We start from the raw sequence: 121,896 nt of genomic DNA, 5'->3' as shown, positions 1-121,896 counted from the left end.
CCTTGATCCTAGGTCCTGGCAGAGTTGTGCAGACTCAGGACAACGGAGCTTTGGGAGGAATACGCAGATTTAAAGAGGAGTGCGTAATTTGCTTTCTAATGATCATGATCTTTTCCTCAAAGAAGTTCATGAATTTATTACCGCTGAAGTGAAAGCCATCCTCTCTAGGGGAATGCTGCTTTTTAGTTAGCTTTGCGACAGTATCAAAAAGAAATTTCAGATTGTTCTTATTTTCCTCAATTATCAGTTAGAACAGAAAACCAGCAGGCTCGTAGGGCAGCGTTTCCCAAACTTGGTGTGCATTTAGGTTTTTGTCCTAACACTACACAGCTGATTCAGATTAACAAAGCTTGATGATTAGTTGATTATTTGAATCAGCTTTGTAGGGCTAGGGGAATAAAAAGAAAATGTGCAGCCCTTTGGGGTTCAGGTGACTGAGTGTGGGAAGCCTTTGTCATAGGGTAAAAGTAGAATACCCCTGGGCTGTAGGCTGCACACCTTGGGTCAAATATTAGATTCTGTAGCTGTGTATTTCATCAAAACAGTTCTGTTCTACAATGGTTAATTTCCTTGGCTCAGGGTAAGTAGTAGCAGGCCTAGAAGAGTCTTATGCGACGCAAACATTTGAGTTGTCTTCTTCCTCCTTTTTTAATCAATCAATCATAATAATTTGTCAAATGCCTTACAGGTTGTTTTGCCTATTGATGGCAGCTGTGGGCATACAAGCACAACAGACGCCTTCTATAAGTATGCATTTTGCACCCTGCAAATTCAAGCACTAAGCGTTTGACAATATATTTTTTAGATTTTTAACTAAGCTTTCCCATTCCAGATGACCTCAATGCTGAATGCCTTGGTAACGTTATTCGTCTGAGTGTAGCTCCTCTTTTTGAAGAGGTCGACGCTGTCTTCAGTGAGTTTGTCTCGTATGATTCTCTTTCTCTCCTTTTCATAATTCATGGATTGATATTGTTTGTCAACTGTTGTGTTCACACCATCTCCATCCCTTCCAGATGACACACAAATCATAAACCTGACGCCTGGCCTTGCTACTCAGTGTGGATTCAGCTTTAAATTTGACCCAATGGGGAATGCCATATTTTTTGCTTCTCTTCAAAACTGCTTTTCCCAGACCATGGTAACCCTAAGCACTGTAGTGTTTGCTCTAACTTCAAATGGACAGTTTGCCTTTCAGTGTCACTGCAATTGCAACCCCGTAATGTAACAACGTCATTTTATTTAACCTTTGACACGGAGTCATGCTGAGGCCAGGCTCTTTTACAGATGAGCCCTGTATACACAAAGATACAAGTCAATATTTGCATCACTAGATGAAATAATTGAAAACAAACACTTTCTTCAGTAAAAAGGTCCTCAATCAGCCTGAGTTGCCGTAGAGCATGGAGGTTATTAGAAGTACGGTGCCAGAAACATTTAAGCAGTTTTACTTAACTCTGTGGATCTCCATAGTTAGCCACCCCTGAGACTGGGTCTGGTATCTCTTACTTCTAAGTTAACGATGAAGTAAGGTACAGCAGAAGTTTATGGAGGGCCAGCCAACTTTCTGATACAGACTGCAGTGATGTGTACTACTGAGCTCTTCTCCTGTAGTGTGGCTTCAATACAGTGGCAGCTGCATTCATATAGCCACAGTCTCTAACTTGCATGAATGTCAACTGAATTATTTGTTTTCTGCTATATAATGAGGCTTTTTTTTTTTCCCCCCCTTAATTTTAGGATGATAAGATGTTCAGCTTGGTCATGCAGTTCAGGCTGCCAGGAAACCACATGACTGAAGACCCTGTGTATAGAGTGGGCAAAACCTGTAGCTACACCCCCTGGACCTCCCGAGAGATTCTGTGCGACCGCAACTACATGGAGGCAAGTGAGCAGAGCATGCCCCAACGGAGATGTTTACAGTGGAGCTTAAATGATCTGTCTAGAGCTACAATTGTCCAGTGTTTCATTTCTTCTGTGTCTTGACCGTCTCTCAATTCCTCTCGCCTCTTCAAAATGCACATAGGACAACTTTAGCGGCGAGGAATCTTGGCCTATTCTCAGTGCATTTAAGGAGGCGAGTGGACAGATTGCGTTCCTATTGTATGGGAGGGAGAAAATGCATAGGGAATAATGGCCTTTCTTCTCTAGGTGTCTGTCAGAAGGACTCTTCCAGACATCCAAACCGTCCCTGAACAGCCCACTGGAGGCCCGAAAGCAAGGAGAGGAGCTGAGGTAGCCATGTTTCTGTAATTTCACTACAAAATGACAGGATGGCGCTAAACAAAATGTGCGTTTGTTTAATTCACGTTTCCATTTCCTGAGACAGGCTGTTGCTTCAGGATACAAAATGACAGCAGTCGTTTTTAGTCCTAGCAAGAAGGTCATGAATGTGGATGAGGTCCAAAGAAAGGGCTATGCAATAGCCAACACTCCCACCCGGCTGGTGTTAAGAAGCCCTCATAATGCAGAGGAGACATACCTCCAGAATGTAAGCTCACTTCCTCCATGAACTGGGTCATGTTCAGTAGAGCAAACGGTGGCCCTACCTGAACTCTGCAACATATTGTTAATACGGTGTGCCCTACTGAACACGGCCCTGGTGTGGTTGCCCCCTGAACAGGTAGCTGGGGTTCCGATGCGGGTGCTCTCAACCTCAACCTTCTTTGAGCAGAAGTGGCTGGTGACTCGCGTAGATGCCACGGCTGTTTGTCCAACACCAGGTTGAGTGTGAAATAATGGACTAACTTGGCAAATTTAAGAACCTATAAACCCATTTCTTAATTGGCTCCAGACAAGACTTTCGTTTGTGTTATGTAGTGTTCAGTTGGGACAATGTCTTTGAATGGGATGAACTTTTTTTCAATAATGGCACATTTGTTTTCAGTTGCAAAATGTTCTGTTATGATGTGCACTTGGCTTCTTGTTTCACTGCAGGGGCAGTGGCCTTTACTCCAGAAGTGATCACCTGGTACATGCCCAAGCACATCGACCCACTTTTCTCCTCTGATGCCTTCACCATGTTGGAGGTGTACATGGGAATTGACGCTAAGAGGCTGGACACTGAGGAAATGGCTGCCAGAAACTACTCGGTTTTAGTCACAGAGGCTCATATTATTGTTGAAATTCCGGTGGGGGCGGTTGGCGGCTATTTCAAGGTCAGCGTTGGATGACTAAAATGTTCCTGTTTAATTTCTAAGTCAAATCTATTTGTAGAGCCCTTTTTACAGCAGCAGTTGTCAGTGCTTTGCAGTAACCCTTTGCCATCTCTCATGGGTAAACTCCTAGAAACGTTGTCTTGTGTAAAATGTTTCTTATTGAGCAATTGTCTGCTTAATCAGGCTAATATACAATGGATCGGTGGGTGTGTATACAGCCTGACACATTGGATTGCAAAATCGTGTGAATGTTGCATAAAATTACATTTAAACATACTCTACCGCTTGAAATTTGAGACCAATATCCACACTAAAGTATTGTTTACCAGGCTTTTTAGGGAGCCGGTAGCTTTGCCACTGGCAACTGAATGCAAGCAACGCTCGGTTACACTCGGCTACTGTTTACATTTGCGTGTCGGTTGCTTTGAAAATGCAAGTTGACAACCATATACCTACCAGCTCTCTAAAGTCTGGTAAACAATACTTTCCTTTGGATATTTTGTCTTTAAATTACGAGCGGCTGGAGGACAAACCACACAGATAACCGGTAGGCTTTTTTTAAAAACCTGTTTTGGCACTCCAATTGTGTATTACAGCCTGAATGCATCACTCGTCTCCCTTACAGAGCCATATTCAGGATGACAAGTACTTTGTCACTTACACCATTGAGCCCATGCTTGAGTTGCTGTGGATCGAGGAGGTCGCACACGAGGACACCAGATACAAAGTCCTCTTCCCTATCACAACACCTCCGATGGCCAGGCCTCCACAAGTTCGCAACTGTGAGTCTGGTTTAGTTAAATGGTGCCTATGGTAATTTGGGATGCCTGGGTTGTTCATTAGGCACAAGACTGAAACGGGGAGGCAATACCCGGACTTCTCCAATAACAAATGTCCATTTTCGACTTCCATTGTACCGCATTTCAAAATGTTTGCCAATGAACAGACACGCCCTTAGACACGGTTCCTGAGCAGGCAGTGTTTGTGCTTGAGTTGGGGACCTTCAACCTTGATGTGGAGCTGCTGAACATCACCTTTCCCACCATGGTGCTAACTGTTGCAGAGTGCAACGCCAGAGGCTTCAATGTTCAGGAGCAGAGATCCCTGGACAACACCTTGAAGACCTTCAGGATGGAGGTGCCCTTCTCAGACCCGGTGGTCTTTAAGGAGGTGTGTTTCTGTTAAATGCAAAGCCACACGCTACATGCCCTAATAAGTGGGCCACCAACAAAATAGAAATGATGGTGCAAATGTACTTTGTATCCCTCATTTACTCAAGTGTTTCCATTATTTTGGCAGTTGTATGCATTCACTTGCCAATAGTGCTTGATTTAGAGGAATGAGGGCAACATTGTTTTAATAGTCCCCATATGTGCTTGGTTGTCACTTGATGTTGACTAGAGTTCTGTTACAACAATGATGCTTTTAACTTCACTACAGAAAAGGGTGGAACAAGGTGTCACAACCTTCACTCTTCAGCTGATCTACGGCCTGGTCGTCTTTCCAGAGTACGCTCCTTTCTCTCACTCTGCCGTTGTGGACGCTGTACTGCTGGACATTGGTATGTAACTGGACTACGCCAAACTACTGTTGAATGGTTTCCTCTCGTTAATGATTGCCCTGAAAGGAAATTGGCAGTGAAAGCCACATGGTGGACTTGAGAGCCCAACTAGCCATACTGTAGGCTTTTCCTACGCGGTCTCTCTACAAAGAAAATGTTAAGCTTTAGAGTATTTGGACCCAGTGTCCTGTTCCTGATTTTCCAGGATCGTGTTTATTCAGTCCCACCGTAGCAAAAGATTTTGCAACCGAAAACAAGGGTTTCTTCTTGGACAAGTTCAAGTCCTGTTTTTTGTGCTTAATGAACACAACCCTGTTTGTCCTTGTAGTGCCACCCTCAGTCACTGGCAACTGTGATCAGGAGAACTTCCACATCACTGTGGACTACAGCAACCAAGAGCCCTTTTTCGTGGTCTTGGTTGGCAAGCGGCTGCTTAACCATGAGCTTGCTCAACAGTATTTAACAGAGGGCGACGCAGACTTCACCATCACGTTGCCCTTCTCTTCGCCGGACGCAGTGTTTGAGGTACGATGCTCTCCCAAAACATGTTAACCTAAATTGCTGCAGCTAGCCTCGCTTTCCTTACCCTGTATACAATATTGGACTAATGAACTCTCCCACTGGTTCCCAGTCGGTTCACTCGTCCTCTGTCAGGAGCAGACTGGATGTGGCTCTGTTGAATCCTTACAACAACATGACCATCAAATACTTTTCCCTGGCTTGCAGCTTCCTCAAAACGCTGACTGGTTGGTTCTCAAACAATTACTTCCGATAAATAGTCGTATGACATGGTTACCAAACCTGGGTTCCTTGGAAATACTGAGTCTAATAGTAGTGCCAGATGGGCATGGTTTGCACTTTTGGTGCTATTCCATTGGTTCTACTGTGCTTGGCAAGCTCAATTAACACAGAATCCAGGTCTGATAGCTACATGTCTTTTGCCCCCCCCCCCTCCAAGAGTGTTTCTCTAATGGGACGATGACTGCGCTGGCGGTGAAGGTGGAGTCTGCTCCCAATCTGAACCCCGGTCAACTGACCCTGAGCGACCCCGCCTGTGGTCCCACCTACAGCGACGATCGCTTCGCCTACTTCCACTTCACTGTCAACTCCTGTGGCACCACCAGGAAGGTAAAATGACTATTACCCTGAGGTGATGGGTACTGTGTATTTACGGACTGTTTGCTTCTGCAGGCTGTAATAAGTCAATTCCCCTCTACTACATAGTTTATCAACAATGTGATGCTGTATGAGAACGAAATCTCCTTGCCAGATGAACTTGAGGTGAAGCTGAATGCCACGACGTCTTCAGAGGACGAATATCAGTGAGTGCATTACGCATCACAATTGTAGCTATTAGATTTTTATAGTAGTTTTTTCTTCCTTCACCAATTGCTCAATACTTGTGCCTCTACTACCAGTGTGTCCACTCCACTGCTTGAAGTTGCCTACATCCCTCTTTTTAGGTTAAAGGTTTCCTGCTACTATGTGGTCAACATCACTCGCACATTGGCCTTCCTCACCAGGCCGCGTGACAACGAGCCTTTTGCCGAGACTGGGACGGGTCGACTAATGGTCAGAATGAGACTCGCTCAGGGTAAGCGTGCACAAATATGATATATTACTAGTAGCGTTTGCTATAAGTGATTAGTGTTCATCGCGGCACAACAGGATATGATAAACGAGCCTTTCTCAATGGACAAGTTCAGATGGTACCTCGCTGTTTTGTGCCCACTGAACACGACCCCGGTTGTCTCGTCCTGTGTTCCAGACGCCTCGTATAACACGTTCTACCAGGAGGAGGACTATCCAGTGGTGAAATACCTGAAACAGCCTCTGCACTTTGAGGTGGAGCTGACCAGGTCCTCTGACCCCAAGGTTGCGCTGATGCTTGACCACTGCTGGGCCACCCTCAACGAGGACCGCGACTCCCGACCCCGGTGGAATCTCATCATTAATGGGTAACTTGTTGTTTTTTGGGCCTAAACAAGTGTTATTCCACAGGTGTGGTTCCTGAGTAATTAGCAACCGATCATGCTTGGCAGGCCATTTACTTTGGCTACCGTGGCTATGCCCCCATCCGTAGGTCATGAGTGGTCACAATGGTTTGAGCATTAAAACAATGTATGCGGTCTGTCACCAGATCTCCACCCAATTTAATTAACACGTATGGGAGATTCTGGCGTGGGGCCTGAGACGGCGTTTCACATCACCATCAACAAAAGATGGAATTTCTCGTGGAAGAATGGTGTTGCGTTCAAGACACTTGTAGAATCTATGCCAAGGTGCATTGAAGCTATTGTGGTTCGTGGTGGCCCTATTAACCATTTTTTTACGCGTACGATCACATGTTTGTTATCACTGAGGGGTCCCTGCAGCGTACCATTGGAACAGAACGTATGATGCAACAAACGACTCTAAACCGCATTGTCTGAATAAAACGTTAAGTACATTATACTTACGGTATGCTACAGTAGAAAGGACAATGCGTTACACAGAAAATAAGGCACTTTGATAGGAATGCAATAAATGTGCCAGGCCTGTTCTGACTAGATGTGCAAATGTCTGTATGCTTGGGCTTTCTCTTGAAGGAAAGTTTGGCCGGCTCGTGAAATGGGCTACTTTTGGGAATTAATGAGGCAAAGTTAGACGTTGAAAGGGCCTATAGAAAATTGCCAGGTAGTGTGCCTTGGTTTGAGGTCATCTGTCCACATTTTGGAACAGTGAGTGCATTCTGACATCACGTGCATAAACTAAACTCCCACTGGGGCGACTGTTGAAGATATTTGGAACTCGCGTGTGAAAAGGTTAAGACACTATGTTGGCGTTACCTGTACCTACACCTTTTTACTCAATGTTATCCTTTTGGTTTGCTACAGTTCAGTGTTGTGCCGAACTGATGGTCAGTCGAATGGAAATCAAGAGCGGCTGGCAAGCTTAGCTTGCCTTTCCGATTGGTTTTGGGTTGAATTGTGACCTCTTGCGTTTAAAACAGTTATTGCACTAAACATAAAGGATGGTTCACACGCCTGTGCAGCATGGAAGTTAATGTTTGAAACTGAATAGGATCAGTTGAAAGGATCCCCAGAAGTTGATGCCACTTTCAATGTAATTCCCTGTACCTGGGGAATGAGCTAATTGGGAGTTGCTAAACATGAACAAATACCACGGTCAAGTGTGGCAGCATCTTGCTAGCTAAAAAAATGTTACAGCACAGTACTCAAAAGAGTAGCTGGCTGGGTTTGTCATAAGCATTGATTTGGGTGAGCACTTCGCCACAGATGGAAACCGCTGGCCTATTTTTAACTTTGCCATCTTATCTCAAGAATTGAAATTGGGTAACTATATTGAAAGATGACTTTTCTACATTTTAATGGACACTGCAACCTTTGGTAGATGGGCAAATGACACTTTATTTTGCGGGTGCCTTTTCAGTAACTGGATGCAGTGTAGTGAAGCAACTTTATTGGTCAAAACCATTCATTTGGGGGATCGGGTTTGCAAAACGCTATCAAATCATGCAATTTTGCCGTTTTTAGGAAATGGTCGCAAAAACTTAAATTTGGCACCCCTATTTTAATTTGCTCCGGCGGCCATGTGGACACAAGGCTCATCTGTCACGGGAGTAACTTTGCAGCTGTTTACTAAATGGTAGCAGTGTGAAAATGTTTTGTATATCATAGGAAAAGACACCACATGTGCATGAAATGGGCAGTTCAGATTTGTCACTTCAAGTGCAACTATATCATACTTGGCTTAAATCGTTGTGCAAAATCCTGAGAAAGCTCTGGCCATCGTCTGTCAGATCAAGTGGATTTGTACTGGTGTGGGCGTTTGTCTCTCTTCACAAATCCCTTTTTGCTAATATCTGGCAGTTAAACAAGAAACCTCCCAAAGATGCAAATTAAAAAGTGTGCCTAAACTGTCAATGCGTCGGTTACTTTGTATAGTAGAGCTGCTCCCTTCACAGAAGTCCTCCACGTGTGAATCCGATGCCGTGGGTGTAGAATTTATTTTGTGTGACCAATTTTTCCGACAGCGGAAGAATTGCATGAAATTCTTAATTCAAATGATTGCGTTGTTGATGATACCGACTGTATATTCGGCAACTTTTGGTTAAACCACGATCAATATTCAGGTAGTCTGACCATTCTGGATCATTTAGATCTCACCACATGAGAATGCATTCATGTCAATGTAATTGAATATACATGTTGGATGTAGAATTGTCTTTTTTCAAGACAAAGGTAAAAGAGTTTTGGTGGGAAAAGCCTGTTAACAAAGACATTCCTTTAGTTCATACTGGAGGGGGAGAAAGAACCCACTTCTCCTGTAAATTGATCTGATCCTCACAGGACAGTCGTGACACCACCATAAGACTTCGTACACAAGGCGGTTGGGGTTTACAGCGTTTTCTTGTGCCTAACTTAGTCCCTCTCTCTACACTGGCAGCTGTGAGAACCCGGAGGATCCATACCGTGTGGTCTTCCACCCGGTGGTAGCTGATGCCAGGGTCCACTTCCCCCCTCACGTCAAACGCTTTGAGGTCCATATGTTTTCCTTCGCTGAGGATGCGGTTGAGCCGAGGGGCCAGGTAACAAAGTTCACCCAATCTTTATTGGTTAATTTTGTTTGACTGGCAATCATCCCTTTTTTAAAATCTTTGATTCCTAGGTCTTTGTCCATTGTGACGTGGTCATCTGTGATGCCAGTAGTCCCACTGGTGGCCCCTGTAGTGGACAATGTGTGAATCAGGACAACCCGAAAAGAGGTCGGTCTTGTTTTATGCTTTTCAGACCCTGTCAGACCATAACTGAACTAATGGGTTCTCTCTCTCTCTCTCAACAGGTCAACGACATGTCAAAGACCTCTTTGAGGAACATCATTTATATGTTTCTTCTGGATACATTCTTTGGGTGTAATGTCTTGTTCTAACATGTCAAATAAAGTGTTCTATATAACAATTAAGTTTGCTTTACTTGCGCGGCAACAATCCTAACCGTTGGAGCTACCTTAATTGTATCTGATTTGCATTTAACACCACGGCGCATGTACTTTAGTGGACGTAGTAGGCTTGTCATCTGACGTGTATCAATCAACCCTTTTGTAAGCATGGAACTCTGAACCATCCACCGGAGATAAGTGTTGCACACTAATTTCCCGTCTAGGACAAACAATAGGTGTGAAAACAAAAGCTTTCCAATGTCCAGTAGGAAGAACTGACTCAATGTTATAGCAGATGGTGGTTTGCCAGCAGGGCTGTGGTTGGATGCAGGCCCCAGGGAGCGCAGCGGTGTTAATTTTCAACTGAAATTACAACTTTCCTTGATACCTCTCACTAGCTTGGTTTCCATCCAAATATGGACATTTCTTTATTAATGATATGCATGTCAATCTCAAATGGGAAGAGCTTGACTTCATCACTACTTGTTTTTGTAAGAAGTGTTGACAAGCTGAATGTACCGAGCTGTCTGTTTTTTAAAACTACCCATGCATATGCCACCACAGGTCTCTTCACAATCTCAGGATCAGATTCAAAGAAACACCTTACGGAACAGCGGGGACTGTGAAGAGACAGTGGTTCCTCCTTTAAAAGTTGCGGGACTTAGAGGTACCCAGCTTCATTGCTCCAGACCACCACAAGGGGGAGTTGGCGCACTCATTATGCATTTGGGTCCCAAGGTTTTGTTATGACCAATCGTTCCAAAGACGAATTTTGACGCGAGCCACCCTTGCCTTGTGGCGTTCAACGAAGCTGGCTGACAAAACAGATGGAAGGTGTCTTAACGAGTCAAGCAAATGTACAATTTGAGAGGAATATGTTAATGTGCGTCTATATTTTGTCAAAGGTAAATTAGCTAGTGTTAGGAGAATGAATTTGTCTTTTTAGGGACTCCTGAGAACCAGCAAACCAGGCTGTTGTCTTGTGAAACAGTGGATGTAAAGAATCTAGCTGGCTAACTATTTACTTGCTTATTGTGTCGGATTAAAAATGACTATGTAGCCGATCTGGGTATGGACCCTAAAACGTAAAGTTCATACCAATCTATGAAGCCTAGAGTAGAATATATTGTGCCAAGGATGCAAGTCCCCATATTGTAGCCTGTACATTGACTATATTCACTGATCATGTGCGGTTCAGGTATGACAGATTCTTTTTCAGTCATATCAAACGCCATTGTTTAAATGATGCGGTGTCTGCATGCATGTATTACACTTCAACTGTTTACTGCTCCTGGGATATCAATGATTACACATTGTGTAACTATGCAATAGACTAAACATGATTGATTTGTAATTCATATAAAGGGGGGAAAAAAACCCTATGCATATCTGAGGACACCGGCTAGTATTTCAACCAGTGGAGAATATGAAATGCTTTATTGAAGTGTATTTATAATAATACAATTAAAATGCAAGTTCAATCTTGGGCGGCCAGAGCGTTGGACTAGTAACCGGAAGGTTGCAAGATCGAATCCCCGAGCCGACAAGGTAAAAATCTGCCCCTGAACAAGGCCGTCATTAACTGACTTGCCTAGTTAAATAAAGGTAGGCAAATCTGTACTTCAATGCACGTATGGTGTGCATTAGAAGACGAGGTAAGAACAGCGGCAGACGGCATATGATTCATGGATGACAGTGCTACCCTAATATTCTCTCAGCGCAATTGTGATGACCTGTCTCCTAACCTTGGGGGGCCAGTGACGGGACTGGCTTCCTCTCACATCAAAACATACCTGCAGACGAGAGAGCATGATTAACATGGTCAGTCATCTTAAATCAGGAGGTGAAATGCAAAACTGACCTTGGATCATTAACTCTGGGATTTCAATGTAAAGCATGTCTTTAATAATACTTTGTGTTGACTCAATCAAGTGACATCTCACCTATGATCATTCTGTGCCCTCTGTCAGCCAGTTCAGATGCGGGAGGGGTTCACCAAAACAGCTGATATAACCTAGAGGATTTAGTGGCTACAGAGTACTTTAAGCTGAAAAACAGACCCACGAGGATAATGCCAACAGGTGTCTGCGTCACACAGTATCTTCTTTCAGAGTGTACCTGAAATATTTAAATATAGAGGGCTGTGTTTCTCACCACTTGGTTATTGTGAGGCTAACCCCCAGGGAAATCATGACTTGGCAGCAACAGATAGTCCAGTGAAAATGGCTGTGTTTATGTGGAGTAAATTAGCAGCTGACATCTTAAGGGTTTTGTAATTCATGCATGTGAGACAGGTTCCATGTACAACAAGACAGGCAGACATGGAGAAAAAAAACAGAACAGTTTAATTACCTCTGGTTATGGACACTTTTTATGCCAGCAATAAAGCTTCCACTGCCTGGTCCTCAGGTCAGCTCGCTCTCTGAAAGTAAAGAAAACAATAACTGAGATATGACCGTTCAATCTAAAGCAGCACATGTCATTTTTTAGGATGCGTCAATACAGCCCAGTGCCGCTTACCTGAGATGCCATCTTCGTAGGTGTCCGCTTTGACATCCTTTTGTGTCGGGGGCGGGAATGTGCTTTCAGAAGAATTATTTGAAAATAAAGGTTTTGCTCTCGACACAAATGTACCTCCATAGCATATAACAATTTGCCTGTGATTAACCACACCTTCATACAAACGTGCTACTGTATGCAGAATTCTTGACGCGCAACTGAAGACGCTGCCCTATCCTGCCAGCACGCCCACAAGCGAGCCATTCGGTTGTGCTAATAGTTGGGCTAATAGCTGAACAATAGACTATTCGACCTTTACTAAAGAGTAGTCTAATAGCCGAGCTAAACCCAACTACACACACAACCCCTCATTCAATTACTCAAACGGTGAAGTGTGAGGAGCAGGAACAGCTATAACCCTCAAACTCACCTCTGGGCCTCAAAGCCAGATCCACTGCATTTCTTCATTGTTCTCCTCTAATCAGGCACTGATCTAGACCTGGGACACCAGGTGGGTGTAATTCATTATCAAATCAAATTTCTTTATATAGCCCTTCTTACATCAACTGATATCTCAAAGTGCTGTACAGAAACCCAGCCTAAAACCCCAAACAGCAAGTAATGCAGGTGTAGAAGCACGGTGGCTAGGAAAAACTCCCTAGAAAGACCAAAACCTAGGAAGAAACCTAGAGAGGAACCAGGCTATGAGGGGTGGCCAGTCCTCTTCTGGCTGTGCGGGGTGGAGATTATAACAGGACATGGCCAAGATGTTCAAATGTTCATAAATGACCAGCATGGTCAAATAATAATAATCACAGTAGTTGTCGAGGGTGCAACAAGTTAGCACCTCAAGAGTAAATGTCAGTTGGCTTTTCATAGCCGATTATTGAGAGTATCTCTTCCGCTCCTGCTGTCTCTAGAGAGTTGAAAACAGCAGGTCTGGGACAGCAAGGAGTCATCATGCCAGGTAGTCCTGAGGCATGGTCCTAGGGCTCAGGTCCTCCGAGAGAGAGAGAGAAAGAAAGAAAGAATTAGAGAGAGCATACTTAAATTCACACAGGACACCGGATAAGACAGGAGAAATACTCCAGATATAACAGACTGACCCTAGCCCCCCGACACATAAACTACTGCAGCATAAATACTGGAGGCTGAGACAGGAGGGGTCAGGAGACACTGTGGCCCCATCCGATGATACCCCCGGACAGGGCCAAATAGGCAGGATATAACCCCACCCACTTTGTCAAAGCACAGCCCCCACACCACTAGAGGGATATCTTCAACCACCAACTTACCATCCTGAGACAAGGGCGAGTATAGCCCACGAAGATCTCCGCCACGGCACAACCCAAGGGGGGGGGGGGGGGCGCCAACCCAGACAGGAAGACCACGTCAGTGACTCAACCCACTCAAGTGACGCACCCCTCCTAGGGGACGGCATGGAAGAACACCAGTAAGCCAGTGACTCAGCCCCTGTAATAGGGTTAGAGGCAGAGAATCCCAGTGGAGAGAGGGGAACCGGCCAGGCAGAGACAGCAAGGGCGGTTCGTTGCTCCAGAGCCTTTCCGTTCACCTTCACACTCCTGGGCCAGACTACACTCAATCATAGGACCCCCTGAAGAGATGAGTCTTCAGTAAAGACTTAAAGGTTGAGACCGAGTCTGCGTCTCTCACATGGGTAGGCAGACCATTCCATAAAAATGGAGCTCTATAGAAGAAAGCCCTGCCTCCAGCTGTTTGCTTAGAAATTCTAGGGACAATTAGGAGGCCTGCGTCTTGTGACCGTAGCGTACGTGTAGGTATGTACGGCAGGACCAAATCGGAAAGATAGGTAGGAGCAAGCCCATGTAATGCTTTGTAGGTTAGCAGAAAAACCTTGAAATCAGCCCTTGCCTTAACAGGAAGCCAGTGTAGGGAGGCTAGCACTGGAGTAATATGATCAAATGTTTTGGTTCTAGTCAGGATTCTAGCAGCCGTATTTAGCACTAACTGAAGTTTATTTAGTGCTTTATCCGGGTAGCCGGAAAGTAGAGCATTGCAGTAGTCCAACCTAGAAGTAACAAAAGCATGGATACATTTTTCTGCATCATTTCTGGACAGAAAGTTTCAGATTTTTGCAATGTTACGTAGATGGGAAAAAAGCTGTCCTTGAAACAGTCTTGATATGTTCTTCAAAAGAGAGATCAGGGTCCAGAGTAACGCCGAGGTCCTTCACAGTTTTATTTGAGACGACTGTACAACCATCAAGATTAATTGTCAGATTCAACAGAAGATCTCTTTGTTTCTTGGGACCTAGAACAAGCATCTCTGTTTTGTCCGAGTTTAAAAGTAGAAAGTTTGCAGCCATCCACTTCCTTCTGTCTGAAACACAGGCTTCTAGCGAGGGCAATTTTGGGGCTTCACCATGTTTCTTTGAAATGTACAGCTGTGTGTCATCCGCATAGCAGTGAAATTTAACATTATGTTTTCGAATGACATCCCCAAGAGGTAAAATATATAGTGAAAACAATAGTGGTCCTAAAACGGAACCTTGAGGAACACCGAAATGTACAGTTGATTTGTCAGAGGACAAACCATTCAGAGGCAAACTGCTATCTTTCCGACAGATGAGATCTAAACCAGGCCAGAACTTGTCCGTGTAGAGCAATTTGGGTTTCCAATCGCTCCAAAAGAATGTGGTGATCGATGGTATCAAAAGCAGCACTAAGATCTAGGAGCACGAGGACAGATGCAGAGCCTCGGTCTGATGCCATTAAAACGTCATTTACCACCTTCACAAGTGCAGTCTCAGTGCTATGATGGGGTCCAAAACCAGACTGAAGCGTTTCGTATACGTTGTTTGTCTTTAGGAAGGCAGTGAGTTGCTGCGCAACAGCTTTTTCTGAGAGGAATGGAAGATTCGATATAGGCCGATTCGTTTTTTATATTTTCTGGGTCAAGATTTGGCTTTTTCAAGAGAGGCTTTATTACTGCCACTTTTAGTGAGTTTGGTACACATCCGGTGGTTAGAGAGCCGTTTATTATGTTCAACATAGGAGGGCCAAGCACAGGAAGCAGCTCTTTCAGTAGTTTAGTTGGAATAGGGTCCAGTATGCAGCTTGAAGGTTTAGAGGCCATGATTATTTTCATCATTGTGTCAAGAGATATAGTACTAAAACACTTTAGTGTCTCCCTTGATCCTAGGTCCTGGCAGAGTTGTGCAGACTCAGGACAACGGAGCTTTGGGAGGAATACGCAGATTTAAAGAGGAGTGCGTAATTTGCTTTCTAATGATCATGATCTTTTCCTCAAAGAAGTTCATGAATTTATTACCGCTGAAGTGAAAGCCATCCTCTCTAGGGGAATGCTGCTTTTTAGTTAGCTTTGCGACAGTATCAAAAAGAAATTTCGGATTGTTCTTATTTTCCTCAATTATCAGTTAGAACAGAAAACCAGCAGGCTCGTAGGGCAGCGTTTCCCAAACTTGGTGTGCATTTAGGTTTTTGTCCTAACACTACACAGCTGATTCAGATTAACAAAGCTTGATGATTAGTTGATTATTTGAATCAGCTTTGTAGGGCTAGGGGAATAAAAAGAAAATGTGCAGCCCTTTGGGGTTCAGGTGACTGAGTGTGGGAAGCCTTTGTCATAGGGTAAAAGTAGAATACCCCTGGGCTGTAGGCTGCACACCTTGGGTCAAATATTAGATTCTGTAGCTGTGTATTTCATCAAAACAGTTCTGTTCTACAATGGTTAATTTCCTTGGCTCAGGGTAAGTAGTAGCAGGCCTAGAAGAGTCTTATGCGACGCAAACATTTGAGTTGTCTTCTTCCTCCTTTTTTAATCAATCAATCATAATAATTTGTCAAATGCCTTACAGGTTGTTTTGCCTATTGATGGCAGCTGTGGGCATACAAGCACAACAGACGCCTTCTATAAGTATGCATTTTGCACCCTGCAAATTCAAGCACTAAGCGTTTGACAATATCTTTTTTAGATTTTTAACTAAGCTTTCCCATTCCAGATGACCTCAATGCTGAATGCCTTGGTAACGTTATTCGTCTGAGTGTAGCTCCTCTTTTTGAAGAGGTCGACGCTGTCTTCAGTGAGTTTGTCTCGTATGATTCTCTTTCTCTCCTTTTCATAATTCATGGATTGATATTGTTTGTCAACTGTTGTGTTCACACCATCTCCATCCCTTCCAGATGACACACAAATCATAAACCTGACGCCTGGCCTTGCTACTCAGTGTGGATTCAGCTTTAAATTTGACCCAATGGGGAATGCCATATTTTTTGCTTCTCTTCAAAACTGCTTTTCCCAGACCATGGTAACCCTAAGCACTGTAGTGTTTGCTCTAACTTCAAATGGACAGTTTGCCTTTCAGTGTCACTGCAATTGCAACCCCGTAATGTAACAACGTCATTTTATTTAACCTTTGACACGGAGTCATGCTGAGGCCAGGCTCTTTTACAGATGAGCCCTGTATACACAAAGATACAAGTCAATATTTGCATCACTAGATGAAATAATTGAAAACAAACACTTTCTTCAGTAAAAAGGTCCTCAATCAGCCTGAGTTGCCGTAGAGCATGGAGGTTATTAGAAGTACGGTGCCAGAAACATTTAAGCAGTTTTACTTAACTCTGTGGATCTCCATAGTTAGCCACCCCTGAGACTGGGTCTGGTATCTCTTACTTCTAAGTTAACGATGAAGTAAGGTACAGCAGAAGTTTATGGAGGGCCAGCCAACTTTCTGATACAGACTGCAGTGATGTGTACTACTGAGCTCTTCTCCTGTAGTGTGGCTTCAATACAGTGGCAGCTGCATTCATATAGCCACAGTCTCTAACTTGCATGAATGTCAACTGAATTATTTGTTTTCTGCTATATAATGAGGCTTTTTTTTTTTTCCCCCCTTAATTTTAGGATGATAAGATGTTCAGCTTGGTCATGCAGTTCAGGCTGCCAGGAAACCACATGACTGAAGACCCTGTGTATAGAGTGGGCAAAACCTGTAGCTACACCCCCTGGACCTCCCGAGAGATTCTGTGCGACCGCAACTACATGGAGGCAAGTGAGCAGAGCATGCCCCAACGGAGATGTTTACAGTGGAGCTTAAATGATCTGTCTAGAGCTACAATTGTCCAGTGTTTCATTTCTTCTGTGTCTTGACCGTCTCTCAATTCCTCTCGCCTCTTCAAAATGCACATAGGACAACTTTAGCGGCGAGGAATCTTGGCCTATTCTCAGTGCATTTAAGGAGGCGAGTGGACAGATTGCGTTCCTATTGTATGGGAGGGAGAAAATGCATAGGGAATAATGGCCTTTCTTCTCTAGGTGTCTGTCAGAAGGACTCTTCCAGACATCCAAACCGTCCCTGAACAGCCCACTGGAGGCCCGAAAGCAAGGAGAGGAGCTGAGGTAGCCATGTTTCTGTAATTTCACTACAAAATGACAGGATGGCGCTAAACAAAATGTGCGTTTGTTTAATTCACGTTTCCATTTCCTGAGACAGGCTGTTGCTTCAGGATACAAAATGACAGCAGTCGTTTTTAGTCCTAGCAAGAAGGTCATGAATGTGGATGAGGTCCAAAGAAAGGGCTATGCAATAGCCAACACTCCCACACGGCTGGTGTTAAGAAGCCCTCATAATGCAGAGGAGACATACCTCCAGAATGTAAGCTCACTTCCTCCATGAACTGGGTCATGTTCAGTAGAGCAAACGGTGGCCCTACCTGAACTCTGCAACATATTGTTAATACGGTGTGCCCTACTGAACACGGCCCTGGTGTGGTTGCCCCCTGAACAGGTAGCTGGGGTTCCGATGCGGGTGCTCTCAACCTCAACCTTCTTTGAGCAGAAGTGGCTGGTGACTCGCGTAGATGCCACGGCTGTTTGTCCAACACCAGGTTGAGTGTGAAATAATGGACTAACTTGGCAAATTTAAGAACCTATAAACCCATTTCTTAATTGGCTCCAGACAAGACTTTCGTTTGTGTTATGTAGTGTTCAGTTGGGACAATGTCTTTGAATGGGATGAACTTTTTTTCAATAATGGCACATTTGTTTTCAGTTGCAAAATGTTCTGTTATGATGTGCACTTGGCTTCTTGTTTCACTGCAGGGGCAGTGGCCTTTACTCCAGAAGTGATCACCTGGTACATGCCCAAGCACATCGACCCACTTTTCTCCTCTGATGCCTTCACCATGTTGGAGGTGTACATGGGAATTGACGCTAAGAGGCTGGACACTGAGGAAATGGCTGCCAGAAACTACTCGGTTTTAGTCACAGAGGCTCATATTATTGTTGAAATTCCGGTGGGGGCGGTTGGCGGCTATTTCAAGGTCAGCGTTGGATGACTAAAATGTTCCTGTTTAATTTCTAAGTCAAATCTATTTGTAGAGCCCTTTTTACAGCAGCAGTTGTCAGTGCTTTGCAGTAACCCTTTGCCATCTCTCATGGGTAAACTCCTAGAAACGTTGTCTTGTGTAAAATGTTTCTTATTGAGCAATTGTCTGCTTAATCAGGCTAATATACAATGGATCGGTGGGTGTGTATACAGCCTGACACATTGGATTGCAAAATCGTGTGAATGTTGCATAAAATTACATTTAAACATACTCTACCGCTTGAAATTTGAGACCAATATCCACACTAAAGTATTGTTTACCAGGCTTTTTAGGGAGCCGGTAGCTTTGCCACTGGCAACTGAATGCAAGCAACGCTCGGTTACACTCGGCTACTGTTTACATTTGCGTGTCGGTTGCTTTGAAAATGCAAGTTGACAACCATATACCTACCAGCTCTCTAAAGTCTGGTAAACAATACTTTCCTTTGGATATTTTGTCTTTAAATTACGAGCGGCTGGAGGACAAACCACACAGATAACCGGTAGGCTTTTTTTAAAAACCTGTTTTGGCACTCCAATTGTGTATTACAGCCTGAATGCATCACTCGTCTCCCTTACAGAGCCATATTCAGGATGACAAGTACTTTGTCACTTACACCATTGAGCCCATGCTTGAGTTGCTGTGGATCGAGGAGGTCGCACACGAGGACACCAGATACAAAGTCCTCTTCCCTATCACAACACCTCCGATGGCCAGGCCTCCACAAGTTCGCAACTGTGAGTCTGGTTTAGTTAAATGGTGCCTATGGTAATTTGGGATGCCTGGGTTGTTCATTAGGCACAAGACTGAAACGGGGAGGCAATACCCGGACTTCTCCAATAACAAATGTCCATTTTCGACTTCCATTGTACCGCATTTCAAAATGTTTGCCAATGAACAGACACGCCCTTAGACACGGTTCCTGAGCAGGCAGTGTTTGTGCTTGAGTTGGGGACCTTCAACCTTGATGTGGAGCTGCTGAACATCACCTTTCCCACCATGGTGCTAACTGTTGCAGAGTGCAACGCCAGAGGCTTCAATGTTCAGGAGCAGAGATCCCTGGACAACACCTTGAAGACCTTCAGGATGGAGGTGCCCTTCTCAGACCCGGTGGTCTTTAAGGAGGTGTGTTTCTGTTAAATGCAAAGCCACACGCTACATGCCCTAATAAGTGGGCCACCAACAAAATAGAAATGATGGTGCAAATGTACTTTGTATCCCTCATTTACTCAAGTGTTTCCATTATTTTGGCAGTTGTATGCATTCACTTGCCAATAGTGCTTGATTTAGAGGAATGAGGGCAACATTGTTTTAATAGTCCCCATATGTGCTTGGTTGTCACTTGATGTTGACTAGAGTTCTGTTACAACAATGATGCTTTTAACTTCACTACAGAAAAGGGTGGAACAAGGTGTCACAACCTTCACTCTTCAGCTGATCTACGGCCTGGTCGTCTTTCCAGAGTACGCTCCTTTCTCTCACTCTGCCGTTGTGGACGCTGTACTGCTGGACATTGGTATGTAACTGGACTACGCCAAACTACTGTTGAATGGTTTCCTCTCGTTAATGATTGCCCTGAAAGGAAATTGGCAGTGAAAGCCACATGGTGGACTTGAGAGCCCAACTAGCCATACTGTAGGCTTTTCCTACGCGGTCTCTCTACAAAGAAAATGTTAAGCTTTAGAGTATTTGGACCCAGTGTCCTGTTCCTGATTTTCCAGGATCGTGTTTATTCAGTCCCACCGTAGCAAAAGATTTTGCAACCGAAAACAAGGGTTTCTTCTTGGACAAGTTCAAGTCCTGTTTTTTGTGCTTAATGAACACAACCCTGTTTGTCCTTGTAGTGCCACCCTCAGTCACTGGCAACTGTGATCAGGAGAACTTCCACATCACTGTGGACTACAGCAACCAAGAGCCCTTTTTCGTGGTCTTGGTTGGCAAGCGGCTGCTTAACCATGAGCTTGCTCAACAGTATTTAACAGAGGGCGACGCAGACTTCACCATCACGTTGCCCTTCTCTTCGCCGGACGCAGTGTTTGAGGTACGATGCTCTCCCAAAACATGTTAACCTAAATTGCTGCAGCTAGCCTCGCTTTCCTTACCCTGTATACAATATTGGACTAATGAACTCTCCCACTGGTTCCCAGTCGGTTCACTCGTCCTCTGTCAGGAGCAGACTGGATGTGGCTCTGTTGAATCCTTACAACAACATGACCATCAAATACTTTTCCCTGGCTTGCAGCTTCCTCAAAACGCTGACTGGTTGGTTCTCAAACAATTACTTCCGATAAATAGTCGTATGACATGGTTACCAAACCTGGGTTCCTTGGAAATACTGAGTCTAATAGTAGTGCCAGATGGGCATGGTTTGCACTTTTGGTGCTATTCCATTGGTTCTACTGTGCTTGGCAAGCTCAATTAACACAGAATCCAGGTCTGATAGCTACATGTCTTTTGCCCCCCCCCCCCTCCAAGAGTGTTTCTCTAATGGGACGATGACTGCGCTGGCGGTGAAGGTGGAGTCTGCTCCCAATCTGAACCCCGGTCAACTGACCCTGAGCGACCCCGCCTGTGGTCCCACCTACAGCGACGATCGCTTCGCCTACTTCCACTTCACTGTCAACTCCTGTGGCACCACCAGGAAGGTAAAATGACTATTACCCTGAGGTGATGGGTACTGTGTATTTACGGACTGTTTGCTTCTGCAGGCTGTAATAAGTCAATTCCCCTCTACTACATAGTTTATCAACAATGTGATGCTGTATGAGAACGAAATCTCCTTGCCAGATGAACTTGAGGTGAAGCTGAATGCCACGACGTCTTCAGAGGACGAATATCAGTGAGTGCATTACGCATCACAATTGTAGCTATTAGATTTTTATAGTAGTTTTTTCTTCCTTCACCAATTGCTCAATACTTGTGCCTCTACTACCAGTGTGTCCACTCCACTGCTTGAAGTTGCCTACATCCCTCTTTTTAGGTTAAAGGTTTCCTGCTACTATGTGGTCAACATCACTCGCACATTGGCCTTCCTCACCAGGCCGCGTGACAACGAGCCTTTTGCCGAGACTGGGACGGGTCGACTAATGGTCAGAATGAGACTCGCTCAGGGTAAGCGTGCACAAATATGATATATTACTAGTAGCGTTTGCTATAAGTGATTAGTGTTCATCGCGGCACAACAGGATATGATAAACGAGCCTTTCTCAATGGACAAGTTCAGATGGTACCTCGCTGTTTTGTGCCCACTGAACACGACCCCGGTTGTCTCGTCCTGTGTTCCAGACGCCTCGTATAACACGTTCTACCAGGAGGAGGACTATCCAGTGGTGAAATACCTGAAACAGCCTCTGCACTTTGAGGTGGAGCTGACCAGGTCCTCTGACCCCAAGGTTGCGCTGATGCTTGACCACTGCTGGGCCACCCTCAACGAGGACCGCGACTCCCGACCCCGGTGGAATCTCATCATTAATGGGTAACTTGTTGTTTTTTGGGCCTAAACAAGTGTTATTCCACAGGTGTGGTTCCTGAGTAATTAGCAACCGATCATGCTTGGCAGGCCATTTACTTTGGCTACCGTGGCTATGCCCCCATCCGTAGGTCATGAGTGGTCACAATGGTTTGAGCATTAAAACAATGTATGCGGTCTGTCACCAGATCTCCACCCAATTTAATTAACACGTATGGGAGATTCTGGCGTGGGGCCTGAGACGGCGTTTCACATCACCATCAACAAAAGATGGAATTTCTCGTGGAAGAATGGTGTTGCGTTCAAGACACTTGTAGAATCTATGCCAAGGTGCATTGAAGCTATTGTGGTTCGTGGTGGCCCTATTAACCATTTTTTTACGCGTACGATCACATGTTTGTTATCACTGAGGGGTCCCTGCAGCGTACCATTGGAACAGAACGTATGATGCAACAAACGACTCTAAACCGCATTGTCTGAATAAAACGTTAAGTACATTATACTTACGGTATGCTACAGTAGAAAGGACAATGCGTTACACAGAAAATAAGGCACTTTGATAGGAATGCAATAAATGTGCCAGGCCTGTTCTGACTAGATGTGCAAATGTCTGTATGCTTGGGCTTTCTCTTGAAGGAAAGTTTGGCCGGCTCGTGAAATGGGCTACTTTTGGGAATTAATGAGGCAAAGTTAGACGTTGAAAGGGCCTATAGAAAATTGCCAGGTAGTGTGCCTTGGTTTGAGGTCATCTGTCCACATTTTGGAACAGTGAGTGCATTCTGACATCACGTGCATAAACTAAACTCCCACTGGGGCGACTGTTGAAGATATTTGGAACTCGCGTGTGAAAAGGTTAAGACACTATGTTGGCGTTACCTGTACCTACACCTTTTTACTCAATGTTATCCTTTTGGTTTGCTACAGTTCAGTGTTGTGCCGAACTGATGGTCAGTCGAATGGAAATCAAGAGCGGCTGGCAAGCTTAGCTTGCCTTTCCGATTGGTTTTGGGTTGAATTGTGACCTCTTGCGTTTAAAACAGTTATTGCACTAAACATAAAGGATGGTTCACACGCCTGTGCAGCATGGAAGTTAATGTTTGAAACTGAATAGGATCAGTTGAAAGGATCCCCAGAAGTTGATGCCACTTTCAATGTAATTCCCTGTACCTGGGGAATGAGCTAATTGGGAGTTGCTAAACATGAACAAATACCACGGTCAAGTGTGGCAGCATCTTGCTAGCTAAAAAAATGTTACAGCACAGTACTCAAAAGAGTAGCTGGCTGGGTTTGTCATAAGCATTGATTTGGGTGAGCACTTCGCCACAGATGGAAACCGCTGGCCTATTTTTAACTTTGCCATCTTATCTCAAGAATTGAAATTGGGTAACTATATTGAAAGATGACTTTTCTACATTTTAATGGACACTGCAACCTTTGGTAGATGGGCAAATGACACTTTATTTTGCGGGTGCCTTTTCAGTAACTGGATGCAGTGTAGTGAAGCAACTTTATTGGTCAAAACCATTCATTTGGGGGATCGGGTTTGCAAAACGCTATCAAATCATGCAATTTTGCCGTTTTTAGGAAATGGTCGCAAAAACTTAAATTTGGCACCCCTATTTTAATTTGCTCCGGCGGCCATGTGGACACAAGGCTCATCTGTCACGGAGTAACTTTGCAGCTGTTTACTAAATGGTAGCAGTGTGAAAATGTTTTGTATATCATAGGAAAAGACACCACATGTGCATGAAATGGGCAGTTCAGATTTGTCACTTCAAGTGCAACTATATCATACTTGGCTTAAATCGTTGTGCAAAATCCTGAGAAAGCTCTGGCCATCGTCTGTCAGATCAAGTGGATTTGTACTGGTGTGGGCGTTTGTCTCTCTTCACAAATCCCTTTTTGCTAATATCTGGCAGTTAAACAAGAAACCTCCCAAAGATGCAAATTAAAAAGTGTGCCTAAACTGTCAATGCGTCGGTTACTTTGTATAGTAGAGCTGCTCCCTTCACAGAAGTCCTCCACGTGTGAATCCGATGCCGTGGGTGTAGAATTTATTTTGTGTGACCAATTTTTCCGACAGCGGAAGAATTGCATGAAATTCTTAATTCAAATGATTGCGTTGTTGATGATACCGACTGTATATTCGGCAACTTTTGGTTAAACCACGATCAATATTCAGGTAGTCTGACCATTCTGGATCATTTAGATCTCACCACATGAGAATGCATTCATGTCAATGTAATTGAATATACATGTTGGATGTAGAATTGTCTTTTTTCAAGACAAAGGTAAAAGAGTTTTGGTGGGAAAAGCCTGTTAACAAAGACATTCCTTTAGTTCATACTGGAGGGGGAGAAAGAACCCACTTCTCCTGTAAATTGATCTGATCCTCACAGGACAGTCGTGACACCACCATAAGACTTCGTACACAAGGCGGTTGGGGTTTACAGCGTTTTCTTGTGCCTAACTTAGTCCCTCTCTCTACACTGGCAGCTGTGAGAACCCGGAGGATCCATACCGTGTGGTCTTCCACCCGGTGGTAGCTGATGCCAGGGTCCACTTCCCCCCTCACGTCAAACGCTTTGAGGTCCATATGTTTTCCTTCGCTGAGGATGCGGTTGAGCCGAGGGGCCAGGTAACAAAGTTCACCCAATCTTTATTGGTTAATTTTGTTTGACTGGCAATCATCCCTTTTTTAAAATCTTTGATTCCTAGGTCTTTGTCCATTGTGACGTGGTCATCTGTGATGCCAGTAGTCCCACTGGTGGCCCCTGTAGTGGACAATGTGTGAATCAGGACAACCCGAAAAGAGGTCGGTCTTGTTTTATGCTTTTCAGACCCTGTCAGACCATAACTGAACTAATGGGTTCTCTCTCTCTCTCTCAACAGGTCAACGACATGTCAAAGACCTCTTTGAGGAACATCATTTATATGTTTCTTCTGGATACATTCTTTGGGTGTAATGTCTTGTTCTAACATGTCAAATAAAGTGTTCTATATAACAATTAAGTTTGCTTTACTTGCGCGGCAACAATCCTAACCGTTGGAGCTACCTTAATTGTATCTGATTTGCATTTAACACCACGGCGCATGTACTTTAGTGGACGTAGTAGGCTTGTCATCTGACGTGTATCAATCAACCCTTTTGTAAGCATGGAACTCTGAACCATCCACCGGAGATAAGTGTTGCACACTAATTTCCCGTCTAGGACAAACAATAGGTGTGAAAACAAAAGCTTTCCAATGTCCAGTAGGAAGAACTGACTCAATGTTATAGCAGATGGTGGTTTGCCAGCAGGGCTGTGGTTGGATGCAGGCCCCAGGGAGCGCAGCGGTGTTAATTTTCAACTGAAATTACAACTTTCCTTGATACCTCTCACTAGCTTGGTTTCCATCCAAATATGGACATTTCTTTATTAATGATATGCATGTCAATCTCAAATGGGAAGAGCTTGACTTCATCACTACTTGTTTTTGTAAGAAGTGTTGACAAGCTGAATGTACCGAGCTGTCTGTTTTTTAAAACTACCCATGCATATGCCACCACAGGTCTCTTCACAATCTCAGGATCAGATTCAAAGAAACACCTTACGGAACAGCGGGGACTGTGAAGAGACAGTGGTTCCTCCTTTAAAAGTTGCGGGACTTAGAGGTACCCAGCTTCATTGCTCCAGACCACCACAAGGGGGAGTTGGCGCACTCATTATGCATTTGGGTCCCAAGGTCTTTGTTCATGACCAATCGTTCCAAAGACGAATTTTGACGCGAGCCACCCTTGCCTTGTGGCGTTCAACGAAGCTGGCTGACAAAACAGATGGAAGGTGTCTTAACGAGTCAAGCAAATGTACAATTTGAGAGGAATATGTTAATGTGCGTCTATATTTTGTCAAAGGTAAATTAGCTAGTGTTAGGAGAATGAATTTGTCTTTTTAGGGACTCCTGAGAACCAGCAAACCAGGCTGTTGTCTTGTGAAACAGTGGATGTAAAGAATCTAGCTGGCTAACTATTTACTTGCTTATTGTGTCGGATTAAAAATGACTATGTAGCCGATCTGGGTATGGACCCTAAAACGTAAAGTTCATACCAATCTATGAAGCCTAGAGTAGAATATATTGTGCCAAGGATGCAAGTCCCCATATTGTAGCCTGTACATTGACTATATTCACTGATCATGTGCGGTTCAGGTATGACAGATTCTTTTTCAGTCATATCAAACGCCATTGTTTAAATGATGCGGTGTCTGCATGCATGTATTACACTTCAACTGTTTACTGCTCCTGGGCAGTATCAATGATTACACATTGTGTAACTATGCAATAGACTAAACATGATTGATTTGTAATTCATATAAAGGGGGGGGGGGAAAAAAACCCTATGCATATCTGAGGACCACCGGCTAGTATTTCAACCAGTGGAGAATATGAAATGCTTTATTGAAGTGTATTTATAATAATACAATTAAAATGCAAGTTCAATCTTGGGCGGCCAGAGCGTTGGACTAGTAACCGGAAGGTTGCAAGATCGAATCCCCGAGCCGACAAGGTAAAAATCTGCCCCTGAACAAGGCCGTCATTAACTGACTTGCCTAGTTAAATAAAGGTAGGCAAATCTGTATCTTCAATGCACGTATGGTGTGCATTAGAAGACGAGGTAAGAACAGCGGCAGACGGCATATGATTCATGGATGACAGTGCTACCCTAATATTCTCTCAGCGCAATTGTGATGACCTGTCTCCTAACCTTGGGGGGGCCAGTGACGGGACTGGCTTCCTCTCACATCAAAACATACCTGCAGACGAGAGAGCATGATTAACATGGTCAGTCCATCTTAAATCAGGAGGTGAAATGCAAAACTGACCTTGGATCATTAACTCTGGGATTTCAATGTAAAGCATGTCTTTAATAATACTTTGTGTTGACTCAATCAAGTGACATCTCACCTATGATCATTCTGTGCCCTCTGTCAGCCAGTTCAGATGCGGGAGGGGTTCACCAAAACAGCTGATATAACCTAGAGGATTTAGTGGCTACAGAGTACTTTAAGCTGAAAAACAGACCCACGAGGATAATGCCAACAGGTGTCTGCGTCACACAGTATCTTCTTTCAGAGTGTACCTGAAATATTTAAATATAGAGGGCTGTGTTTCTCACCACTTGGTTATTGTGAGGCTAACCCCCAGGGAAATCATGACTTGGCAGCAACAGATAGTCCAGTGAAAATGGCTGTGTTTATGTGGAGTAAATTAGCAGCTGACATCTTAAGGGTTTTGTAATTCATGCATGTGAGACAGGTTCCATGTACAACAAGACAGGCAGACATGGAGAAAAAAAACAGAACAGTTTAATTACCTCTGGTTATGGACACTTTTTATGCCAGCAATAAAGCTTCCACTGCCTGGTCCTCAGGTCAGCTCGCTCTCTGAAAGTAAAGAAAACAATAACTGAGATATGACCGTTCAATCTAAAGCAGCACATGTCATTTTTTAGGATGCGTCAATACAGCCCAGTGCCGCTTACCTGAGATGCCATCTTCGTAGGTGTCCGCTTTGACATCCTTTTGTGTCGGGGGCGGGAATGTGCTTTCAGAAGAATTATTTGAAAATAAAGGTTTTGCTCTCGACACAAATGTACCTCCATAGCATATAACAATTTGCCTGTGATTAACCACACCTTCATACAAACGTGCTACTGTATGCAGAATTCTTGACGCGCAACTGAAGACGCTGCCCTATCCTGCCAGCACGCCCACAAGCGAGCCATTCGGTTGTGCTAATAGTTGGGCTAATAGCTGAACAATAGACTATTCGACCTTTACTAAAGAGTAGTCTAATAGCCGAGCTAAACCCAACTACACACACAACCCCTCATTCAATTACTCAAACGGTGAAGTGTGAGGAGCAGGAACAGCTATAACCCTCAAACTCACCTCTGGGCCTCAAAGCCAGATCCACTGCATTTCTTCATTGTTCTCCTCTAATCAGGCACTGATCTAGACCTGGGACACCAGGTGGGTGTAATTCATTATCAAATCAAATTTCTTTATATAGCCCTTCTTACATCAACTGATATCTCAAAGTGCTGTACAGAAACCCAGCCTAAAACCCCAAACAGCAAGTAATGCAGGTGTAGAAGCACGGTGGCTAGGAAAAACTCCCTAGAAAGACCAAAACCTAGGAAGAAACCTAGAGAGGAACCAGGCTATGAGGGGTGGCCAGTCCTCTTCTGGCTGTGCGGGGTGGAGATTATAACAGGACATGGCCAAGATGTTCAAATGTTCATAAATGACCAGCATGGTCAAATAATAATAATCACAGTAGTTGTCGAGGGTGCAACAAGTTAGCACCTCAAGAGTAAATGTCAGTTGGCTTTTCATAGCCGATTATTGAGAGTATCTCTTCCGCTCCTGCTGTCTCTAGAGAGTTGAAAACAGCAGGTCTGGGACAGCAAGGAGTCATCATGCCAGGTAGTCCTGAGGCATGGTCCTAGGGCTCAGGTCCTCCGAGAGAGAAGAGAGAAAGAAAGAAAGAATTAGAGAGAGCATACTTAAATTCACACAGGACACCGGATAAGACAGGAGAAATACTCCAGATATAACAGACTGACCCTAGCCCCCCGACACATAAACTACTGCAGCATAAATACTGGAGGCTGAGACAGGAGGGGTCAGGAGACACTGTGGCCCCATCCGATGATACCCCCGGACAGGGCCAAATAGGCAGGATATAACCCCACCCACTTTGTCAAAGCACAGCCCCCACACCACTAGAGGGATATCTTCAACCACCAACTTACCATCCTGAGACAAGGGCGAGTATAGCCCACGAAGATCTCCGCCACGGCACAACCCAAGGGGGGGGGGGGGGGGCGCCAACCCAGACAGGAAGACCACGTCAGTGACTCAACCCACTCAAGTGACGCACCCCTCCTAGGGGACGGCATGGAAGAACACCAGTAAGCCAGTGACTCAGCCCCTGTAATAGGGTTAGAGGCAGAGAATCCCAGTGGAGAGAGGGGAACCGGCCAGGCAGAGACAGCAAGGGCGGTTCGTTGCTCCAGAGCCTTTCCGTTCACCTTCACACTCCTGGGCCAGACTACACTCAATCATAGGACCCCCTGAAGAGATGAGTCTTCAGTAAAGACTTAAAGGTTGAGACCGAGTCTGCGTCTCTCACATGGGTAGGCAGACCATTCCATAAAAATGGAGCTCTATAGAAGAAAGCCCTGCCTCCAGCTGTTTGCTTAGAAATTCTAGGGACAATTAGGAGGCCTGCGTCTTGTGACCGTAGCGTACGTGTAGGTATGTACGGCAGGACCAAATCGGAAAGATAGGTAGGAGCAAGCCCATGTAATGCTTTGTAGGTTAGCAGAAAAACCTTGAAATCAGCCCTTGCCTTAACAGGAAGCCAGTGTAGGGAGGCTAGCACTGGAGTAATATGATCAAATGTTTTGGTTCTAGTCAGGATTCTAGCAGCCGTATTTAGCACTAACTGAAGTTTATTTAGTGCTTTATCCGGGTAGCCGGAAAGTAGAGCATTGCAGTAGTCCAACCTAGAAGTAACAAAAGCATGGATACATTTTTCTGCATCATTTCTGGACAGAAAGTTTCAGATTTTTGCAATGTTACGTAGATGGGAAAAAAGCTGTCCTTGAAACAGTCTTGATATGTTCTTCAAAAGAGAGATCAGGGTCCAGAGTAACGCCGAGGTCCTTCACAGTTTTATTTGAGACGACTGTACAACCATCAAGATTAATTGTCAGATTCAACAGAAGATCTCTTTGTTTCTTGGGACCTAGAACAAGCATCTCTGTTTTGTCCGAGTTTAAAAGTAGAAAGTTTGCAGCCATCCACTTCCTTCTGTCTGAAACACAGGCTTCTAGCGAGGGCAATTTTGGGGCTTCACCATGTTTCTTTGAAATGTACAGCTGTGTGTCATCCGCATAGCAGTGAAATTTAACATTATGTTTTCGAATGACATCCCCAAGAGGTAAAATATATAGTGAAAACAATAGTGGTCCTAAAACGGAACCTTGAGGAACACCGAAATGTACAGTTGATTTGTCAGAGGACAAACCATTCAGAGGCAAACTGCTATCTTTCCGACAGATGAGATCTAAACCAGGCCAGAACTTGTCCGTGTAGAGCAATTTGGGTTTCCAATCGCTCCAAAAGAATGTGGTGATCGATGGTATCAAAAGCAGCACTAAGATCTAGGAGCACGAGGACAGATGCAGAGCCTCGGTCTGATGCCATTAAAACGTCATTTACCACCTTCACAAGTGCAGTCTCAGTGCTATGATGGGGTCCAAAACCAGACTGAAGCGTTTCGTATACGTTGTTTGTCTTTAGGAAGGCAGTGAGTTGCTGCGCAACAGCTTTTTCTGAGAGGAATGGAAGATTCGATATAGGCCGATTCGTTTTTTATATTTTCTGGGTCAAGATTTGGCTTTTTCAAGAGAGGCTTTATTACTGCCACTTTTAGTGAGTTTGGTACACATCCGGTGGTTAGAGAGCCGTTTATTATGTTCAACATAGGAGGGCCAAGCACAGGAAGCAGCTCTTTCAGTAGTTTAGTTGGAATAGGGTCCAGTATGCAGCTTGAAGGTTTAGAGGCCATGATTATTTTCATCATTGTGTCAAGAGATATAGTACTAAAAACACTTTAGTGTCTCCCTTGATCCTAAGGTCCTGGCAGAGTTGTGCAGACTCAGGACAACGGAGCTTTGGGAGGAATACTAGCAGATTTAAAGAGGAGTGCCGTAATTTGCTTTCTAATGATCATGATCTTTTCCTCAAAGAAGTTCATGAATTTAATTACCGCTGAAGTGAAAGCCATCCTCTCTAGGGGAATGCTGCTTGGGCTTTTTAGTTAGCTTTGCGACAGTATCAAAAAGAAATTTCGGATTGTTCTTATTTTCCTCAATTATCAGTTAGAACAGAAAACCAGCAGGGCTCGTAAGGGCCAGCGTTTCCCAAACTTTGGTGTGCATTTAGGTTTTTGTCCTAACACTACACAGCTGATTCAGATTAACAAAGCTTGATGATTAGTTGATTATTTGAATCAGCTTTGTAGGGCTAGGGGAATAAAAAGAAAATGTGCAGCCCTTTGGGGTTCAGGTGACTGAGTGTGGGAAGCCTTTGTCATAGGGTAAAAGTAGAATACCCCTGGGCTCGTAGGCTGCACACCTTGGGTTCAAATATTAGATTCTGTATGCTGTGTATTTCATCAAAACAGTTCTGTTCTACAATGCGTTTAATTTCCTTGGCTCAGGGTAAGTAGTAGCAGGCCTAGAAGAGTCCTTATGCGACGCAAACATTTGAGTTGTCTTCTTCCTCCTTTTTAATCAATCAATCATAATAATTTGTCAAATGCCTTACAGGTTGTTTTGCCTATTGATGGCAGCTGTGGGCATACAAGCACAACAGACGCCTTCTATAAGTATGCATTTTGCACCCTGCAAATTCAAGCACTAAGCGTTTGACAATATCTTTTTTAGATTTTTAACTAAGCTTTCCCATTCCAGATGACCTCAATGCTGAATGCCTTGGTAACGTTATTCGTCTGAGTGTAGCTCCTCTTTTTGAAGAGGTCGACGCTGTCTTCAGTGAGTTTGTCTCGTATGATTCTCTTTCTCTCCTTTTCATAATTCATGGATTGATATTGTTTGTCAACTGTTGTGTTCACACCATCTCCATCCCTTCCAGATGACACACAAATCATAAACCTGACGCCTGGCCTTGCTACTCAGTGTGGATTCAGCTTTAAATTTGACCCAATGGGGAATGCCATATTTTTTGCTTCTCTTCAAAACTGCTTTTCCCAGACCATGGTAACCCTAAGCACTGTAGTGTTTGCTCTAACTTCAAATGGACAGTTTGCCTTTCAGTGTCACTGCAATTGCAACCCCGTAATGTAACAACGTCATTTTATTTAACCTTTGACACGGAGTCATGCTGAGGCCAGGCTCTTTTACAGATGAGCCCTGTATACACAAAGATACAAGTCAATATTTGCATCACTAGATGAAATAATTGAAAACAAACACTTTCTTCAGTAAAAAGGTCCTCAATCAGCCTGAGTTGCCGTAGAGCATGGAGGTTATTAGAAGTACGGTGCCAGAAACATTTAAGCAGTTTTACTTAACTCTGTGGATCTCCATAGTTAGCCACCCCTGAGACTGGGTCTGGTATCTCTTACTTCTAAGTTAACGATGAAGTAAGGTACAGCAGAAGTTTATGGAGGGCCAGCCAACTTTCTGATACAGACTGCAGTGATGTGTACTACTGAGCTCTTCTCCTGTAGTGTGGCTTCAATACAGTGGCAGCTGCATTCATATAGCCACAGTCTCTAACTTGCATGAATGTCAACTGAATTATTTGTTTTCTGCTATATAATGAGGCTTTTTTTTTTTCCCCCCTTAATTTTAGGATGATAAGATGTTCAGCTTGGTCATGCAGTTCAGGCTGCCAGGAAACCACATGACTGAAGACCCTGTGTATAGAGTGGGCAAAACCTGTAGCTACACCCCCTGGACCTCCCGAGAGATTCTGTGCGACCGCAACTACATGGAGGCAAGTGAGCAGAGCATGCCCCAACGGAGATGTTTACAGTGGAGCTTAAATGATCTGTCTAGAGCTACAATTGTCCAGTGTTTCATTTCTTCTGTGTCTTGACCGTCTCTCAATTCCTCTCGCCTCTTCAAAATGCACATAGGACAACTTTAGCGGCGAGGAATCTTGGCCTATTCTCAGTGCATTTAAGGAGGCGAGTGGACAGATTGCGTTCCTATTGTATGGGAGGGAGAAAATGCATAGGGAATAATGGCCTTTCTTCTCTAGGTGTCTGTCAGAAGGACTCTTCCAGACATCCAAACCGTCCCTGAACAGCCCACTGGAGGCCCGAAAGCAAGGAGAGGAGCTGAGGTAGCCATGTTTCTGTAATTTCACTACAAAATGACAGGATGGCGCTAAACAAAATGTGCGTTTGTTTAATTCACGTTTCCATTTCCTGAGACAGGCTGTTGCTTCAGGATACAAAATGACAGCAGTCGTTTTTAGTCCTAGCAAGAAGGTCATGAATGTGGATGAGGTCCAAAGAAAGGGCTATGCAATAGCCAACACTCCCACACGGCTGGTGTTAAGAAGCCCTCATAATGCAGAGGAGACATACCTCCAGAATGTAAGCTCACTTCCTCCATGAACTGGGTCATGTTCAGTAGAGCAAACGGTGGCCCTACCTGAACTCTGCAACATATTGTTAATACGGTGTGCCCTACTGAACACGGCCCTGGTGTGGTTGCCCCCTGAACAGGTAGCTGGGGTTCCGATGCGGGTGCTCTCAACCTCAACCTTCTTTGAGCAGAAGTGGCTGGTGACTCGCGTAGATGCCACGGCTGTTTGTCCAACACCAGGTTGAGTGTGAAATAATGGACTAACTTGGCAAATTTAAGAACCTATAAACCCATTTCTTAATTGGCTCCAGACAAGACTTTCGTTTGTGTTATGTAGTGTTCAGTTGGGACAATGTCTTTGAATGGGATGAACTTTTTTTCAATAATGGCACATTTGTTTTCAGTTGCAAAATGTTCTGTTATGATGTGCACTTGGCTTCTTGTTTCACTGCAGGGGCAGTGGCCTTTACTCCAGAAGTGATCACCTGGTACATGCCCAAGCACATCGACCCACTTTTCTCCTCTGATGCCTTCACCATGTTGGAGGTGTACATGGGAATTGACGCTAAGAGGCTGGACACTGAGGAAATGGCTGCCAGAAACTACTCGGTTTTAGTCACAGAGGCTCATATTATTGTTGAAATTCCGGTGGGGGCGGTTGGCGGCTATTTCAAGGTCAGCGTTGGATGACTAAAATGTTCCTGTTTAATTTCTAAGTCAAATCTATTTGTAGAGCCCTTTTTACAGCAGCAGTTGTCAGTGCTTTGCAGTAACCCTTTGCCATCTCTCATGGGTAAACTCCTAGAAACGTTGTCTTGTGTAAAATGTTTCTTATTGAGCAATTGTCTGCTTAATCAGGCTAATATACAATGGATCGGTGGGTGTGTATACAGCCTGACACATTGGATTGCAAAATCGTGTGAATGTTGCATAAAATTACATTTAAACATACTCTACCGCTTGAAATTTGAGACCAATATCCACACTAAAGTATTGTTTACCAGGCTTTTTAGGGAGCCGGTAGCTTTGCCACTGGCAACTGAATGCAAGCAACGCTCGGTTACACTCGGCTACTGTTTACATTTGCGTGTCGGTTGCTTTGAAAATGCAAGTTGACAACCATATACCTACCAGCTCTCTAAAGTCTGGTAAACAATACTTTCCTTTGGATATTTTGTCTTTAAATTACGAGCGGCTGGAGGACAAACCACACAGATAACCGGTAGGCTTTTTTTAAAAACCTGTTTTGGCACTCCAATTGTGTATTACAGCCTGAATGCATCACTCGTCTCCCTTACAGAGCCATATTCAGGATGACAAGTACTTTGTCACTTACACCATTGAGCCCATGCTTGAGTTGCTGTGGATCGAGGAGGTCGCACACGAGGACACCAGATACAAAGTCCTCTTCCCTATCACAACACCTCCGATGGCCAGGCCTCCACAAGTTCGCAACTGTGAGTCTGGTTTAGTTAAATGGTGCCTATGGTAATTTGGGATGCCTGGGTTGTTCATTAGGCACAAGACTGAAACGGGGAGGCAATACCCGGACTTCTCCAATAACAAATGTCCATTTTCGACTTCCATTGTACCGCATTTCAAAATGTTTGCCAATGAACAGACACGCCCTTAGACACGGTTCCTGAGCAGGCAGTGTTTGTGCTTGAGTTGGGGACCTTCAACCTTGATGTGGAGCTGCTGAACATCACCTTTCCCACCATGGTGCTAACTGTTGCAGAGTGCAACGCCAGAGGCTTCAATGTTCAGGAGCAGAGATCCCTGGACAACACCTTGAAGACCTTCAGGATGGAGGTGCCCTTCTCAGACCCGGTGGTCTTTAAGGAGGTGTGTTTCTGTTAAATGCAAAGCCACACGCTACATGCCCTAATAAGTGGGCCACCAACAAAATAGAAATGATGGTGCAAATGTACTTTGTATCCCTCATTTACTCAAGTGTTTCCATTATTTTGGCAGTTGTATGCATTCACTTGCCAATAGTGCTTGATTTAGAGGAATGAGGGCAACATTGTTTTAATAGTCCCCATATGTGCTTGGTTGTCACTTGATGTTGACTAGAGTTCTGTTACAACAATGATGCTTTTAACTTCACTACAGAAAAGGGTGGAACAAGGTGTCACAACCTTCACTCTTCAGCTGATCTACGGCCTGGTCGTCTTTCCAGAGTACGCTCCTTTCTCTCACTCTGCCGTTGTGGACGCTGTACTGCTGGACATTGGTATGTAACTGGACTACGCCAAACTACTGTTGAATGGTTTCCTCTCGTTAATGATTGCCCTGAAAGGAAATTGGCAGTGAAAGCCACATGGTGGACTTGAGAGCCCAACTAGCCATACTGTAGGCTTTTCCTACGCGGTCTCTCTACAAAGAAAATGTTAAGCTTTAGAGTATTTGGACCCAGTGTCCTGTTCCTGATTTTCCAGGATCGTGTTTATTCAGTCCCACCGTAGCAAAAGATTTTGCAACCGAAAACAAGGGTTTCTTCTTGGACAAGTTCAAGTCCTGTTTTTTGTGCTTAATGAACACAACCCTGTTTGTCCTTGTAGTGCCACCCTCAGTCACTGGCAACTGTGATCAGGAGAACTTCCACATCACTGTGGACTACAGCAACCAAGAGCCCTTTTTCGTGGTCTTGGTTGGCAAGCGGCTGCTTAACCATGAGCTTGCTCAACAGTATTTAACAGAGGGCGACGCAGACTTCACCATCACGTTGCCCTTCTCTTCGCCGGACGCAGTGTTTGAGGTACGATGCTCTCCCAAAACATGTTAACCTAAATTGCTGCAGCTAGCCTCGCTTTCCTTACCCTGTATACAATATTGGACTAATGAACTCTCCCACTGGTTCCCAGTCGGTTCACTCGTCCTCTGTCAGGAGCAGACTGGATGTGGCTCTGTTGAATCCTTACAACAACATGACCATCAAATACTTTTCCCTGGCTTGCAGCTTCCTCAAAACGCTGACTGGTTGGTTCTCAAACAATTACTTCCGATAAATAGTCGTATGACATGGTTACCAAACCTGGGTTCCTTGGAAATACTGAGTCTAATAGTAGTGCCAGATGGGCATGGTTTGCACTTTTGGTGCTATTCCATTGGTTCTACTGTGCTTGGCAAGCTCAATTAACACAGAATCCAGGTCTGATAGCTACATGTCTTTTGCCCCCCCCCCCCTCCAAGAGTGTTTCTCTAATGGGACGATGACTGCGCTGGCGGTGAAGGTGGAGTCTGCTCCCAATCTGAACCCCGGTCAACTGACCCTGAGCGACCCCGCCTGTGGTCCCACCTACAGCGACGATCGCTTCGCCTACTTCCACTTCACTGTCAACTCCTGTGGCACCACCAGGAAGGTAAAATGACTATTACCCTGAGGTGATGGGTACTGTGTATTTACGGACTGTTTGCTTCTGCAGGCTGTAATAAGTCAATTCCCCTCTACTACATAGTTTATCAACAATGTGATGCTGTATGAGAACGAAATCTCCTTGCCAGATGAACTTGAGGTGAAGCTGAATGCCACGACGTCTTCAGAGGACGAATATCAGTGAGTGCATTACGCATCACAATTGTAGCTATTAGATTTTTATAGTAGTTTTTTCTTCCTTCACCAATTGCTCAATACTTGTGCCTCTACTACCAGTGTGTCCACTCCACTGCTTGAAGTTGCCTACATCCCTCTTTTTAGGTTAAAGGTTTCCTGCTACTATGTGGTCAACATCACTCGCACATTGGCCTTCCTCACCAGGCCGCGTGACAACGAGCCTTTTGCCGAGACTGGGACGGGTCGACTAATGGTCAGAATGAGACTCGCTCAGGGTAAGCGTGCACAAATATGATATATTACTAGTAGCGTTTGCTATAAGTGATTAGTGTTCATCGCGGCACAACAGGATATGATAAACGAGCCTTTCTCAATGGACAAGTTCAGATGGTACCTCGCTGTTTTGTGCCCACTGAACACGACCCCGGTTGTCTCGTCCTGTGTTCCAGACGCCTCGTATAACACGTTCTACCAGGAGGAGGACTATCCAGTGGTGAAATACCTGAAACAGCCTCTGCACTTTGAGGTGGAGCTGACCAGGTCCTCTGACCCCAAGGTTGCGCTGATGCTTGACCACTGCTGGGCCACCCTCAACGAGGACCGCGACTCCCGACCCCGGTGGAATCTCATCATTAATGGGTAACTTGTTGTTTTTTGGGCCTAAACAAGTGTTATTCCACAGGTGTGGTTCCTGAGTAATTAGCAACCGATCATGCTTGGCAGGCCATTTACTTTGGCTACCGTGGCTATGCCCCCATCCGTAGGTCATGAGTGGTCACAATGGTTTGAGCATTAAAACAATGTATGCGGTCTGTCACCAGATCTCCACCCAATTTAATTAACACGTATGGGAGATTCTGGCGTGGGGCCTGAGACGGCGTTTCACATCACCATCAACAAAAGATGGAATTTCTCGTGGAAGAATGGTGTTGCGTTCAAGACACTTGTAGAATCTATGCCAAGGTGCATTGAAGCTATTGTGGTTCGTGGTGGCCCTATTAACCATTTTTTTACGCGTACGATCACATGTTTGTTATCACTGAGGGGTCCCTGCAGCGTACCATTGGAACAGAACGTATGATGCAACAAACGACTCTAAACCGCATTGTCTGAATAAAACGTTAAGTACATTATACTTACGGTATGCTACAGTAGAAAGGACAATGCGTTACACAGAAAATAAGGCACTTTGATAGGAATGCAATAAATGTGCCAGGCCTGTTCTGACTAGATGTGCAAATGTCTGTATGCTTGGGCTTTCTCTTGAAGGAAAGTTTGGCCGGCTCGTGAAATGGGCTACTTTTGGGAATTAATGAGGCAAAGTTAGACGTTGAAAGGGCCTATAGAAAATTGCCAGGTAGTGTGCCTTGGTTTGAGGTCATCTGTCCACATTTTGGAACAGTGAGTGCATTCTGACATCACGTGCATAAACTAAACTCCCACTGGGGCGACTGTTGAAGATATTTGGAACTCGCGTGTGAAAAGGTTAAGACACTATGTTGGCGTTACCTGTACCTACACCTTTTTACTCAATGTTATCCTTTTGGTTTGCTACAGTTCAGTGTTGTGCCGAACTGATGGTCAGTCGAATGGAAATCAAGAGCGGCTGGCAAGCTTAGCTTGCCTTTCCGATTGGTTTTGGGTTGAATTGTGACCTCTTGCGTTTAAAACAGTTATTGCACTAAACATAAAGGATGGTTCACACGCCTGTGCAGCATGGAAGTTAATGTTTGAAACTGAATAGGATCAGTTGAAAGGATCCCCAGAAGTTGATGCCACTTTCAATGTAATTCCCTGTACCTGGGGAATGAGCTAATTGGGAGTTGCTAAACATGAACAAATACCACGGTCAAGTGTGGCAGCATCTTGCTAGCTAAAAAAATGTTACAGCACAGTACTCAAAAGAGTAGCTGGCTGGGTTTGTCATAAGCATTGATTTGGGTGAGCACTTCGCCACAGATGGAAACCGCTGGCCTATTTTTAACTTTGCCATCTTATCTCAAGAATTGAAATTGGGTAACTATATTGAAAGATGACTTTTCTACATTTTAATGGACACTGCAACCTTTGGTAGATGGGCAAATGACACTTTATTTTGCGGGTGCCTTTTCAGTAACTGGATGCAGTGTAGTGAAGCAACTTTATTGGTCAAAACCATTCATTTGGGGGATCGGGTTTGCAAAACGCTATCAAATCATGCAATTTTGCCGTTTTTAGGAAATGGTCGCAAAAACTTAAATTTGGCACCCCTATTTTAATTTGCTCCGGCGGCCATGTGGACACAAGGCTCATCTGTCACGGGAGTAACTTTGCAGCTGTTTACTAAATGGTAGCAGTGTGAAAATGTTTTGTATATCATAGGAAAAGACACCACATGTGCATGAAATGGGCAGTTCAGATTTGTCACTTCAAGTGCAACTATATCATACTTGGCTTAAATCGTTGTGCAAAATCCTGAGAAAGCTCTGGCCATCGTCTGTCAGATCAAGTGGATTTGTACTGGTGTGGGCGTTTGTCTCTCTTCACAAATCCCTTTTTGCTAATATCTGGCAGTTAAACAAGAAACCTCCCAAAGATGCAAATTAAAAAGTGTGCCTAAACTGTCAATGCGTCGGTTACTTTGTATAGTAGAGCTGCTCCCTTCACAGAAGTCCTCCACGTGTGAATCCGATGCCGTGGGTGTAGAATTTATTTTGTGTGACCAATTTTTCCGACAGCGGAAGAATTGCATGAAATTCTTAATTCAAATGATTGCGTTGTTGATGATACCGACTGTATATTCGGCAACTTTTGGTTAAACCACGATCAATATTCAGGTAGTCTGACCATTCTGGATCATTTAGATCTCACCACATGAGAATGCATTCATGTCAATGTAATTGAATATACATGTTGGATGTAGAATTGTCTTTTTTCAAGACAAAGGTAAAAGAGTTTTGGTGGGAAAAGCCTGTTAACAAAGACATTCCTTTAGTTCATACTGGAGGGGGAGAAAGAACCCACTTCTCCTGTAAATTGATCTGATCCTCACAGGACAGTCGTGACACCACCATAAGACTTCGTACACAAGGCGGTTGGGGTTTACAGCGTTTTCTTGTGCCTAACTTAGTCCCTCTCTCTACACTGGCAGCTGTGAGAACCCGGAGGATCCATACCGTGTGGTCTTCCACCCGGTGGTAGCTGATGCCAGGGTCCACTTCCCCCCTCACGTCAAACGCTTTGAGGTCCATATGTTTTCCTTCGCTGAGGATGCGGTTGAGCCGAGGGGCCAGGTAACAAAGTTCACCCAATCTTTATTGGTTAATTTTGTTTGACTGGCAATCATCCCTTTTTTAAAATCTTTGATTCCTAGGTCTTTGTCCATTGTGACGTGGTCATCTGTGATGCCAGTAGTCCCACTGGTGGCCCCTGTAGTGGACAATGTGTGAATCAGGACAACCCGAAAAGAGGTCGGTCTTGTTTTATGCTTTTCAGACCCTGTCAGACCATAACTGAACTAATGGGTTCTCTCTCTCTCTCTCAACAGGTCAACGACATGTCAAAGACCTCTTTGAGGAACATCATTTATATGTTTCTTCTGGATACATTCTTTGGGTGTAATGTCTTGTTCTAACATGTCAAATAAAGTGTTCTATATAACAATTAAGTTTGCTTTACTTGCGCGGCAACAATCCTAACCGTTGGAGCTACCTTAATTGTATCTGATTTGCATTTAACACCACGGCGCATGTACTTTAGTGGACGTAGTAGGCTTGTCATCTGACGTGTATCAATCAACCCTTTTGTAAGCATGGAACTCTGAACCATCCACCGGAGATAAGTGTTGCACACTAATTTCCCGTCTAGGACAAACAATAGGTGTGAAAACAAAAGCTTTCCAATGTCCAGTAGGAAGAACTGACTCAATGTTATAGCAGATGGTGGTTTGCCAGCAGGGCTGTGGTTGGATGCAGGCCCCAGGGAGCGCAGCGGTGTTAATTTTCAACTGAAATTACAACTTTCCTTGATACCTCTCACTAGCTTGGTTTCCATCCAAATATGGACATTTCTTTATTAATGATATGCATGTCAATCTCAAATGGGAAGAGCTTGACTTCATCACTACTTGTTTTTGTAAGAAGTGTTGACAAGCTGAATGTACCGAGCTGTCTGTTTTTTAAAACTACCCATGCATATGCCACCACAGGTCTCTTCACAATCTCAGGATCAGATTCAAAGAAACACCTTACGGAACAGCGGGGACTGTGAAGAGACAGTGGTTCCTCCTTTAAAAGTTGCGGGACTTAGAGGTACCCAGCTTCATTGCTCCAGACCACCACAAGGGGGAGTTGGCGCACTCATTATGCATTTGGGTCCCAAGGTTTTGTTATGACCAATCGTTCCAAAGACGAATTTTGACGCGAGCCACCCTTGCCTTGTGGCGTTCAACGAAGCTGGCTGACAAAACAGATGGAAGGTGTCTTAACGAGTCAAGCAAATGTACAATTTGAGAGGAATATGTTAATGTGCGTCTATATTTTGTCAAAGGTAAATTAGCTAGTGTTAGGAGAATGAATTTGTCTTTTTAGGGACTCCTGAGAACCAGCAAACCAGGCTGTTGTCTTGTGAAACAGTGGATGTAAAGAATCTAGCTGGCTAACTATTTACTTGCTTATTGTGTCGGATTAAAAATGACTATGTAGCCGATCTGGGTATGGACCCTAAAACGTAAAGTTCATACCAATCTATGAAGCCTAGAGTAGAATATATTGTGCCAAGGATGCAAGTCCCCATATTGTAGCCTGTACATTGACTATATTCACTGATCATGTGCGGTTCAGGTATGACAGATTCTTTTTCAGTCATATCAAACGCCATTGTTTAAATGATGCGGTGTCTGCATGCATGTATTACACTTCAACTGTTTACTGCTCCTGGGATATCAATGATTACACATTGTGTAACTATGCAATAGACTAAACATGATTGATTTGTAATTCATATAAAGGGGGGAAAAAAACCCTATGCATATCTGAGGACACCGGCTAGTATTTCAACCAGTGGAGAATATGAAATGCTTTATTGAAGTGTATTTATAATAATACAATTAAAATGCAAGTTCAATCTTGGGCGGCCAGAGCGTTGGACTAGTAACCGGAAGGTTGCAAGATCGAATCCCCGAGCCGACAAGGTAAAAATCTGCCCCTGAACAAGGCCGTCATTAACTGACTTGCCTAGTTAAATAAAGGTAGGCAAATCTGTACTTCAATGCACGTATGGTGTGCATTAGAAGACGAGGTAAGAACAGCGGCAGACGGCATATGATTCATGGATGACAGTGCTACCCTAATATTCTCTCAGCGCAATTGTGATGACCTGTCTCCTAACCTTGGGGGGGCCAGTGACGGGACTGGCTTCCTCTCACATCAAAACATACCTGCAGACGAGAGAGCATGATTAACATGGTCAGTCATCTTAAATCAGGAGGTGAAATGCAAAACTGACCTTGGATCATTAACTCTGGGATTTCAATGTAAAGCATGTCTTTAATAATACTTTGTGTTGACTCAATCAAGTGACATCTCACCTATGATCATTCTGTGCCCTCTGTCAGCCAGTTCAGATGCGGGAGGGGTTCACCAAAACAGCTGATATAACCTAGAGGATTTAGTGGCTACAGAGTACTTTAAGCTGAAAAACAGACCCACGAGGATAATGCCAACAGGTGTCTGCGTCACACAGTATCTTCTTTCAGAGTGTACCTGAAATATTTAAATATAGAGGGCTGTGTTTCTCACCACTTGGTTATTGTGAGGCTAACCCCCAGGGAAATCATGACTTGGCAGCAACAGATAGTCCAGTGAAAATGGCTGTGTTTATGTGGAGTAAATTAGCAGCTGACATCTTAAGGGTTTTGTAATTCATGCATGTGAGACAGGTTCCATGTACAACAAGACAGGCAGACATGGAGAAAAAAAACAGAACAGTTTAATTACCTCTGGTTATGGACACTTTTTATGCCAGCAATAAAGCTTCCACTGCCTGGTCCTCAGGTCAGCTCGCTCTCTGAAAGTAAAGAAAACAATAACTGAGATATGACCGTTCAATCTAAAGCAGCACATGTCATTTTTTAGGATGCGTCAATACAGCCCAGTGCCGCTTACCTGAGATGCCATCTTCGTAGGTGTCCGCTTTGACATCCTTTTGTGTCGGGGGCGGGAATGTGCTTTCAGAAGAATTATTTGAAAATAAAGGTTTTGCTCTCGACACAAATGTACCTCCATAGCATATAACAATTTGCCTGTGATTAACCACACCTTCATACAAACGTGCTACTGTATGCAGAATTCTTGACGCGCAACTGAAGACGCTGCCCTATCCTGCCAGCACGCCCACAAGCGAGCCATTCGGTTGTGCTAATAGTTGGGCTAATAGCTGAACAATAGACTATTCGACCTTTACTAAAGAGTAGTCTAATAGCCGAGCTAAACCCAACTACACACACAACCCCTCATTCAATTACTCAAACGGTGAAGTGTGAGGAGCAGGAACAGCTATAACCCTCAAACTCACCTCTGGGCCTCAAAGCCAGATCCACTGCATTTCTTCATTGTTCTCCTCTAATCAGGCACTGATCTAGACCTGGGACACCAGGTGGGTGTAATTCATTATCAAATCAAATTTCTTTATATAGCCCTTCTTACATCAACTGATATCTCAAAGTGCTGTACAGAAACCCAGCCTAAAACCCCAAACAGCAAGTAATGCAGGTGTAGAAGCACGGTGGCTAGGAAAAACTCCCTAGAAAGACCAAAACCTAGGAAGAAACCTAGAGAGGAACCAGGCTATGAGGGGTGGCCAGTCCTCTTCTGGCTGTGCGGGGTGGAGATTATAACAGGACATGGCCAAGATGTTCAAATGTTCATAAATGACCAGCATGGTCAAATAATAATAATCACAGTAGTTGTCGAGGGTGCAACAAGTTAGCACCTCAAGAGTAAATGTCAGTTGGCTTTTCATAGCCGATTATTGAGAGTATCTCTTCCGCTCCTGCTGTCTCTAGAGAGTTGAAAACAGCAGGTCTGGGACAGCAAGGAGTCATCATGCCAGGTAGTCCTGAGGCATGGTCCTAGGGCTCAGGTCCTCCGAGAGAGAGAGAGAAAGAAAGAAAGAATTAGAGAGAGCATACTTAAATTCACACAGGACACCGGATAAGACAGGAGAAATACTCCAGATATAACAGACTGACCCTAGCCCCCCGACACATAAACTACTGCAGCATAAATACTGGAGGCTGAGACAGGAGGGGTCAGGAGACACTGTGGCCCCATCCGATGATACCCCCGGACAGGGCCAAATAGGCAGGATATAACCCCACCCACTTTGTCAAAGCACAGCCCCCACACCACTAGAGGGATATCTTCAACCACCAACTTACCATCCTGAGACAAGGGCGAGTATAGCCCACGAAGATCTCCGCCACGGCACAACCCAAGGGGGGGGGGGGGGGGGCGCCAACCCAGACAGGAAGACCACGTCAGTGACTCAACCCACTCAAGTGACGCACCCCTCCTAGGGGACGGCATGGAAGAACACCAGTAAGCCAGTGACTCAGCCCCTGTAATAGGGTTAGAGGCAGAGAATCCCAGTGGAGAGAGGGGAACCGGCCAGGCAGAGACAGCAAGGGCGGTTCGTTGCTCCAGAGCCTTTCCGTTCACCTTCACACTCCTGGGCCAGACTACACTCAATCATAGGACCCCCTGAAGAGATGAGTCTTCAGTAAAGACTTAAAGGTTGAGACCGAGTCTGCGTCTCTCACATGGGTAGGCAGACCATTCCATAAAAATGGAGCTCTATAGAAGAAAGCCCTGCCTCCAGCTGTTTGCTTAGAAATTCTAGGGACAATTAGGAGGCCTGCGTCTTGTGACCGTAGCGTACGTGTAGGTATGTACGGCAGGACCAAATCGGAAAGATAGGTAGGAGCAAGCCCATGTAATGCTTTGTAGGTTAGCAGAAAAACCTTGAAATCAGCCCTTGCCTTAACAGGAAGCCAGTGTAGGGAGGCTAGCACTGGAGTAATATGATCAAATGTTTTGGTTCTAGTCAGGATTCTAGCAGCCGTATTTAGCACTAACTGAAGTTTATTTAGTGCTTTATCCGGGTAGCCGGAAAGTAGAGCATTGCAGTAGTCCAACCTAGAAGTAACAAAAGCATGGATACATTTTTCTGCATCATTTCTGGACAGAAAGTTTCAGATTTTTGCAATGTTACGTAGATGGGAAAAAAGCTGTCCTTGAAACAGTCTTGATATGTTCTTCAAAAGAGAGATCAGGGTCCAGAGTAACGCCGAGGTCCTTCACAGTTTTATTTGAGACGACTGTACAACCATCAAGATTAATTGTCAGATTCAACAGAAGATCTCTTTGTTTCTTGGGACCTAGAACAAGCATCTCTGTTTTGTCCGAGTTTAAAAGTAGAAAGTTTGCAGCCATCCACTTCCTTCTGTCTGAAACACAGGCTTCTAGCGAGGGCAATTTTGGGGCTTCACCATGTTTCTTTGAAATGTACAGCTGTGTGTCATCCGCATAGCAGTGAAATTTAACATTATGTTTTCGAATGACATCCCCAAGAGGTAAAATATATAGTGAAAACAATAGTGGTCCTAAAACGGAACCTTGAGGAACACCGAAATGTACAGTTGATTTGTCAGAGGACAAACCATTCAGAGGCAAACTGCTATCTTTCCGACAGATGAGATCTAAACCAGGCCAGAACTTGTCCGTGTAGAGCAATTTGGGTTTCCAATCGCTCCAAAAGAATGTGGTGATCGATGGTATCAAAAGCAGCACTAAGATCTAGGAGCACGAGGACAGATGCAGAGCCTCGGTCTGATGCCATTAAAACGTCATTTACCACCTTCACAAGTGCAGTCTCAGTGCTATGATGGGGTCCAAAACCAGACTGAAGCGTTTCGTATACGTTGTTTGTCTTTAGGAAGGCAGTGAGTTGCTGCGCAACAGCTTTTTCTGAGAGGAATGGAAGATTCGATATAGGCCGATTCGTTTTTTATATTTTCTGGGTCAAGATTTGGCTTTTTCAAGAGAGGCTTTATTACTGCCACTTTTAGTGAGTTTGGTACACATCCGGTGGTTAGAGAGCCGTTTATTATGTTCAACATAGGAGGGCCAAGCACAGGAAGCAGCTCTTTCAGTAGTTTAGTTGGAATAGGGTCCAGTATGCAGCTTGAAGGTTTAGAGGCCATGATTATTTTCATCATTGTGTCAAGAGATATAGTACTAAAACACTTTAGTGTCTCCCTTGATCCTAGGTCCTGGCAGAGTTGTGCAGACTCAGGACAACGGAGCTTTGGGAGGAATACGCAGATTTAAAGAGGAGTGCGTAATTTGCTTTCTAATGATCATGATCTTTTCCTCAAAGAAGTTCATGAATTTATTACCGCTGAAGTGAAAGCCATCCTCTCTAGGGGAATGCTGCTTTTTAGTTAGCTTTGCGACAGTATCAAAAAGAAATTTCGGATTGTTCTTATTTTCCTCAATTATCAGTTAGAACAGAAAACCAGCAGGCTCGTAGGGCAGCGTTTCCCAAACTTGGTGTGCATTTAGGTTTTTGTCCTAACACTACACAGCTGATTCAGATTAACAAAGCTTGATGATTAGTTGATTATTTGAATCAGCTTTGTAGGGCTAGGGGAATAAAAAGAAAATGTGCAGCCCTTTGGGGTTCAGGTGACTGAGTGTGGGAAGCCTTTGTCATAGGGTAAAAGTAGAATACCCCTGGGCTGTAGGCTGCACACCTTGGGTCAAATATTAGATTCTGTAGCTGTGTATTTCATCAAAACAGTTCTGTTCTACAATGGTTAATTTCCTTGGCTCAGGGTAAGTAGTAGCAGGCCTAGAAGAGTCTTATGCGACGCAAACATTTGAGTTGTCTTCTTCCTCCTTTTTTAATCAATCAATCATAATAATTTGTCAAATGCCTTACAGGTTGTTTTGCCTATTGATGGCAGCTGTGGGCATACAAGCACAACAGACGCCTTCTATAAGTATGCATTTTGCACCCTGCAAATTCAAGCACTAAGCGTTTGACAATATCTTTTTTAGATTTTTAACTAAGCTTTCCCATTCCAGATGACCTCAATGCTGAATGCCTTGGTAACGTTATTCGTCTGAGTGTAGCTCCTCTTTTTGAAGAGGTCGACGCTGTCTTCAGTGAGTTTGTCTCGTATGATTCTCTTTCTCTCCTTTTCATAATTCATGGATTGATATTGTTTGTCAACTGTTGTGTTCACACCATCTCCATCCCTTCCAGATGACACACAAATCATAAACCTGACGCCTGGCCTTGCTACTCAGTGTGGATTCAGCTTTAAATTTGACCCAATGGGGAATGCCATATTTTTTGCTTCTCTTCAAAACTGCTTTTCCCAGACCATGGTAACCCTAAGCACTGTAGTGTTTGCTCTAACTTCAAATGGACAGTTTGCCTTTCAGTGTCACTGCAATTGCAACCCCGTAATGTAACAACGTCATTTTATTTAACCTTTGACACGGAGTCATGCTGAGGCCAGGCTCTTTTACAGATGAGCCCTGTATACACAAAGATACAAGTCAATATTTGCATCACTAGATGAAATAATTGAAAACAAACACTTTCTTCAGTAAAAAGGTCCTCAATCAGCCTGAGTTGCCGTAGAGCATGGAGGTTATTAGAAGTACGGTGCCAGAAACATTTAAGCAGTTTTACTTAACTCTGTGGATCTCCATAGTTAGCCACCCCTGAGACTGGGTCTGGTATCTCTTACTTCTAAGTTAACGATGAAGTAAGGTACAGCAGAAGTTTATGGAGGGCCAGCCAACTTTCTGATACAGACTGCAGTGATGTGTACTACTGAGCTCTTCTCCTGTAGTGTGGCTTCAATACAGTGGCAGCTGCATTCATATAGCCACAGTCTCTAACTTGCATGAATGTCAACTGAATTATTTGTTTTCTGCTATATAATGAGGCTTTTTTTTTTTTCCCCCCTTAATTTTAGGATGATAAGATGTTCAGCTTGGTCATGCAGTTCAGGCTGCCAGGAAACCACATGACTGAAGACCCTGTGTATAGAGTGGGCAAAACCTGTAGCTACACCCCCTGGACCTCCCGAGAGATTCTGTGCGACCGCAACTACATGGAGGCAAGTGAGCAGAGCATGCCCCAACGGAGATGTTTACAGTGGAGCTTAAATGATCTGTCTAGAGCTACAATTGTCCAGTGTTTCATTTCTTCTGTGTCTTGACCGTCTCTCAATTCCTCTCGCCTCTTCAAAATGCACATAGGACAACTTTAGCGGCGAGGAATCTTGGCCTATTCTCAGTGCATTTAAGGAGGCGAGTGGACAGATTGCGTTCCTATTGTATGGGAGGGAGAAAATGCATAGGGAATAATGGCCTTTCTTCTCTAGGTGTCTGTCAGAAGGACTCTTCCAGACATCCAAACCGTCCCTGAACAGCCCACTGGAGGCCCGAAAGCAAGGAGAGGAGCTGAGGTAGCCATGTTTCTGTAATTTCACTACAAAATGACAGGATGGCGCTAAACAAAATGTGCGTTTGTTTAATTCACGTTTCCATTTCCTGAGACAGGCTGTTGCTTCAGGATACAAAATGACAGCAGTCGTTTTTAGTCCTAGCAAGAAGGTCATGAATGTGGATGAGGTCCAAAGAAAGGGCTATGCAATAGCCAACACTCCCACACGGCTGGTGTTAAGAAGCCCTCATAATGCAGAGGAGACATACCTCCAGAATGTAAGCTCACTTCCTCCATGAACTGGGTCATGTTCAGTAGAGCAAACGGTGGCCCTACCTGAACTCTGCAACATATTGTTAATACGGTGTGCCCTACTGAACACGGCCCTGGTGTGGTTGCCCCCTGAACAGGTAGCTGGGGTTCCGATGCGGGTGCTCTCAACCTCAACCTTCTTTGAGCAGAAGTGGCTGGTGACTCGCGTAGATGCCACGGCTGTTTGTCCAACACCAGGTTGAGTGTGAAATAATGGACTAACTTGGCAAATTTAAGAACCTATAAACCCATTTCTTAATTGGCTCCAGACAAGACTTTCGTTTGTGTTATGTAGTGTTCAGTTGGGACAATGTCTTTGAATGGGATGAACTTTTTTTCAATAATGGCACATTTGTTTTCAGTTGCAAAATGTTCTGTTATGATGTGCACTTGGCTTCTTGTTTCACTGCAGGGGCAGTGGCCTTTACTCCAGAAGTGATCACCTGGTACATGCCCAAGCACATCGACCCACTTTTCTCCTCTGATGCCTTCACCATGTTGGAGGTGTACATGGGAATTGACGCTAAGAGGCTGGACACTGAGGAAATGGCTGCCAGAAACTACTCGGTTTTAGTCACAGAGGCTCATATTATTGTTGAAATTCCGGTGGGGGCGGTTGGCGGCTATTTCAAGGTCAGCGTTGGATGACTAAAATGTTCCTGTTTAATTTCTAAGTCAAATCTATTTGTAGAGCCCTTTTTACAGCAGCAGTTGTCAGTGCTTTGCAGTAACCCTTTGCCATCTCTCATGGGTAAACTCCTAGAAACGTTGTCTTGTGTAAAATGTTTCTTATTGAGCAATTGTCTGCTTAATCAGGCTAATATACAATGGATCGGTGGGTGTGTATACAGCCTGACACATTGGATTGCAAAATCGTGTGAATGTTGCATAAAATTACATTTAAACATACTCTACCGCTTGAAATTTGAGACCAATATCCACACTAAAGTATTGTTTACCAGGCTTTTTAGGGAGCCGGTAGCTTTGCCACTGGCAACTGAATGCAAGCAACGCTCGGTTACACTCGGCTACTGTTTACATTTGCGTGTCGGTTGCTTTGAAAATGCAAGTTGACAACCATATACCTACCAGCTCTCTAAAGTCTGGTAAACAATACTTTCCTTTGGATATTTTGTCTTTAAATTACGAGCGGCTGGAGGACAAACCACACAGATAACCGGTAGGCTTTTTTTAAAAACCTGTTTTGGCACTCCAATTGTGTATTACAGCCTGAATGCATCACTCGTCTCCCTTACAGAGCCATATTCAGGATGACAAGTACTTTGTCACTTACACCATTGAGCCCATGCTTGAGTTGCTGTGGATCGAGGAGGTCGCACACGAGGACACCAGATACAAAGTCCTCTTCCCTATCACAACACCTCCGATGGCCAGGCCTCCACAAGTTCGCAACTGTGAGTCTGGTTTAGTTAAATGGTGCCTATGGTAATTTGGGATGCCTGGGTTGTTCATTAGGCACAAGACTGAAACGGGGAGGCAATACCCGGACTTCTCCAATAACAAATGTCCATTTTCGACTTCCATTGTACCGCATTTCAAAATGTTTGCCAATGAACAGACACGCCCTTAGACACGGTTCCTGAGCAGGCAGTGTTTGTGCTTGAGTTGGGGACCTTCAACCTTGATGTGGAGCTGCTGAACATCACCTTTCCCACCATGGTGCTAACTGTTGCAGAGTGCAACGCCAGAGGCTTCAATGTTCAGGAGCAGAGATCCCTGGACAACACCTTGAAGACCTTCAGGATGGAGGTGCCCTTCTCAGACCCGGTGGTCTTTAAGGAGGTGTGTTTCTGTTAAATGCAAAGCCACACGCTACATGCCCTAATAAGTGGGCCACCAACAAAATAGAAATGATGGTGCAAATGTACTTTGTATCCCTCATTTACTCAAGTGTTTCCATTATTTTGGCAGTTGTATGCATTCACTTGCCAATAGTGCTTGATTTAGAGGAATGAGGGCAACATTGTTTTAATAGTCCCCATATGTGCTTGGTTGTCACTTGATGTTGACTAGAGTTCTGTTACAACAATGATGCTTTTAACTTCACTACAGAAAAGGGTGGAACAAGGTGTCACAACCTTCACTCTTCAGCTGATCTACGGCCTGGTCGTCTTTCCAGAGTACGCTCCTTTCTCTCACTCTGCCGTTGTGGACGCTGTACTGCTGGACATTGGTATGTAACTGGACTACGCCAAACTACTGTTGAATGGTTTCCTCTCGTTAATGATTGCCCTGAAAGGAAATTGGCAGTGAAAGCCACATGGTGGACTTGAGAGCCCAACTAGCCATACTGTAGGCTTTTCCTACGCGGTCTCTCTACAAAGAAAATGTTAAGCTTTAGAGTATTTGGACCCAGTGTCCTGTTCCTGATTTTCCAGGATCGTGTTTATTCAGTCCCACCGTAGCAAAAGATTTTGCAACCGAAAACAAGGGTTTCTTCTTGGACAAGTTCAAGTCCTGTTTTTTGTGCTTAATGAACACAACCCTGTTTGTCCTTGTAGTGCCACCCTCAGTCACTGGCAACTGTGATCAGGAGAACTTCCACATCACTGTGGACTACAGCAACCAAGAGCCCTTTTTCGTGGTCTTGGTTGGCAAGCGGCTGCTTAACCATGAGCTTGCTCAACAGTATTTAACAGAGGGCGACGCAGACTTCACCATCACGTTGCCCTTCTCTTCGCCGGACGCAGTGTTTGAGGTACGATGCTCTCCCAAAACATGTTAACCTAAATTGCTGCAGCTAGCCTCGCTTTCCTTACCCTGTATACAATATTGGACTAATGAACTCTCCCACTGGTTCCCAGTCGGTTCACTCGTCCTCTGTCAGGAGCAGACTGGATGTGGCTCTGTTGAATCCTTACAACAACATGACCATCAAATACTTTTCCCTGGCTTGCAGCTTCCTCAAAACGCTGACTGGTTGGTTCTCAAACAATTACTTCCGATAAATAGTCGTATGACATGGTTACCAAACCTGGGTTCCTTGGAAATACTGAGTCTAATAGTAGTGCCAGATGGGCATGGTTTGCACTTTTGGTGCTATTCCATTGGTTCTACTGTGCTTGGCAAGCTCAATTAACACAGAATCCAGGTCTGATAGCTACATGTCTTTTGCCCCCCCCCCCCTCCAAGAGTGTTTCTCTAATGGGACGATGACTGCGCTGGCGGTGAAGGTGGAGTCTGCTCCCAATCTGAACCCCGGTCAACTGACCCTGAGCGACCCCGCCTGTGGTCCCACCTACAGCGACGATCGCTTCGCCTACTTCCACTTCACTGTCAACTCCTGTGGCACCACCAGGAAGGTAAAATGACTATTACCCTGAGGTGATGGGTACTGTGTATTTACGGACTGTTTGCTTCTGCAGGCTGTAATAAGTCAATTCCCCTCTACTACATAGTTTATCAACAATGTGATGCTGTATGAGAACGAAATCTCCTTGCCAGATGAACTTGAGGTGAAGCTGAATGCCACGACGTCTTCAGAGGACGAATATCAGTGAGTGCATTACGCATCACAATTGTAGCTATTAGATTTTTATAGTAGTTTTTTCTTCCTTCACCAATTGCTCAATACTTGTGCCTCTACTACCAGTGTGTCCACTCCACTGCTTGAAGTTGCCTACATCCCTCTTTTTAGGTTAAAGGTTTCCTGCTACTATGTGGTCAACATCACTCGCACATTGGCCTTCCTCACCAGGCCGCGTGACAACGAGCCTTTTGCCGAGACTGGGACGGGTCGACTAATGGTCAGAATGAGACTCGCTCAGGGTAAGCGTGCACAAATATGATATATTACTAGTAGCGTTTGCTATAAGTGATTAGTGTTCATCGCGGCACAACAGGATATGATAAACGAGCCTTTCTCAATGGACAAGTTCAGATGGTACCTCGCTGTTTTGTGCCCACTGAACACGACCCCGGTTGTCTCGTCCTGTGTTCCAGACGCCTCGTATAACACGTTCTACCAGGAGGAGGACTATCCAGTGGTGAAATACCTGAAACAGCCTCTGCACTTTGAGGTGGAGCTGACCAGGTCCTCTGACCCCAAGGTTGCGCTGATGCTTGACCACTGCTGGGCCACCCTCAACGAGGACCGCGACTCCCGACCCCGGTGGAATCTCATCATTAATGGGTAACTTGTTGTTTTTTGGGCCTAAACAAGTGTTATTCCACAGGTGTGGTTCCTGAGTAATTAGCAACCGATCATGCTTGGCAGGCCATTTACTTTGGCTACCGTGGCTATGCCCCCATCCGTAGGTCATGAGTGGTCACAATGGTTTGAGCATTAAAACAATGTATGCGGTCTGTCACCAGATCTCCACCCAATTTAATTAACACGTATGGGAGATTCTGGCGTGGGGCCTGAGACGGCGTTTCACATCACCATCAACAAAAGATGGAATTTCTCGTGGAAGAATGGTGTTGCGTTCAAGACACTTGTAGAATCTATGCCAAGGTGCATTGAAGCTATTGTGGTTCGTGGTGGCCCTATTAACCATTTTTTTACGCGTACGATCACATGTTTGTTATCACTGAGGGGTCCCTGCAGCGTACCATTGGAACAGAACGTATGATGCAACAAACGACTCTAAACCGCATTGTCTGAATAAAACGTTAAGTACATTATACTTACGGTATGCTACAGTAGAAAGGACAATGCGTTACACAGAAAATAAGGCACTTTGATAGGAATGCAATAAATGTGCCAGGCCTGTTCTGACTAGATGTGCAAATGTCTGTATGCTTGGGCTTTCTCTTGAAGGAAAGTTTGGCCGGCTCGTGAAATGGGCTACTTTTGGGAATTAATGAGGCAAAGTTAGACGTTGAAAGGGCCTATAGAAAATTGCCAGGTAGTGTGCCTTGGTTTGAGGTCATCTGTCCACATTTTGGAACAGTGAGTGCATTCTGACATCACGTGCATAAACTAAACTCCCACTGGGGCGACTGTTGAAGATATTTGGAACTCGCGTGTGAAAAGGTTAAGACACTATGTTGGCGTTACCTGTACCTACACCTTTTTACTCAATGTTATCCTTTTGGTTTGCTACAGTTCAGTGTTGTGCCGAACTGATGGTCAGTCGAATGGAAATCAAGAGCGGCTGGCAAGCTTAGCTTGCCTTTCCGATTGGTTTTGGGTTGAATTGTGACCTCTTGCGTTTAAAACAGTTATTGCACTAAACATAAAGGATGGTTCACACGCCTGTGCAGCATGGAAGTTAATGTTTGAAACTGAATAGGATCAGTTGAAAGGATCCCCAGAAGTTGATGCCACTTTCAATGTAATTCCCTGTACCTGGGGAATGAGCTAATTGGGAGTTGCTAAACATGAACAAATACCACGGTCAAGTGTGGCAGCATCTTGCTAGCTAAAAAAATGTTACAGCACAGTACTCAAAAGAGTAGCTGGCTGGGTTTGTCATAAGCATTGATTTGGGTGAGCACTTCGCCACAGATGGAAACCGCTGGCCTATTTTTAACTTTGCCATCTTATCTCAAGAATTGAAATTGGGTAACTATATTGAAAGATGACTTTTCTACATTTTAATGGACACTGCAACCTTTGGTAGATGGGCAAATGACACTTTATTTTGCGGGTGCCTTTTCAGTAACTGGATGCAGTGTAGTGAAGCAACTTTATTGGTCAAAACCATTCATTTGGGGGATCGGGTTTGCAAAACGCTATCAAATCATGCAATTTTGCCGTTTTTAGGAAATGGTCGCAAAAACTTAAATTTGGCACCCCTATTTTAATTTGCTCCGGCGGCCATGTGGACACAAGGCTCATCTGTCACGGGAGTAACTTTGCAGCTGTTTACTAAATGGTAGCAGTGTGAAAATGTTTTGTATATCATAGGAAAAGACACCACATGTGCATGAAATGGGCAGTTCAGATTTGTCACTTCAAGTGCAACTATATCATACTTGGCTTAAATCGTTGTGCAAAATCCTGAGAAAGCTCTGGCCATCGTCTGTCAGATCAAGTGGATTTGTACTGGTGTGGGCGTTTGTCTCTCTTCACAAATCCCTTTTTGCTAATATCTGGCAGTTAAACAAGAAACCTCCCAAAGATGCAAATTAAAAAGTGTGCCTAAACTGTCAATGCGTCGGTTACTTTGTATAGTAGAGCTGCTCCCTTCACAGAAGTCCTCCACGTGTGAATCCGATGCCGTGGGTGTAGAATTTATTTTGTGTGACCAATTTTTCCGACAGCGGAAGAATTGCATGAAATTCTTAATTCAAATGATTGCGTTGTTGATGATACCGACTGTATATTCGGCAACTTTTGGTTAAACCACGATCAATATTCAGGTAGTCTGACCATTCTGGATCATTTAGATCTCACCACATGAGAATGCATTCATGTCAATGTAATTGAATATACATGTTGGATGTAGAATTGTCTTTTTTCAAGACAAAGGTAAAAGAGTTTTGGTGGGAAAAGCCTGTTAACAAAGACATTCCTTTAGTTCATACTGGAGGGGGAGAAAGAACCCACTTCTCCTGTAAATTGATCTGATCCTCACAGGACAGTCGTGACACCACCATAAGACTTCGTACACAAGGCGGTTGGGGTTTACAGCGTTTTCTTGTGCCTAACTTAGTCCCTCTCTCTACACTGGCAGCTGTGAGAACCCGGAGGATCCATACCGTGTGGTCTTCCACCCGGTGGTAGCTGATGCCAGGGTCCACTTCCCCCCTCACGTCAAACGCTTTGAGGTCCATATGTTTTCCTTCGCTGAGGATGCGGTTGAGCCGAGGGGCCAGGTAACAAAGTTCACCCAATCTTTATTGGTTAATTTTGTTTGACTGGCAATCATCCCTTTTTTAAAATCTTTGATTCCTAGGTCTTTGTCCATTGTGACGTGGTCATCTGTGATGCCAGTAGTCCCACTGGTGGCCCCTGTAGTGGACAATGTGTGAATCAGGACAACCCGAAAAGAGGTCGGTCTTGTTTTATGCTTTTCAGACCCTGTCAGACCATAACTGAACTAATGGGTTCTCTCTCTCTCTCTCAACAGGTCAACGACATGTCAAAGACCTCTTTGAGGAACATCATTTATATGTTTCTTCTGGATACATTCTTTGGGTGTAATGTCTTGTTCTAACATGTCAAATAAAGTGTTCTATATAACAATTAAGTTTGCTTTACTTGCGCGGCAACAATCCTAACCGTTGGAGCTACCTTAATTGTATCTGATTTGCATTTAACACCACGGCGCATGTACTTTAGTGGACGTAGTAGGCTTGTCATCTGACGTGTATCAATCAACCCTTTTGTAAGCATGGAACTCTGAACCATCCACCGGAGATAAGTGTTGCACACTAATTTCCCGTCTAGGACAAACAATAGGTGTGAAAACAAAAGCTTTCCAATGTCCAGTAGGAAGAACTGACTCAATGTTATAGCAGATGGTGGTTTGCCAGCAGGGCTGTGGTTGGATGCAGGCCCCAGGGAGCGCAGCGGTGTTAATTTTCAACTGAAATTACAACTTTCCTTGATACCTCTCACTAGCTTGGTTTCCATCCAAATATGGACATTTCTTTATTAATGATATGCATGTCAATCTCAAATGGGAAGAGCTTGACTTCATCACTACTTGTTTTTGTAAGAAGTGTTGACAAGCTGAATGTACCGAGCTGTCTGTTTTTTAAAACTACCCATGCATATGCCACCACAGGTCTCTTCACAATCTCAGGATCAGATTCAAAGAAACACCTTACGGAACAGCGGGGACTGTGAAGAGACAGTGGTTCCTCCTTTAAAAGTTGCGGGACTTAGAGGTACCCAGCTTCATTGCTCCAGACCACCACAAGGGGGAGTTGGCGCACTCATTATGCATTTGGGTCCCAAGGTTTTGTTATGACCAATCGTTCCAAAGACGAATTTTGACGCGAGCCACCCTTGCCTTGTGGCGTTCAACGAAGCTGGCTGACAAAACAGATGGAAGGTGTCTTAACGAGTCAAGCAAATGTACAATTTGAGAGGAATATGTTAATGTGCGTCTATATTTTGTCAAAGGTAAATTAGCTAGTGTTAGGAGAATGAATTTGTCTTTTTAGGGACTCCTGAGAACCAGCAAACCAGGCTGTTGTCTTGTGAAACAGTGGATGTAAAGAATCTAGCTGGCTAACTATTTACTTGCTTATTGTGTCGGATTAAAAATGACTATGTAGCCGATCTGGGTATGGACCCTAAAACGTAAAGTTCATACCAATCTATGAAGCCTAGAGTAGAATATATTGTGCCAAGGATGCAAGTCCCCATATTGTAGCCTGTACATTGACTATATTCACTGATCATGTGCGGTTCAGGTATGACAGATTCTTTTTCAGTCATATCAAACGCCATTGTTTAAATGATGCGGTGTCTGCATGCATGTATTACACTTCAACTGTTTACTGCTCCTGGGATATCAATGATTACACATTGTGTAACTATGCAATAGACTAAACATGATTGATTTGTAATTCATATAAAGGGGGGAAAAAAACCCTATGCATATCTGAGGACACCGGCTAGTATTTCAACCAGTGGAGAATATGAAATGCTTTATTGAAGTGTATTTATAATAATACAATTAAAATGCAAGTTCAATCTTGGGCGGCCAGAGCGTTGGACTAGTAACCGGAAGGTTGCAAGATCGAATCCCCGAGCCGACAAGGTAAAAATCTGCCCCTGAACAAGGCCGTCATTAACTGACTTGCCTAGTTAAATAAAGGTAGGCAAATCTGTACTTCAATGCACGTATGGTGTGCATTAGAAGACGAGGTAAGAACAGCGGCAGACGGCATATGATTCATGGATGACAGTGCTACCCTAATATTCTCTCAGCGCAATTGTGATGACCTGTCTCCTAACCTTGGGGGGGCCAGTGACGGGACTGGCTTCCTCTCACATCAAAACATACCTGCAGACGAGAGAGCATGATTAACATGGTCAGTCATCTTAAATCAGGAGGTGAAATGCAAAACTGACCTTGGATCATTAACTCTGGGATTTCAATGTAAAGCATGTCTTTAATAATACTTTGTGTTGACTCAATCAAGTGACATCTCACCTATGATCATTCTGTGCCCTCTGTCAGCCAGTTCAGATGCGGGAGGGGTTCACCAAAACAGCTGATATAACCTAGAGGATTTAGTGGCTACAGAGTACTTTAAGCTGAAAAACAGACCCACGAGGATAATGCCAACAGGTGTCTGCGTCACACAGTATCTTCTTTCAGAGTGTACCTGAAATATTTAAATATAGAGGGCTGTGTTTCTCACCACTTGGTTATTGTGAGGCTAACCCCCAGGGAAATCATGACTTGGCAGCAACAGATAGTCCAGTGAAAATGGCTGTGTTTATGTGGAGTAAATTAGCAGCTGACATCTTAAGGGTTTTGTAATTCATGCATGTGAGACAGGTTCCATGTACAACAAGACAGGCAGACATGGAGAAAAAAAACAGAACAGTTTAATTACCTCTGGTTATGGACACTTTTTATGCCAGCAATAAAGCTTCCACTGCCTGGTCCTCAGGTCAGCTCGCTCTCTGAAAGTAAAGAAAACAATAACTGAGATATGACCGTTCAATCTAAAGCAGCACATGTCATTTTTTAGGATGCGTCAATACAGCCCAGTGCCGCTTACCTGAGATGCCATCTTCGTAGGTGTCCGCTTTGACATCCTTTTGTGTCGGGGGCGGGAATGTGCTTTCAGAAGAATTATTTGAAAATAAAGGTTTTGCTCTCGACACAAATGTACCTCCATAGCATATAACAATTTGCCTGTGATTAACCACACCTTCATACAAACGTGCTACTGTATGCAGAATTCTTGACGCGCAACTGAAGACGCTGCCCTATCCTGCCAGCACGCCCACAAGCGAGCCATTCGGTTGTGCTAATAGTTGGGCTAATAGCTGAACAATAGACTATTCGACCTTTACTAAAGAGTAGTCTAATAGCCGAGCTAAACCCAACTACACACACAACCCCTCATTCAATTACTCAAACGGTGAAGTGTGAGGAGCAGGAACAGCTATAACCCTCAAACTCACCTCTGGGCCTCAAAGCCAGATCCACTGCATTTCTTCATTGTTCTCCTCTAATCAGGCACTGATCTAGACCTGGGACACCAGGTGGGTGTAATTCATTATCAAATCAAATTTCTTTATATAGCCCTTCTTACATCAACTGATATCTCAAAGTGCTGTACAGAAACCCAGCCTAAAACCCCAAACAGCAAGTAATGCAGGTGTAGAAGCACGGTGGCTAGGAAAAACTCCCTAGAAAGACCAAAACCTAGGAAGAAACCTAGAGAGGAACCAGGCTATGAGGGGTGGCCAGTCCTCTTCTGGCTGTGCGGGGTGGAGATTATAACAGGACATGGCCAAGATGTTCAAATGTTCATAAATGACCAGCATGGTCAAATAATAATAATCACAGTAGTTGTCGAGGGTGCAACAAGTTAGCACCTCAAGAGTAAATGTCAGTTGGCTTTTCATAGCCGATTATTGAGAGTATCTCTTCCGCTCCTGCTGTCTCTAGAGAGTTGAAAACAGCAGGTCTGGGACAGCAAGGAGTCATCATGCCAGGTAGTCCTGAGGCATGGTCCTAGGGCTCAGGTCCTCCGAGAGAGAGAGAGAAAGAAAGAAAGAATTAGAGAGAGCATACTTAAATTCACACAGGACACCGGATAAGACAGGAGAAATACTCCAGATATAACAGACTGACCCTAGCCCCCCGACACATAAACTACTGCAGCATAAATACTGGAGGCTGAGACAGGAGGGGTCAGGAGACACTGTGGCCCCATCCGATGATACCCCCGGACAGGGCCAAATAGGCAGGATATAACCCCACCCACTTTGTCAAAGCACAGCCCCCACACCACTAGAGGGATATCTTCAACCACCAACTTACCATCCTGAGACAAGGGCGAGTATAGCCCACGAAGATCTCCGCCACGGCACAACCCAAGGGGGGGGGGGGGGGCGCCAACCCAGACAGGAAGACCACGTCAGTGACTCAACCCACTCAAGTGACGCACCCCTCCTAGGGGACGGCATGGAAGAACACCAGTAAGCCAGTGACTCAGCCCCTGTAATAGGGTTAGAGGCAGAGAATCCCAGTGGAGAGAGGGGAACCGGCCAGGCAGAGACAGCAAGGGCGGTTCGTTGCTCCAGAGCCTTTCCGTTCACCTTCACACTCCTGGGCCAGACTACACTCAATCATAGGACCCCCTGAAGAGATGAGTCTTCAGTAAAGACTTAAAGGTTGAGACCGAGTCTGCGTCTCTCACATGGGTAGGCAGACCATTCCATAAAAATGGAGCTCTATAGAAGAAAGCCCTGCCTCCAGCTGTTTGCTTAGAAATTCTAGGGACAATTAGGAGGCCTGCGTCTTGTGACCGTAGCGTACGTGTAGGTATGTACGGCAGGACCAAATCGGAAAGATAGGTAGGAGCAAGCCCATGTAATGCTTTGTAGGTTAGCAGAAAAACCTTGAAATCAGCCCTTGCCTTAACAGGAAGCCAGTGTAGGGAGGCTAGCACTGGAGTAATATGATCAAATGTTTTGGTTCTAGTCAGGATTCTAGCAGCCGTATTTAGCACTAACTGAAGTTTATTTAGTGCTTTATCCGGGTAGCCGGAAAGTAGAGCATTGCAGTAGTCCAACCTAGAAGTAACAAAAGCATGGATACATTTTTCTGCATCATTTCTGGACAGAAAGTTTCAGATTATTGCAATGTTACGTAGATGGGAAAAAAGCTGTCCTTGAAACAGTCTTGATATGTTCTTCAAAAGAGAGATCAGGGTCCAGAGTAACGCCGAGGTCCTTCACAGTTTTATTTGAGACGACTGTACAACCATCAAGATTAATTGTCAGATTCAACAGAAGATCTCTTTGTTTCTTGGGACCTAGAACAAGCATCTCTGTTTTGTCCGAGTTTAAAAGTAGAAAGTTTGCAGCCATCCACTTCCTTCTGTCTGAAACACAGGCTTCTAGCGAGGGCAATTTTGGGGCTTCACCATGTTTCTTTGAAATGTACAGCTGTGTGTCATCCGCATAGCAGTGAAATTTAACATTATGTTTTCGAATGACATCCCCAAGAGGTAAAATATATAGTGAAAACAATAGTGGTCCTAAAACGGAACCTTGAGGAACACCGAAATGTACAGTTGATTTGTCAGAGGACAAACCATTCAGAGGCAAACTGCTATCTTTCCGACAGATGAGATCTAAACCAGGCCAGAACTTGTCCGTGTAGAGCAATTTGGGTTTCCAATCGCTCCAAAAGAATGTGGTGATCGATGGTATCAAAAGCAGCACTAAGATCTAGGAGCACGAGGACAGATGCAGAGCCTCGGTCTGATGCCATTAAAACGTCATTTACCACCTTCACAAGTGCAGTCTCAGTGCTATGATGGGGTCCAAAACCAGACTGAAGCGTTTCGTATACGTTGTTTGTCTTTAGGAAGGCAGTGAGTTGCTGCGCAACAGCTTTTTCTGAGAGGAATGGAAGATTCGATATAGGCCGATTCGTTTTTTATATTTTCTGGGTCAAGATTTGGCTTTTTCAAGAGAGGCTTTATTACTGCCACTTTTAGTGAGTTTGGTACACATCCGGTGGTTAGAGAGCCGTTTATTATGTTCAACATAGGAGGGCCAAGCACAGGAAGCAGCTCTTTCAGTAGTTTAGTTGGAATAGGGTCCAGTATGCAGCTTGAAGGTTTAGAGGCCATGATTATTTTCATCATTGTGTCAAGAGATATAGTACTAAAACACTTTAGTGTCTCCCTTGATCCTAGGTCCTGGCAGAGTTGTGCAGACTCAGGACAACGGAGCTTTGGGAGGAATACGCAGATTTAAAGAGGAGTGCGTAATTTGCTTTCTAATGATCATGATCTTTTCCTCAAAGAAGTTCATGAATTTATTACCGCTGAAGTGAAAGCCATCCTCTCTAGGGGAATGCTGCTTTTTAGTTAGCTTTGCGACAGTATCAAAAAGAAATTTCAGATTGTTCTTATTTTCCTCAATTATCAGTTAGAACAGAAAACCAGCAGGCTCGTAGGGCAGCGTTTCCCAAACTTGGTGTGCATTTAGGTTTTTGTCCTAACACTACACAGCTGATTCAGATTAACAAAGCTTGATGATTAGTTGATTATTTGAATCAGCTTTGTAGGGCTAGGGGAATAAAAAGAAAATGTGCAGCCCTTTGGGGTTCAGGTGACTGAGTGTGGGAAGCCTTTGTCATAGGGTAAAAGTAGAATACCCCTGGGCTGTAGGCTGCACACCTTGGGTCAAATATTAGATTCTGTAGCTGTGTATTTCATCAAAACAGTTCTGTTCTACAATGGTTAATTTCCTTGGCTCAGGGTAAGTAGTAGCAGGCCTAGAAGAGTCTTATGCGACGCAAACATTTGAGTTGTCTTCTTCCTCCTTTTTTAATCAATCAATCATAATAATTTGTCAAATGCCTTACAGGTTGTTTTGCCTATTGATGGCAGCTGTGGGCATACAAGCACAACAGACGCCTTCTATAAGTATGCATTTTGCACCCTGCAAATTCAAGCACTAAGCGTTTGACAATATCTTTTTTAGATTTTTAACTAAGCTTTCCCATTCCAGATGACCTCAATGCTGAATGCCTTGGTAACGTTATTCGTCTGAGTGTAGCTCCTCTTTTTGAAGAGGTCGACGCTGTCTTCAGTGAGTTTGTCTCGTATGATTCTCTTTCTCTCCTTTTCATAATTCATGGATTGATATTGTTTGTCAACTGTTGTGTTCACACCATCTCCATCCCTTCCAGATGACACACAAATCATAAACCTGACGCCTGGCCTTGCTACTCAGTGTGGATTCAGCTTTAAATTTGACCCAATGGGGAATGCCATATTTTTTGCTTCTCTTCAAAACTGCTTTTCCCAGACCATGGTAACCCTAAGCACTGTAGTGTTTGCTCTAACTTCAAATGGACAGTTTGCCTTTCAGTGTCACTGCAATTGCAACCCCGTAATGTAACAACGTCATTTTATTTAACCTTTGACACGGAGTCATGCTGAGGCCAGGCTCTTTTACAGATGAGCCCTGTATACACAAAGATACAAGTCAATATTTGCATCACTAGATGAAATAATTGAAAACAAACACTTTCTTCAGTAAAAAGGTCCTCAATCAGCCTGAGTTGCCGTAGAGCATGGAGGTTATTAGAAGTACGGTGCCAGAAACATTTAAGCAGTTTTACTTAACTCTGTGGATCTCCATAGTTAGCCACCCCTGAGACTGGGTCTGGTATCTCTTACTTCTAAGTTAACGATGAAGTAAGGTACAGCAGAAGTTTATGGAGGGCCAGCCAACTTTCTGATACAGACTGCAGTGATGTGTACTACTGAGCTCTTCTCCTGTAGTGTGGCTTCAATACAGTGGCAGCTGCATTCATATAGCCACAGTCTCTAACTTGCATGAATGTCAACTGAATTATTTGTTTTCTGCTATATAATGAGGCTTTTTTTTTTTTCCCCCTTAATTTTAGGATGATAAGATGTTCAGCTTGGTCATGCAGTTCAGGCTGCCAGGAAACCACATGACTGAAGACCCTGTGTATAGAGTGGGCAAAACCTGTAGCTACACCCCCTGGACCTCCCGAGAGATTCTGTGCGACCGCAACTACATGGAGGCAAGTGAGCAGAGCATGCCCCAACGGAGATGTTTACAGTGGAGCTTAAATGATCTGTCTAGAGCTACAATTGTCCAGTGTTTCATTTCTTCTGTGTCTTGACCGTCTCTCAATTCCTCTCGCCTCTTCAAAATGCACATAGGACAACTTTAGCGGCGAGGAATCTTGGCCTATTCTCAGTGCATTTAAGGAGGCGAGTGGACAGATTGCGTTCCTATTGTATGGGAGGGAGAAAATGCATAGGGAATAATGGCCTTTCTTCTCTAGGTGTCTGTCAGAAGGACTCTTCCAGACATCCAAACCGTCCCTGAACAGCCCACTGGAGGCCCGAAAGCAAGGAGAGGAGCTGAGGTAGCCATGTTTCTGTAATTTCACTACAAAATGACAGGATGGCGCTAAACAAAATGTGCGTTTGTTTAATTCACGTTTCCATTTCCTGAGACAGGCTGTTGCTTCAGGATACAAAATGACAGCAGTCGTTTTTAGTCCTAGCAAGAAGGTCATGAATGTGGATGAGGTCCAAAGAAAGGGCTATGCAATAGCCAACACTCCCACCCGGCTGGTGTTAAGAAGCCCTCATAATGCAGAGGAGACATACCTCCAGAATGTAAGCTCACTTCCTCCATGAACTGGGTCATGTTCAGTAGAGCAAACGGTGGCCCTACCTGAACTCTGCAACATATTGTTAATACGGTGTGCCCTACTGAACACGGCCCCGGTTGTCTCGTCCTGTGTTCCAGACGCCTCGTATAACACGTTCTACCAGGAGGAGGACTATCCAGTGGTGAAATACCTGAAACAGCCTCTGCACTTTGAGGTGGAGCTGACCAGGTCCTCTGACCCCAAGGTTGCGCTGATGCTTGACCACTGCTGGGCCACCCTCAACGAGGACCGCGACTCCCGACCCCGGTGGAATCTCATCATTAATGGGTAACTTGTTGTTTTTTGGGCCTAAACAAGTGTTATTCCACAGGTGTGGTTCCTGAGTAATTAGCAACCGATCATGCTTGGCAGGCCATTTACTTTGGCTACCGTGGCTATGCCCCCATCCGTAGGTCATGAGTGGTCACAATGGTTTGAGCATTAAAACAATGTATGCGGTCTGTCACCAGATCTCCACCCAATTTAATTAACACGTATGGGAGATTCTGGCGTGGGGCCTGAGACGGCGTTTCACATCACCATCAACAAAAGATGGAATTTCTCGTGGAAGAATGGTGTTGCGTTCAAGACACTTGTAGAATCTATGCCAAGGTGCATTGAAGCTATTGTGGTTCGTGGTGGCCCTATTAACCATTTTTTTACGCGTACGATCACATGTTTGTTATCACTGAGGGGTCCCTGCAGCGTACCATTGGAACAGAACGTATGATGCAACAAACGACTCTAAACCGCATTGTCTGAATAAAACGTTAAGTACATTATACTTACGGTATGCTACAGTAGAAAGGACAATGCGTTACACAGAAAATAAGGCACTTTGATAGGAATGCAATAAATGTGCCAGGCCTGTTCTGACTAGATGTGCAAATGTCTGTATGCTTGGGCTTTCTCTTGAAGGAAAGTTTGGCCGGCTCGTGAAATGGGCTACTTTTGTGAATTAATGAGGCAAAGTTAGACGTTGAAAGGGCCTATAGAAAATTGCCAGGTAGTGTGCCTTGGTTTGAGGTCATCTGTCCACATTTTGGAACAGTGAGTGCATTCTGACATCACGTGCATAAACTAAACTCCCACTGGGGCGACTGTTGAAGATATTTGGAACTCGCGTGTGAAAAGGTTAAGACACTATGTTGGCGTTACCTGTACCTACACCTTTTTACTCAATGTTATCCTTTTGGTTTGCTACAGTTCAGTGTTGTGCCGAACTGATGGTCAGTCGAATGGAAATCAAGAGCGGCTGGCAAGCTTAGCTTGCCTTTCCGATTGGTTTTGGGTTGAATTGTGACCTCTTGCGTTTAAAACAGTTATTGCACTAAACATAAAGGATGGTTCACACGCCTGTGCAGCATGGAAGTTAATGTTTGAAACTGAATAGGATCAGTTGAAAGGATCCCCAGAAGTTGATGCCACTTTCAATGTAATTCCCTGTACCTGGGGAATGAGCTAATTGGGAGTTGCTAAACATGAACAAATACCACGGTCAAGTGTGGCAGCATCTTGCTAGCTAAAAAAATGTTACAGCACAGTACTCAAAAGAGTAGCTGGCTGGGTTTGTCATAAGCATTGATTTGGGTGAGCACTTCGCCACAGATGGAAACCGCTGGCCTATTTTTAACTTTGCCATCTTATCTCAAGAATTGAAATTGGGTAACTATATTGAAAGATGACTTTTCTACATTTTAATGGACACTGCAACCTTTGGTAGATGGGCAAATGACACTTTATTTTGCGGGTGCCTTTTCAGTAACTGGATGCAGTGTAGTGAAGCAACTTTATTGGTCAAAACCATTCATTTGGGGGATCGGGTTTGCAAAACGCTATCAAATCATGCAATTTTGCCGTTTTTAGGAAATGGTCGCAAAAACTTAAATTTGGCACCCCTATTTTAATTTGCTCCGGCGGCCATGTGGACACAAGGCTCATCTGTCACGGGAGTAACTTTGCAGCTGTTTACTAAATGGTAGCAGTGTGAAAATGTTTTGTATATCATAGGAAAAGACACCACATGTGCATGAAATGGGCAGTTCAGATTTGTCACTTCAAGTGCAACTATATCATACTTGGCTTAAATCGTTGTGCAAAATCCTGAGAAAGCTCTGGCCATCGTCTGTCAGATCAAGTGGATTTGTACTGGTGTGGGCGTTTGTCTCTCTTCACAAATCCCTTTTTGCTAATATCTGGCAGTTAAACAAGAAACCTCCCAAAGATGCAAATTAAAAAGTGTGCCTAAACTGTCAATGCGTCGGTTACTTTGTATAGTAGAGCTGCTCCCTTCACAGAAGTCCTCCACGTGTGAATCTGATGCCGTGGGTGTAGAATTTATTTTGTGTGACCAATTTTTCCGACAGCGGAAGAATTGCATGAAATTCTTAATTCAAATGATTGCGTTGTTGATGATACCGACTGTATATTCGGCAACTTTTGGTTAAACCACGATCAATATTCAGGTAGTCTGACCATTCTGGATCATTTAGATCTCACCACATGAGAATGCATTCATGTCAATGTAATTGAATATACATGTTGGATGTAGAATTGTCTTTTTTCAAGACAAAGGTAAAAGAGTTTTGGTGGGAAAAGCCTGTTAACAAAGACATTCCTTTAGTTCATACTGGAGGGGGAGAAAGAACCCACTTCTCCTGTAAATTGATCTGATCCTCACAGGACAGTCGTGACACCACCATAAGACTTCGTACACAAGGCGGTTGGGGTTTACAGCGTTTTCTTGTGCCTAACTTAGTCCCTCTCTCTACACTGGCAGCTGTGAGAACCCGGAGGATCCATACCGTGTGGTCTTCCACCCGGTGGTAGCTGATGCCAGGGTCCACTTCCCCCCTCACGTCAAACGCTTTGAGGTCCATGTTTTCCTTCGCTGAGGATGCGGTTGAGCCGAGGGGCCAGGTAACAAAGTTCACCCAATCTTTATTGGTTAATTTTGTTTGACTGGCAATCATCCCTTTTTTAAAATCTTTGATTCCTAGGTCTTTGTCCATTGTGACGTGGTCATCTGTGATGCCAGTAGTCCCACTGGTGGCCCCTGTAGTGGACAATGTGTGAATCAGGACAACCCGAAAAGAGGTCGGTCTTGTTTTATGCTTTTCAGACCCTGTCAGACCATAACTGAACTAATGGGTTCTCTCTCTCTCTCTCAACAGGTCAACGACATGTCAAAGACCTCTTTGAGGAACATCATTTATATGTTTCTTCTGGATACATTCTTTGGGTGTAATGTCTTGTTCTAACATGTCAAATAAAGTGTTCTATATAACAATTAAGTTTGCTTTACTTGCGCGGCAACAATCCTAACCGTTGGAGCTACCTTAATTGTATCTGATTTGCATTTAACACCACGGCGCATGTACTTTAGTGGACGTAGTAGGCTTGTCATCTGACGTGTATCAATCAACCCTTTTGTAAGCATGGAACTCTGAACCATCCACCGGAGATAAGTGTTGCACACTAATTTCCCGTCTAGGACAAACAATAGGTGTGAAAACAAAAGCTTTCCAATGTCCAGTAGGAAGAACTGACTCAATGTTATAGCAGATGGTGGTTTGCCAGCAGGGCTGTGGTTGGATGCAGGCCCCAGGGAGCGCAGCGGTGTTAATTTTCAACTGAAATTACAACTTTCCTTGATACCTCTCACTAGCTTGGTTTCCATCCAAATATGGACATTTCTTTATTAATGATATGCATGTCAATCTCAAATGGGAAGAGCTTGACTTCATCACTACTTGTTTTTGTAAGAAGTGTTGACAAGCTGAATGTACCGAGCTGTCTGTTTTTTAAAACTACCCATGCATATGCCACCACAGGTCTCTTCACAATCTCAGGATCAGATTCAAAGAAACACCTTACGGAACAGCGGGGACTGTGAAGAGACAGTGGTTCCTCCTTTAAAAGTTGCGGGACTTAGAGGTACCCAGCTTCATTGCTCCAGACCACCACAAGGGGGAGTTGGCGCACTCATTATGCATTTGGGTCCCAAGGTTTTGTTATGACCAATCGTTCCAAAGACGAATTTTGACGCGAGCCACCCTTGCCTTGTGGCGTTCAACGAAGCTGGCTGACAAAACAGATGGAAGGTGTCTTAACGAGTCAAGCAAATGTACAATTTGAGAGGAATATGTTAATGTGCGTCTATATTTTGTCAAAGGTAAATTAGCTAGTGTTAGGAGAATGAATTTGTCTTTTTAGGGACTCCTGAGAACCAGCAAACCAGGCTGTTGTCTTGTGAAACAGTGGATGTAAAGAATCTAGCTGGCTAACTATTTACTTGCTTATTGTGTCGGATTAAAAATGACTATGTAGCCGATCTGGGTATGGACCCTAAAACGTAAAGTTCATACCAATCTATGAAGCCTAGAGTAGAATATATTGTGCCAAGGATGCAAGTCCCCATATTGTAGCCTGTACATTGACTATATTCACTGATCATGTGCGGTTCAGGTATGACAGATTCTTTTTCAGTCATATCAAACGCCATTGTTTAAATGATGCGGTGTCTGCATGCATGTATTACACTTCAACTGTTTACTGCTCCTGGGATATCAATGATTACACATTGTGTAACTATGCAATAGACTAAACATGATTGATTTGTAATTCATATAAAGGGGGGAAAAAAACCCTATGCATATCTGAGGACACCGGCTAGTATTTCAACCAGTGGAGAATATGAAATGCTTTATTGAAGTGTATTTATAATAATACAATTAAAATGCAAGTTCAATCTTGGGCGGCCAGAGCGTTGGACTAGTAACCGGAAGGTTGCAAGATCGAATCCCCGAGCCGACAAGGTAAAAATCTGCCCCTGAACAAGGCCGTCATTAACTGACTTGCCTAGTTAAATAAAGGTAGGCAAATCTGTACTTCAATGCACGTATGGTGTGCATTAGAAGACGAGGTAAGAACAGCGGCAGACGGCATATGATTCATGGATGACAGTGCTACCCTAATATTCTCTCAGCGCAATTGTGATGACCTGTCTCCTAACCTTGGGGGGGCCAGTGACGGGACTGGCTTCCTCTCACATCAAAACATACCTGCAGACGAGAGAGCATGATTAACATGGTCAGTCATCTTAAATCAGGAGGTGAAATGCAAAACTGACCTTGGATCATTAACTCTGGGATTTCAATGTAAAGCATGTCTTTAATAATACTTTGTGTTGACTCAATCAAGTGACATCTCACCTATGATCATTCTGTGCCCTCTGTCAGCCAGTTCAGATGCGGGAGGGGTTCACCAAAACAGCTGATATAACCTAGAGGATTTAGTGGCTACAGAGTACTTTAAGCTGAAAAACAGACCCACGAGGATAATGCCAACAGGTGTCTGCGTCACACAGTATCTTCTTTCAGAGTGTACCTGAAATATTTAAATATAGAGGGCTGTGTTTCTCACCACTTGGTTATTGTGAGGCTAACCCCCAGGGAAATCATGACTTGGCAGCAACAGATAGTCCAGTGAAAATGGCTGTGTTTATGTGGAGTAAATTAGCAGCTGACATCTTAAGGGTTTTGTAATTCATGCATGTGAGACAGGTTCCATGTACAACAAGACAGGCAGACATGGAGAAAAAAAACAGAACAGTTTAATTACCTCTGGTTATGGACACTTTTTATGCCAGCAATAAAGCTTCCACTGCCTGGTCCTCAGGTCAGCTCGCTCTCTGAAAGTAAAGAAAACAATAACTGAGATATGACCGTTCAATCTAAAGCAGCACATGTCATTTTTTAGGATGCGTCAATACAGCCCAGTGCCGCTTACCTGAGATGCCATCTTCGTAGGTGTCCGCTTTGACATCCTTTTGTGTCGGGGGCGGGAATGTGCTTTCAGAAGAATTATTTGAAAATAAAGGTTTTGCTCTCGACACAAATGTACCTCCATAGCATATAACAATTTGCCTGTGATTAACCACACCTTCATACAAACGTGCTACTGTATGCAGAATTCTTGACGCGCAACTGAAGACGCTGCCCTATCCTGCCAGCACGCCCACAAGCGAGCCATTCGGTTGTGCTAATAGTTGGGCTAATAGCTGAACAATAGACTATTCGACCTTTACTAAAGAGTAGTCTAATAGCCGAGCTAAACCCAACTACACACACAACCCCTCATTCAATTACTCAAACGGTGAAGTGTGAGGAGCAGGAACAGCTATAACCCTCAAACTCACCTCTGGGCCTCAAAGCCAGATCCACTGCATTTCTTCATTGTTCTCCTCTAATCAGGCACTGATCTAGACCTGGGACACCAGGTGGGTGTAATTCATTATCAAATCAAATTTCTTTATATAGCCCTTCTTACATCAACTGATATCTCAAAGTGCTGTACAGAAACCCAGCCTAAAACCCCAAACAGCAAGTAATGCAGGTGTAGAAGCACGGTGGCTAGGAAAAACTCCCTAGAAAGACCAAAACCTAGGAAGAAACCTAGAGAGGAACCAGGCTATGAGGGGTGGCCAGTCCTCTTCTGGCTGTGCGGGGTGGAGATTATAACAGGACATGGCCAAGATGTTCAAATGTTCATAAATGACCAGCATGGTCAAATAATAATAATCACAGTAGTTGTCGAGGGTGCAACAAGTTAGCACCTCAAGAGTAAATGTCAGTTGGCTTTTCATAGCCGATTATTGAGAGTATCTCTTCCGCTCCTGCTGTCTCTAGAGAGTTGAAAACAGCAGGTCTGGGACAGCAAGGAGTCATCATGCCAGGTAGTCCTGAGGCATGGTCCTAGGGCTCAGGTCCTCCGAGAGAGAGAGAGAAAGAAAGAAAGAATTAGAGAGAGCATACTTAAATTCACACAGGACACCGGATAAGACAGGAGAAATACTCCAGATATAACAGACTGACCCTAGCCCCCCGACACATAAACTACTGCAGCATAAATACTGGAGGCTGAGACAGGAGGGGTCAGGAGACACTGTGGCCCCATCCGATGATACCCCCGGACAGGGCCAAATAGGCAGGATATAACCCCACCCACTTTGTCAAAGCACAGCCCCCACACCACTAGAGGGATATCTTCAACCACCAACTTACCATCCTGAGACAAGGGCGAGTATAGCCCACGAAGATCTCCGCCACGGCACAACCCAAGGGGGGGGGGGGGGGGCGCCAACCCAGACAGGAAGACCACGTCAGTGACTCAACCCACTCAAGTGACGCACCCCTCCTAGGGGACGGCATGGAAGAACACCAGTAAGCCAGTGACTCAGCCCCTGTAATAGGGTTAGAGGCAGAGAATCCCAGTGGAGAGAGGGGAACCGGCCAGGCAGAGACAGCAAGGGCGGTTCGTTGCTCCAGAGCCTTTCCGTTCACCTTCACACTCCTGGGCCAGACTACACTCAATCATAGGACCCCCTGAAGAGATGAGTCTTCAGTAAAGACTTAAAGGTTGAGACCGAGTCTGCGTCTCTCACATGGGTAGGCAGACCATTCCATAAAAATGGAGCTCTATAGAAGAAAGCCCTGCCTCCAGCTGTTTGCTTAGAAATTCTAGGGACAATTAGGAGGCCTGCGTCTTGTGACCGTAGCGTACGTGTAGGTATGTACGGCAGGACCAAATCGGAAAGATAGGTAGGAGCAAGCCCATGTAATGCTTTGTAGGTTAGCAGAAAAACCTTGAAATCAGCCCTTGCCTTAACAGGAAGCCAGTGTAGGGAGGCTAGCACTGGAGTAATATGATCAAATGTTTTGGTTCTAGTCAGGATTCTAGCAGCCGTATTTAGCACTAACTGAAGTTTATTTAGTGCTTTATCCGGGTAGCCGGAAAGTAGAGCATTGCAGTAGTCCAACCTAGAAGTAACAAAAGCATGGATACATTTTTCTGCATCATTTCTGGACAGAAAGTTTCAGATTTTTGCAATGTTACGTAGATGGGAAAAAAGCTGTCCTTGAAACAGTCTTGATATGTTCTTCAAAAGAGAGATCAGGGTCCAGAGTAACGCCGAGGTCCTTCACAGTTTTATTTGAGACGACTGTACAACCATCAAGATTAATTGTCAGATTCAACAGAAGATCTCTTTGTTTCTTGGGACCTAGAACAAGCATCTCTGTTTTGTCCGAGTTTAAAAGTAGAAAGTTTGCAGCCATCCACTTCCTTCTGTCTGAAACACAGGCTTCTAGCGAGGGCAATTTTGGGGCTTCACCATGTTTCTTTGAAATGTACAGCTGTGTGTCATCCGCATAGCAGTGAAATTTAACATTATGTTTTCGAATGACATCCCCAAGAGGTAAAATATATAGTGAAAACAATAGTGGTCCTAAAACGGAACCTTGAGGAACACCGAAATGTACAGTTGATTTGTCAGAGGACAAACCATTCAGAGGCAAACTGCTATCTTTCCGACAGATGAGATCTAAACCAGGCCAGAACTTGTCCGTGTAGAGCAATTTGGGTTTCCAATCGCTCCAAAAGAATGTGGTGATCGATGGTATCAAAAGCAGCACTAAGATCTAGGAGCACGAGGACAGATGCAGAGCCTCGGTCTGATGCCATTAAAACGTCATTTACCACCTTCACAAGTGCAGTCTCAGTGCTATGATGGGGTCCAAAACCAGACTGAAGCGTTTCGTATACGTTGTTTGTCTTTAGGAAGGCAGTGAGTTGCTGCGCAACAGCTTTTTCTGAGAGGAATGGAAGATTCGATATAGGCCGATTCGTTTTTTATATTTTCTGGGTCAAGATTTGGCTTTTTCAAGAGAGGCTTTATTACTGCCACTTTTAGTGAGTTTGGTACACATCCGGTGGTTAGAGAGCCGTTTATTATGTTCAACATAGGAGGGCCAAGCACAGGAAGCAGCTCTTTCAGTAGTTTAGTTGGAATAGGGTCCAGTATGCAGCTTGAAGGTTTAGAGGCCATGATTATTTTCATCATTGTGTCAAGAGATATAGTACTAAAACACTTTAGTGTCTCCCTTGATCCTAGGTCCTGGCAGAGTTGTGCAGACTCAGGACAACGGAGCTTTGGGAGGAATACGCAGATTTAAAGAGGAGTGCGTAATTTGCTTTCTAATGATCATGATCTTTTCCTCAAAGAAGTTCATGAATTTATTACCGCTGAAGTGAAAGCCATCCTCTCTAGGGGAATGCTGCTTTTTAGTTAGCTTTGCGACAGTATCAAAAAGAAATTTCAGATTGTTCTTATTTTCCTCAATTATCAGTTAGAACAGAAAACCAGCAGGCTCGTAGGGCAGCGTTTCCCAAACTTGGTGTGCATTTAGGTTTTTGTCCTAACACTACACAGCTGATTCAGATTAACAAAGCTTGATGATTAGTTGATTATTTGAATCAGCTTTGTAGGGCTAGGGGAATAAAAAGAAAATGTGCAGCCCTTTGGGGTTCAGGTGACTGAGTGTGGGAAGCCTTTGTCATAGGGTAAAAGTAGAATACCCCTGGGCTGTAGGCTGCACACCTTGGGTCAAATATTAGATTCTGTAGCTGTGTATTTCATCAAAACAGTTCTGTTCTACAATGGTTAATTTCCTTGGCTCAGGGTAAGTAGTAGCAGGCCTAGAAGAGTCTTATGCGACGCAAACATTTGAGTTGTCTTCTTCCTCCTTTTTTAATCAATCAATCATAATAATTTGTCAAATGCCTTACAGGTTGTTTTGCCTATTGATGGCAGCTGTGGGCATACAAGCACAACAGACGCCTTCTATAAGTATGCATTTTGCACCCTGCAAATTCAAGCACTAAGCGTTTGACAATATCTTTTTTAGATTTTTAACTAAGCTTTCCCATTCCAGATGACCTCAATGCTGAATGCCTTGGTAACGTTATTCGTCTGAGTGTAGCTCCTCTTTTTGAAGAGGTCGACGCTGTCTTCAGTGAGTTTGTCTCGTATGATTCTCTTTCTCTCCTTTTCATAATTCATGGATTGATATTGTTTGTCAACTGTTGTGTTCACACCATCTCCATCCCTTCCAGATGACACACAAATCATAAACCTGACGCCTGGCCTTGCTACTCAGTGTGGATTCAGCTTTAAATTTGACCCAATGGGGAATGCCATATTTTTTGCTTCTCTTCAAAACTGCTTTTCCCAGACCATGGTAACCCTAAGCACTGTAGTGTTTGCTCTAACTTCAAATGGACAGTTTGCCTTTCAGTGTCACTGCAATTGCAACCCCGTAATGTAACAACGTCATTTTATTTAACCTTTGACACGGAGTCATGCTGAGGCCAGGCTCTTTTACAGATGAGCCCTGTATACACAAAGATACAAGTCAATATTTGCATCACTAGATGAAATAATTGAAAACAAACACTTTCTTCAGTAAAAAGGTCCTCAATCAGCCTGAGTTGCCGTAGAGCATGGAGGTTATTAGAAGTACGGTGCCAGAAACATTTAAGCAGTTTTACTTAACTCTGTGGATCTCCATAGTTAGCCACCCCTGAGACTGGGTCTGGTATCTCTTACTTCTAAGTTAACGATGAAGTAAGGTACAGCAGAAGTTTATGGAGGGCCAGCCAACTTTCTGATACAGACTGCAGTGATGTGTACTACTGAGCTCTTCTCCTGTAGTGTGGCTTCAATACAGTGGCAGCTGCATTCATATAGCCACAGTCTCTAACTTGCATGAATGTCAACTGAATTATTTGTTTTCTGCTATATAATGAGGCTTTTTTTTTTTTCCCCCTTAATTTTAGGATGATAAGATGTTCAGCTTGGTCATGCAGTTCAGGCTGCCAGGAAACCACATGACTGAAGACCCTGTGTATAGAGTGGGCAAAACCTGTAGCTACACCCCCTGGACCTCCCGAGAGATTCTGTGCGACCGCAACTACATGGAGGCAAGTGAGCAGAGCATGCCCCAACGGAGATGTTTACAGTGGAGCTTAAATGATCTGTCTAGAGCTACAATTGTCCAGTGTTTCATTTCTTCTGTGTCTTGACCGTCTCTCAATTCCTCTCGCCTCTTCAAAATGCACATAGGACAACTTTAGCGGCGAGGAATCTTGGCCTATTCTCAGTGCATTTAAGGAGGCGAGTGGACAGATTGCGTTCCTATTGTATGGGAGGGAGAAAATGCATAGGGAATAATGGCCTTTCTTCTCTAGGTGTCTGTCAGAAGGACTCTTCCAGACATCCAAACCGTCCCTGAACAGCCCACTGGAGGCCCGAAAGCAAGGAGAGGAGCTGAGGTAGCCATGTTTCTGTAATTTCACTACAAAATGACAGGATGGCGCTAAACAAAATGTGCGTTTGTTTAATTCACGTTTCCATTTCCTGAGACAGGCTGTTGCTTCAGGATACAAAATGACAGCAGTCGTTTTTAGTCCTAGCAAGAAGGTCATGAATGTGGATGAGGTCCAAAGAAAGGGCTATGCAATAGCCAACACTCCCACCCGGCTGGTGTTAAGAAGCCCTCATAATGCAGAGGAGACATACCTCCAGAATGTAAGCTCACTTCCTCCATGAACTGGGTCATGTTCAGTAGAGCAAACGGTGGCCCTACCTGAACTCTGCAACATATTGTTAATACGGTGTGCCCTACTGAACACGGCCCCGGTTGTCTCGTCCTGTGTTCCAGACGCCTCGTATAACACGTTCTACCAGGAGGAGGACTATCCAGTGGTGAAATACCTGAAACAGCCTCTGCACTTTGAGGTGGAGCTGACCAGGTCCTCTGACCCCAAGGTTGCGCTGATGCTTGACCACTGCTGGGCCACCCTCAACGAGGACCGCGACTCCCGACCCCGGTGGAATCTCATCATTAATGGGTAACTTGTTGTTTTTTGGGCCTAAACAAGTGTTATTCCACAGGTGTGGTTCCTGAGTAATTAGCAACCGATCATGCTTGGCAGGCCATTTACTTTGGCTACCGTGGCTATGCCCCCATCCGTAGGTCATGAGTGGTCACAATGGTTTGAGCATTAAAACAATGTATGCGGTCTGTCACCAGATCTCCACCCAATTTAATTAACACGTATGGGAGATTCTGGCGTGGGGCCTGAGACGGCGTTTCACATCACCATCAACAAAAGATGGAATTTCTCGTGGAAGAATGGTGTTGCGTTCAAGACACTTGTAGAATCTATGCCAAGGTGCATTGAAGCTATTGTGGTTCGTGGTGGCCCTATTAACCATTTTTTTACGCGTACGATCACATGTTTGTTATCACTGAGGGGTCCCTGCAGCGTACCATTGGAACAGAACGTATGATGCAACAAACGACTCTAAACCGCATTGTCTGAATAAAACGTTAAGTACATTATACTTACGGTATGCTACAGTAGAAAGGACAATGCGTTACACAGAAAATAAGGCACTTTGATAGGAATGCAATAAATGTGCCAGGCCTGTTCTGACTAGATGTGCAAATGTCTGTATGCTTGGGCTTTCTCTTGAAGGAAAGTTTGGCCGGCTCGTGAAATGGGCTACTTTTGTGAATTAATGAGGCAAAGTTAGACGTTGAAAGGGCCTATAGAAAATTGCCAGGTAGTGTGCCTTGGTTTGAGGTCATCTGTCCACATTTTGGAACAGTGAGTGCATTCTGACATCACGTGCATAAACTAAACTCCCACTGGGGCGACTGTTGAAGATATTTGGAACTCGCGTGTGAAAAGGTTAAGACACTATGTTGGCGTTACCTGTACCTACACCTTTTTACTCAATGTTATCCTTTTGGTTTGCTACAGTTCAGTGTTGTGCCGAACTGATGGTCAGTCGAATGGAAATCAAGAGCGGCTGGCAAGCTTAGCTTGCCTTTCCGATTGGTTTTGGGTTGAATTGTGACCTCTTGCGTTTAAAACAGTTATTGCACTAAACATAAAGGATGGTTCACACGCCTGTGCAGCATGGAAGTTAATGTTTGAAACTGAATAGGATCAGTTGAAAGGATCCCCAGAAGTTGATGCCACTTTCAATGTAATTCCCTGTACCTGGGGAATGAGCTAATTGGGAGTTGCTAAACATGAACAAATACCACGGTCAAGTGTGGCAGCATCTTGCTAGCTAAAAAAATGTTACAGCACAGTACTCAAAAGAGTAGCTGGCTGGGTTTGTCATAAGCATTGATTTGGGTGAGCACTTCGCCACAGATGGAAACCGCTGGCCTATTTTTAACTTTGCCATCTTATCTCAAGAATTGAAATTGGGTAACTATATTGAAAGATGACTTTTCTACATTTTAATGGACACTGCAACCTTTGGTAGATGGGCAAATGACACTTTATTTTGCGGGTGCCTTTTCAGTAACTGGATGCAGTGTAGTGAAGCAACTTTATTGGTCAAAACCATTCATTTGGGGGATCGGGTTTGCAAAACGCTATCAAATCATGCAATTTTGCCGTTTTTAGGAAATGGTCGCAAAAACTTAAATTTGGCACCCCTATTTTAATTTGCTCCGGCGGCCATGTGGACACAAGGCTCATCTGTCACGGGAGTAACTTTGCAGCTGTTTACTAAATGGTAGCAGTGTGAAAATGTTTTGTATATCATAGGAAAAGACACCACATGTGCATGAAATGGGCAGTTCAGATTTGTCACTTCAAGTGCAACTATATCATACTTGGCTTAAATCGTTGTGCAAAATCCTGAGAAAGCTCTGGCCATCGTCTGTCAGATCAAGTGGATTTGTACTGGTGTGGGCGTTTGTCTCTCTTCACAAATCCCTTTTTGCTAATATCTGGCAGTTAAACAAGAAACCTCCCAAAGATGCAAATTAAAAAGTGTGCCTAAACTGTCAATGCGTCGGTTACTTTGTATAGTAGAGCTGCTCCCTTCACAGAAGTCCTCCACGTGTGAATCCGATGCCGTGGGTGTAGAATTTATTTTGTGTGACCAATTTTTCCGACAGCGGAAGAATTGCATGAAATTCTTAATTCAAATGATTGCGTTGTTGATGATACCGACTGTATATTCGGCAACTTTTGGTTAAACCACGATCAATATTCAGGTAGTCTGACCATTCTGGATCATTTAGATCTCACCACATGAGAATGCATTCATGTCAATGTAATTGAATATACATGTTGGATGTAGAATTGTCTTTTTTCAAGACAAAGGTAAAAGAGTTTTGGTGGGAAAAGCCTGTTAACAAAGACATTCCTTTAGTTCATACTGGAGGGGGAGAAAGAACCCACTTCTCCTGTAAATTGATCTGATCCTCACAGGACAGTCGTGACACCACCATAAGACTTCGTACACAAGGCGGTTGGGGTTTACAGCGTTTTCTTGTGCCTAACTTAGTCCCTCTCTCTACACTGGCAGCTGTGAGAACCCGGAGGATCCATACCGTGTGGTCTTCCACCCGGTGGTAGCTGATGCCAGGGTCCACTTCCCCCCTCACGTCAAACGCTTTGAGGTCCATATGTTTTCCTTCGCTGAGGATGCGGTTGAGCCGAGGGGCCAGGTAACAAAGTTCACCCAATCTTTATTGGTTAATTTTGTTTGACTGGCAATCATCCCTTTTTTAAAATCTTTGATTCCTAGGTCTTTGTCCATTGTGACGTGGTCATCTGTGATGCCAGTAGTCCCACTGGTGGCCCCTGTAGTGGACAATGTGTGAATCAGGACAACCCGAAAAGAGGTCGGTCTTGTTTTATGCTTTTCAGACCCTGTCAGACCATAACTGAACTAATGGGTTCTCTCTCTCTCTCTCAACAGGTCAACGACATGTCAAAGACCTCTTTGAGGAACATCATTTATATGTTTCTTCTGGATACATTCTTTGGGTGTAATGTCTTGTTCTAACATGTCAAATAAAGTGTTCTATATAACAATTAAGTTTGCTTTACTTGCGCGGCAACAATCCTAACCGTTGGAGCTACCTTAATTGTATCTGATTTGCATTTAACACCACGGCGCATGTACTTTAGTGGACGTAGTAGGCTTGTCATCTGACGTGTATCAATCAACCCTTTTGTAAGCATGGAACTCTGAACCATCCACCGGAGATAAGTGTTGCACACTAATTTCCCGTCTAGGACAAACAATAGGTGTGAAAACAAAAGCTTTCCAATGTCCAGTAGGAAGAACTGACTCAATGTTATAGCAGATGGTGGTTTGCCAGCAGGGCTGTGGTTGGATGCAGGCCCCAGGGAGCGCAGCGGTGTTAATTTTCAACTGAAATTACAACTTTCCTTGATACCTCTCACTAGCTTGGTTTCCATCCAAATATGGACATTTCTTTATTAATGATATGCATGTCAATCTCAAATGGGAAGAGCTTGACTTCATCACTACTTGTTTTTGTAAGAAGTGTTGACAAGCTGAATGTACCGAGCTGTCTGTTTTTTAAAACTACCCATGCATATGCCACCACAGGTCTCTTCACAATCTCAGGATCAGATTCAAAGAAACACCTTACGGAACAGCGGGGACTGTGAAGAGACAGTGGTTCCTCCTTTAAAAGTTGCGGGACTTAGAGGTACCCAGCTTCATTGCTCCAGACCACCACAAGGGGGAGTTGGCGCACTCATTATGCATTTGGGTCCCAAGGTTTTGTTATGACCAATCGTTCCAAAGACGAATTTTGACGCGAGCCACCCTTGCCTTGTGGCGTTCAACGAAGCTGGCTGACAAAACAGATGGAAGGTGTCTTAACGAGTCAAGCAAATGTACAATTTGAGAGGAATATGTTAATGTGCGTCTATATTTTGTCAAAGGTAAATTAGCTAGTGTTAGGAGAATGAATTTGTCTTTTTAGGGACTCCTGAGAACCAGCAAACCAGGCTGTTGTCTTGTGAAACAGTGGATGTAAAGAATCTAGCTGGCTAACTATTTACTTGCTTATTGTGTCGGATTAAAAATGACTATGTAGCCGATCTGGGTATGGACCCTAAAACGTAAAGTTCATACCAATCTATGAAGCCTAGAGTAGAATATATTGTGCCAAGGATGCAAGTCCCCATATTGTAGCCTGTACATTGACTATATTCACTGATCATGTGCGGTTCAGGTATGACAGATTCTTTTTCAGTCATATCAAACGCCATTGTTTAAATGATGCGGTGTCTGCATGCATGTATTACACTTCAACTGTTTACTGCTCCTGGGATATCAATGATTACACATTGTGTAACTATGCAATAGACTAAACATGATTGATTTGTAATTCATATAAAGGGGGGAAAAAAACCCTATGCATATCTGAGGACACCGGCTAGTATTTCAACCAGTGGAGAATATGAAATGCTTTATTGAAGTGTATTTATAATAATACAATTAAAATGCAAGTTCAATCTTGGGCGGCCAGAGCGTTGGACTAGTAACCGGAAGGTTGCAAGATCGAATCCCCGAGCCGACAAGGTAAAAATCTGCCCCTGAACAAGGCCGTCATTAACTGACTTGCCTAGTTAAATAAAGGTAGGCAAATCTGTACTTCAATGCACGTATGGTGTGCATTAGAAGACGAGGTAAGAACAGCGGCAGACGGCATATGATTCATGGATGACAGTGCTACCCTAATATTCTCTCAGCGCAATTGTGATGACCTGTCTCCTAACCTTGGGGGGGCCAGTGACGGGACTGGCTTCCTCTCACATCAAAACATACCTGCAGACGAGAGAGCATGATTAACATGGTCAGTCATCTTAAATCAGGAGGTGAAATGCAAAACTGACCTTGGATCATTAACTCTGGGATTTCAATGTAAAGCATGTCTTTAATAATACTTTGTGTTGACTCAATCAAGTGACATCTCACCTATGATCATTCTGTGCCCTCTGTCAGCCAGTTCAGATGCGGGAGGGGTTCACCAAAACAGCTGATATAACCTAGAGGATTTAGTGGCTACAGAGTACTTTAAGCTGAAAAACAGACCCACGAGGATAATGCCAACAGGTGTCTGCGTCACACAGTATCTTCTTTCAGAGTGTACCTGAAATATTTAAATATAGAGGGCTGTGTTTCTCACCACTTGGTTATTGTGAGGCTAACCCCCAGGGAAATCATGACTTGGCAGCAACAGATAGTCCAGTGAAAATGGCTGTGTTTATGTGGAGTAAATTAGCAGCTGACATCTTAAGGGTTTTGTAATTCATGCATGTGAGACAGGTTCCATGTACAACAAGACAGGCAGACATGGAGAAAAAAAACAGAACAGTTTAATTACCTCTGATTATGGACACTTTTTATGCCAGCAATAAAGCTTCCACTGCCTGGTCCTCAGGTCAGCTCGCTCTCTGAAAGTAAAGAAAACAATAACTGAGATATGACCGTTCAATCTAAAGCAGCACATGTCATTTTTTAGGATGCGTCAATACAGCCCAGTGCCGCTTACCTGAGATGCCATCTTCGTAGGTGTCCGCTTTGACATCCTTTTGTGTCGGGGGCGGGAATGTGCTTTCAGAAGAATTATTTGAAAATAAAGGTTTTGCTCTCGACACAAATGTACCTCCATAGCATATAACAATTTGCCTGTGATTAACCACACCTTCATACAAACGTGCTACTGTATGCAGAATTCTTGACGCGCAACTGAAGACGCTGCCCTATCCTGCCAGCACGCCCACAAGCGAGCCATTCGGTTGTGCTAATAGTTGGGCTAATAGCTGAACAATAGACTATTCGTACTTCACTAAAGTGTAGTCTAATAGCCGAGCTTTTCCTTCACTCATCCCAAACCATCTCAATTTGGTTGTGGTCGGGAGAGTGTGGAGGCCAGGTCATCTGATGCAGCACTCCATCACTCCCCTTCTCTGTAAAATAGCCCTGGCATAGCCTGGAGGTGTGTTTGGTCATTGTCCTGTTGAAAAACAAATGATAAGCCCACTAAGCCCACACCAGCTGGGTTGGCGTATCGCTGCAGAATGCTTTCGTAGCCATGCTGGTTAAGTGTGCTTTGAATTCTAAATAAATCACAGTGTCACCAGCAAAGCAGCCCCACACCATAACACCTCCTTCTCCATGCTTTACATTGGAGATTATCTTTCTCACAAAGACACAGCGGATGGAACCAAAAATCTCCAATTTGGACTCCAGCCCAAAGGACTAATTTCCACCGGTCTAATGTCCACTGCTCGTGTTTCTTTGCCCAAGCAAGTCTCTTCTTCTTATTGGTGTCCTTTACTAGTGGTTTCTTTGCAGCAATTTGACCATGAAGGCCTGATTCACAGTCTCCTCTGAACAGTTGATGTTGAGATGTGTCTGTTACTTGAACTCTGTGAAGCATTTATTTGGGCTGCAATTTCTGAGGCTGGTAACTTTTTAATGAACATATCCTCTGCAGCAGAGGTAACTCTGGGTCTTCCTTTCCTGTGGCGGTCCTCGTGAGAGCCAGTTTCATCATAGCACTTGATGGTTTTTGCGACTCCACTTGAAGAAACTTTAAAAGTTCTTGAAATGTTCTGTGTTGACTGACCTTCATGTCTTAAAGTAATAACGAAATGTCATTTCTCTTTGATTATTTGAGCTGTTCTTGCCATATTATGGACTTGTTTTTTTACTAACTAGGGCTATTGTCTGTACAACCCCCCCCCCCCCCCCCTACTCACAACACAACTGATTTGCTCAAATGCATTAAGAAGGAAAGATATTACACAAATTAACTTTTAAGAAGGCACCTGTTAATTGAAATGCATTCCAGGTGACTACCTCATGAAGCTGGTCCTAGATACAGTAATTAATCATAGAACTGATTGTTAAGAGGTTCCTGTGTCTTCCTCAGCCTCGTTTTGGGATCGTGACTAATCGTGGACCCTGGCTGCAGACTAGAGGACCACGTGCTATGTGAAATCTTAACTCACATGTTTTATGCCCCAGAGTCTTTAGGACACGCTCTCTGGGTTCCTTGGGGCATAGCCAGTTACAAGGCAAGGTATTAGAACTTACTATGATCTCATTTAGACAACTAAAATCAGTTCATCATTACAAAAACATATTTGATCTGGATATTTTCTACACAACAAAAAGGATGTAAACATATACACATTATTGTAACTCTTCCAGTTACAATGTTTTCGTTATCACAAAATCGACATTCATTTTCATATTCCATCTATCATTGTTACCACCATTTTGGCTGAAGAAATTTGATGTCCTGTAGTTTTGGCCTGTGAACTCTTCCTAGGGCACACAAACATTCCAGTCTCTCACGCTAGAGACGAGAAGGGAGTTGGCTGCTACCTTTTAACTTACGATGGGCGTGAGGTTATAAGCCCCCCCCCCCATCAATCCCTCTGTGGGAGGGAGAGATTTCTGTAGAACTGTGATCCACTGTAACCCGATCCTCAGTCATGACACCGGGAAGAGAATGGGGATCCCTAATATATATAAATACAAATACCTCTGGTAGGCAATTAGTGTTAGTACTTCAGTCTTCCCTGTTTTCTCAGCGGCAACTGTAAGCGGCGGTCTCGTCACAACACTAAGACCACCGCTGAAACAAAGACGGTTCTGCGGAGTCCCTCGAAGGCTCCACACCACTCTCACTTTAGTGTCTTACCTAGTTATTTTCTGATCTCATTTTGCTCTTTTGTAGCGTTGGCAACAATACAAATATTATGGTTAAACTCAAATATACTAATTGACAATAAACCCATCATTTTTTTTAACTGTGTAATCTTTAAATTATATCATAAATATGACTGTTGGAGTTGTCACACATGCAGTTAACAAAATATGAAAATGTCTGCTCTACCCAAAATTACAACCAACTAATTGCAGCATTACCACAGAAAGGAAAGTGGAAGGGGGAGAAAGTAAAGAACTTCTCTGTTGGCCCTGAATTAAAAACCGAAATTGATGGAAGAAAATTGTGATAAGTATATCAGTTTAATCTAAGGACCAGAACATTGACAGCTGTGCCAAGGCAAATTCGAAATTTATCTGGAAGAATCTAAAAAAAGATAACAGGGAAAGACCTTAGTAACACTGCAAAAATACTAGAAATCAATGTGAATGACAGGATGCAGCCGAAATAGCAAAAGTATTCAATTCCGACTTTTTTTTACTCTGTCAAAGTACTTACACAGAACACCTCCCCACTGGTTTCTTGGGCTCAGCGCTAGGTTGAGTGTCATTCACTAAGGGAGGTTTCTGAGTCAGAGGTGAACAAGGTGATTAGCCTGTTAGGGCTAGGGGGCAGTATTGACACGGCTGGATAAAAAACATACCCGATTTAATCTGGTTACCACTCCTACCCAGTAACTAGAATATGCATATACTTATTACATATGGATAGAAAACACCCTAAAGTTTCTAAAACTGTTTGAATGGTGTCTGTGAGTATAACAGAACTCAAATGGCAGGTCAAAACCTGAGAGATTCCTTTACAGGAAGTGGCCTGTCTGACCATTTTTTTAACTTCTTTTCCATCGCTATCTTTTACTAAGGATCTCTGCTCTAACATGACACTTCCCACGTCGTCCATAGGCGCTCAGAGCCCGGGAAAAAACAGAATGTCGTCATTCCAGCCCCAGGCTGAAACACATTATTGCCTTTCTCAAGTGGCCGATCAAGGGACTCTGGGCTTATGCGCGTGACCCGACCGCCCCCGCCTTTGTGATTTTTTCCTCTGTTTGCCGAAAAGGAGATTCCCTGTCGGAATATTATCGCTTTTCTACGAGAAAAATGGCGTAAAAATTGATTTTAAACAGCGGTTGACATGCTTCGAAGTACGGTAATGGAATATTTAGAATTTTATTGTCACGAATTGCGCCATGCGCGCGACACTTCTTTACCATTTCGGATAGTGTCTGGAATGCACGAACAAAACGCCGCTATTCGGATATAACGATGGATTATTTTGGACCAAACCAACATTTGTTATTGAAGTAGCAGTCCTGGGTGTGCATTCTGACGAAGACAACAAAAGGTAATCAAACTTTTATAATAGTAAATATGATTATGGTGAGTGCTAAACTTGCCGGGTGTCTAAATAGCGAGCCCGTGATGCCTGGGCTATGTACTTAGAATATTGCAAAATGTGCTTTCACCAAAAAGCTATTTTAAAATCGGACATATCGAGTGCATAGAGGAGGTCTATCTATAATTCTTAAAATAATTGTTATGCTTTTTGTGAACGTTTATCGTGAGTAATTTAGTAAAATGTTAGCGAATTCCCCGGAAGTTTGCGGGGGGTATGCTAGTTCTGAACGTCACATGCTAATGTAAAAAGCTGTTTTTTGATATAAATATGAACTTGATTGAACAAAACATGCATGTATTGTATAACATAATGTCCTAGGGTTGTCATCTGATGAAGATCATCAAAGGTGAGTGCTGCATTTAGCTGTCTTCTGGGTTTTGGTGAAATTATATGCTGGCTTGAAAAATGGGTGTCTGATTATTTCTGACTTGGTACTCTGCTGACATAATCTAATGTTTTGCTTTCGTTGTAAAGCCTTTTTGAAATCGGACAGTGTGGTTAGATTAACGAGAGTCTTGTCTTTAAATAGCTGTAAAATAGTCATATGTTTGAGAAATTGAAGTAATAGGATTTTTAAGGTTTTGAAAATCGCGCCACAGGCTGCAAGTGGCTGTTACGTAGGTGGGACGCAAGCGTCCCACCTAGCCCATAGAGGTTAGCTCACTAACGAACTCTTAAGCCAAAGATGTGTTGGACTCTACCTTAACTACAAAGAGTCACTCATTGACCCCATTTACTATGGTCACTAACACACCTATTGGTCAGGGGGTCTTTCCAAGGATCTGGAAGAAGGCCATCTTTAAATCAGGTGACCCTGCTGACATAAGTAACTACAGGCTCATCCAGTATACTCCATGTGGTGTCGAAGGTTGCTGAAAAGTGTGTACTGATAGCCCACCTCAACAACAGCCCCTTCACATTACACTCTGTGCAGTTTGGCTTCAGAGCAAAACACTCCACAGAGTGGACAAAGGGGGTGTTGTTGGGGCTGCATTTGTAACCTAAGGAAAGCTTTTGATACTGTTAATCATGAGGTTCTCATCACAAAACTGTCCAAGTTCAACTTTTCCCTTGATGCCTTGAAATGGATGAAATCATACCTTGAAGGCAGAACCCAGTGTGGCAATGAGCTGTCGCCCACTCTCAGCTATGATGTGGGCGTGCCCCAATGGTCAATACTGGGGCCCCTCCTGTTCAGCATGTACATTAATGATCTGCTGTTTTTCATGGTTCGGGCTAGGCCCCTTAGTTCCAGTGAAGGGAAATCTTAATGTGACAGCAGACAAGGAATGACATTCTAGACGATTCTGTTCTTCCAACTTTGTGGCAACAGTTTGGGGAAGGCCCTTTCCTGTTTCAACATGACAATGCCCCCGTGTACAAAGCGAGGTCCATTCAGAAATGGTTTGTCAAGATCGGTGTGGAAGAACTTGAATGGCCTGCACAGAGCCCTGACCTCAACCCCATCGAACACCTTTGGGATGAAATGGAATGCCGACTGCGATGCGAGCCAGGCCTAATTGCCCAACATCAGTGCCCAACATCAGTGCCCAACCTCACTAATGCTCTTGTTTGCTGAATGGAAGCAAATCCACGCAGAAATGTTCCAACATCTAGTGGATAGCCTTCCCAGAAGACTGGAGGCTGTTATAGCAACAAATGGGGGACCAACTCCATATTTTTGCGTATTATTTTGGAATGAGATGTTCGACGAGCAGGTGTCCACACACTTTTGGTCATGTAGCATACGTCACTCATTGCTTCAATCCACACCTCGCCACACCCACCAAACGGAAGCAAACTTACCTCAAAATCTGTTAAAGAACGTACAAGAACCTTTATGGAGAAACATGTTGTTCAGCACAAACTGTTCCGCAATGTTCCAGAATCCAATGCAATCAACTTTCAAAACATGCCTACACGGGCCCCCCGTGTGAGACTAATGTAACCCACTCATTGATTTGTTGTCAAGTCTACATATGTGTGCACTGCCCACACATTTCGCTCAGCAAATAGGATGGAAAATGGGCTCCCATAAAGATGTTATACAATCTTGGGCAGAAGGCCAGGGTATGGATTTCATCCGAATAGCTACTACTTGGGCTGTCAACCGTCAAACCTGAGACTGGTGTGTGTGTGTTTTTATTGCATTTTTTGGATAGAAGTTTGAAACATACAATCTACCTGCAGTGAAGCCGCTCAACATTTACATTACATTCCAGTCATTAACAGATGCTCCCATCCAGAGCGACCCACAGGAGTAATCAGGGTCAGGTGCCCTGCTCAAGGGCACATCTACAGATCCCCCACCCAGCCGACTCAGCCCGAACCTGCGACCTCTCAGCCAACGGCCCAATGCTCCCAATCGCCAGGCCACCCACCACCCCTCAACCATCCAATCCCCTTCTGAGCCACCCTCCCGGTGCAACCCATCCAAACAAGGACCAACCAACAAAAATATAAAATAAAGAAACACAACGCAACACAAAAGACATCCAGGTCAACAATATTGAACACCGCAAGGCCAACTGTGTGTATGCATGTGTGGCACTATAAACATGTGTAACAACCTGTGTGTGTGCTCTGTGTGTGTGCTGTGTGCGAGGGCTTGCATGGCATCAGCCTCAGGTATAGCTCCATGTAAGACACAACTCTGCCATTTCAATTTACACTACCATGTAAAAACAAAATACCCTCCTTATACGTCTTTTCCATAAATACAGGTATTTTCTCAAGCAGCACTTTTGAGTTCAACCATAATATTTTTTCTATGTTTTGTGGGGGATGAAATTGAAATTGAAATTGTAACTAGCCCTGTATTGCCTGTTTAAAAAACAGATACTTTGAACAAGGTTTGATTGTCAATTCACCAAAAATGAGAAGTGGCAATCTGCACAGAGGCCATTTTTAAACATGGGATGGACTTTTACATTAACATTTTTGTCATTTAGCAGACCCTCTTATCCAGAGCAACTTACAGGAGCAATTGGGTTTAAGTGCCTTGCTCCGGGTCACACTGACAGATTTGTTACCTATTCGGCTCGGGGATTGGAACCAGCAACTTTTCAGTTACCTGCCCAACGCTCTTAACTGCTAGGCTACCTGCTTCCCTTTTCTTAGTGATCTACTTGAGAACCATTTTGGGCTTAAGTAAAACATTTATAGAAGTGAAGCTTTTAGTGAGAGGTTTAGTGCTTTAATATTTAATAATCTCAGCCCACCCAGTTCATATTCATTATATAGATGGGCTAGCTTTATCTTGTCTGGCTTAGCGTTCCCAGATAAGAGTAAATATTTGTTGCATATATGATTTGAAAATTGAGTCATCAGGACTAGGCAACTCCATTAGTAAGTGAGCAAACTGAGATATGACTAACACTATTCAGTGTAATTTTTCTATAAATAGACTGCTATTTATCTCTCTATGGTTGAAGGATCTTGTCTATTTTTTTTTTTTACAAATGTTCTATTGAAATTCATTGTTGTCATGATGTTGGCCTCTTTGGGTACAGGAAGGACAGTTGACCCCCTCCCCTTTGTACCATCCCCCAACCTACCTTCCCCCCAACCCAGGCCCTGTGTGAAAGGGTTGTAAAAACCCTAAGAGGAGAATCTCCTACCACATGTTTCATAGAGAGACAAAGGAAATTCTTCCAACTCATAGAATTGGAGAACCAAGCGACATGTGTGTTCTGGAGAAGGTATGGAAGATTGGTGAAGAATCCAGCTACGAACTGGTCCGCTTGGTACAATTTTGTGATACTCAGAAGAGACAATATAGCCATATTACCATAAAACTGTTTATATAATAGCCTCAGCTTGAGACTTGCATCATAATGGTTGTATAAAATGTATTAATAAGGATAAAGCTATTTGTAATACATTGAGATGCTATGTACTGATGTTAATGTGATAGAATTGGATTTCTGTACCAAGCTTCACTCAGCCATCAGCACACCCCCAAGGGACACAGACAGGACCAGGCGTCATTTGACAAGCCTGTTCAACGGTCACTATAAAACTATACCCTGAGCTACATTTCTCCAGACCAGGCCTCCACTCCATGGCCAATAGGTTTTACCATCCAATTCCTCTACTGAAAGTGAACTACACCACGTGGTTAACTTTTAGACTATCGAGACCGACAGAATAAGAACAAGTCTTTGATATTAATTATTAGTCTGCAGCTAAGTAAATTATATCATCGAACGCGAAGACCAACGAAACATCCATTCTATAACGACATTAATGAATGTCGCTTTGAAAGATCCATTCTAACCGAGAGAGAGAGAGAGAGAGAGAGAACTCTCCATCAGAACGACGCTCGAACAAGGATCCCTACGACACGAGCGTAAATATATATTGATTGCAATTGTTCCCGAATGAGCGAGCCTTCAATTGTCAATTGTTAATATTAATGAACTCTGTGTACCTTCTCAGCTGACCGTTTATGACCCATTGTCTAACAGACCAGCCATGCCTGTTAGCCATTAGGGCACATTACACCATACCAATCCTTTGTGACGATAATTACTGTTTGTATGTTTTCTGTTAATTACTTAGTGTAGTAAATAAATGATTTTAAGACAATTGATGTATGGATGATTTTAGTAAAGACTGGGTTCGTGCAGATACAACAATTTACGACGTTTGGAATGAGACTGGACTCGAGGTAAAATACACCATTTAAACCAGAAGATAATCGGCCTATACTATAATAGAATATAATATTATAGGAAAGTTATATTAGGAAAATTATAGCTTTGTAATCTGAATATTCTCCTTGGTGCCCCGATCTCCTAGTTAATTACAATTAAACGATAAATCAGTTTAATTGCGTGATAATAATTACAGGGAGTTAATTGATAAACATGTCTTCAGTTTAATGGTACCCCAAAGACACGACATTGTTTATATGTTTTGTGATATGAATACCAAGTATGTCTACTTCACCGTCGGCCCATTTTATAGGTGAACGGCATGGTAATGTTAAAGTTGTCTTTTACAGATCCAATACGTAATATGGTACACTTTTTAGTTTAGTTTATTAATTCAACCATTTAAAAAAAACAAGCACACATAAACCTTGAAAAAGCCATACATACACATGAATAAAATCATTGAGGATAACACAGAATAAAGTCTGGGACTTATTTCCATTGTGGTCTTGAGACAAGATCCAACACAGTATGCTAGTGAAATAATAAAACAAAAACAGAAGAAGAAGATCTCTCATCATTCTAGTTACATCATAGGGGTTATTCATACGGGCACAGAAGACAAACATATTTTTACTTTATTTTTAAAGCTGCCCAGTGAAGATGTTGTTTTTATACAGGTCTCATTCCATTCTGAGGCTCCAGTATATAAAAGTACCTTTCCCAGCATTACTTCTGAACCTGTATAAGCGCACATCAGTGTCGTGTCTTTGGCTATGCCGGATTAAGTGATATGACATGCTATTCTACAAAATAATTTCTCTGTAATTAACTAGAAAGTCGGGGAACTATGAAAGAATGTTTATAGAGCTGTTATCTTCCGAATAAACTCTTAAAGACCTGGCAATCTTTTACCTCAATAGCAGTCAATATTTAATCGTCACCTTATTCAGTCTCATCTGAAAGTTGTAAATTATTGGTCTTCTTCACAAACCCTGGCTAATAAGTTGAATCAGCAATACAAAATTTGGTTTAATTATTTATTTACTAAATACCTAAATAATCACACAGAATTACATATACACAGAATGTATCAAACATTGATTACAAATGATGTCATAAAGGAAAACCTCCCTACCGGACGGAACAGATATGACGGCTGGTTACACAAAGAAAGGTGGTTGGGTTTGAGTGAAAGAGCGGGAAGACTGAGGAGCAAAAAGGTTTTGTGTCTTTATCAGGCCGTAGGCAGCTATGCTATCATAAATACAGTATCTTATGCAGTCTAAATAACCGCCCATTTCAAAAAGGAAAATGCAATAAATATTTACTCTGAGCTGCGCTTCGGTAGATTGGTCGTAGATAGAAGGCGGGGTGGTCCAGCATGGATCTCTGGTCCTCTGAAGAATGTCTAGTGGTGAAGTGGAGCGTGGTAGAATGGATACTCTGTCCGTCCTCTCCTAGCCCACGTCTACAGTTGCTGCGCTAACGCAACGGCTAGGAGGTATCACTTCTTTAGTGAATAAGAGTTAAAAGTTCATATCAAGTTGCCATACTTTTAGCTCATGCTATATTCTGGCTGGTATAGTTGAAATTCATCCTTCCGGACTTCCGGTTTGGAGCGAGCAGTCGCACCATGCTTCGCTCCACAGGTAATATTCCACTTCGCTACATTACAAAGGCTTGATTTGTTTGATCTGAGCAATTCTTCTTAGCTAGCTACATAGCCGTCTTTGTATCAAAGATAATTGTGTAGTTTAGAGTAACTGAGTAATTATCGAGGCTAGCTATCTTCGTCCTCCTAACGTAGTCAACACTGCTAGCTAGCTAGTCATCACTGTTAGCTAGCCAACTTCTACCGACTAACAGCACCGCAGAAACTATTACATTACAACGCAGCGACTTGATTAGTGTGGTGTTAGTGTTAGTTAGCCAGCTACATAGTTGTCTGTGCTGTCTCTGTATCTAAGATAATTGTGTAGCTTGAGTTTGAGTATTATCGAGGTGTGCTAGCCAGCCGCGACGCGGCGCCAGACTTACTCAACACACCTAGTCATCATTAACCCACTGCCAGATAGCCATCCGTTACCGACTAGCAGCGCTGTAGTTACTAATACTTCACAACGGAACGATTTGACTAGTGCAGTGTTACCTAGCGAGCTACCTAGTTGTCTTTGTCATAGCTTGATAATTGTTAATTGATAATTGTTAGCTAGCCAGCCATCGAGGTTAGCTAGCCAGCTATTTCCGTCCCCCGCGACGCCATTTTTCCTAACCTAGCCAACTATTACCGACGAGCAGCATTGTTGAAACTAAATACACTACAAGGAACGTCTTGATTAGTGTTATGTTAGCTAGCTAGCTACAAAGTTGCTTTGTATCATGACAAGGTGTAGTACTGAAACTACCGAGGTTACCTAGCCAGCTACACGTTCAAAGTCAACAACGCAGCCACTGCTAGCTAGCCTACTCCACCAGCCAGCAGTACTGTATCATTTTAGTCAATAACATTTTTGCAACGTAAGCTTAACTTCCTGAACATTCGAGACGTGTAGTCCACTTGTCACTCCAATCTCATTTGCATTAGCGTAGCCTCTTCTGTAGCTTGTCTACTATGTGTCCGCCTATCCCTGTTCTCTCTCCTCTGCACAGGCCATACAAACGCTCCACACCGCGTGGCCGCTGCCGCTCTAACCTGGTGGTCCCAGCGCGCACGACCCACGTGGAGTTCCAGGTCTCCGGCAGCCTCTGGAACTGCCGGTCTGCGGCCAACAAGGCTGAGTTCATCTCAGCCTATGCTACCCTCCAGTCCCTAGACTTCCTGGCGCTGACGGAAACATGGATCACCACAGATAACACTGCTACTCCTACTGCTCTCTCCTCGTCTGACTACGTGTTCTCGCATACCCCTAGAGCATCGAGCCAGCGGGGTGGTGGCACTGGAATCCTCATCTCTCCCAAGTGGACATTCTCTCTTTCTCCCCTGACCCATCTGTCTATCTCCTCATTTGAATTCCATGCTGTCACAGTTACCAGCCCTTTCAAGCTTAACATCCTTATCATTTATCGCCCTCCAGGTTCCCTTGGAGAGTTCATCAATGAGCTTGACGCCTTGATAAGTTCCTTTCCTGAGGATGGCTCACCTCTCACAGTTCTGGGTGACTTTAACCTCCCCACGTCTACCTTTGACTCATTCCTCTCTGCCTCCTTCTTTCCACTCCTCTCCTCTTTCGACCTCACTCTCTCACCTTCCCCCCCTACTCACAAGGCAGGCAATACGCTTGACCTCATCTTTACTAGATGCTGTTCTTCCACTAATCTCATTGCAACTCCCCTCCAAGTCTCCGACCACTACCTTGTATCCTTTTCCCTCTCGCTCTCATCCAACACTTCTCACTCTCCCCCTACTCGGATGGTATTGCGCCGTCCCAACCTTCGCTCTCTCTCTCCCGCTACTCTCTCCTCTTCCATCCTATCATCTCTTCCCTCTGCTCAAACCTTCTCCAACCTATCTCCTGATTCTGCCTCCTCAACCCTCCTCTCCTCCCTCTCTGCATCCTTTGATTTCCTCTGTCCCCTATCCTCCAGGCCGGCTCGGTCCTCCCCTCCTGCTCCGTGGCTCGACGACTCACTGCGAGTTCACAGAACAGGGCTCCGGGCAGCCGAGCGGAAATGGAGGAAAACTCGCCTCCCTGCGGACCTGGCATCCTTTCACTCCCTCCTCTCTACATTTTCCTCTTCTGTCTCTGCTGCTAAAGCCACTTTCTACCACTCTAAACTCCAAGCATCTGCCTCTAACCCTAGGAAGCTCTTTGCTACCTTCTCCTCCCTCCTTAATCCTCCTCCCCCTCCCCCCCCCCTCCTCCCTCTCTGCGGATGACTTCGTCAACCATTTTGAAAAGAAGGTTGACGACATCCGATCCTCGTTTGCTAAGTCAAACGACACTGCTGGTCCTGCTCACACTGCCCTACCCTGTGCTTTGACCTCTTTCTCCCCTCTCTCTCCAGATGAACTCTCGCGTCTTGTGACGGCCGGCCGCCCAACAACCTGCCCACTTGACCCTATCCCCTCCTCTCTTCTCCAGACCATTTCCGGAGACCTTCTCCCCTACCTCACCTCGCACATCAACGCATCCTTGACCGCTGGCTACGTCCCTTCCGTCTTCAAGAGAGCGAGAGTTGCACCCCTTCTGAAAAAACCTACACTCGACCCCTCCGATGTCAACAACTACAGGCCAGTATCCCTTCTTTCCTTTCTCTCCAAAACTCTTGAACGAGCCGTGCTTGGCCAGCTCTCTTGCTATCTCTCTCAGAATGACCTTCTTGATCCTAATCAGTCAGGTTTCAAGACTGGGCATTCAACTGAGACTGCTCTTCTCTGTGTCACGGAGGCTCTCCGCACTGCTAAAGCTAACTCTCTCTCCTCTGCTCTCATCCTTCTAGACCTATCTGCTGCCTTTGATACCGTGAACCATCAGATCCTCCTCTCCACCCTCTCCGAGCTGGGCATCTCCGGCACCGCGCACGCTTGGATTGCGTCCTACCTGACAGGTCGCTCCTACCAGGTGGCGTGGCGAGAATCTGTCTCCGCACCACGTGCTCTCACCACTGGTGTCCCCCAGGGCTCTGTTCTTGGCCCACTCCTATTCTCGCTATACACCAAGTCACTTGGCTCTGTCATATCCTCACATGGTCTCTCATATCATTGCTATGCAGACGACACACAATTAATCTTCTCCTTTCCCCCTTCTGACAACCAGGTGGCGAATCGCATCTCTGCATGTCTGGCAGACATATCAGTGTGGATGACGGATCACCACCTCAAGCTGAACCTCGGCAAGACGGAGCTGCTCTTCCTCCCGGGGAAGGACTGCCCGTTCCATGATCTCGCCATCACGGTTGACAACTCCCTTGTGTCCTCCTCCCAGAGTGCTAAGAGCCTTGGCGTGACCCTGGACAACACCCTGTCGTTCTCCACCAACATCAAGGCGGTGACCCGATCCTGTAGGTTCATGCTCTACAACATTCGCAGAGTACGACCCTGCCTCACACAGGAAGCGGCGCAGGTCCTAATCCAGGCACTTGTCATCTCCCGTCTGGATTACTGCAACTCGCTGTTGGCTGGGCTCCCTGCCTGTGCCATTAAACCCCTACAACTCATCCAGAACGCCGCAGCCCGTCTGGTGTTCAACCTTCCCAAGTTCTCTCACGTCACCCCGCTCCTCCGCTCTCTCCACTGGCTTCCAGTCGAAGCTCGCATCCGCTACAAGACCATGGTGCTTGCCTACGGAGCTGTGAGGGGAACGGCACCTCCATACCTTCAGGCTCTGATCAGGCCCTACACCCAAACAAAGGCACTCCGTTCATCCACCTCTGGCCTGCTCGCCTCCCTACCTCTGAGGAAGCACAGTTCCCGCTCAGCCCAGTCAAAACTGTTCGCTGCTCTGGCACCCCAATGGTGGAACAAGCTCCCTCACGACGCCAGGACAGCGGAGTCAATCACCACCTTCCGGAGACACCTGAAACCCCACCTCTTCAAGGAATACCTGGGATAGGATAAAGTAATCCTTCTAACCCCCCCCTTAAAAGATTTAGATGCACTATTGTAAAGTGGTTGTTCCACTGGATATTATAGGTGAATGCACCAATTTGTAAGTCGCTCTGGATAAGAGCGTCTGCTAAATGACTAAAATGTAAATGTAAAAATGTAAGTCGTCACCTTCACATTGAGATTCGATGGTAATTTCGTTAGGTTCCTGTCGTTCAACCAGAGCTCACGCTGAGGTTGGCTTAGTACTGTAGGTGACCTTGTCCTTTTTAACGCAAGTCCTCAGGTCTTTGGAACAGGAAGTTGAATTTTCGTCAACGGGTTTATATAGTGGTGAAAGAAGGGCATGTTTCATAGTTTACGACCCATGTCTGTTCACTTGGGCGGGGCCTCTGAGTGAGCAGAGTTTCTCTATGATAAACCGTTCTCTCAGTTAAGAAGCTAAACTTACATTTAATCTTTTCACAAATAGTTTCATATTTAAACATTTAAATTGCACAACAATTCCATGTGAATCTGATAACTAGAATGTGTACATTTTCCAAGATACAGTTTATGTGGTCCTATCATCAGTAATCATGTCTCAGACGCCAACTGATCTGACATCATATTCATTAACTTCTTTGGGATAGGGGGCAGTATTTTCATGGCCGGATAAAAAACGTACCCGATTTAATCTGGTTACTACTCCTGACCAGAAACTAGAATATGCATATAATTAGTAGATTTCGATAGAACACACTCTAAAGTTTCTAAAACTGTTTGAATGGTGTCTGTGAGTATAACAGAACTCATATGGCAGGCCAAAACCTGAGAAGATTCCATACAGGAAGCGCCCTGTCTGACAATTTGTTGTCCTTCTGTTGCATCTCTATCGACATTACAGCATCTGTGCTGTAACGTGACACTTTCTAAGGCTTCCATTGGCTCTCTAAAGCCGCCAGAAAGTGGAATGGGGTGTCTGCTGTCTGTGGGCAAAGTACAACAGCTCTGTTTGTGAGTGGTCAGCCTGGGGACAGTGAGACTGAGATGCGCGTTCACGAGACTTCTCCATGTTTTTCTTTCTCTCTCTGAATGAATACAACGTTGCCCGGTTGGAATATTATCGCTATTTTACTAGAAAAGTAGCATAAACATTTATTTTAAACAGCGTTTGACATGCTTCTAAGTACGGTAATGGAATATTTTGACATTTTTGTCACGAAATGTGCTCGCGCGTCACCGTTTGGATAGTTATCTGAACGCATGAACAAAACGGCGGTATTTGGATGTAACTATGGATTATTTGGAACCAAAACAACATTTGTTGTTGAAGTAGAAGTCCTGTGAGTGCATTCTGACAAAGAACAGCAAAGGTAATCCAATTTTTCTAATAGTAATTCTGAGTTTAGGTTGTCCAAAACTTGGTGGGTGTCAAATTAGCTAGCCGTGATGGCCGAGCTATGTACTCAGAATATTGCAAAATGTGCTTTCGCCGAAAACCTATTTTAAAATCGGACATAGCGATTGCATAAAGGAGTTCTGTATCTATAATTCTTTAAATAATTGTTATGTATTCTGTCAACGTTTATCGTGAGTAATTTAGTAAATTCACCAGAAGTTTTCGGTGGGTATGCTAGTTCTGAACATCATATGCTAATGTAAAAAGCTGGTTTTTTATATAAATATGAACTTGATTGAACAAAACATGCATGTATTGTATAACATAATGTGCTAGGAGTGTCATCTGATGAAGATCATCAAAAGGTTAGTGCTGCATTTAGCTGTGTTTTGGGTATTTGTGATGCATGCTAGTTGCTTGGAAATGGCTGTGTGGTTCTTTTGTGTCTATGTACTCTCCTAACTTAATCTAATGTTTTGCTTTCGCTGTAAAGCCTTTTGGAAATCGGACAACGTGGTTCGATTCAGGAGAAGTGCATCTAAACAATGGTGTAAAATAGTCCTATGTTTGAGAACTTTGAATTATGACAATTTGTGGTTTTAAATTTGGCGCTCTGATTTGTCACTGGCTGTTGAATAGTGTGGGATGATTTCGTCCCACCTCCCCTAGAGAGGTTAAGTACCAACGCGTATTTTCAACTGGTTGGATTACCGAAATAGGGTTCCATTTCCCACCTTTTGATATTCCCAGACTCTCTATGTTAAACTGTTAGGGCTAGGGGGCAGTATTGACACGGCTGGATAAAAAACGTACCCGATTTAATCTGGTTACTACTCCTGCCCAGTAACTAGAATATGCATATAATTATTGGCTTTGGATAGAAAACACTCCAACGTTTCTAAAACTGTTTGAATGGTGTCTGTGAGTATAACAGAACTCAAATGGCAGGTCAAAACCTGAGAAGATTCTGTACAGGAAGTACCCTGTCTGACCATTTCTTGGCCTTCTTTGCCATCTCCATCCATTACAAAGGATCTCTGCTGTTACGTGACACTTCCTACGGCTGCCATAGGCTCTCAGAAGGCGGCAAAAAGCTGAATCGTGGCTTTGCAGGCTCTGGCTGAAAAAAAATAGCGCGTTTGGGTAGTGGCTGGTTACAGTACTGTGAGACTCAGGCGCGTGCCCGCGTCGACCGAATGCTTTGTTTTCTTTCCTCTGTTTACCTAAACGGAGATTCCCGGTCGGAATATTATCGCCTTTTTACGAGAAAAATGGCATAAAAATGGATTTTAAACAGCGGTTGACATGCTTCGAAGTACAGTAATGGAATATTTAGAGATTTTTTGTCACGAATTGCGCCATGCTCGTAACCCTGATTTACCATTTCGGATAGTGTCTGGAACGCACGAACAAAACGCCGCTATTTGGATATAACGATGGATTATTTTGGACCAAACCAACATTTGTTATTGAAGTAGCAGTCCTGGGAGTGCATTCTGACGAAGACAACAAAGGTAATCAAACTTTTGTAATAGTAAATCTGACTTTGGTCAGGGCTAAACTTGGTGGGTGTCTAAATAGCTAGCCGTGATGGCTGGGCTATCTACTGAGAATATTGCAAAATGTGCTTTCACCGAAAAGCCATTTTAAAATCGGACACCTCGATTGCACAAAGGAGTTCTGTATCTATAATTCTTAAAATAATTATGTTTTTTGTGAACGTTTATCGTGAGTAATTTAGTAAATTGTTAGTAAATTCCCCGGAAGTTTGCGGGGGGGTATGCTAGTTCTGAACGTCACATGCTAATGTAAAAAGCTGTTTTTTGATATAAATATGAACTTGATTGAACAAAACATGCATGTATTGTATAACATAATGTCCTAGGGTTGTCATCTGATGAAGATCATCAAAGGTTAGTGCTGCATTTAGCTGTGGTTTGGGTTTATGTGACATTATATGCTAGCTTGAAAAATGGGTGTCTGATTATTTCTGGCTGGGTACTCTGCTGACATAATCTAATGTTTTGCTTTCGTTGTAAAGCCTTTTTGAAATCGGACAGTGTGGTTAGATTAACGAGAGTCTTGTCTTTAAAATGCTGTGAAATAGTCATATGTTTGAGAAACTGAAGTAATAGCATTAAGGTATTTGAAAATCGCGCCACGGGATTCAACTGGCTGTTGCGTAGGTGGGACGAATTCGTCCCGCCTAGCCCAGAGAGGTTAAGCTTGAATGGGCTAGTGATTGTGACAGCATGGAATTCAAAAGGAGGAGATAGATGGGTCAGGGGAGAAAGAGAGAATGTCCACTTGGGAGAGATGAGGATTCCAGTGCCACCACCCCGCTGACCAGATGCTCTCGGGGTGTGCGAGAACACGTGGTCAGACGAGGAGAGAGCAGTAGGAGTAGCAGTGTTTTCTGTGGTAATCCATGTTTCCGTCAGCGCCAAGAATTCGAGGGACTGGAGGGTAGCATAGGCTGAGATGAAATCTGCCTTGTTGGCCGCAGACCAGCAAGTCCAGAGGCTGCCGGAGACCTGGAACTCCACGTGGGTCGTACGCGTTGGGACCACCAGGTTAGAGTGGCAGCGGCCACGCGATGTGAAGCATTTGTATGGCCTGTGCAGAGAGGAGAGAACAGGGATAGACCGACACATAGTTGACAGGCTACAGGAGAGGCTACGCTAATGCAAAGGAGATTGGCATGAAAACTAACTAAACAACTGGGGAAGCGAGAGAGCAGGGCCTCCCTCACTAACAATTCACTGAAACACTAAAACGCTAAAATATAAAACTTTTCTAGCTACCACTAGAAATTAAAATTGATGTAAACTAGTGGTTCAATGTTTCCAGGAAAGGCTCAAACTTAGTTTATTCCGCTAGATAACTTGGTACAGTATTCTTCCGTGAAAACCCACCTAGTGCACCGTGTCCTATGATGCCGTAGCTAACTAGCATGCTAGCATCCTATAACACACGGTTAGCACCAATACTTGGTAACAAGCTACCAATGGATCATTCGTGTCCGTGTCTAGTTTATAACGCAGAAGTAATTAAACGTTGGCTAGCTAACACAAAGTCAGTCCTGCTAGCTACACAAGTGGACTACACATCTCGAATGTTCAGAAAGTTAAGCTTACGTTGCAAAAATCTTATTGACTAAAAATGATACAGCTAGCTGGTAGGGTTAGCTAGCTAGCAGTGGGCGCGTTGTTGACTATGTTAGAAAATGTAGCTGGCTAGCTAACCTCGATAGTTACTCTGTACTACGCCTTTATCTTGATACAAAGACAACTATGTAGCTAGCTAACATTACACTAGTCAATGTATATAGTTTCTACAGTACTGCTAATTGGTAAAGTTGGCTAGCTAGCTGTGGTGTTATGGTGTTGACGCCGTTTCAAAAACGGCGCGAACGAACGAATACAGCTGGCTAGCTAACCTTTTTAGTTCCTCAGAGCTACACCTTTATCCTTGATACAAAGACAGCAGAGACAACTATGTAGCTAGCTCTTGACACAATGCACATCCAACCCGGAAGCCAGCCGCACCAATGTGTCAGAGGAAACACCGTACACCTGGCGACCTGGTCAGCGTACATTGAAATGCATTCCAGGTGACTATCTCATGAAGCTGGCTGAGAGAATGCCAATAGTGTGCAAAGCTGTCATCAAGGCAAAGGGTGTCTACTTTGAATAATCTTAAATATATTTTGACTTGTTTAACACTTTTTTTTGGTTACTGCATGATTCCATGTGTGTTATTTCATAGTTTATGTCTTCACTATTATTCGACAACGTAGAAAATAATCAAAAATAAAGAAAACCCCTTGAATGAGTATGTGTCCAAACTTTTGACTTGTACTGGGCCTTTGGTAAGAAGTCAGACCCCTTTTTCCACATTTTGTTACGTTACAGCTTTAAAAATGTATAAAACTGTTTTTTTTTAAATGATCAACAATCTACACACAATAACCCAGAAGGACAAAGCAAATACAGGTTTTTAGAAATGTGTTTGAAAGAAAAAAACGAAATACTCAGACCCTTTACTCAGGATACACCTGAAATTGAGCTCAGGTGTATCCTGTTTCCATTGATCATCCTTGAGATGTTCCTACAACTTGATTGGAGTCCACCTGTGGTAAATTCAATTGATTGGACATGATTTGGAAAGGCACACCTGTCTATATAAGGTCCCTCAGTTGACAGTGCATGTCAGAGCAAAAACTAAGCCATGACGTCAAAGAAATTGTCTGTAGAGCTCCGAAACATGATTGTGTCGATGCACAGAGCTGGGGAAGGGTACCAAAAATGTATGCAGCATTGAAGGTCCCCAAGAACAGTGGGCTCATCATTCTTAAATGGAAGAAGTTTGGAACCACCAAGATTCTTCCTAGAGCTGGCCGTCTGGCTAAACTGAGCAAGCGGGGGAGAAGTGCCTTGGTCAGGGAGGTGACCAAGAACCTGATGGTCACTCTGACAGAGCTCTAGAGTTTCTCTGTGGAGATGGGAGAACCTTCCAGAAGGACAACCATCTCTGCAGCACTCCACCAATCAGGCCTTTATGGAAAGTGGCCAGACGGAAGCCACTCCTCAATAAAAGGCACATGACAGCCTGGTTGGCGTTTGCCAAAAAGGCACCTAAAAAAGGCACCTAAAGGACTCTCAGACCATGAGAAACAAGATTCTCTGGTCTGATGAAACCAAGATTAAACTCATGCCAAGCGTCATGTCTGGAGGAAACCTGGCAGCATCCCTAAGGTGAAGCATGGTGGTGGCAGCATCATGCTGGGGGATGTTTTTCAGCGGCAGGGACTGGGAGACTAGTCAGGATCGAGGCAAAGACGAACGGAACAAAGTACAGAGAGGTCCTTGTTGAAAACCTGTTTGAGCGCTCAGCCCCAGTCTGAGGTCCTAAGGTTCAACTTCCAACAGAACAACAACTGTCGGCTCCCGAGTGGTGCAGCATTCTAAGGCACTGCATCTCAGTGCTAGAGGCATCACTACAGACCCAGGTTCGATTCTGGGCTGTATCACACCCGGCCGTGATCGGGAGTCTCACAGGGTGGCGCACAATTGGCCCAGCGTCGTCTGGGTTAGGGGAGGGTTTGGCTGGGGTAGGCCGTCATTGTGAAATAAGAAATTGTTCTTGACTGACTTGCCTAGTTTAAATAAAGGTTAAAAAAAAAAAAAAAAAAAAAACGACCCTAAGCACACAGCAAAGACAACGCAGGAGTGGCTTCGGTACAAGGCTCTGATTTTCCTTGAGTGGCCCGGACTTGAACCCGATCAAACATCTCTTAAGAAACCTGAAAAAAGCTGTGCGGTAACGCTCCCCATTCAACCTGATAGAGCTTGAGAGGATCTGCAGAGAAGAATGGGAGAAACTCCCAAAATACAGGTGTGCCAAGCTTGTAGCGTCATAACCAAGAAGACTTGAGGCTGTAATCGCTACCAAAGGTGCTTCAATAAAGTACTGAGTAAAGGGTCTGAATACTTATGTAGTATTTCTGTTCTTTTTATTTTATAAATTAGCAAAAATGTCTTAACCGGTTTTTACTTCATCATTATGGGGTATTGTAGATTGATGGATAACAAAAATATTTTATACATTTTCGGATAAGGTGGTAACCTAACAAAATGTGGAAAAGTCAAGGGGTCTGAATACTTTCCAAAGGCACTGTATATCAGAATCACCTTTATTCACCTAATATTTTCATGTACAGGAATTTGATTCGGTGAAATAGTGCTGCCACAATAAACAGAATTTACAGACAGACAAACTGAATATACGGCGATAACACCAAGGTAACAGCACCCTTTCAATATGTCACTCATCAACTCTACCTCGTTTTCTACAGCTGGAGAGAGACTTGGTCATGGAGTCCTCTGACTGAAATAAAGGTTGATATTGATGTCTGAATTTGGAAAGACCTTGATTCAGCATTAAAAGTGTACAAGACACATCTATAACTTTTTATTGCCTTTTGTTATTTAATCGAATGGTGCTATCAATGAAGGGTGGGGGTGGATATGGCACACAAAACAGGAATGTATGACGACTGACATGTTTGGCAAGGGAGCCCCAGGACCACCAAGCAAAATGTTGATAGGTACAGTATCTGTTTTGGCTGTGAATGACAATAAAATATGAAAGACAGGTGTAATATTTACACATTGTTATATTAGCAGAACACTGCTTCTACCGTATTATTTGAAGAAGGGTTTATTCTATATGATACTGTTAACCTTGGAAGTTATCAAAACGCTTTGGTTAGAATACCTACATAAGTTCACAAATTGCATTCTTCTCATATTACTCTGTAGGCCATCAGCATGAGAAGAGTGCCATCTTTCTGCATCTCACATCTGCCTGTAGTTATTGCCTGCTGGACCCAAGAGGTAAATGCTGTCATATCGAGGATGGAGTGTCATGCACTCCACCCCTCCTGCCACTTGACTGCACATGTCCATAATCTGTAATACATGACATAGATGGATGGGACTTCATCACTCAACCTCACCCAGAGAGCTGTAAGCCAAATCCTTAGATTTGGGCAAATAAACCATAGGAATAGGGCTCTGTGCAAGCCAGTCAAGTTCTTCCAAACCGATCTCAACAAACCATATCTGTATGGACCTCGCTTTGTGCAAGGGGGCATTGCCATGCTAAAACAGGAAAGGGCCTTCCCAAAACTGTTTTTAGTTGTTTTTAGTTTCCAGAAAATAACCGAAGCAGAGGTTCTAGCTGCCCTGTGTGCCATTGATACTAAGAAATCCTTAGGCGCTGACAATTTAGACCCGTACTTAAGTGTGCTGCACCTATCATTGCTGGTTCAGTGACACACATTTTTAATCTAACATTAAGCACAGGAAATATCCCTAAGGTGTGGAAAGCAGCTTTTGTTCTGCCATTACATAAGGGAGGTGACGGTAGTGATTTGGATAACTATCGACCCATCTCTAGGCTCCCTTGTCTGGCAAAGATCCTAGAATCTATAGTCAACAAACAGTTACAATCTTTTCTTTCTGCTAACAGTATTCTTAGCACCAATCAATCTGGTTTTAGATCTAAACACAGTACCACATCGGCCACTATGCTTGTTGTAAATGATATTGCAAATGCCTTAGATGATAGAAAGCACTTTGCTGCGTTGTTTGTAGATTTGTCAAAAGCTTTTGACACTGTAGACCATGCTATCCTTTTGAGTAAGCTGTCATCTATAGGACTGGGCATTGATGCCTGCCGATGGTTTTATGACTATCTTAAAGATAGAACTCAGGCCGTCATGGTCGACGGGGTCAAGTCTGACCCCCTACAGTTACTTAAAGGGGTCCCTCAGGGTTCAATAATTGGCCCACTATTGTTCTCACTTTATATAAACAACATTGGTGATGATGTCAGATATTGTAAATTCCATTTATATGCAGGTGACATAGTGATGTACTCTATTGCTCCAACAGCGGACCAAGCTTTAATGCAGTTGGAGTCTGATTTTAGGATACTACAGGGGTATCTTTTACAGCTTAAATTTGTTTTAACCTCTATGGGCTAGGCGGGACGAATTCGTCCCACCTACGTAACAGCCAGTCTAATCCAGTGGCGCGATTTTTGAATCGTTTGAAATACTATTACTTCAATTTCTCAAACATATGACTATTTTACAGCTATTTAAAGACAAGACTCTCGTTTATCTAACCACACTGTCCGATTTCAAAAAGGCTTTACAACGAAAGCAAAACATTAGATTATGTCAGGAGAGTGCCCAGCCAGAAATAATCAGACACCCATTTTTCAAGCTAGCATACAATGTCACATAAACCCAAAGCCACAGCTAAATGCAGCACTAACCTTTTATGATCTTCATCAGATGACACCTAGGACATTATGTTATACAATACATGCATGTCTGTTCAATCAAGTTCATATTTATATCAAAAAACAGCTTTTTACATTAGCATGTGACGTTCAGAACTAGAACTTCCGGTGAATTTACTAACAATTTTACCAAATTACTCACGATAAACGTTCACAAAAAGCATAACAATTATTATAAGAATTATAGATACATTACTCCTCTATGCACTCGATATGTCCGATTTTAAAATAGCTTTTCGGATGAAGCACATTTTGCAATATTCTAAGTACATAGCCCAGCCATCAAGGGCTAGCTATTTAGACACCCAGCACGTTTAGCCTTCACCAATATCAGATTTACTATAATAAAAGTTTGATTACCTTTTGTTGTCTTCTTCAGAATGCACTCCCAGGACTTCTACTTTAATAACAAATGTAGGTTTCGTCCCAAATAATCCATCTTTATATCCAAATAGCGTCGTTTTGTTTGTGCGTTCTAGACACTATCAGAATGGTAATCCACGGTCGTGCGCATGGCGCAGAACGTGACAAAAAATGTCTAAATATTCCATTACCGTACTTCGAAGCATGTCAACCGCTGTTTAAAATCAATTTTTATGCAATTTCTCGTAGAAAAGCGATAATATTCCGACCGGGAATCTGCAATAAGCTAAACAGCCTAATGAATATACTCCACGGGGGCTAATCGCGCACGCGCCTCATTCAATGGTCCTCTGATCGGCCACTTGGATAAGGTGATAATCTGTTTCAGCCTGAGGCTGCCTCGTCATCCTTCAGGATTTTCCCGGCTTCTGAGAGCCTATTGGAGCCCTGGGAATTGTCACGTTACAGCTAAGATCCTTACTCTTCAATAAACAGATGCAAGACGCACGACTCCTTGTCAGACAGGCCACTTCCTGCATGAAACCTTGTCAGGTTTTTGCCTGCCATAGGAGTTCTGTTATACTCACAGACACCATTCAAACAGTTTTAGAAACTTTAGGGTGTTTTCTATCCAAACCTGAACAATAATATGCATATTCTAGCTTCTGAGTTGGTGTAGGAGACAGTTAAAAATGGGCACATATTTTTTCCAAAATTCTCAATACTGCCCCCTAGCCCAAACAGGTTAAACGCTAAGAAAACAAATGTCATGTTTTTTTCTAGGTCTAAACTCTCAGTTAGAAATACTTTTGTAATCACTAGCTTGGATGGTACTCAAATCAAACAGGTCTCTGCATATAAATACTTAGGTGTATAGTTAGATGATCGGCTTTCTTTTAAAAAACATGTTACCGAATTGGGAAAAAAGCTCAAATTCAAGATAGGGTTCCTTTACAGAAACAGGGCTTGTCTGTCCTCCGTAAATAGAAAACAAATTGTGCAGGCTACTTTTATGTCCGTTTTAGATTATGGTGATATTATCTATATGCATGCATCGGCAAACACATTAAGACCACTGGATGCTATTTACCATTGTGCACTCAGGTTTATCACGGGTGATAGTTACAAAACTCATCACTGTATCGTTTATCAACATGTGGCTTGGGCCTCCATCTGTGAGGCGAGAGCAACATGCTCTCTTGTTTATAAAGCACTTCTTTTAAAACTACCTCCATATATATCATCATTAATTTCCACTAGATATACTCATTTTAAAACCAGATCACAGATGTGGATTACATTAGAGACTCCTGCGGTCTCCACAGAGTTGGGTAGGACTGCCTTTAGTTCCTTTGCACCTTATTTATGGAACAAACTGCAGATCCAACTTAAGTTAGACACTCTGGAGTCCCTTGCCCATTTCAAAAATGTTATGGAGGATCAATATGATGTTCTCCGTGATTGTTTCTGTTGAATTGTGTCTTTGTTTTGTATGTTTGAAATGTTCTTGTCTGTATGCCTAAAACTGTACATGTCAACATGTTTACACAGGGCACAGCCATAAAAGAAATCCAGGTCTCAGTCTGTTTTCCCTGTTAAAATAAAGATACTTTTTTTTTTAACTGTTGCCACAAAGTTGGAAGCATAGAATCGTGTATAATGTCATAAGCTGCAGCATGAACATTTCCCTTCATTGGAACTAATGGGACTAGCCCGACCCATCAAAAACAGCTCCAGACCACTATTCTTCTTCCACCAAACTTTACAGTTGGCACTATGCATTTGGGTAGGTAGTGTTCTCCTGGCATCCACCAAACCCAGATTCCTCCATTGGACTGCCATATAGTGAAGCGCGATTCATCACTCAAGAGAACTGCTCCAGAGTCCAATGGACTCATCACTCCACTGCGCCAGAGTCCAATGGTGGCGTGCTTTACACCTCTCCAGCCAACGCTTGGCATTGTGCATGGTGATCTTAGGCTTGTGTGCAGCTGCTCAGCCATGGAAAACCATTCCATGAAGATCCCGACGAACAGTTATTGTGCTGACGTAAACTTCCAGAGAAAAATGTGGAACTCTGTAGTGAGTGTTGCAATTTTTACACTCTACGCGCCTCAGCACTGGGCTGTCCCGTGCTGTCAGCTTGTGTGGCCTACCACTTTGTGGCTGAGCCGCTGTTGCTCTTAGATGTTTCCACTTCACAATAACAGTACTTACAGTTGATTGGGGCAGCTCTAGAAGGGCAGAAATTTGACAAACTGACCGGTTGGAATGGTGGCATCCTATGACGGTGACTGAGCTCTTCAGTGAGGACATTCTACTGCCAATGTTTGACTATGGAGATTGCGTGGCTGTGTGCTCAGTTTTATACACCTGTCAACAACAATTTGAAGGGGTGTCCACATACTTTTGTATATAAAGTGCATTCGGAAAGTATTCCGACCCCTTGCCTTTTTCCAAATCTTATTACATTATAGCATATTCTAAAGTTGATAAATTGTTTTTTTCATCCCCGTCAATCTACACACAACACCCCATAATGACAAATCAGAAGTATCACATTTACAAAAGTTTTCAATCCCTTTACTCAGTACTTTGTTGAGGGACATTTGGCAGCGATTACAGCCTCGAGTCTTCTTGAGCGTGATGCTACAAGCTTGGCACACCTGTTTTTGGGGAGTTTCTCCCATTCTTCTCTGCGGATCCTCTCTATCCCTGTAAGGTTGGATGGGGAGCGTCGCTGCACAGCTCTCCGGAGATGTTAGATCGGATTCAAGTCCGGGCTCTGGCTGGGCCACTCAAGGACATTAACCTGTTGGGGGCAGTATTGACACGGCCGGATAAAAAACGTACCCGATTTAATCTGGTTACTACTCCTGCCCAGTAACTACAATATGCATATAATTATTGGCTTTGGATAGAAAACACCCTAAAGTTTCTAAAACTGTTTGAATGGTGTCTGAGTATAACAGAACTCATATGGCAGGCCAAAACCTGAGAAGATTCCATGCAGGAAGTGGCCTGTCTGACAAATAGTGTTTCATCTTGGCTCTTTTTATTGAAGACTGAGGATCTTTGCTCTAACGTGACACTTCCTACGGCTCCCATAGGCTCTCAGAGCCCGGGAAAAAGCTGAACGATATCGAGGCAGCCTCTGGCTGAAACACATTATCGCTTTTGGCAAGTGGCCGATCAGAGTACTATGGGCTTAGGCGCGTGCCCGAGTCGACCGAATGCTTTATTTTCTTTCGTCTGTTTACCTAAACGCAGATTCCCGGTCGGAATATTATCGCTTTTTTATGAGAAAAATGGCATAAAAATAGATTTTAAACAGCGGTTGACATGCTTCGAAGTACGGTAATGGAATATTTAGAATTTTTATTGTCACGAATTGCGCCATGCTCGTCACCCTTATTTACCCTTTCGGATAGTGTCTTGAAAGCACGAACAAAACGCCGCTATTTGGATATAACAATGGATTATTTGGGACCAAACCAACATTTGTTATTGAAGTAAAAGTCCTGGGAGTGCATTCTGACGAAGAACAGCAAAGGTAATAACATTTTTCTTATAGTAAATCTGACTTTGGTGAGTGCTAAACTTGCTGGGTGTCTAAATAGCTAGCCCTGTGATGCCAGGCTATCTACTGAGAATATTGCAAAATGTGCTTTCACCGAAAAGCTATTTTAAAATCGGACATATCGAGTGCAGAGGAGTACTGCATCTATAATTCTTAAAATAATTATGCTTTTTGTGAACGTTTATCGTGAGTAATTTAGTAAATTCACCGGCAGTGTTCGGTGGGAATGCTAGTCACATGCTAATGTAAAAAGCTGGTTTTTGATATAAATATGAACTTGATTGAACAAAACATGCATGTATTGTATAACAATGTCCTAGGGTTGTCATCTGATGAAGATCAAAGGTTAGTGCTGCATTTAGCTGTGGTTTGGGTTTATGTGACATATGCTAGCTTGAAAAATGGGTGTCTGATTATTTCTGGCTGGGTACTCTGCTGACATAATCTAATGTTTTGCTTTCGTTGTAAAGCCTTTTTGAAATCGGATAGTGTGGTTAGATTAACGAGAGTCTTGTCTTTAAAATGGTGTAAAATAGTCATATGTTTGAAAAATTTAAGTTTTTGCATTTGAGGTTTTTGAATAACGCACCATGGGATTACACTGGCTGTTATGTAGGTGGGACGATTTGGTGCCACCTACCCTAGAGAGGTTAAGAAAGGTGTCCCGAAGCCAGTTCTGCGTTGTCTTGGCAGAGTGCTTAGGGTCGTTGTCCAGTTGGAAGGTGGGCTGTCATGTAAAGTAATCAAGTCCAGGTGGCCATTTGATTACTTTAGTTGTTCAGCATTATTATGGCTTGGGGGTAGAAGCTGTTAAGGAGCCTTTTGGCTCTAGACATGGCACTCCAGTACCACTTGCCGTGTGTTAGCAGAGAAAACAGTCTATGACTTGGGTGACTTGACCATTTTTGACAATGGCTAGTATATAGGTTCTGGATGTCAGGAAGCTTGGCCCCAGTGATGTACTAGGCCATACGCACTACCATCTGTAGTGCCTTACAGTCAGATGCCGAGCAGTTGCCATACCAGGCGGTGATGCAACCGGTCAGGATGCTCTCAATGGTGCAGCTGTATAACTTTGAGGATCTGGGGACCCATGCCAAATCTTTTCAGTCTCTTGAAGGGGAAAAGGTGTTGTTGACTTTTCCTAGAGTGACCCCAACATTAGAAAAAGTGAAACATCGCCTTTGTTCATATTTCCATGAAAGCTGTACACCACCAGGGTACAAAGATTGTCTTAGGGTCATTTTTGACCCGGCAGTTAAAAAATCATTTACACACCACAAAAACCACAAAGACACACACATACACACAATGAGAAATTGAGATTATGTGTGCTACTGATTAAACTCAGCCAGCAGCTCCTGAAGAGGAAGATCACCATGGTTGGCACAGCTAGAAAGAACAAGCCTGAGCTCCCCCCTGCACTCCTCACAACAAAGGGGAGAGAGGCATTCTAATCAAAGTTTGCCTTCACCACCACCACGCTAGTTTCTTACCTCCCAAAGAGGAATGGTCCTCCTGAGCACACTGCACAAAACGGCTGAGATCAGTGATCGTGAGGACAGGAAGCCAGCCATCATCCTGGACTACAACCACAAAAAAGGAGGTGTGGACAACCTGGACAAGGTGATTGTAACTTACAGCTGCAGGAGGATGACTGCCCACTGGCCCCTGGTCATCTTCCATAAAATCATTGGTATGTCCTCATACAATGCCTGCGTGATATGGAACAAGATCAACCCTACCTGGATGCCTGATAAGTGGAACAAGAGGAAGGTGTTCCTGGAGCAGCTGGGAAAGGCACTTATTGTTGTTGTTTATACACCTTGTGAGTGGGGGCAATGATTAAAAAAATGTGAGAAGACTAGTATTTTGTAGTTGAATTCCTCATTGTACAGTATGGAAGAATATATCACTGTTGCCAAAAAAGTTCAAGACTGTTACTGTTCCGCTTCAATAGAATGCATTCAAAACTACAGTTGAAGTCGGAGGTTTACATACACTTTGGTTGGAGTCATTAAAACTCGTTTTTCAACCACTCCACACATTTCTTGTTAACGAACAATAGTTTTGGAAAGTCGGTTAGGACATCTACTTTGTGCATGACAAAAGTAATTTTTCCAACAATTGTTTACAGACAGGTTATTTCACTTATACATTTACGTCATTTAGCAGATGCTCTTATCCAGAGCGACTTACAAGTTGGTGCATTCACCTTATGATATCCAGTGGAACAACCACTTTACAATAGTACATCTATATATTTTTTGGGGGGGGAGGGTAGGGGGGGGGGGGTGTTAGAAGGATTACTTAATCCTATCCCAGGTATTCCTTAAAGAGGTGGGGTTTCAGGTGTCTCCGGAAGGTGGTGATTGACTACGCTGTCCTGGCGTCGTGAGGGAGCTTGTTCCACCATTGGGGTGCCAGAGCAGCGAACAGTTTTGACTGAGCTGAGCGGGAACTGTGCTTCCGCAGAGGTAGGGAGGCGAGCAGGCCAGAGGTGGATGAACGCAGTGCCCTTCTTTGGGTGTAGGGACTGATCAGAGCCTGAAGGTACGGAGGTGCCGTTCCCCTCACAGCTCCGTAGGCAAGCACCATGGTCTTGTAGCAGATGCGAGCTTCAACTGGAAGCCAGTGGAGTGTGCGGAGGAGCGGGGTGACGTGAGAGAACTTGGGAAGGTTGAACACCAGACGGGCTGCGGCGTTCTGGATGAGTTGTAGGGGTTTGATGGCACAGGCAGGGAGCCCTGCCAACAGCGAGTTGCAGTAATCCAGACGGGAGATGACAAGTGCCTGGATTAGGACCTGCGCCGCTTCCTGTGTGAGGCAGGGTCGTACTCTGCGAATGTTGTAGAGCATGAAGCTACAGGATCGGGTCACTGCCTTGATGTTAGCGGAGAACCGTGGGTGTTGTCCACGGTCACGCCAAGGCTCTTAGCACTCTGGGAGGAGGACACAATGGAGTTGTCAACCGTGATGGCGAGATCATGGAACGGGCCGTCTTTCCCCGGGAGGAAGAGCAGCTCCGTCTTGCCGAGGTTCAGCTTGAGGTGGTGATACGTCATCCACACTGATATGTCTGCCAGACATGCAGAGATGCGATTCGCCACCTGGTTATCAGAAGGGGGAAAGGAGAAGATGAATTGTGTGTCATCTGCGTAGCAATGATAGGAGAGACCATGTGAGAATATGACAGAGCCAAGTGACTTGGTGTATAGCGAGAATAGGAGAGGGCCTAGAACTGAGCCCTGGGAGACGGATTCTCGCCACGCCACCTGGTAGGAGCGACCTGTCAGGTAGGACGCAATCCAAGAGTGAGCCGTGCCGGAGATGCCCAACTCAGAGAGGGTGGAGAGGAGGATCTGATGGTTTACAGTATCAAAGGCAGCAGATAGGTCTAGAAGGATGAGAGCAGAGGAGAGAGAGTTAGCTTTAGCAGTGCGGAGAGCCTCCGTGACACAGAGAAGAGCAGTCTCAGTTGAATGACCAGTCTTGAAACCTGACTGATTTGGATCAAGAAGGTCATTCTGAGAGAGATAGCAAGAGAGCTGGCCAAGGACGGCACACTCAAGAGTTGGAGAGGAAAGAAAGAAGGGATACTGGTCTGTAGTTGTTGGCATCGGAGGGATTGAGTGTAGGTTTTTTGAGAAGGGGTGCAACTCTCACTCTCTTGAAGACGGAAGGGACGTAGCCAGCGGTCAAGGATGAGTTGATGAGCGAGGTGAGGTAAGGGTGAAGGTCTCCGGAAATGGTCTGGAGAAGAGAGGAGGGGAGGGGATAGGGTCAAGCGGGCAGGTTGTTGGGCGGCCGGCCGTCACAAGTCGCAAGATTTCATCTGGAGAGAGAGGGGAGAAAGAGGTCAAAGCATAGGGTAGGGCAATGTGAGCAGGACCAGCAGAGTCGTTTAACCTCTCTGGGCTAGGCGAAATCGTCCCACCTACGCAACAGCCAGTGTAATCCCGTGGCGCGTTATTCAAATACCTTAGAAATGCTATTACTTCAATGTCTCAAACATATGACTATTTTACACCATTTTAAAGACAAGACTCTCGTTAATCTAACCACACTGTCCGATTTCAAAAAGGCTTTACAACGAAAGCAAAACATTAGATTATGTCAGCAGAGTACCCAGCCAGAAATAATCAGACACCCATTTTTCAAGCTAGCATATAATGTCACAAAAACCCAGTTGACAGCTAAATGCAGCACTAACCTTTGATGATCATCAGATGACACACCTAGGACATTATGTTATACAATACATGCATGTTTTGTTCAATCAAGTTCATATTTATCTCAAAAAACAGCTTTTTACATTAGCATGTGACGTTCAGAACTAGCATACCCCCCGCAAAGCTGAAATAAATCACTCTACTTTTATTCTGACATTTCACATTCTTAAAATGAAGTGGTGATGCTGACTGACATAAGACAGGGAATTGTTATTAGGATGAAATGTCAGGAATTGTGAAAAACTGAGTTTAAATGTATTTGGCTAAGGTGTATGTAAACTTCTGACTTCAACTGTATGTGTGTGTTCTTGTATGTGTTTATTTGAATGAGAGTGTGTGTATATGAATATGTACAAACACCTGCACGGCCTCAGCCTCAGGCAAACTGGCATTAGCTGTAAAAACACTGCCCCTCAGTGTCATTCAAATGTACTTTTTATGTTTCATTTGGACTTTTCTTTAAATTTTACTTTTGTCCAACACGTTTAGAAGTCAACTATCACATATTTCAGAGCAGGTCCAAAATTCACAGCACCTTGTGTGTGTTCTTTAACCGTCACCGAACGGACATTGAATTATTTCTCTTAAAGTACGATAGATAATGTACTTTGACGTGAAGCCTGTCAAATTAGCACTCTATTACCGTTTTTGACCTTTAATCCCAGAAAATGGGCCTTAACTCAGAAAGCATTGAGATCTCTTGTTTCTGGGCTAAAAGCCCATTTTGCCAAACCTGTGCTCACCGAGTTTCATCTTCGAAGTCTTTTCCGTTTAGGAGAAATGGCCATGTCCGTTTGGTGATGGTTTGTTCATTTGCAATAAGCAGCCAGTCGCCATCTCGTGGAATTTTCCAGAACAGCGGAAAAATGAACAAAATGTATTTTAGAAAATGGAAACCAAATGTCCGAGAGACTTTATTTGATGACTTCCCGGAAGATCCGGCCCTGTGGCACGACCTGAGTCTGTTGGCCTATTTTAATAACACTCTCGGACATCTATTAATGGACCGTACATTTGCAATATGGAGATCCTCATCAACCATACGGGTAATGCCATCGGTGTCTCTTATCTAGGTAAGACACTAAAGTGAGAGTGGTGTGGAGCCTTCGAGGGACTCCGCAGAACTGTCTTTGTTTCGGCGATGGTCTTAGTGTTGCGACGAGACCACTGCTTACAGCTGCCGCTGAGAAAGCAGGGAAGACTGAAGTACTAACAATAATTGCCTACCAGAGGTATTTGTTTTAGTTTAGTTTATTTTTACAGGGACAGTGCACCTTAATCAATGTTTCAGTAAAAGTGCCGGTTTTAGCCAACTGGCTAATTTTCAACCGTATTTATTAGGGATCCCCATTCTCTTCCCGGTGTCATGACTGAGGATCAGGTTACAGTGGATCACAGTTCTACAGAAATCTCTCCCTCCCGCAGAGGGATTGATGGGGGGGTTATGACCTCACGCCCATCGTAAGTTAAGGCATCAGCCAACTCCCTTCTCGTCTCTAGCGTGAGAGACTTGAATGATTGTGTGCCCTAGGTAGGAAGAGTTCACAGGCCAAAACTACAGGACATCAAATTTCTTCAGCCAAAACGATGGTAACAATGATAGATGGAATATGAAGATGGAATATCCAGATCAAAGAGAATGTTTAACTTGTTATGGATAGGGGGCAGTATTTTCACGGCCGGATAAAAAAACGTACCAGATTTAATCTGGTTATTATTCCTGCCCAGAAACTAGAATATGCATATAATTAGTAGCTTTGGATAGAAAACACTCCAAAGTTTCTAAAACTGTTTGAATGGTGTCTGTGAGTATAACAGAACTCAAATGGCAGGCCAAAACCTGAGAAGATTCTGTACAGGAAGTACCCTGTCTAACCATTTCTTGGCCTTCTTTGTCATCTCTATCCAAAACAGAGGATCTCTGCTGTAACGTGACACTTTCTAAGGCTCCCATAGGCTCTCAGAAGGCGCCAGAACGTTGAATGATGACTCTGCAGTCTCTGGCTTAAAAACAGTAGCGCATTTGGATAGTGGTCGATCTGAGAACAATGAGACGGGTGTGCGCATGCACGTGAAGAGTCCATTTTACTTTTTCAGTCTTTGAATGAAAACAACGACTCCCGGTCGGAATATTATCACTATTTTACGAGAAAAAAAAAAAAAAAAAAAAAAAAAAAAAAAAAAAAAAAAATCGCATAAAAATGGATTTTAACCTCTATGGGCTAGGTGGGACGCTTGCGTTGGTTAGCCGAACGCCTCAGCAATATCCAATGGTATAGAGTGGCGCGAATTACAAATACCTCAAATGCAAAAACTTCAATTTCTCAAACATATGACTATTTTACACCATTTTAAAGACAAGACTCTCCTTTATCTAACCACATTGTCCCATTTCAAAAAGGCTTTACAACGAAAGCAAAACATTAGATTATGTCAGGAGAGTACCCTCCCAAAAATAATCACACAGCCATTTTCAAAGCAAGCATATATGTCACAAAAACCAAAACCACAGCTAAATGCAGCACTAACCTTTGATGATCTTCATCAGATGACACTCCTAGGACATTATGTTATACAATACATGCATGTTTTGTTCAATCAAGTTCATATTTATATCAAAAACCAGCTTTTTACATTAGCATGTGATGTTCAGAACTAACATACCCACCGCAAACTTCCGGTGAATTTACTAAATTACTCACGACAAACGTTCACAAAAAACATAACAATTATTTTAAGAATTATAGATACAGAACTCATTTATGCAATCGCTGTGTCAGATTTTAAAATAGCTTTTCGGTGAAAGCCCATTTTGCAATATTCTGAATACATAGCCCGGCCATCACGGCTAGCTAATTTGACACCCACCAAGTTTGGCCCTCACCAAACTCAGATTTACTAAGAAAAATTAGATTACCTTTGCTGTTCTTCAGAATGCACTCCCAGGACTTCTACTTCAACAACAAATGTTGTTTTGGTTCGAAATAATCCATAGTTCTATCCAAATAGCTCCGTTTTGTTTGTGCGTTCAAGTCACTATCCGAAGGGTGACGCGCCGGCGCATTTCGTGACAATTTTCAAAATATTCCATTACTGTACTTTGAAGCATGTCAAACGCTGTTTAAAATACATTTTTATGCTATTTTTCTTGTAAAATAGCGATAATATTCCAACCGGGCAACATTGTGTTCATTCAAACACTGAAAGAAAAAAAAATTGAGTCGTCTCATACATGCACGCTTCAGTGTCATTGTTCTCAGAAGGACCACTCACAAAAACCCCTGCTGTTTTTCACCCAGAGACTGGAGAGCTCTCATTCCACTTTCTGGCGCCTTCCTAGAGCCAATGGAAGCCTTAGAAAATGTCACGTTACAGCAGAGATGTTGTATTTTTGATAGAGATACCCTAGAAGGAGAACAAATTGTCAGACAGGGCACTTGCTGTATAGAATCTTCTCAGGTTTTGGCCTGCCATATGAGTTCTGTTATACTCAGACACCATTCAAACAGTTTTAGAAACTTTAGAGTGTTTTCTATCCAAATCTACTAATTATATGCATATTCTAGTTACTGGGTAGGAGTGGTAACCAGATTAAATCGGGTACGTTTTTTATCCGGCCGTGAAAATACTGCCCCCTATCCCAAACAGGTTAACCTGTTAGGGCTAGGGGGCAGTATTGACACGGCTGGATAAAAAACATACCCGATTTAATCTGGTTACCACTCCTACCCAGTAACTAGAATATGCATATACTTATTACATATGGATAGAAAACACCCTAAATTTTCTAAAACTGTTTGAATGGTGTCTGTGAGTATAACAGAACTCAAATGGCAGGTCAAAACCTGAGAGATTCCTTTACAGGAAGTGGGCTGTCTGACCATTTCTTGAACTTCTTTTCCATCTCTATCATTTACTAAGGATCTCTGCTCTAACGTGACACTTCCCACGTCGTCCATAGGCGCTCAGAGCCCGGGAAAAAACAGAATGTCGTCATTCCAGCCCCAGGCTGAAACACATTATCGCCTTTCTCAAGTGGCCGACCAAGGGACACTGGCCTTATGCGCGTGACCCCGACCGCCCCCGCCTTTGGGATTTTTTCCTCTGTTTGCCGAAAAGGAGATTCCCTGTCGGAATATTATCGCTTTTCTACGAGAAAAGTGTCGTAAAAATTGATTTTAAACAGCGGTTGACATGCTTCGAAGTACGGTAATGGAATATTTAGAATTTTATTGTCACGAATTGCGCCATGCGCGCGACACTTCTTTACTATTTCGGATAGTGTCTGGAACGCACGAACAAAACGCCGCTATTCGGATATAACGATGGATTATTTTGGACCAAACCAACATTTGTTATTGAAGTAGCAGTCCTGGGTGTGCATTCTGACGAAGACAACAAAAGGTAATCAAACTGTTATAATAGTAAATATGATTATGGTGAGTGCTAAACTTGCCGGGTGTCTAAATAGCGAGCCCGTGATGCCTGGGCTATGTACTTAGAATATTGCAAAATGTGCTTTCACCAAAAAGCTATTTTAAAATCGGACATATCGAGTGCATAGAGGAGGTCTGTATCTATAATTCTTAAAATAATTGTTATGCTTTTTGTGAACGTTTATCGTGAGTAATTTAGTAAAATGTTAGCGAATTCCCCGGAAGTTTGCGGGGGGTATGCTAGTTCTGAACGTCACATGCTAATGTAAAAAGCTGGTTTTTGATATAAATATGAACTTGATTGAACAAAACATGCATGTATTGTATAACATAATGTCCTAGGGTTGTCATCTGATGAAGATCATCAAAGGTGAGTGCTGCATTTAGCTGTCTTCTGGGTTTTGGTGACATTATATGCTGGCTTGAAAAATGGGTGTCTGATTATTTCTGGCTTGGTACTCTGCTGACATAATCTAATGTTTTGCTTTCGTTGTAAAGCCTTTTTGAAATCGGACAGTGTGGTTAGATTAACGAGAGTCTTGTCTTTAAATGGCTGTAAAATAGTCATATGTTTGAGAAATTGAAGTAATAGGATTTTTAAGGTTTTGAAAATCGCGCCACAGGCTGGCAGTGGCTGTTACATAGGTGTTACGCAAGCGTCCCACCTAGCCCATAGAGGTTAAAGGTAATGATTAAAGAATTCCACCCTGAAACATAACTATTATTGATTATTAGTTTATGTAACATGCATAATGAATTAGAATGGTAAACTTCAGTGCGACTAAGGACAGACCGAGAACCATTGAACTATGCATGAGTCTTTGCCTAATTATTATTAAACCCTGGGTCTTACAAACCTCGGGGATTGGTCAAAGCTTATTGATTGTTAGTTATTATCATTGGGATTGAAAATTCTTGTGACAGCCTGTCCATGACCATTCTCTTGCCTTACACTATTGGATTAATAAATATTGAAAGACTCCAACCATCTGCCTCCGGTGTCTGCATTCTGGGTCTCGCCTTGTTGTACTTTCCCATATGATGCCTTGTAACCCTGCTCTACCAAATAGTTTACTAATGTGGTGATGTTTGTCATATGAGTTTGTCTTTTTTTATGCCAATAACAAATTCACATACTGTATCAACACAGAACCCTCAAATTTGAACACTTTAGCAATTGTTTAAATGCGGCGTGAAACAAAGTCGGACTATTTGTAAACATCATTCATGCTCTCGCCCATATATACTGCCAACTTTAATATGTTACCTAATATCCAGTTTTTTTATTCTCGCAAGGATTATCCAACCCCAAAAATCGGCTTTTGATTCTTCCCGTTACCCCACTAAACATAATACTTTTCTTACGTAATTTTAGCCAATTTCGAGATCTATTGCCTCTACACTCACTTTTCCAATGACCAACAGCCCCACACACTATGCTTCGGTATTTTTCCACTACCCCCTCAATATACATTTTGAAACAGGTTTCAAACCTGCCATCAAAAAAATACATAAACATTTTATCAATATACTCACATACCCAAGCTGTGCTCGAATACCCATACTAATATATTTTGTACTACATACTGAATGAGTATATACTTCATACTATTAGTTCATTTTAGTATACTGTAAAACACACCGTAACTTTTCAGTTGAGCTTCACATGTTTACAGGAAGTTGATGTTGCTATGCAGCCTCTTGCTAGCTTGTTAGCATAACAAATTACTAGTTTAGACATTTTACGACTTTGGGTGTTTTGCAGTCAAGCACCCAAGTTAACTGGCTACAGTTGGCTAGATTGCTAGCTACTTCCAGACACAAATAAGAGAACACCTCACTCTGACCACTTTACTCATCCTAGCAGAGCTGGTAAGGATTTTTTCATGTTATCCAAAGTGTTTGGTGACTCACTGTGCTGCTTGCAACAATTTAATTATGTTATTTTTCCCAGACATTTACTGAGACCGGCCATATTCAACAAGTGTTGAGCGTTCGTAAATTCATCAGTTATTCTGTGCTCTGGTACATTGATGAGAGTGCTCATTGATGAAGAGACAAACCATCGGCTCCTCACGGCGGTTTAAAAAAAAATCTATAAATACTGTCCAAGGGTGTCAACTGTCTCTACCTCATGTCAGTCCATATGTGGGTTGTTTTCGGTGGAGGTCTGGTTTTCCAACCTCCCCCCCGCTGCCCTCTGGTAGGTTCGTTTTGACGTGCTGTGGCGAAATGTCCCTTCCTTCCACAGTTGTAACAAGCAACGTTCCTACACTTAGTGTAAAAGAGAAGATCACCTCAAGATAAAAACGTAATATTCAATATTGGTAAGTTAGACTAAATATTAGCACTTCACAAACTGGTGGGTAATAACCTTCGATCTGGATAACACCACAAACAAAATCATAAGACTAAAGAAATGCATTGACAAATATTACAAAAACAAGCAACACCCAAACATGAAGGAGAGTAAAACAGGGGAACCAATCTCAAAATGAAAACATGACTCTTCTACAGACACAGGTAAAGGTCGAAACCGTTCAGTTAAAAATAAATAAATAAACTGGGCATACTTGAACTAGTCAGTAAGGATATCAACTCTTTTAAGGCAAGCCTCAAGATGAGTGACGAAAAAGCTGCGACATTGGAGCAAGATACAAACAAGCTAAAAGGGACAGTGAATAAGATTGAAACCGATGTTAATGAACTTAAAAAGGAGAACATTTTTCTGAGAGAAGCCTTACTTGACATACAGACTAGATCCATTAGAGAGAATCTGGTACTTACAGGTATCCAAGAGAAAGAAGAAGAAGTTCCTGAATGTGTAGTTAGGGAGTTCCTCCTTACAGCGCTTCAGATCCCACGCGACGCTGTCGACAAAATCCAACTGGAACATGTACACCGTTTCGGACAAAGAGGACAGAGGTATGAACGCCCAATTGTTACCAAATGTGCCTTCTTTAAAGATAAAATAATGGTTAAAAGCCTGGGTAAAAGACTTGCTGGTATAAAAATAGGCATGAACGATCAATTCCCGAAGGAAATTGCAGAACGGCGCAAAGTTCTGTATCCAGTCTTAGATTGAAAGGAAAATAGATTGAAAGGGAAACACGTAGCTTTCATAGTCGATAAACTGTATATTGATAACCAAATGTTCAGAGACACAGACTTCTCTAAAAATGACTAATAATTACAAATAATGGAACACAATTACTAGCCATGGTAGGGATTGTAATACAAAAAAAATAGAAAAGCGATCTATATATATATATATATATATATATATATATATATATATATATAACTAATTGGAACACAAAAGTACTAATTCAACATGGTGGAGATAAAAACACAGTAGGCAGAAGGCACAGTACGTGGGTATGTATTGTGATGGAAGGTGTGTGTTTTTTTGGTGTTTGGGAGAGTGTGGCGTTATGTGAGTGATAAAGGAAATGGTTGCATATCCCAGAACCAATGCATGTCTGTGAGCAGGGGTTGTGAGAGCTTTTTATGTGCAGATGAGGAATATACATTTTTTATGAATTATACTTTATTCATGGTCCTATCTTGAAACAGTCCACAACCCTACACACCTGCTACTTTGTGCCAGAGTGGTACCTGTTCCAGAATGTCCCTGCCCCATTCATCTGCCATTACCTTCACTGGTTCAATAAACAGATTGGACAAGCAAGGCTATCCCTTAATGCTTTTGGCTCCCATTGTGAAACTCCACTATACAGTGTTTAACCTGTTTAACCTAGGGGGCAGTATTTTCACGGCTGGATAAAAAACGTACCCGATTTAATCTGGTTACTACTCCTGCCCAGTAACTAGAATATGCATATCATTATTGGCTTTGGATAGAAAACACCCTAAAGTTTCTAAAACTGTGAGTATAACAGAACTCAAATGGCAGGTCAAAACCTGAGAGATTCCTTTACAGGAAGTGGCCTGTCTGACCATTTCTTGAACTTCTTTGCCATCTCTATCTTTTACAAAGGATCTCTGCTCTAATGTGACACTTCCTACGTCTTCCATAGGCGCTCAAAGCCCGGGAAAAACCTGAATGTCGTCATCCCAGCCCCAGGCTGAAACACATTATCGCCTTTCTCAAGTGGCCGATCAAGGGACTGTGGGCTTAGGCGCGTGCCCTGGCTGCCCCCGTCTTTGTGATTTTTCCTCTGTTTGCCGAAAAGGAGATTCCCGGTCGGAATATTATCGCTTTTTTACAAGATAAATTGCATAAAAATTGATTTTAAACAGCGGTTGACATGCTTCGAAGTACGGTAATGGAATATTTAGAATTTTTTTGTCACGAATTGCGCCATGCGCACGACCCTGATTTACCATTTCGGATAGTGTCTGGGACGCATGAACAAAACGCCGCTATTCGGATATAACGATGGATTATTTTGGACCAAACCAACATTTGTTACTGAAGTAGCAGTCCTGGGAGTGCATTCTGACGAAGACAAAGGTAATAACATTTTTGTTATAGTAAATCTGATTTTGGTGAAGGCTAAACTTGCCGGGTGTCTAAATAGCTAGCCCTGTGATGGCTGGGCTATGTACTTAGCACATTTTGCAATATTCTTTCACCAAAAAGCCATTTTAAAATCGGACATAGAGTGCATAGAGGAGTTCTGTATCTATAATTCTTAAAATAATTGTTATGCTTTTTGTGAACGTTTATCGTGAGTAATTTAGTAAATTCCCCGGAAGTTTGCGGGGGTTATGCTAGTTCTGAACATCACATGCTAATGTAAAAAGCTGTTTTTTGATATAAATATGAACTTGATTGAACAAAACATGCATGTATTGTATAACAATGTCCTAGGTGTGTCATCTGATGAAGATCAAAGGTTAGTGCTGCATTTAGCTGTCTTTTTGTGACATTATATGCTAGCTTGAAAAATGGGTGTCTGATTATTTCTGGCTGGGTACTCTGCTGACATAATCTAATGTTTTGCTTTCGCTGTAAAGCCTTTTTGAAATCGGAGAGTGTGGTTAGATAAAGGAGAGTCTTGTCTTTAAAATGCTGTGAAATAGTCATATGTTTGAAAAATTGAAGTTTTTGTATTTGAGGAATTTGTAATTCGCGCCACGCCC

At 43.6% G+C, this 121,896-nt stretch overlaps 8 protein-coding genes across 12 annotated transcripts; all 8 read left to right on the top strand.

The window, feature by feature from the left end:
• The first annotated feature begins 438 nt into the window (after positions 1-438).
• LOC145879859 (uncharacterized) lies at positions 439-9,677 on the top strand. 2 transcript variants are annotated; one of them, XM_082976732.1, is made up of 21 exons: positions 439-580; positions 689-747; positions 833-913; positions 1,014-1,138; positions 1,738-1,881; positions 2,149-2,232; positions 2,327-2,488; positions 2,621-2,720; positions 2,935-3,155; positions 3,781-3,937; positions 4,114-4,325; positions 4,596-4,716; positions 5,045-5,241; positions 5,348-5,462; positions 5,675-5,844; positions 5,941-6,038; positions 6,180-6,310; positions 6,485-6,674; positions 9,166-9,307; positions 9,388-9,484; positions 9,562-9,677. In XM_082976732.1, exons 1-21 carry the CDS (start codon positions 558-560, stop codon positions 9,633-9,635), a joined length of 2,703 nt encoding a protein of 900 aa, XP_082832858.1. In that variant the 5' UTR covers positions 439-557; the 3' UTR covers positions 9,636-9,677. The 2 variants fall into 2 exon arrangements, with proteins under 2 accessions (XP_082832858.1, XP_082832857.1); XM_082976731.1 differs by having other exon boundaries at positions 4,102-4,325.
• Positions 9,678-15,765: 6,088 nt separating this feature from the next.
• On the top strand, positions 15,766-25,004 carry LOC145879863 (uncharacterized). 2 transcript variants are annotated; one of them, XM_082976741.1, is made up of 21 exons: positions 15,766-15,907; positions 16,016-16,074; positions 16,160-16,240; positions 16,341-16,465; positions 17,065-17,208; positions 17,476-17,559; positions 17,654-17,815; positions 17,948-18,047; positions 18,262-18,482; positions 19,108-19,264; positions 19,441-19,652; positions 19,923-20,043; positions 20,372-20,568; positions 20,675-20,789; positions 21,003-21,172; positions 21,269-21,366; positions 21,508-21,638; positions 21,813-22,002; positions 24,493-24,634; positions 24,715-24,811; positions 24,889-25,004. In XM_082976741.1, exons 1-21 carry the CDS (start codon positions 15,885-15,887, stop codon positions 24,960-24,962), a joined length of 2,703 nt encoding a protein of 900 aa, XP_082832867.1. In that variant the 5' UTR covers positions 15,766-15,884; the 3' UTR covers positions 24,963-25,004. The 2 variants fall into 2 exon arrangements, with proteins under 2 accessions (XP_082832867.1, XP_082832866.1); XM_082976740.1 differs by having other exon boundaries at positions 19,429-19,652.
• A 6,353-nt stretch (positions 25,005-31,357) lies between these two features.
• Positions 31,358-40,367, top strand: LOC145879866 (uncharacterized). 2 transcript variants are annotated; one of them, XM_082976748.1, is made up of 20 exons: positions 31,358-31,437; positions 31,523-31,603; positions 31,704-31,828; positions 32,427-32,570; positions 32,838-32,921; positions 33,016-33,177; positions 33,310-33,409; positions 33,624-33,844; positions 34,470-34,626; positions 34,803-35,014; positions 35,285-35,405; positions 35,734-35,930; positions 36,037-36,151; positions 36,365-36,534; positions 36,631-36,728; positions 36,870-37,000; positions 37,175-37,364; positions 39,856-39,997; positions 40,078-40,174; positions 40,252-40,367. In XM_082976748.1, the coding sequence occupies exons 1-20, from the start codon at positions 31,368-31,370 to the stop codon at positions 40,323-40,325; spliced, it is 2,691 nt and encodes an 896-aa protein (XP_082832874.1). In that variant the 5' UTR covers positions 31,358-31,367; the 3' UTR covers positions 40,326-40,367. The 2 variants fall into 2 exon arrangements, with proteins under 2 accessions (XP_082832874.1, XP_082832873.1); XM_082976747.1 differs by having other exon boundaries at positions 34,791-35,014.
• Positions 40,368-46,458: 6,091 nt separating this feature from the next.
• LOC145879865 (uncharacterized) lies at positions 46,459-55,698 on the top strand. Of its 2 annotated transcripts, none has more exons than XM_082976746.1 (21): positions 46,459-46,600; positions 46,709-46,767; positions 46,853-46,933; positions 47,034-47,158; positions 47,758-47,901; positions 48,169-48,252; positions 48,347-48,508; positions 48,641-48,740; positions 48,955-49,175; positions 49,801-49,957; positions 50,134-50,345; positions 50,616-50,736; positions 51,065-51,261; positions 51,368-51,482; positions 51,696-51,865; positions 51,962-52,059; positions 52,201-52,331; positions 52,506-52,695; positions 55,187-55,328; positions 55,409-55,505; positions 55,583-55,698. In XM_082976746.1, the coding sequence occupies exons 1-21, from the start codon at positions 46,578-46,580 to the stop codon at positions 55,654-55,656; spliced, it is 2,703 nt and encodes a 900-aa protein (XP_082832872.1). In that variant the 5' UTR covers positions 46,459-46,577; the 3' UTR covers positions 55,657-55,698. The 2 variants fall into 2 exon arrangements, with proteins under 2 accessions (XP_082832872.1, XP_082832871.1); XM_082976745.1 differs by having other exon boundaries at positions 50,122-50,345.
• A 6,089-nt stretch (positions 55,699-61,787) lies between these two features.
• Positions 61,788-63,883, top strand: LOC145879867 (uncharacterized). Its single transcript, XM_082976749.1, has 7 exons — positions 61,788-61,929; positions 62,038-62,096; positions 62,182-62,262; positions 62,363-62,487; positions 63,086-63,229; positions 63,497-63,580; positions 63,675-63,883. The coding sequence occupies exons 1-7, from the start codon at positions 61,907-61,909 to the stop codon at positions 63,855-63,857; spliced, it is 699 nt and encodes a 232-aa protein (XP_082832875.1). The 5' UTR covers positions 61,788-61,906; the 3' UTR covers positions 63,858-63,883.
• A 40-nt stretch (positions 63,884-63,923) lies between these two features.
• LOC145879772 (zona pellucida sperm-binding protein 2-like) lies at positions 63,924-67,160 on the top strand (the record flags this gene model as incomplete). Its single annotated transcript, XM_082976156.1, is given in 5 exon segments — positions 63,924-64,159; positions 66,651-66,746; positions 66,748-66,790; positions 66,871-66,967; positions 67,045-67,160. Coding segments are annotated over 5 exon segments (546 nt in total), but the record flags the coding sequence as incomplete, so codon positions are not given.
• Positions 67,161-73,250: 6,090 nt separating this feature from the next.
• LOC145879868 (uncharacterized) lies at positions 73,251-75,346 on the top strand. Its single transcript, XM_082976750.1, has 7 exons — positions 73,251-73,392; positions 73,501-73,559; positions 73,645-73,725; positions 73,826-73,950; positions 74,549-74,692; positions 74,960-75,043; positions 75,138-75,346. Exons 1-7 carry the CDS (start codon positions 73,370-73,372, stop codon positions 75,318-75,320), a joined length of 699 nt encoding a protein of 232 aa, XP_082832876.1. The 5' UTR covers positions 73,251-73,369; the 3' UTR covers positions 75,321-75,346.
• Positions 75,347-75,386: 40 nt separating this feature from the next.
• LOC145879771 (zona pellucida sperm-binding protein 2-like) lies at positions 75,387-78,625 on the top strand (the record flags this gene model as incomplete). Its single annotated transcript, XM_082976155.1, has 4 exons — positions 75,387-75,622; positions 78,114-78,255; positions 78,336-78,432; positions 78,510-78,625. Coding segments are annotated over 4 exons (549 nt in total), but the record flags the coding sequence as incomplete, so codon positions are not given.
• Between the last annotated feature and the right edge of the window lie 43,271 nt (positions 78,626-121,896).

The sequence above is a fragment of the Salmo salar genome, chromosome 06 (genome assembly GCF_965601325.2).
Source record: "Salmo salar chromosome 06, fSalSal1, whole genome shotgun sequence".
Taxonomy (NCBI): Eukaryota; Metazoa; Chordata; class Actinopteri; order Salmoniformes; family Salmonidae; genus Salmo; species Salmo salar.
This window is presented reverse-complemented; position numbering and strand designations above follow the sequence as displayed.

What these genes read in the sequence shown, in the direction of transcription:
- LOC145879863 (XM_082976740.1), top strand. Translation starts at nt 15,885, where the DNA reads ATGGTTAATTTCCTTGGCTCAGG. An exon ending in ACTGCTTTTCCCAGACCATG is followed by an intron (nt 16,466 to 17,064) that starts GTAACCCTAAGC and finishes CCTTAATTTTAG; the next exon opens with GATGATAAGATGTTCAGCTT. An exon ending in CGCTGTACTGCTGGACATTG is followed by an intron (nt 20,044 to 20,371) that starts GTATGTAACTGG and finishes TTGTCCTTGTAG; the next exon opens with TGCCACCCTCAGTCACTGGC.
- LOC145879867 (XM_082976749.1), top strand. Translation starts at nt 61,907, where the DNA reads ATGGTTAATTTCCTTGGCTCAGG. An exon ending in AGAGGTCGACGCTGTCTTCA is followed by an intron (nt 62,263 to 62,362) that starts GTGAGTTTGTCT and finishes CATCCCTTCCAG; the next exon opens with ATGACACACAAATCATAAAC. An exon ending in AAGCAAGGAGAGGAGCTGAG is followed by an intron (nt 63,581 to 63,674) that starts GTAGCCATGTTT and finishes TTCCTGAGACAG; the next exon opens with GCTGTTGCTTCAGGATACAA.
- LOC145879866 (XM_082976747.1), top strand. Translation starts at nt 31,368, where the DNA reads ATGCCTTACAGGTTGTTTTGCCTATTGATGGCAGCTGTGGGCATACAA. An exon ending in ACAACAGACGCCTTCTATAA is followed by an intron (nt 31,438 to 31,522) that starts GTATGCATTTTG and finishes TTCCCATTCCAG; the next exon opens with ATGACCTCAATGCTGAATGC. An exon ending in TGGAATCTCATCATTAATGG is followed by an intron (nt 37,365 to 39,855) that starts GTAACTTGTTGT and finishes CTACACTGGCAG; the next exon opens with CTGTGAGAACCCGGAGGATC.
- LOC145879859 (XM_082976731.1), top strand. Translation starts at nt 558, where the DNA reads ATGGTTAATTTCCTTGGCTCAGG. An exon ending in AGAGGTCGACGCTGTCTTCA is followed by an intron (nt 914 to 1,013) that starts GTGAGTTTGTCT and finishes CATCCCTTCCAG; the next exon opens with ATGACACACAAATCATAAAC. An exon ending in CTTCCTCAAAACGCTGACTG is followed by an intron (nt 5,463 to 5,674) that starts GTTGGTTCTCAA and finishes CCCCCCTCCAAG; the next exon opens with AGTGTTTCTCTAATGGGACG.
- LOC145879868 (XM_082976750.1), top strand. Translation starts at nt 73,370, where the DNA reads ATGGTTAATTTCCTTGGCTCAGG. An exon ending in AGAGGTCGACGCTGTCTTCA is followed by an intron (nt 73,726 to 73,825) that starts GTGAGTTTGTCT and finishes CATCCCTTCCAG; the next exon opens with ATGACACACAAATCATAAAC. An exon ending in AAGCAAGGAGAGGAGCTGAG is followed by an intron (nt 75,044 to 75,137) that starts GTAGCCATGTTT and finishes TTCCTGAGACAG; the next exon opens with GCTGTTGCTTCAGGATACAA.
- LOC145879865 (XM_082976745.1), top strand. Translation starts at nt 46,578, where the DNA reads ATGGTTAATTTCCTTGGCTCAGG. An exon ending in GTTAATTTCCTTGGCTCAGG is followed by an intron (nt 46,601 to 46,708) that starts GTAAGTAGTAGC and finishes AATGCCTTACAG; the next exon opens with GTTGTTTTGCCTATTGATGG. An exon ending in CGCCGGACGCAGTGTTTGAG is followed by an intron (nt 51,262 to 51,367) that starts GTACGATGCTCT and finishes ACTGGTTCCCAG; the next exon opens with TCGGTTCACTCGTCCTCTGT.